Below are 144,179 nucleotides of genomic sequence, written 5' to 3'. Positions count from 1 at the left end.
ATTTCCAGTCTCCTCCAGAGCATATGTGACGACATGTAGCTTACCACCACCAGTGAAAATGTGTTAATTAATAATAATGGGTAATTTGTAAAGCGCTTTGGTGTATTGAAAAGCGCTGCTGAAATGTAATGAATAACAACAATAATAATAACATCCCACAGAGTGGAGTGTGAATGCAGCACACCTTTTTTCAGTCCTTAGAGAATGTAAGGAACAAGAAAAAGTAAGGAGAATGTGGTTTTCTATGCAGCAGAGAGCCAAGAACTGATGCTGTTGTGTCCCTCTTCCCTTCTTCAGCTACTCTTTTCACCGAATAACAGACAGAGACAGCATCTGGTAGCAGTTATCTCACAAACCAAACTTTTTTTTTTTACTCTTGCTGTCTCTTCTCCAAAAGAACTATTTTTTCAAAACTTTTTTTTTTACTTTTCTTTTTCTTTTATAAAGGGGGCCCTAAACAAAACATGGACTTGCTAACATTTCACAAGGAAAACAAAACTAGGCCGGGGAGCTACCCTCCCACTGGCTTGTTCAGGTGAACCCGTTTTACAAGCATTCTTGAGCTGGGGGAGCGAAAGTTAAAGGGGGAGTTGAAGTTAAAGAGGAAGGGCAAAGTCGGGAGGGGGACAAAGCTCTTGGCACCCCTTCCCTAATAAAACTTTGCCTTCATCCAATGAGCGAGGACTACAGAGAGTGAAATGTTCCAAATCCTTGCTGGTTATAAAATGGAACTGGGTGCAATGATTGCTTCAGGCTGGCTGTTTGCCTTTTTGAAGTGTGCATGGCTCACATATGACCCAACTAGCGTAACACTTGGGTATTATCTCAGAGTTGAAGATGAGGGGACAAAGAATTAAGGAGAGGTGACTTCAAATACAGTCAGTGTGGAAATGGCTCTGAAGACTGGCTGTGTCTGTCTTCCTCTGAATACGGAATCAAAATCTACTTCCACTTGTGTTAAGTTAACAGTAGACACTGAAGCATTTTTTCTATATTTAGCTTTATACAAATGAGCAGCAGAAAATGTCAAGTTGAGATCTACCACACCAACAACAGTGTATGAGACACATCTAAACAAATAGAGGATCATTCTATCAGTGACCTTGAGATGCAAGGTCTTAACGGAATGTTTTACACAGCTGGAGGCTGACCACTGAAAACTTTTGTGGTCTTAAACCGGGTTGTAAAACAGCCTCCAATGACAAGGAGGCTAAGGCTACAACCACACTACTCTACACTAGGTTTTGTTTAAAAACTTATTCTGCCCCATACATGCCTGCCGTTCAGCATTTTTCCATAAACACTTTTACAAATGATTACAGACTTTAAAAAAAAATAAAAAAACATATTTTGTTTGAGATTTATTTACTCTTGATGAGACAAAAGAACAATTGTCATGTTCTGGCCAGACAATACAGTTCTATACTATTTTTTAAATCAGCAGACATTGAATTCACTACCCACCATGGAAGTGTACAACTTCTTTAAAATGAAAACAATACCTTGCTTTACACTGGCTGCCATCTTGTCTCCCTATATTTTTACAGATTAAATGGAAAAATTAGCCAGAGTGCACCAGAGTGTTTAAAAGTAGACACTACACCAGCCACATGCTTTTTTGTATGCATAGTTCTTCCAGTTATTACACTGCTATGTCATCAATCATTAATCAGTATTTATACACACTGATTGGACCTTTAAAAACTACAGGTTGTGTTATAATTAATGAGCAACTTTGAGACCTTCACAAATGATCAAGCAGTCGCCCACACTCGATTCCTGATTTGTTCTTTTCACTACAATTAAGTAAGCAAACAATTGCAGAGAGACTCTGCTTCCTGTTTACAGTGCATGCAGCACATATATGTGCAAATATACTACAAATGATAGAAATTAAAATCACTTCACTTGCTTATTTTGTTGTTATCTTGTGGGATTTAAACAAATGTCCTCTTAAAGTGACACTCCACCATTGAGAAGATGAATGTCTAGGTCAGGGTTTGGCAACCTTTACTATCAAAGGAGCCATTTTTGGCCCCTCTCCCCGAAATAAAATTCATCTGGAGCCGCAAAACCTATTTGACCCTTAAAGGTCCCCTTTTGTGCAAAATCAACTTTTTAATCTTTTAGTACTTATATTTGAGACTCAGGGGGCCATACCAGTCCACAAAATGTGAAAAAACAAGACTCAGTCACGTTTTAGTGGTTCCACTTTGTGTAAGTATAGGCGCTAAAACACGCAATGTTTTAACCTTTCTTGCAATGACGACATAGCAACACATTTCACCGTGAATGTTGGCACCCTGCCAGGCAGAGTACTTCACAGCTCCACCGTAGCTCCCCACAAGCTTCACAAGCCCTTTGTTGTTGATCGTGTGTGTAAATTCCTATGCTGGCGGGACACCTTGAACGCACCAGTTACGTGCCTGCGGTTAGCGAGTGACATGTGGATCGGTGATATGAGGAGCACGCGTTTGAAAGCACTGAGGAACAATGTAGATGTTGTCCTACATTTCTTCTCAACATAAGGCTGCCTTTCTGTCGTGTTTCCACGTTCTCTCCTCGTGTTGTTGATCCACACACGTCACTTTCAGCCGCAATAACACTGGGGCGTTCAGGGTCTTTTTCTAGCATGGGAATTTACATACACGTCACCTCAGTCACAATGGGTAAACGGACATTACTATGGGGTATATGGAGCGGGGGTTGTGACGACGGTGTAAGTTAGATCGACACTCCCCTGGAAGCAGTGGATGTGTGTTTACCTGGGTCTCATTCACATGTAAATGACCAGGCACAAAACCGAGCGTTCTGAAAAAGGCTGTTTTGGCAGAGTTATTGAACTGCTATTGTGCTTCATCCTTATGATATTTTGACTAAATCATGACACAGACATGTTCATTAGGGCACCAGGACCTAGTTTAACTTGGGTTAATAGGGTATAATATGGGACCTTTAAAATGAAGATGACACAGACCCCAACATTTAAATGTCCCCAGGACGCCCGGACGCCCTGCTGGCTAAAAGCCTGCTGTCCACACAGCTGTGACCATCACGAGTGGGGAAAAAGCTAAACCAAACACGATTACAATTAAAGCTGCTTTCCCTTCAGCAGCCACGTGCAGATGTCCAGTAACAGTGATTTGTAATATCATTGACCTGGCTGCAACAAATGCCTCAGTTCTTTATATATATAAAAAAAGCGTGTGATGACATGGAGAAACTTCATCGTGCGCCTCACAACTGCTCTGTCCACATGAGCGCAAAGTCTGGTGCGCGAGCCCCGACAGGAGCGGCAAGAGATGGGGAAGAGAAAGCAGTAAAATGCTTTGATATAAATATTATTTTTAATTTATAGCTCACTAGAAAATAAATAATAATAAAAAAAAATTCAAAGCTCCAGGGAGAAGTCACTCAAGACAAAAGCTGGAAACTCAGAGTGTTCAAGGTTCATTTCCAGCAGGAAGACGTCACTGAGAGGTAAGCCTGATGCTAACACTCCACTCGTTGTCAAAGTAACGTTGGCTAGATAATTACACACACGTTATATGCACCTAAAGTGTTAGCAAAGTAAAGCCACACTCTTTTCGCTAGAGAATAATGTCAGTGTTATTTAAATGTTTTATCGTTATTCATGTTTGTTCAAGAAGCTACAAACAATGTTTTCATCTAATGTTATTCATAGCCTATATTGACCACATTAGAATGTTCACAGCTCACTCAGTCGACATTTTTTTCTGAAAGGTTTGTTTTTCTGGAAAAAAGTCCTATCTGCGTTCATATTTTATGTGTAATTGTATTCCTTGTCCTTTACAGTTGAAGCATGGTATAATCAAGTCTTGGGGTGAATTCCAATTCCTTGCTTAACCCTCAATCTCAAAAATGCGCTCTCCCTCTAGTGCAAGTGCTGTCCCGATTCTCAGAAAAATTAAGTTGAGGGGCAAGTTTAAGGGCTGTATCGCCCTCAATATTGAGATTTTCCCAAGACCACCCTTTGGAGCAAAGGCTACCCAGAATGCATTGCGTGTTTTCCTATAACAAAGATGGAGTCGAAAGCAGCAAAACGAGTACGCTACAAATTAAGTATTTTCTTTGTTAATAGAGATATAAAACCTATGAAAACCATTGTATTATCTTAGTTTAGGTCCATATTATGGGTTACTTGCGTCATTGTTGCGTAACATTTATTTTTATTTTACGATCTTTTGTCAATAGCCGGCCGGTGCGGACAATCGATCGTTTGCTATTGTTTACTTTTCAATAAGCCGTGGTGTGCGATAACTGTCAGCTGAATATGTCCGTGGTTGTGGTATTTGTATCATTTTATAACTAACTGACAAGCTAATAACTTGACTGAAACGGATCGTAAAAAATAATCGTGACGTAAATGTGTTCTTTTTTGGAGTTGACAGACTGGACGCAGCTTTCGCATTATTCTGCCCCCCACAGTCTGAAGACATATTTGCATTTCCATGCATCTCATCTTAACTTGGGAAGACCAAGGGGTGCATCAGGGGTGGCAGTTAAAGAGAAAAACGATTTTCATTGAAACATCCTTGATCAATAAGTTGTCGTATGAAGTCTAACTAGCACACCAATCTTATACACCATAATTACCATGTATGCTCATATTTCGTTAAATATTTATAAGACCTCCAAAAGAGGTGATTGCTCCTTTTCCTTTTCCAGTAGCAGATTTTGTTGCATTATATTTTTTCTCCTGGATATGTTGGTGGAAAAGGGGCAACTGTGTTTTAATATTTCACCCTTTCAAACACTACCAATTACATGCTGATTCGAAGCAATTAGCCATGATGTGGGGCTAAAAAAGATTAATTCAGTTTTAGGTGAAACTATCAGTCATGTCCTTTCAGCCCTGTATGTCAGAGTAGCTCTGAAAGCTACTACTCATCCAAAGGGCTATTACTCTTAACTAATTTCTCAATACAAATTGGCAGAAACTTGAAACTAAACAAATTATCTGTGCCTGTTAGTCCACCTTAAGGTATGCAACCTGAAGAAACCCTGAAGAATGCCGTCTATTCAGACACCAGTGATGTAAAAATGCAGCTTGACAAAGAGGCTGCAGACCGCAATCAAAAACAGGTCTGTCAAACTGTGTGGCAAACTCTCAGTGAGAGTGTTTACATGCACACTAAAAAACAGTTATCTGGTTTTTGTAGTTATTCAAGTGCTCATGTAAACGGAATAAACCGATATTCATTATCGGTTTATTGCTGTTCTCAGTCTGAAAAATCTGTTCAACACACCTAGGTTAAACACGGAATATCACAGAAATTGACATAATGTGACTGAAGTGCTGTCATCGTGAGGAGAAGGAATGTTTGTCTTGGGAAATGTCCCGAGGACCGCTCATTAGTGGCACCAACGTGAATCTCTTCACAAACCCTAACCCACCCAGGGTTCCCCCCAGTGCGTTATAAGCCTGGCGGGCAATAAGGCTAAGCGCTGCTTGTTTATTTATTTAAATTTTAAAAAATTATACACCACAGATTTCACTAAACCGGGGAACAAGGGCGCTGCGCCCCATGTAATCGGCAAGCACCCCATGGTCCAGCTGCCGATTGAAACCCAAGTCACACCGTCAAATACGCCATCACTACGGTTGTATTGTTCTTGTCAATAAAGATCTACTCAGATCCCCCTCGCTTCATCGTGAGTGTAATCCATCATCGTTATAAAGATCATTATTTGTATCTAAAATAAATTATTATTATTTAGATAAAGCTGTGTGTACAGAAATGATCCAGTCTGCGTTGGATACGGAGAGACCGATTGGAGAGGGAGAAGAGCATTTTGGCTGGTGATAATTTACTTTCACCAGCCAAATTTACGTGACAAGTGACAAAAACCGGCATATATACCAGCTAACATGAACCCTAGCTTGGAGGAGTGTGATTTTCATTGTTTTTATGCCACCGTCAGTGCTGTTCTCCACAGCGAGTAGGCATTTTAAAACGGTGATGGCTGGGATTACGTCGGCTGGAGGTTGCGGAGCTGAACTTCCTAGTTAACTCCTGGTCAATCACGCTCGGCTGCTAGCTGGCTGTAAACTGTGGAATGGATTTCCTGAACGTCGTGCATCATTACTCCACGTCTCATCGAGACACGCTTCAGTTCAGGAAAACCCTTTCCACTTTTTACAGCCAGCTAGCAGAGCAGTTAGGGAATCACTTGTGGAGACATTTCAGCAGACACACACAGACGATTCGGAAATCTCTATAGATGGATTGGAAATGTACGATCCTTTAATTACTAGGGATGCACTGGTCCACCTTTTTTCATTTCCGATCCCTATACCTGACTTTAGATAGCTGCCGATACTCCGATACTATTCCGATATGGATGCTCTGTTTGCTTTAATATTATTATCATCATTGTTTTCATCATCATTTTGATTTTAAGGCTTTAATAAACTCCTTTATACAGACAAATATGATATGTACGACTTTTATAATGTTTATAGAGACTTTACAGACCCCTGGCGACACACACACACACACAGTGAGCGCAGAGCAGCACACACACAAACGGAGTCACAGACACACACACATAAACGGAATGTTCAATCTCCAAACACAACGTGATGCCGGTGTTTTAAATAAATAAAAAAAAAAATACATACATAAAAAGCGTCTCCGTGTTTATCATTGATTTCACCGGACATTTTGACACAAAAAGCACACACTCTATGGTGGTAAAGTAAGTAGGTAAAAGGTAAAAAAGGTTATTCTAAAAAATTAAAACGGAAAAAAACGGAATTTGGTAAAAATTAAAACAGATTTCATAGGGCCCGAATACTGTTATTATCTGTAATGATTACAATGTCTTCTTCTCGGAAGAAGCATGTGTATAAGGGGAGGGGCTGTTCTATGTGCAACTTTGTGTTGGCTGGGATGGACACTGTGTATATTGTTTTTGTGGGAAATAAATGGGAATTAAATATTTTTGTTACTGTTTATTTGTGTGTTTTGAGTATAAAAACAATCCATCCATTATCTACCACTTCATCCTCCATCGTCCATCACAGGGCCTATAAAAACAATATTCTAAAATATTTTACACACTTATGTATGTAGTATCTGTAGTAAGTGTAACACTAAACAAAGTAGACCTAAGTCATTATGATCAATGGAGAAGTGTTTTCCATTCATCATAGTGTTTTCCTTTGAGAACATCAGTGTTCAACTGGTTCTTATAAATGTCTGTTCATATGATGGTTTGTGTGTCATTTGAAAGCAAAATACCATTTTGAGAAGAAATAACATTGTTTTGAATGTAAAGTTTCATTTTGCAGGAGAATTGAGGGGTTTTGCCCATTGTGTGTGTGTTCTTTGGATTTGTGTGTGGAATTCTGAGAGCATGGGGCATGCTTTCAAAAAATTGTTAACAATCGAGAGAAACTGTAAGCCTTTAACTGCAACCTACAGTGTTGATAAATGAATATATAAAATAATTTTGATAAATGCATAAATAAATACTTAGACACTTTATTATAGTGTCCATTATATTTAAATACATATACAATCACAGTGCAACTATAATATTAATCTAAAATTCAAAGTTAGAATAAAACAATATTATATAAACTTTCAAACTGTCTGTCAGGACAGGACAGGCCGTGGTGACGCTGCTCTGAGCCGGGCACTGTGCGCACCGAGCGTCCGCAGAGGCGGAGCTGATGGGAAACAGAAAAATATTTATATTTGTTTTCTCTGCTGCTGCGTTCTGCTGAAATGCATTCTGGGATACATGGCTTTCCCAAGTACATTCCAGTGACCACCCGATGCATACTTGGTAAAAACGGGCAGAGCGAGAACACTTCCGGGTATGAGAACCGTACTCGCTGCTCACTTTCTTTTTGAACATTCTTTTTATTTCAGTTCAGTTTGGACTTTACATCTTGTGCATATCTGGGACGTTTTTTACATCTGATAAACATACAATTACAAAATCAAAACCAGCCACAAGAAAAGAAAACGATAACAAAACCAATGGACATATAAAATAATAATAATTTAAAAAAAATTAAAATACCCACAATGAAAAGAAATGTACAGGAGATTAGAGGCTGTTATAACTATGACTACTGGTAACCTTGTGCTGTGGAGCATGCTTATTCTAAGGTGAGTGTGGTGCGTACCTTGATATATTCTAGAAAAAGGTCCCCATGTTTTATTGTAAGTTTTCCTTTGCTGACCCTTTCAAAGATTATCTAATTTTCTCAAGTTTGAGGAAGTGAAGGACATCCTTGAGCCAATGAGTAAATGTTGGTGGTTTACGGTCTTTCCATTTGGTCAAAATCAGTCGCCTGGCCAGGAGTTTTAGGAAAGCAACATTGTTTGATTGTGCCCTAGTTAGACCCAGAGGATCATGTACCACCCAAGATAACACAACCAAAGGGCATGGTGCGACTGGTCTTCCCAGAGAACCTGATATTATGTCAAAGATGGATGACCAAAATTGAGCTAACTCTGCACAAGACCAGAACATGCGAGTATGTGATGCTGAATTGCACGTACAGCGGTCACATAGTGGGTCTACATCGGGAAATCGTTTAGAGAGTCTGAGTTTAGTCCAGTGAGCGCGGTGTAAAACCTTGAATTGTAGGAAACCGTGTGTAGCACAAATTGACGAACTGTGAACTCTGCCTCGGGCAGCCTCCCAAGATTCTTCACTAATCAGTTCCCCAATTTCGCCTTCCCATTGGGTTTAAAGGTCAGAAATGTTAGAGGGTGAAAGTGCCATAAGATGTAGATATAATACCCTTAAATGACAAAGCCTTGCATAATATATGGTCATAAGGAGTACTAGAAGGTTGTCTTGGAAATGTTGGTGAGATATTCCTAATGAAGTTCCGAATTTGCAGAAAGCGAAATAAATTAGTTCTGGGTATATTGAAGGTATCACAAAGATACTGGAAGGAGACAATAATCCCATTGTGATATAAGTCTTTAAATTGCTTAATGCCCACATTGTACCAAATAAGGAAAGCTTAATCCATAACGGATGGTTTGAAATAATGATTGGCAAACACAGAAGATTTAAATGAAATGGACTGCCAACCAAAATGTTTCCTTATCTGAGCCCATATTTTCAGAGATGTTTTTACTAGCAAATTTGGTGTATGACCTGTAGATGATGATGAGAGAGGTGCAAATACCAGAGCTGCCAATGAGGATTGCTTACAGGACTTAGACTCCATAGACTGCCAAGAGAGTGCATCAGCACCAGGGTCTTTGTATAGCCAGTGCAACATGGGGCGAATGTTACATGCCCAGTAGTAGGACTGAACATCTGAGGGAGCCATGCCACCAGAACCCTTAGGCTGCGTCAGAAGGCTTCTCCTAGTTCTGGCAGGTTTATGATTCCAAATGAAAGATGAAAAAATACAGTCCAGTTTGCGAAAAAAATACTTTGGAATAAAAACAGGGATATTTTGAAACAAATATGTACATTTTGGGAGTATAGACATTTTTATTGAATTAATTCGTCCTGCTGCTGACAGAGGAAGTTGGGTCCAGCGTTTTAGGAGCTGTTCAACTTCTGTCACGTGAGAAGGAAAGTTCTCTTTAAAAAGTTTTGAAAATGTGTCTGGTACATTGATTCCAAGGTAAATAAATTAAGAAGTTACTTTGAAAGGGATGGTGTTTAATGGTAATGATCGTGCCACATCATTTACTGGGAAAAGCTCACTTTTGGACAAATTGATCCTATATCCTGAGAGCTTACCAAAAAGTTTCCAAAATATTTAAGGCAGATGGCAGAGAGTGGGAGGAGTCAGAGAGGTTAATAAAGAGATCATCCGCATATAATGAGACCCTATGTTCTTGACCCCGTCTAAAAATCCCTGTCAGTTGTGTTGTCTGACATAAATATAAAGCTAATGGCTCAATTGCAATAGCAAACAACAGGGGTGATAAGGGACACCCCTGTCGTGTGCCACGGGAGACTGTGAAAATGTCAGATGAAACATTATTTGTCCTCACTGAAGACATAGGGGCCGCATACAACAGCTTGATCCATGATATAAAATTTTGTCCAAAGCCTAACTTTTCTAGTGTATAAAACAAATAACTCCACTCCACCCTGTCGAACACCTTTTCGGCATCCAATGAAACTACGACTTCAGCTGTAGTAGATTGTGAGGGATGGTATATTATGTTAAACAGTCGACGTATGTTAAAAAAGGAGAGTCTGTTTTTAATGAATCCAGTTTGGTCTGGAGATATTACATGTGGAAGTACGGATTCCAGACGCATGGCCAGGACCTTAGCTAATATCTTAAAATCTAATGGCAGAAGAGATACAGGGCAATATGAACCACATGATTGGGGGTGTTTATTTTTCTTCAATAGTAAAGTGATAGACACCTCACATAATGTTTTTTTCCTGATTCAAATGACTAGTTGTACATATCCAATAGAAGTGGCGCTAACTTATCTGAAAATGCTTCATAAAATTCCACTGAAAACCCGTCAGGGCCAGGACTTTTGTTGCTTTGTAAAACAGATATAGCTTTCTTAACTTCTTCAGGAGATAGTGACTTGTCTAAAAATTCCACAGTGGCTTGGCCAACCTGGGGGAGAGTAATAGCTGTGAAAAACTGCTCTATCTCCATGGGGGTGCAGTTCTGTTCAGAAGTATAATGATTCATAGAAGTCTTTAAAAGCGCTATTTATTTCTGAACAGTCCCGAGTAACCCCATGTTGTGTTTTAATTTCGGAAATGATATTAGAAGCAGAAGACTGTCTGAGCTGATGAGCGAGAAGCCTATGTTCTTTCTCACCAAACTCATAGTGCGAATGCCTGGATTTAAGCAATATTTTTTCAATATCTGTTGATGTAAATGTATCGAATTCTGTCTTAAGAGGAAGGTGGTCCTTAATAAGATCAGCTGAAGGGCCATTGGATATCTGGTAATCAATGACGAATCTGATCAGTCAGGCGATTTATTGTCTGTGTGTGCACTGTTTCTTTTTAAATGATGACAAAGAAATTAAACGCCCCCTTATATATGCCTTCAGAGCTTCCCAGATTGTGCTATGGGAAACGTCAGGAGTACAGTTTGTATGTAGATATCGAGGTTAGAGGCAATGACCTTAACCATATCTTCATCTGAAAGCATACTTGTATCAAACCTCCAGTGTGGGAGAGTTATAGGTATAATCGTTAAATTTCAATTTAAGGGAGAGTGGAGAGTGATCTGAAATGACAATTGCTTCATATTTGCAAACCCTGACCAATGAAAGCAGCTTCCTGTCCAGAAGAAAATAATCAATACGGGAGAAGGTTTGGTGAACATTAGAAAAAAAAAAAAAAAGAGTATGCCCTTGTATCAGGGTCAAGAGAACGCCACGCGTCTGCCACCGCACAAACCCCGAGAAAACTGTTAATCGTCTTTGCCAACCTAGATATGGGTATTTGTCTCTTGGAGGATCTATCCAACATTGGTTCAAAAATTAGGTGCATACACATTGGTCGGCACTACAGGAGTATTGAATAAAGTTCCAGTCACGATAACATATCTCCTATTTCTATCAGCGATGACATCTGAAGCAGTAAATGTTACATTTCTGTGCATTATAAAAGCAGCCCGCCTGGCCCTATTATTGCAAACAAAGTGAAAACTCTGGGAAACCCACTTCCTTCTCAATTTCACATGATCAGAGGGAGATTGATGCGTTTCTTGAAGAAATGCAATCTGTACATGCATGCTATCTAAAAGAGCCAGCACTTTGTGGAGTTTACTGGGTCGACCTAGTCCTTTGACATTCCAGCTAGCAAGATTAATGCAGGCCGTGTTATCGGAGAGAACATACTGCTGGACTCTGTTCCACAGCAAAGGTTAAACAGTATAGGTATTGTGGCCATAACAACGCAGTAAGTGGGTTAAAACATGCAAAAACAAAAAACAACATTAAGCCCATCCCCCCACACCCAAGCACCCCCCCCCCAACATGGGCGCAAACTCACTCTATACCCCAACATGAAGCTTCAACACTAGCCTCAAAGCTGTGTATCCAGAGCTGAATTCACACCGTAAGAGGAAGGAGGTAAACAAAACATTACCTTCGGGTGTCATGAAGTAATGACTGCAAGACCAAAAAGAGAGGGAAATAAAAAAATAAAAATAAATAAAATAAAAATACACAACTATGTGCTTAAACCTAATATAGGTGTATATGTGGGACACAGGCATATAGCACACAACGACGTGCAAGAATGAATCATGTATTAAGAACCATATTTAACGCATTACTATGTACCAACTATTAGAGAGAGACAGAGAGAAGTTATTGAAAATTAACCTTTGCATTCAAAAGATACAGTCTGTCCGTTAGCCTTCGGTGACCATCATTCCAGACGAGGCTGGTTTGACATAATCCATAGCCTCCTGAGGATCTATGAAGCGACGCTCCTCACCCCCAGGCATTGTGATTCTGAACGTAGCCGGGTGTCTGAAACCACACCGGGCGCCCGCGATGTTCTGTAGAATCTTCCTTAGGTCGTTGAAAGAAGCCCTTCTCTTTGCTTCTCCAGCGGTCAGATCTCCAAAAATGTGTATGAAGTGTCCTTTGTATTTGAGGCCATCCTTCTCTCGGGCCAGGCGGAGAATCTGCTCTTTAACATGGAGGAAGTGTACCCTCAGAATGAAGGGTCTGGGTGGTTTCCCCGTTTTCGGTCTAACCTGGGACAGCCGGTGGGCTCGGTCGATAAGAGGCTGATCTTCGAGCTCCAACAGGTCTTTTAGGAGAATGGAAATAAATGCTGTTGGAGTTTTGCCCTCCTCCCCTTCTGCAATACCGATTATCCTTAGGTTGTTTCTCCTCGGCCTGTTCTCTTAATCTTCACACTTACTTTGCAGTGCTCATAGTTCGCCTTGGAGTGCACTTATTGTCACCTCCACTTCGGCTAAGCTATCGTTAGCTTTTGTTGCCAAGTCCTCCACCGCAGTTAGCCTCTCCTCTTGTAGGTTGATGGTCTGCTGCAGGGCCCCTGTTGTCGTACTCGGCTCGGATTTGACAGCGGCAATGTCGGTTTGAAGTCCTTCTACTGCTGTGTCGATTGGGTTACAAATGTCCGCTTTCAAAGACTGCATCATATCCCTGAGCAAAGTTGCCGTTGCCTCCTCTTCCTCACTAGCATTAGCGTTCTGGTTAGCAGAAGTTCCATGCAGCGTTTTGGACTTAGATTTGCCTGTGCGTTGCTGTGTCGATATACGTTATAAAAAAGCCCCTCAACTGTTTCCAGAGTGAAACATTGGCTAAATGGTAATTTTTAATTGATTGAAATTCACCCCGTTGGGAGCTGCAGAAAATCACGTCCGCATCTCACCAGCACCTTCTCTCTCTCGCCTCGCTGCTCACGTTCTTGAAAATTGGAACAGAACTTGGGCTTAGGCCGATGGCGTTTTCACAATACGGGAGCACACAAGTACGGACAAGTATGGATATTGAGAAACGACCATTGATTACAGTGGCAGCGAACAGCTCTGGTGACCATGGCGCTGACGTTCTGCGGCTGATGCACCCGGTGGAAATTCTGGGTTAGTCCCAGTATATTTTCTATACCATAATTACTTGATTAAAGCCATTTATTAACTCGCATGTATTATGCACTTCTGTACCATGACATTGTTCACAGGAAAATGTGAACAAAATATCTGCTTACTAAATGTGTGCTCATTTGATTATCAATCAAAATATCTCCCCCATGAGAAAAAATTATAAGTTAATGAATTATTGAGAGCACAGCAGTAGCAGTCAAAAAAAGCAAAATCCACGCATCACATGCTTCTTCACTCCATCTGGAGTCAAAGAATCCCCCCAAAGATTGATTCATTGTTAACACCGCCTGATACCCTGTGTGTGAGGGAGAAAGAAAATGGGAGATAAAAGGGACAGAGAATGGGGGACAGGGGGGCTCCATTTGCCAAGAATATGAGCAGAAGCAGTTCATTGGACAGGTTCCCACAGTGGTCATTCTGCCACTTACAAAAATACCACATACATGGGATTGAGTAATGACATTCCATCAGACTCAAAATAAAGGCAAGTTAGCTCATCTGTTGAATGAAGCACCATTCTCTCTGGTTTATGTCCCAGCCTCACACTATTTTAACACCAACATTGCTGTGATATCAAATACTGTTTACAAGGATACATTTACATTTATACAAAGGTTACATTTTTCCGTCAAGGTTTTTCTGTGTATTTACACGAGGTACAGGCACAGTCAATATTGAATGTTCACACAGGCCCCCTTTACACCAAGCATTACAATGCATTTTTTTGTGATCAGATAGCACTTCAACACATGCATTTAGACCCGTTATTAACATCCGTCTCCAGTGTCCACATCAAAATCTAATCGGTATCTGCCCCCTTATGTCACCTCCCCCTCTGTGCGCTACCATATCAACAACAATATTCATCGCACACGAAGTCGCACTATTGTATGGACTCCTCTTCCAAGCGGAAGCTGTGCTAAGAGCCACCAAGTATCTCCACCTGTTGAGAGTTACACTGGTGTTCAATCTGGTCCCAATGCAATGGCATGCTAACATGTTAGTCAGACTAACATACGTGGATAATGCGATTCATAGGCGATTACTCCTGCATGTATATGCTTAATTTAAAACAGATTTTAACAACTTAGATTTAACTTAAAAGAAACTTAAAAGATGTTATACACTTCACCTGATCATCAGACAGCCTTTTCAACAACAAAAAAAATCATTCTAACCATGAAATGATGTGGCAAAGACTGAGCCATGTTTCAGGCTCAATCCACACATACACAGAACTAGGGCTACAACTAAAGATTATTTTTGTTGTCAACTAATCAATCAATTATTTTTTCGATTAATCACGATTATCTTGTTAGCACCCATTTTGGACTTCTGTTTAACCTACATACAGTGGACTCACGCATGTGCTTTAATAAAACATTTATCACAGTTAAATATCTGAAACAAATCATCACAGATTTCTTACAGTATGCATTAACGTACGTAAACTAGCATTTGCTAAGCTAGCTTCTTCCACGATTTTCCTATAGACGTTTTTGTGCATCTTCGTCCGTCTCCACCATAATTTGTGCATTCTTCTTCTCTGCTTCCTTGCGGGATGTAAACAGCGAGCAATACTGCCCCCAGCACTTCCTGTAGCTAGTTCTGGATAGCTTGAGTGTGTGTTACAGATGAGCATGAAGTGGCCAGGGTGTGATTTACAACAACATGATGCGCCCACACGTAAATATTAGAGTCACCAAATTTTTGCAGTCGATTACGCCAAAGGGAACACACTAAATCTCCAATCGCTGACACGTTTCCTATATTCTCTGGGTGTGTCATGAGTGCGACATAAGACACAGGATGCAGGAGTCTAATCCACCATTTTTAAAATATAGCAGCGAGCGATTCATGGCAACTGTCCGTAAAATCGCTCCATGGAAAAAAGAGGAGGTCCGGACCTTCTTGTGCATAGTCGCCGACGACAAAAAACAGAACGAGCTGGACGGTGCCACTAGAAATTAGAAGGTGTACCAGGAGCTCGCCATGGCGATGTCCACTCACGGCTTCCACCTAACACTACAACAGTGTGGGGATAAGTTAAAAAAAGTTTAAGAGCGACTACTGGACCATTAAGGACCACAATGGCCACAGTGGGGCGTACCGCAGGAGCTGGAGCTGGTTTGAGCAAATGGGCAGCATCTACGTGCATCGGCCGGCAAACAGAAGGAGAGAGGGTGGGAGGTTTTGTGTGTCAATAAACTGAAATGTGACTTATGTGATTGCATCGTGCCCATTTATTATTCATCTACACTAGTAGTATTAGTTAACGGTTTAACACTGATGTGCATCGGTTTTGATAAGCGATTCCTAGTCTTGAAGTGTGGGTAACATGCAGTTCATAAATGTGTGACTTTTAAACACATTAGTTATCAGACATAATGGTGCTATAGTGGTTACTTGTGGCAAAAATGTATACAGACATTTCTGCAGAAAGTACCATTGTTTGTGTGTTTGTTGTGTGCGTCTCGCTTATAAGACGTCACAGCAGTTCGCACATGCTTGTTGTAGCCGTGCCTTGATGACCCCGCCCACGTTGTGTAGGTACTTTCTTTGCAGTGAAAACACAATTAAACCGTGCCGAGTCGTGCTGTTCCGTGGTGAGTCAAGCTAGTGGAATCTACGTCTACGTGAATTCGCAATGGTGGCGTTTTAAGATTTTCCCACTCTGGGTCCTGTTTTCCGTGCCCGCAAAATGTTGTTTCTGTGTGGATAAATTGGTCTGTATTCATAAAGCTGTTTTTTTTCGTTTAAACTACAGATTTTGCCATTCACCCACTCCTCACATCATCCTGCACACTGTCCATGAATGTGCTTTTACCACATCAAAGTCTGAGCATTCAATATACAGCTTGTAGAGCATAATGCAGAGCTGGACTCTACCTGAACTCAGCCAGTGGTATCTCACACACACTCAGCTAAATATGATTTATTAGCAGTGAAAAACCAACATCTATCATAGCATGATGGGCCATTATATCAACCATTACAGTCATGACTACGTAATCTCACTACAGCTGTGCAAATAAATAACAGATGCTGTGGATTTTCCACAGACTGAGCTCTTCACTGCTCTCTCCATCGTCAGCACCGTGTCAGTGTTAGGGTACTTGTAAACAGGAGGTAGTAGCCACTGAGAAATAACGTTTTCTTTCCTGACTTTTCTGATTCCAGATATTTTCAATCTGATGAATTCACTTTGTTGCCATATGTCACATGATGGTCCATTTTGTCCTACAGAAAACAATTCAGCAAAATATGCAGGGGCAACAGCCTGGGGCCTGTTCAATTTTACTTTACACAACTTTAACAACTGATTATAAGAATGCACACTAATATTCCACTCTAAAATGGTCTGTCTTTATATGGTGCTTTACTGGTTTTTGATGACCACTCAATGTTTTGCCATTCACTCATACAATCATACAGTACATTTTCTATCATACATCTTTCATTCCTATTTACATGCTGCCAACACAGCCGCCAGGGGCAATGTGGGGTTAAAGTGCCTCGCCCAAGGACCAATTGGTTAGGAACCTCACCATCAAACTCCCATTGAAAGACAACTCACCCCACAACTGAATAAAACAAAATATAAATACATTTAGTGAAGGAATATTTTTCATTTGAAATCAGTCCTACTTCCTTAAAAGTGTTTAGGAAATATTAATTGATTATTAAATGAACAAGCATCTCTTTTGATAGTGGATTAATCGGCTCTAAGATTTTTGTATAATTAAAGCCAGTTCTCTTCACTGAATAATATTGGTTTGTGTACAAAACAAGCAAAACATCAATGTTTCATAGTTTTAAAAAAAAAATGGTCAAGATTTCCTGATATTTTATTGGACCTATCGGTAAAAGGTGGGTTGTTCTTGTATCGGTCTCTTGTGGGCCATTCATTTAGTGTTTTTCGAGGAGTAACACAACAACGTTAAGTGGAGGTCCCTGGACACTCAGTGTCTCTTCACTGTGGCAGCGCAGAAACGAGCTTTGACCTGTTGTATTTGGATTTTTCAGAAACTTGCACTGCTGCTGTGAACGACCCCACAGCCAGCTCGACCGAAACTGAAGTAGCTCCCATCGTCTGCTTTAATACAACTAAATGTAGCCATGTATGCTAGAGCGTATGCTTGTGAGGAAAGTGAATTCACACAAAAGTCACGACTGAACAACTTCATAATAGTGTTTTCAAACTTTAACAAGTTCACTCACGAGCTCACCATTGCACCTCAGCGAGTCAAAGAACCCCTGAGCGTGTCGTAAACTTTGGAGCGAGAGGAAAAATGGACATACATGAACGACAACCTCTGAAGAATAACACACTGTTGACCAGAGTTATACGTTCATTATCACCGTAAGTGTTATTAATGAGATTTAAACCCAACAACCCACATTCCTGGACGAATGTAAACGTAGTAAGGTGGCTCGTTGTACCAAGGTAGCTTAAAAAACCACAGGCTGCTCGGAAGCGGAGCAGCAGCAACTGTGACTGAGAAACAACGATGCCAGTTCGAGCACACAACAACAGCAGCAGTGTTTTAAAACTTGCTTTAAAAACAATCGTAACCCCGTTTAAAGAAAACTCACCGGCTTCGACGGTTTCATTGAGCAGAGCAGTTTCTCAAACGCCTCTACAAACTCACCGCCATCTTCGGCAGAACGGTGTTTGTTTAAATGGGAAACACTCCCAGAGCGGGGGGAGCCAGCTTGTAGCAGAGCCGCGGGGATTCTGGGTAATGTAGTTTATTTTCTTGAGCCGTCCCACATCAAATTGTTGAGGACGTTCTGCAAATGGACTACACGTACACCAATACAGACAAGCAGCGGTCAGTGATATTATTAAAGGAGAGAATTAAACATGTATTTAAAGGCTGCTGGGAGAAAGGCAGCTTTATGCAAATGCATGATCACATCCACAGTGAATCCAATCGTCATGTTCTTCTCCGCGTGCTTAGATTTGTGCACTCTGGTCACTTAAAGGCCCGGTGTTTAATTTAAAATTTAGCAACATCTATTGATAAATGTACAGCTTGCAGCTGAATATCCCTCACGTCATCAATCCCTTCCAGGTGTGTTGGAGAATCTATGAAGCCTTCAGCCTTTAGCATGAAACCTCAAAAGATGTTTAGTTGTTTTAAATAAATAAATATATATATATATATATATATATATATATATATGTATATATATATATATATATGGTGATCCAAAATGGCAGTGTTCACTGACCCAGTTCCTGATATAAATATAAAAGGCTCACTCTGGGGAAATAAAAATCAAGTATAATTATTTTATCTTCTATTTCTGCCGAATAAAAAATATTTCACCTGAATTTTACACACTTGACCTTTAAGAAAGCTAAAAAAGTGAAAACACTGCATAGTTGCAAGTGCGATTTGATTGGTTGATTGTTTGTCCTCAAATATTACAGGTAATGCTGCAATGATTGATCAATTATTATTCAGTTGCTGGGTTCATCATCAACTATTTTTAGAATCTGCTAATCACTTTGAATGAATAAAGACACATTATATAATTCAGCCTCTTGAATATGCACCTTTTTTTGCTCCTCTATTAAAGTAAACAAAATGTCTTTGTTTGTGGACAACTTATTAGAAGATTGCATCCTTTAATTGTTTGATTTACAATGTTGTTGACATACACAATGTCACATAAAAAGCTCCATTTGCAACATCACACAAAGCACAAGAGATAAGAATGACATCAATACTGTTAATCACATACAACAATATGATCAATGAATGGGTAAAATAATGAACCAGTACACTGCAAGGCGCCTCGCAGGACTGCTCTGTAGAACAGCATTTCTAATTCAACAACAAAAACTTTTATTCATTTTTAAGGAATAAAAGTTTTTCCACTATATTTCCACTATTGTTTCTCTGGGTCAGTACGAGCGTCCTGGCCACATGGAGGGATCAGATGATGTAGGTCTACACTCTTACCTGAATAAGCACTAATAAAGAGAAGTTGCCTCATATTCATATCCAATCATGACGTATAACACTTTTAATCATTATCAGTTGACTTCCTATTTATATCTTGTATAAATAAATATATAAATGTATATATGTTCAAACCCCACCAAAGAAATACACATATTTACACACACACGCACACACACACACACACACACACACACACACACACACACACACACACACACACACACACACACACACACACACACACACACACACACACACACACACAATGTTATTAATATATGACATGATTTACCCTGTACCTGGTGAAAACCATATGTTTGTACTTCTTTTTGAATTGGCTGATGTTCGATGCTCCATATACACAGTCTGTTTTACAGCTTCACTCCATCTACTGTGTTCAATATAATGCAATAATGCCAATTCTAAAGTTATTGCACACAAATATATATTGTACATTTCTGAAAGTCTGCAGAAATGTACATGATATCTACAGATGTGAGTGTGGATGGATGGAGCTCCATGGTGACAGCTCCATTCACAGACGTTTGTTTCTGTTTACTCTTTCTGGTCTAATTATACTTTTCTCTGCTATCGGTATGAAGAATTATATGAAAAAGAAAGGATTTTACACAAAATGAAAAGATAAGATACGATGGTCAGTTTTTCACTGTTGCAACCTTTTTTCTTGTGCAACTAATTCTCAAATTCTGCTAACAACACAGTGTTCTTGGCAGAAGATGGTATTTTGACTAAAGCAGTGTTTCCCAAACTGTTTTTATGGGGAACCCCTTTTAAAAGGTGACCCAAAACATTATATAAATTGTGACTATATGCATGTTATTTACTCATAACTCTTAACTAAAAGGTTGGTAAAATGCTGCAAATTTGTTTGGGGATCCAAAAAACATCTCCTGAAACCTATCTTTGGGCCCCGACCCAGACTTTGCGCTGAAGCTACAATAAGTATTTATAGATAATTTTCAAAACACTTTTGGTGCAAACCATGGATGTACAAAACTAATTTCAGATTGTTTGCTAAGAATTCTGCCTGTGTGAGAGAGCCACAGTTGCACTCAATGCATACCCAAAGAGGAGCCCTCTGTTTTGGCCCCTCCCCCACAAAATATAGCAAAAGTGACCACCCCCCTTCCCTCTCCAAGTGTGAGACATTTTATCCCATCCCCACTCCCCCTCTCTACTTTGAAAGGACAGGAGATAACAGTTTGAAAGGACAGGGGATAGCCCCATAATCATTAATCCATTCAGATGGGTTTACCTGCAAACAGCTCACAGCATGTCTCCCTTTGTTCAAATACATTTCCATCCCCCAACTTTTTAACACTATGCAAATGCAATTTTTAAAAAACCCAACATCTTACAATTAACCAGTATTAGCTCCAACACAAATTAAAGCTGACCAAGGCCTCAGTGAAGAGATGTGGAGGTTCATGTTTGAGACTTCTGACACAGACATTAGACCTGTAACTTACTTTTTTGTGAGTGTGCAATATGGTATCACTACAGTTTGCTCGTGTTATATAATGTTTAATTGTTGCAGTGTATTTTATTGATGTGATCTTGCAGAGCACTTTGATCGACCTTGTTTGTTGTGCATGCTCTGTAAATAAAGATGTATTTGAATTAGTTTTGAGTCTAACTAAATGTGTGTTTCTTTATTTAGTTACTTACTTCCCTAGGTTCAGGTGACTATAACAAAAACTATATTATAATATCTACTTTAATATAAATAAATTGGTATTGTACTGTTACAATGCAATTACTATCATATATCACTGTTATTTTAGTATGCTATATTCATTTTATTAAACAATTATTATATTATTATTTTCTGCTATATTTTGTTTGTGTCCTTTTATGACACATTTATTGTATTTATTCTATGCACCAGTGGAATAGTGCTCCAAATTTCACTGCATTGTGTGAAGTACAATGACAATGAAGGCATTCTATTCAATTCCATTCTGCACTTGGGCGACGGTAACACCAGAGGATCAGTAAAGGATCTTAATAATATTTAATTCAATATATTAATTATTTCACCAATGGTGACAATTGACAGACATTTTATGTCAATAATAGATGGAGAATCAAACTTAACCACATTCACAGCAGTGACACTGAATGACTGGGTCAGCGAAAGTCTAGGTAGGGCGCCATCTTGAGGACAGTAGGCTCAGTGCCAGTGTGTGGAGGGCAGCGCAGAACTACTGTCTTACTTTCATTCCATTCCATATTTCTCTTATTCTAGATTGTGTCTTTTCAGCCTTTTCAGTTTTTACTGTCTTATTTTCATTTAATACTTAATTCGTCTCTCGCCTTGGGTATTTTCTTGTCTTTTTTTACTCTTAATCACCCTATCTTTTATTTTTAGTGACTTATTGTTTATATTTGTATCCACTCATTTTAGCTCCTCTTATCCGACTGACTCTTTAAAACTCAGTGGTTTTTATGACTGAAAACGTCCCTGGATGGGCTTAAACCACCAACCTAACCAGCATTCAAGAGGGCAGCCGATCCCCATCGCTCCGCGGCCCCTCCCTACCAATCCAGCCAGAGAGTGTGGTTGTCCACCCGGGATCTCCGTCTGCGTCAGCCCTGTTGACTTCCCCCTCCTGTGCGTGTACGCCACACTTTCCATGTCTCTCGTTTCAAACATAGACATACAAGAGTAGACGCCGCATCGACCGCTACTGCCTATTGGCGCTGACGAGCCGTGGGGCCGCCATCTTGGACCGGTCACCCGCTCCACTCTGTCTATCTGTTTGACAGCTCAAGGCGCACTTTATCAATCGTAATTCTGAATACAAAACTTATTTTCACGCGGGTTTTTTTTTTTGCTGCAAACGTCATACATGTAGCTGTGATACAGAACACATGGTTCGGCATATTTTAATAGTCATAGTGGGATTAACAGTAATAGAATATTCAGATACATGTGATATGTAGGTATTTTGCAAACACTATAAATATGAACACAGCAATAGAAATGATAGAGTAATCATATATAATATATATATGTATATATATATACATATATATATTTGTATATATACACACGTATATATGTATATATACAATATATATATATATGTATGTATATGTATATGTATATGTATATATGTACATATATATACATACACATACATATATATACACACACGGTATATATCAGAGAAAATGAAAATATATATAATTCATATACAGAGAGAGATACCAAATACCAGGCTCTGAGAAATGAACACTTTCCCAAAATAATAAAAATACACCCTGAATTTGAACACCCTACAGACACAAAGAAACTCTCATATTTACTTGGGGAAATGCCCAAATGTGGCGGCATTGAAGCTAAACCGGAACCGGAGAAACACGACTCAGTATTTACTTTTAATTGTTTTGTTTTTAATATTTATGTATTTATTGTATCAACACACACACACACACACACACACACACACACACACACACACACACACACACACACACACACACACACACACACACACACACACACACACACACTATTATCTTGATTTTACAAATGATATCTTTCCCTTTTCCTTTTAAATTTTATGGAATCTCAATATTACTTAACAGAACAGATGCCTGGCCTCTGGAGGCTGTATCGTTAACTGCAGCCCACACCAGAGACACTGGATGGAACAGTAATAAACAACTGACAAAATCAGTTCAATTAATCACCTGTTCTGGGTAATGTTCAATCTTACTTGTGAAAAGTAATCCCTCGAACCCTGTTTTCAAACGTCCGTCTATTAATGCAGCACAATGTTCTGGTATCGTATTGCTTCCGCTGCTCAACTAATAGTAGAATGACCGGTCCAAGATGGCGGCCGCATTTCTTGCGCCCCAGCAGCCAATGCGTCGTCTACTTTTGTATTTCTATGATTAAAACGGTAAACTATAATTCTAACATAGATTTTGAATAAAACATGTTCCATTCCAGTGTTTCATCCGCCCATGGCGAATAAAAAAGATCAAAGTATCTTTACTCTACTACTGTGTGGAGAAATTTCAAAATAAAATATTTTATTTCCATATTTTCCAAGTGGCATAATCGGCCATATTTGAGCGACTGTAAAAATATTTTGCACAATAATTAAATTTTTTCAAACATTTTTACTGTACCAATAAGGAGAAATTCAACATTAAAATTCCATGTTTGGGCGTCCAAGTGTCATTTTTGGTCATATTTCAGCTACTGTAAACATTTTGCTCCATAATTCAAAGCTGGATGTGGATATGGATGGTATTTCTGTCTTCTACACATCTAAGACTACACACACTGTCAATATCAAGCATTTTTACTGTACCAATATGGAGAAATTCAACTTTAAAAATCCATGTTTGTTATGTTTTAATCCATCAATAAATGCTTTTAGTTTAAAAAGGGATTTACAAAACAACATGGAATTATATAATTACATGATCATCTCTCGCTATATATATAATATAATATATTATATAATATTATATATTATAATTAAACTGCTTGACGTTTGAGTATGTGCTGCCTGATCTCCGCCACCAGATGTCACTCGCGCTGAATCAAACGTTTAGTAGGCGGAGTCAAACGTTTAGCCACGCCCACATCTAGCCCATCCCTGATCGGCGTACTGCAGTCAGGTGCTCTTGGTTTGATGGGCAGGAGAACTGTGATTCAAGACTTTGAACTGTAGAGGGCAGCAGAGGGCTCTTTACAGATCAAGCTTAATATATAGGTTTATAGTTAAAGGGACACTGCGTAGTATTTATGGGTTTATATGACCCAAAATCCACTTTTTTTATACATATTATGTGCTCCTGCATTGTCTAGTTGCTGTCATGTAAAGCAACATGGTCACGGGCCGCTGTTGCATTGTTTCTACTGGAGCCTGTAAGGACAAACCCGCGAGAACAAATCAAGCGCCGCTTTACTTGTAGCGGAAGTCCCGCCTCCACTCTCTCCGTCTGCTACGGCTGCGGTAGCTCGACAGCTCTACCGCGGCCACAAAGATCTGTCCCTCGTCCTCGCCCCCTCCCTGTCGTTGTCTGAATAAATACATGAACCTCATCTGCTGACACGGAGAAAGACGACGAGGACGACATTTGACCGGCTGAGGAAGGGAGGGGGTGAGCAGAGGAGCAGTTCGTTGTTGTAAATTTCAGCCTCTACTCTAGATGTCACTATAAACTACTTACTTCACCTTTAACGAAAAAGCAACGACGAAAACTAAATAAAAAAAACAAACAAAAAAAAACTAGACTTTTAAAAACTGAAACTGATTTTTGTGTTTACAAAAGTAACTAAAACTAACAAAAATTGTAGCGAAAATGTGCCTATAGTTTTTAGTCTTCATACAGTACTTAAGAAGAACATATGAAGTGTATGGATTTGTGTATTATTATCGCTGCCGTATTATCTGCTGTGCCGTGTGACCTCTAAGGGTTAAAATGGCATATTTTGCTGGACACAATACTTATTATGACCCTTATTTAATCATGCACCTGGCAAATACAATTTACAAAAAAACTAATAAAAACCAGCAAAACTGCTCTAAAAACTATTTAATTAAAACTAATGAACCTTGGTACAGACTGCCGAAATTTTACAGGAGAAGAAGGGAAACCCATGTTCGGCCGACTCGTTTCACACAGCACATGACTTCATACAAGGGGGGGAACACAAGGATAAGAGCAAAGAGTCTGACATTTAGTCTACAGTTTTCTGTCAAAGAAACAGTTCATTTTATGTAGTGATTGATTACACATTTCACATTACACACTTTTATTGGCATAGCCTGACAACATCCAGTTTAATTTGAGGGTGAAAACTAGTGAGACAAACTCCTGACTCAGGTCTGTCCTTTACATTCCCTTCTGCTGACTATGTTCACAGCTACACCACACGCCTCATTCATAGATGAATAAAACAAGAACAGCTGTTTGCAGTGGTCTCAGTAGCTGATACTGTAGGTGTGCACTACTGGCTGATTCTCTCGGATCCGGGCCTTGTTTCTCTTGCTCTCTGCACTGAGCACTGAGCTTGCCTGTGCTAAACAAAAGACAGGCAGCCAGGAAATCAAGCAGCCAATCATGAGCTGCCTTACATTTTGACAGCATGCATGGCCAGTCCCAGTGTGCCTTCTATGTGAGCAGTCAGTCAGACAGCTTGTGTAGCCGTGGCTGTGATCTGAGCAGGGTGAGGGCTGACAGTGCTGTCCTCCATGTTTTAATAAGCATTGACATATCACACAGAGTTTTTAGCCATGCATCCACAGAGGTAAGCCCTATTTTCATTTTTTTATTCACAGATTCTACTCCAGCCACTTTCTGTGATTCATGCCTGAATAATAATAATATGTTTGACAGACTGGGGGAGTGGGGAGAGTATTTGTCACCCCTCAGAAGAGAGAGCATAGCATGGTACATTACAATAGTCTGCATCTGGTAACTATAGGTGGCTATCTGGACATGTACAGGGGGCCTTAGGTCAGGCAAAAGGTCACTGAGCTGAACATTCATAGAATAGGGATTGAGAAAACGTACTTTTATCTAAGTTTGGCCTCTTATGGCCTGCACTGTCAAGATGGCAGGCTCATTGGGTGAAAGGATAAGCAGTGAGTAGCTGAGGAATTCCTAGATGGTAAAGTGTCAGCACAATTAATTTAGGCCTCAAACTGGCATGAGTGCAAGAAGACCACATGACATGGCAATGAATTACAGACTGTAAACTGTCTAGTTTCACTTCACCAAATTTCTAGTTCACTTGCCCCTTTTTCTGGATAAGTAAAATTCTGCTTTTAACTACCATAATCCTGTTCATCTTCACTGGGTTTTTAAGATACCAATCATCTACTCACTAAATGTGCTTGAGCTTATTTATCACAGGATTGGAGGGATTCCCAGTGTGCCTGTGTTGTTTTTTGCTGCAGTGTTAGAGAGCTTCCCCTTTCCGTCTGGGAAGGACTTCTGAAAAGTGAATCTGATCTCTTCAGAGGCTTAAAACCCAGTTTGAAGTCAACAATATGATGAAGTCATGATTATCTGCATACATGACTCTGAAAATATTTAATAAATGGTTGTTTCTGTTTCACAGGTTGTCACAAAGTCTACAAAGTAGTAGATTTGTGAGCAGCATTAGTGAGAGAGACAGTGAGCAGTGAATCAACAACCTGTGTGTCATTGTGTAAAATCACTGATTTCCTCTATGGACATTGGTGTGGAAGAATAAGCCATTTATTGATTGGTATCTTAAACTACAATTTCCAGTTTGGAATGGCTTTCTAAAATGCAGGTCAAGCTGTGAACATATACTTCTCGATGCGTCAATCCCTCAAATAACCACAATTTAAACAACCATTTCTGCACCAGCGTCTTTTAACTGTGTGAACGTTTGATAATAATTTACTTTTATTTTAGATTTTCTGTTCCTTAATATTCAGTGATTCAGAAATGACGACAGAGGGATGATAAAGGGTATTTGCTTTCAGTTGTTGATTTTGATTATGAAGCAGTAGGCATTGAACCAGACTTTAGAAGGGGTGGGTTGTGTCTTCCACACAATGTGAGAGGCCTTTGACATTTTCAATCCTGTCTTTGTGTCCACTCTTAGGGTCCAGAATGCACATCAACATGCTGGGGCACATAATAAACCACATGTGGTCCTTTACAATAGATTTGACTGGGTGTATATGTGTTGTGTGGGTGCACACAGTGGAGAAAGAGGGGAGAGAGAGACAGTGAGAGGGAGAGAGAGATAGGAAGAGAGAGGGAGAGAGAGTCTTCAAAATGGATGCCACACACATACACTGGCTGAGAGCACAGAGGAAGGGAAACTGATCCTCTCTTGCAAAAATATTTTGAGCTGCATCTTACACATCTGATAAAAGGCAGACAGCCTGTATGTGTCTGTATCATGTTCTCAGAGAGTGAGGCACTTGATTTTCAGAAGATATTTAGCAACCATTAGGAGCAGATCTCTCTGCATTGCAGCATTGTGGCTGAGGAGAGCGGGGAGAAGAGAGCCTGTGTGGCACACTGAGGCTGAGCACCCAATCAGGCACCACCGAGTGGTGCTGGAGCCAATCGGCAGTCTGCAGTTGAGGTTAAAGATTGACAATTGTAAGAGAGAGCAGCAAGGAGAGAAGGCCTTCTGGGAAACCTGGATCCATCTTTTCATCAACCCCCAACGCCCACAATAATTGAAAAAGATTAAAGAATAGGCTGAAGAATCTATATGTGAGTAAGGAGAAAGGTATGCTGTTCATTTCCTATTGAATTCCTATTCCTATTCATTGAAGCTTGACTGTAATGGCAGTGGTGGGTGTGAAAGGGGATGTTGCAATGGGCTGAACTAGGCTGCTTTTGCTCTGTGGCTTTCGATTCAAAAATGTTTGTGACAGGACTGGCAGCTGTGATTTTTCCTCCTCATCTCTATTCATGTCTTCCCCCTTGCCTCTTGTTGCTGTGTTTCCTGACCAGAGCAGAACAGGATGTTACTTGGGCACATTGTCTGAGGCTGCCCAGACAGTTTACGTAGATGAGGAGGCCAATAAAGCCACTGTGCACTGTGTCTGCAGGTTTGCTGTTTCCCTCTGTCATTTCATCCTTATTAAGTGATGAAGAAGAGGCTTGATTTGAATCGAAATAGCTTTGTTATCAGTGAATGAAATGATGCTTTGCTCAGGCATGAGTGAAAAATAAAAATTGAAGCCATCTGGACAGTGAGGCTGGTATCTCTGCTGTTGCATCAGAGAAATGATTTAGAATAATATGATCGACAACCAGGTCCTTGCAAACCAAGGTGAATCAAAATGAAGTGATAGTAAGAAAAAAACCTGTTTGGCAGATTTTTAATAATAAAAAGTGTTTCCCAGCATATGGCATTTCAAAGAAAAAATGCATAACAGAAACTGTGGCTGTGATTGTGCAATCCATTTTGACATCGTGTGTCTTATTAGGTAATTTCATAAATCATAAATGTGCTCCTGAGTGCTTTAAAACAACACAGTCATGTTTTAACATGCTATTTACTGAGTTTTCAGTAGAGAGAGTTAGCTATTTGAGGACCCTTGTGGAGAAAAGCACATTTTATTTACAATGCCTTTATGTTCTTCAAGCTAATGTCAAGCTGATATGGTGTTTTCTGTGACATAACAGCATAAAGTCATTTATTACTTGCAGTCATTTTTCTGTATTTCACATTGACATAAGAGAATATTTATTTGAATACATTTCTGAAAGATATTCAGTGAAAAAATGCAATCAGCAAAAATCATCAATCAGCAAAATTCATCAATCAGCAAAATTCATCAATCAGCAAAATTCATCAATCCCTAGCCTAAGCGCTCAGAGTCTATAGAACATAATAGTGTTGGATTGTTTACATCGCCATGCTGTACACATCAAAACATTCTCCACCATGCAACAATGTGGTGAGCAATGGTAAACTTCTACTCTATTGCATATAGAATATCTATATCTATTGCATTGTAGTTGTTTTTATTAGGAGAATGTAATAAGGTGAGACTGTTACATACACTGTAGCATCTTGATATGCCACACCTGTGAGGTGGGATGGATTATCTCGGCAAAGGAGAAGTGCTCACTAACACAGATTTAGACAGATTTGTGAACAATATTTGAGCGAAATGGTGATTTTGTCTTTATAGAAAATGGTTTAGATCTTTGAGTTCAGCTCATGAAAAATGGGAGCAAAAACAAAAGTGTTGCGTTTATATTTTTGTTCCGTGTATTTCAGGAATGTATTACAGTCTTAATAGGATGGATCAGCTTTTTTAGATGTGGCGCTAATGGTGCGTTCCATTTTTGGGAATGCCCCCCTTGAACCTCACCAACCCCAAGGAAATCCAAGATGATTGTTTTATAACTGTAAAGATTTTGCTACGCTGTTAGCATGTGCAATATACCATGTTTTATTGGTTATTGCCAGCAATGTGTTTCTGACCACAGCGAACTTGAGGTTGACGTCACTCACTCCGACTTCCGAGCTGCAACGTTGCCTAAAGCCCAATTTATACTCCTGCGTAAAGTGCTCTGTGTAGGTTACGTAGGGCCCTCTGCGTCGACGCAGAGCCTGTCAAGAGTCTCTGCGTCGTCTCTGACTGCACAATATATTTTTAAGTGTCCGTCTGCGATTGGTCCTCAGGACAGGCCGAGCGAATCTGCTCTGTGCCGGCTCACAGTGCGCACGGAGCGTCCACAGAGGCGGAGCTGATCACCGCAGACAACTTCGCTGCCAAACTATAAATACGTCATATCTGAATACACACAGCACATGTTTAGACTCTAAATGGCCAATTTCTCGCCTCAAATTATGTTAAAACGGCCACTGTTTCAACAACAACAGTCTTTCTCTCTCGGACGCCATTGCTCACTGTAGCCAGAAGCACAACAAACTTGCGCAGCGACCCCTACTGATCGGGTGGGAAATTGCAGCGCGTATCCGTCCACGACGCAGAAGTATGAATGCTCGAGGGATTTCCGTGGTTACGCAGTCGGATAACGCATTATGCAGCCGGAGAAGTATAATGTGGCCTTAACAATCACTGCAGACACATCCAAAACCAATAACAGTTGCAGACTGGTTCCTGTCACCCCTGACAAACTTAGAGCTGCCCTGAAGAAGCGTTACAACTGCAAAGCCCCTGATATCTGCACCGTTTCCACAGAGATATTAAAAGTGGGAGGAGATATGATCCAATGGCTCACCAGTCAGACCAGCTCATAAATGACTGGATGTAGCACTCGTCTGCAGCAACCACAGATGCATCACTCTCCTCTCCATCCCAAGCAAGCTCTTCCCGAGTAGGATCCTCCTCAGCCGTGCTCTCCCTGCCATTCAAAGCAGCAGCAATATTGATTTATGTCAAATCTCACTACCACTGATCACATTTCCACTCTCCGTCTCATTATTGAAAGGTCCAAGGAGTTCCTGTAAAGATCAGCACCTCTACATCGCCTTCATGGATTCCAAGGCTTCCAAGACCATGCATCCCTCTGGAAAGCGCCATCCCCCAAGACCACTGGCCTGTTCCACAGACTCTATAGCAGTACCAAGAGCTATGTGCGGGTAAACGGGAAGGACTCTGACTGGCTCCCCATTAACAGTGGGGTCAGACATGCCTGAGTGGCTGCTCCTGACCTCTTAAACTGTTCAGCAACTCGACCAGCCAGCTCAGGGACTGACTGACCAGGATGAGTCAGCAAACTTGGTCTTCAGCTGAGCTGGGTGAAGAACAAGCTGAAGCATGTAGCTGATGGCTTGGATTCTCCCCGCTCCATATTGGCCCCAACACTGTGCAGTTTGTCAGTTCATTCAGTTTCCTGGGTTCCACAGTCATCGACAATGGAGACCTCTGCTGGTGCAGGCGCGTCCTCCACCTTTTGCCAGAACATCCCATCCTAGCCTCACATTTGATGAAGCAGCGGGCTGGGGGAGGCCCCATTAATCAATGTCCATCCAGATGGATATATGATTCAGGAAGACCTCCAGAAGTCTAACATCACCCTGAAGCAGGATCCTCAAACTCAAATGACCTGGGGGCCACTGAGCATTTAGTCTGGTCAGGAGAGGGCTAGTCAATTTCCCAAAAAGTCCAACTTTTTATGTCAATAGCAATAACAATATTTTTGATGATATTTCTCATGGAACAATATATTACTGAAACATAAAAATGTATTTATATGAAAATGTAAAATGAATCTTTGCCTTCAAAAAAACATGCAGAAATAAATACAAATTATAACTTGGTATGAAGTGGTGGCCCACAGGAATTAAACTGGACAGGTCACAAGTTTGAGACCCCTGCCCTAGAGGGCAGACCACTGGCCAACCACTAGCATGGTGGTGGTTGGCCTCAGACACATCATTGTGCATAGAGCCAACCATCAAGCAGGAGCAATAATGAAAAAAGGACTCACCTTATTTGATTGATATTCACATGTTGATTCGCTTGCGTGTACCAGAAGTTAAAAACCTTCAATTCCTCGAGCGTTGGCTCAAGTGTCAGCCAATTAAAAATAAAGTTCTAGCTCTAGTAACATCGAGTCAATCAAATCATGTTTAATGTTTTGCTCAAACACAACATGGTGGACTTCACTCACATCACCATCACTTTAGCGACAGTAGCACCTATTGCTGTGTAATTAGCTATGACAGACACTATTCTACTAACCATCAATAGCTACACTCGCTCTCTATGAAAACATTGCTGTCAGTGGCGATGGTAGCTCAGTGGTAGAGCGAGTCCTCTTTTAACTCAAAGGGTGCAGATTCAATTCCCGGCTCCGCTAGTCTACATGACGATGTGTCCTTGGGCAAGACACTGAACCCCACGTTGCTCCTGGCGGCTGTGCAGGCATCGTGTGAATGGATATGAAAGATGAATGTGCTGCACATAGATGCACTGTGTGAGTGAGTGTGAATGGGTGAATGGCAAAACTGTAGTGTAAAGCAGCTTTGAGTGGTCATCAAGACTAGAAAAGTGCTATACGTATTTATATATATATGTATTTATATACTTTTCATGAAGCGCTCCCTGATTTGTTCATGATCTGCACTCCTCTGACCATGGGCGGGCCTTAGGAAGCTGCCTGCTGATTGGCTACTGAGTTTTGGAGCGACAGCTCAATGGACTGGAAGTAGTCACAGGCTTGGACTCACTGTCCGTCTGGGACTCATTCCCCAAGTTTTACCTGTCGATATACGGCTAAATAATTGTAAGTATCTAACATTTTTAATCAAACGTTAGATTTTATCAATTATATGTTCCAGATAGACATCGACTCCAAGCCCGTGATGACTTACATTGACCTGTCATTCCAAAACTCAGTAGCCAATCAGCAGGCAGCTTCCTAAGGTCCGCTGATGCTCAGAATTGCAAACACAAAACCACGGCAAGAAGAAGAATATTATATATAATATTCTTGAATGATTAAATTGACATTTTATTTGCTTCTTAAAATGTGTTTAAGTAAAAAAATCTAATTCCATACAAAATCAGCAGTTTTACATCATGGCACACAGGTGTTGTCGATCCACTGCTGTCTCCACTCAGAAGTCTGAATGTGTTATTTTGTTATCTAAATGTTAGAAATCCTTGGTTCAGATTTACTTTAGTGACAACAACAATGCAGCAAAAGAGCAGCAGTCCCTGTGTCGCTAATTTTCTCTTTGAACGTTGGTGTGTGTGAGCAAGTTATTTACAACCTTCACTTCCCAGTTAGAAAAGGTTTTCTATCAGTGAAATCATGTGGTGGTGAAAACATATGTATGATTTTACTTCAGCAGGCATACAATGTATTCAGTAAGCTCTTTGTTAAGTTGCTAAAATCTGTTTTTCCTTGTGTCCCTGTTTATATTGAGAGAAGCTTGTTCTTGGCACTTGGGACACATGTTGTAAGATGTATCTCATACAGCCACAATTACAAAAAGAAGTCTTAAGTATTCATATACGCCGTGTAGTGTAGTGGTATACGGTTGGTGTAGTGGTTAGCACTCATGCCTTTGCAGCAAGAAGACCCGGTTCCTGGGTTCGAGCCCCGTTTGGAACAACTTCGGAACAAGGGCCTTTCTGCAAAGAGTTTGCATGTTCTCCCCGTGTGTGCCCACAGTCCAAAAACATGCAACATGGGGATTAGGTGAATTGGTCACTCTAAATTGACCATAGGCGTGAGTCTGTATGTGGCCCTGTGATGGACTGGCGAACTGTCCAGGGTGTACCCCGCCTATCGCCCAATGTCAGCGGAGATAGGCACAGCCACCCTCCGGTGGATAAAGCGGTAGATAATGGATGGATGGATAGCACCAATTAATATGTACATTATCTCAAGGCATTTTACCTGGCAAAATACCCCACAATTATTATGGAGAGACCCAACAGTTCACACAATGAGCAAACAACAGTGGAGAGCCAGAACCAGACTGTTCACTTTTACAGAGGAGCTATGAAGCCTCTGTTTTCAGAAGAACTGACTGTAGAACAATTCACTGTAGTATGATTAGGAGAATATATATTATAATCTTATAGTCATGAGGAACGATTTAAAATCCCCCTTTAAACCATAATAATGTGAGACTTCCTCAGCTTTAGGTTATGTTTGACTAGAAAGCATCAAGACAGTGATTTTCTTTCTTGTATTAGTGTGGCAGAGGAAGAAGAAAAAGAAACTGCAACAAAAGAAATGGAGATCTCAACACGATCCAAAGGTAACGTACCATACAAGTTTGTTTTTAGTTTCATTTTATATGACAGAACTGTGCTAAAGTCTCAGGTCACCACCAGCTTTGTTGTTTATGTCATTGGTATTTGGATTGGAATGATGTGACAAGCTGTCGATGAGATTAAACGTGTATCTAACGCGTATCAAGCATGTGTTGAATAAACCTGGTGTAATAGACCTTTTTCACAGCAGATATTTAGCATGAAATTGTGGGACAAACACAGGTTTCAACAGTAACATTAATTACGGTTCACTCCAAGTGTGAGTGTAGGTCACACTAAATACTTGACATTTAAAGGGTAACTAAACCCCCCTCTAATGTCGCACAATGCTGGATGCTTAGAAAAATGCCAAGAAGTGGGTGCAGAGCTGAGCGAGGGAGAGGAGAGTGTTGGGTACTGCAGGAGGCATGGTCTGGTCGTGAAATCTGACCCAGAGTTGCAGCTGTGTGAGGTGCTCAGTGAGACGAGCCACTCAATCACTCACACCATGCAGTGGAGAGGAGAAAGACGGCAGCTCCTGTGTTTATAAAAGGGGGAGGAGTCTGGGACAACAAGCCTCCAGTTGGTTGGACAAGAGGGTGACACAAGAGAACCAAGAAAGCTCAAGGCAACTTTTGAATGCAGTAGATACACTCATTTTATTATCATAACATGTATAACACTTCACACTAAACTGTGTCAATTCACACCTGGATGAACAGATAACACCACTACTTAAAAAAAGGTGATTTTGGGTTTAAGTTACACTTTTGAAAAAAAAGAGAAAAAAAAGTCTTGGTTTAAAACTGCTTACATAACTGTCATCAATTCTTAATGTGATTGAGAAATAATGACTATATAATGATGAATAATAATAATGAACTTGTCATTATAAAACAGCAAACCAATGGTGGACTAAGACTCATGCACAGTAATGTACTGTATGCTGTAAGCTTCTATGTTTTTTTGGCTTTTCCTGACTGTGTGGTTACAGGAAAATGTTGTTGTGTCATCTCTTGAGTGTTTTCTGCTTTTAGGAGGCCATGGGCCATGTGCTCTTTTTGGATTGTGTCATCTCTGACTTGTGTGCTTAGTTTCAGAAACAGGGACAGCAGAGCGGACGGCCCAAAAACGAAAGATGCCAAGTCCCTCTCACTCATCCAATGGTCACTCCTCTGCTGAAACTTCTCCCTCTCCAACTAAAAAGAAGAGGAAACCAGGTGCTGTCAGCAGTAGCAAAGACAAGGTAACGGTCATGATTTAGCACAATCATGATTTCACAAGCTGTCTCAAGTCTCAAAAGAGGAGTTTTATTTTGACTGTAAACTACAAACCACTTTTCCAGAAATGTTAAGACACCAAATAAGTTCCCTCAACAGTCCATGGTCTTCAGTGTGTGATTCCCCTCTTAATAATGTGCCATACATTTTTAATAGGAGATGCACCTGGACTGCAGACAAGCCAGAGTTCACATATTGACTTGACTTGAAAACCTTTATTGTCATTGCACATTTGAGCTGTATAACGAAATTGGATGCAATTCTGCCAGTGCAACATTTGCCATACAAACATAATACTGTATACCGATAATAATGAAAACTACCTCCTAACCCTGTAAATAAATAAGATAAAGATTAAATAATTAGCGCTAGAAAAGAAAAATTCTAAAAGGACACGTAATGCAGGCTACAGATTCAATTGCACAAATGCCAGCAGCATTTAGTACGGTTACATATGGCGCTTTTCCACTACCCAGTTCCAACACGGCACAACTCAGCACATTTTTTTGCTTTTCCATTAGCGATAGTACCTGGTTCCAAGTGAGCTGAGCCGATACTAAAATGTGACGTCGACAGACTGCCAGCCACTGATCATCGACTGTCGTCACTGGACAAGTCATGAGCATGACGCCCGACAAAAGAATCAAACTGAACGATGCCAAACTGTGAGCATGAGCATGAAGATGCATAAGTCTCCAGCATTTAACAAGGAAATGTCTAAAATCTCAACATTTCACAGAGGAGTCTGGTGTAATTAGCGACAGCACTGGCGATCGCCGTATTTCAGTTCAGTGACTGTGTCAGACGGCGTCTGTGCTCTGATCATGCAGGAAGTACTGAACAAACCTTTTTAATTAACTGAGTATAGCCAGTTACACTGAAAAAAACTGCTTTATAAAGCCTCCGGTCCCTATTTGTGTGTGTCACGTATATAAAATAAAGTCACAGCAGTTTCATGTAGTCGTGCTATCATGACTCCACCCACTTTGAGCAGGTAGTAATAGAAAACCATACCAAACTGTTTCGAGCTGTGCCGAGCCGTGCTCGAACTCTATTGTGGAAAAGCACCATTATGTGGAGATCACCCCTACCATAGTCACTGATATTCCTCCATACATTGTACATGCTGGATTTTGCATGGAGCTTTCATTGATAACAGTCTGAATCTGGTCTTATTCATCTGAGGTTTGTTCTTCCCCATAAAAAAGCTGATTTGCTTTGACCACAGAACAGTTTCGACAGTCTTTCAATCTATCTCAGATGAGTTAGGGCCCAATTCAGCAATGTTTTTTGCTAAATTGATATATGGCTTTCTCTTGGCATAATAGTGTACTCATACTCAGGTTGCAGTTCTTGATGCAGCAGCATGCTAATTCACAATATTGTTCCAAATGCCCATGTGGATATCAATCAATCAATCAATCAATCAATCAATCAATCAATCAATCAATCAATCAATCTTTATTTGTATGGCCCACAGTTTACAAAACATAGTTTGTCTCACGGGACTTCACAACATCCTCTGTCGTTAGACCTTCGACCAGGGTAAGGAAAAACTACCAGGGAAAAAACCCGTATAACAGGGAAAAAAGGGTAGAAAGATAGAAATGTCCATCACAGTAGCATGATGGTTTCTCACGTACTCTTACTGCCTGAGGCCTCCATGTTCACGTACATGCAGTAGCGATTTCCACCCATGACCTTTAAATACTGAGATGGGTATAAATATGCCAAACTTCATGAGCCATGACTCACATGTTACCACTCATCACTCATTGTGTACTGCTTTATGCTCCATATGAGGCTCGTGGAGCCATTGGAGCGGATCCTAGCCGACATAGGATTGCACACGCAGATTAGCGTTGATGCTGATCTACTAACAAGGCGCAATGAGGAGCGCGTCCCTCAGACGGGCGAAATAGCTCTCGCAACCCATTTAGCGTTCTTGCCTTAATGCATATGCAATATGGGGCGTTTACACGCAATTTTGCGTGTGATGGGAGGAGAAAATGTAAATATGTTATTTTAGCGCACGCAAAGTGATTTATCAAACCTGAAACTGATTGCGGTGATTATTTCTGCGTCTATATTTAGCACGTTTGAAAGGCAGGTCTTAACTGACACAGCTGTGCGCACACATTCATTTCTTATTTGGTATATCTGAATAAATTAAATATAGATATCCATAGGAGAAATGTGTGTTTGTACTGGTATGGGCTTACCTTGGTCGCAGTTTGTGGTTCAAGGAGGAGTCGTACCTATGCTCCCCAGACTGGATAAACGGGGAACCCCGCTTTACCTTAACGGGTCCAGCTCTAACCTGGTCTACTCTCGGTGCACGGCGAAACGCAGGCGGCACAGTGCGCACACGTCACCAAAACCTCACAGGCAGGTTTCCACAGTTCCAGGCACATTTAAATGCAATAAATAATCACAACAATCACTATTTAACGTAACTATCTGAATCAGCTATAGATATATCATCTATATCGATTGTCCCGTCGCCTCTGACGTCAGATCAAAGGCTGTTGGCACGCGTAATGGAAACTCAGCCTGACTGAATGAACACAGATGGGACTAAAAAGCTGTTGTGATGATCCGCTTTATTTATTTATTTACTTATTGACAAGAAAGTCACTCATCCATTGAAAGTAGGCCTATGTGTAATCTTGAGAGAAACAGCAGAGCGCCCCCTGGCAGCTGTCAGTGAGCTGCAGGTGAGTCAGGAGGAGAGTGCAGCACCTTCTTTTTTTATTACAGCAGCTTCCATAGTCCATAGTTTTCTTTGTTTGATACGTCAGGTGATGATGGAGCTGTCCAAAATACCGACGCAGTATAATAATAATAATAATAATAATAATAATAATAAAAAAAGTTCATATGGACCCGGGGAACAAGGATGTCATATATGCCTCGATCCCAGTTATCAGCTCATCGCAGAACGTCAGCTGTGCTTTCTGTTCAGTGGCTTCAAATTTCATTCTGCGCTTCCGTTGAGTCTGCTCTTTCCCCATGTGGACAACTCTTGACTAGCACAAAATCCTCACTTAAAGGGACACTGTGTAGTATTTATGGGTTTATATGATCCAAAATCCACTTTTGTATACATATTATGTGCTCCTGCATTGTCTAGTAGCTGTATAATATTCTTTGTTTCATTTTCGTAGTGTTTCAAAAAGTCATGTAAAATAACATGGTCGCGGGCCACGGTTGCATTGCCACGACGCCATGTTTCTACGGGAGCCTGTATAGACAAACGCGAGAGAACAAATCAAGCGTCGCTTTACTTGTAGCGGAAGTCCCGCCTCCACTCTCTCCGCTTCGTCTGCTACGGCCGCGGTAGCTCGCCCTCTCCCTCGCCTCACGAACCTCATCTGCTGACACGGAGAAAGACGACGAGGACGACATTTGACCAGCTGAGGATACCGTAGCGCTCAGGGAAGGGAGGGGGTGAGCAGAGCAGCAGTTCTTTGTTGTAAATTTCAGCTTCTCCTCTAGATGGCACTATAAACTACTTACTTCACCTTTAAATAGGGCGGTCTTAACCACTTCTGCGCCTGTAGTCAATTGCGGCCGCAATCTTAGTAGTTCACCCGCAAAACGTAATCCAGTAGCAGGCGCAGTCTTTCTGCTCACGCAAGCAATTTAGCGCTCTCTTTGGAATCTGTCACATTGTTTTGTTTTTAATGCAAACGTTTTGACCTGACTGTAGAACTTTCTAGCAGTTATTCAGCGCATTCTGTACGGAATCAGAGTGAGATCGTCATCAAAGCAATTGCAATCAAAGCCTTAACATCCAAGGCACTTCTTATATATAACCAACCCCTTATTTGTGTGTTTTCATCTGTAACTGATCATCAGAACCTGTATGCTTTGCCAGTTTACAACCTATTAAGTAGTGTATTGAGTTGTGTTTAGAATAAAACCTCTTAAAGACACTCGAGTTGTCCGCCATACTTGTTCTGGTCGCCCTTTCCAGAGGGTAGTTTATTGAGCTGTAAGAAGCAGACGATAAAAATCTGGACAGTTGTAGGTAGCCACCGCGACGGAGCAGCCGAGGACGAGCTAACGGGGCCGTTGAAGGCAAAAGAAGTACCGCAGCTGCAAGTAAAGTGGAGCTGCGCCAACTACTGGTAAAGGAGCCAATAGTTACTGAGCAAAGTAAAGTGGAGCTGTGTCAACTACTGGTAAAGGAGCCAATAGTTACCGAACAAACCACCAAAGAGTCAACGCTTGGCCGTCAAAGGAGACTAGCCAACACGCGTCATCGCTGCTGAGACTCAACACCACTGCTACCACGACATCAAAGAATCGACGTCGCAGGGCGGCTGTATCGTTTATCGTTGTTACCGAGGCCCAACTGCTAACCGTCTTTAATCTTTTCAGTTAAACTGATCGAGAACCAAGAGAAAAGTAAGATGGCTGGCAACGAACCAGAATTGGAGGACCAGGAACAGGAGTGGTCCAGAGCGAGAAACGTCCTCACAACAAACATGCACCTTCTCATCGCCACGACCAGTTTACCAGGGAGTGAACCGGTCGAAAGAAGTATGGAAACGCTGCTCATCGATTACAAAAACTTCCTTAGCACAAGCCTTAAATATGCCGCGACACTAGAGGAGATGGAAGACTCAATGGATGAAGATGAGTTTAAGAGGCGACAGGGCAACGCCCTAGCAAAGAAAAACACCACCATACGAGAGTACCACACCACAGTAGAAACACTGTGGTTCACACGGGCAGAACCAAACATAAACACCCTTATGACGAGGTTTAAGTCGACCTTTGATGAAACTGAAGCGCTCAGAAAAGGTGAAATACCACGGGAAGAGCGGGAGGCCGCGAGTAAAAAACTTGCCCTGGTATTTGATAAACTTAAAAACGCTGTGGGTATTTGGCAAAATTATCAACCACACGGAACAGAGAAGTGGGAACTCTTCTCGTCGCTGGAAGAAGATAAAGAGTGCTTGATAGGCAAGTTGACAAATCGACGGGACAAGGACGAAGATCGTGACAGTGAAATCACCATATACCAACGGGCCCTACCAACTGCCTTTAGTGTAGAACAAGACACTAACAGCAAACCCTTAACCACGTTTGAACTTGACATAGAGCAAGCACAAAGTGCAACCCACCCTCCGATCCCCACCAGCACACCAAGATCACCAAGACCCTTTGTAGACCCTGGTGTGGAACAAAGTAGTGGGGGGCCTTTCGGTACGAACACCAGGGGGGAAACCAGCTCGATGTGTACCCAATCCAACGTTAAATACACCCAGGTAACATTACCAAAGTTCAACGGGAGAGGAAGAGACTATTGGCGTTGGAAGAAAGAATGGGCAAACATGGAAGCGCAGGCAAACTCGACAGGATTAGAAGATGTCAAAAAACATAATTTACTAGAGAGCTTGAGTAAAGACGTGAGGGACAAACTCGACCTAGGGCATTCCAAGGATGCAGGGGACATCTTTGGGATACTGGAGTGCTATTATGGAGACATTGGCATCACAGCAACAGAAATCCTGGAGGATATACAAGCCCGGCCAGATGTACAAGAGGGCCGAGCGACAGAGACGTTGGAGTTGATCACGGCTGTGGAAAGAGCAATGACAGACCTCGCAGAATGGAAGTGCGAAAGCACCATGAACCACCCTTTGGTGACCAGGTCGTTGGAATGCAAACTCCCTCACAGTATGCGAATGGACTGGTTTGCATACGCTAGCAAACCTCACCGCCGAGTCTGTATAGACAACCGTATGAACTATCTCCTGGAATTCTTAAAGGGACGTAAGTCCTTCCTACTCCAAGATATGGCTGTGACGAGGATGTCATCCCTTGCCAATAAGCATGAGGGGCCCAGAAACTACGAGGGGACGGTAGGCCGAAAAAACGTAAAGAGGTCCTTCGCCGGCGCAACAACCATCGGAACGGAGAGGACATGCACAATGTGCGGTGGACAACACGAACTGTACCGTTGCGTAACCTTCAGGAAAGCCACCCTCTCAGAAAAGACAACTCATGTAAGAAATGCAAAAGCGTGCACAAAGTGTCTTGGGGATCACGAGGCCGACGGCCTTTGCACTCCTAGGTTCCTCTGCAGGAAGGAAGAATGCAGAAAAAGAAACGCCCCAGCGGATCACCACTACCTCCTGTGCCCCAAAAAACCAACCGCTAAACTCGCTACTGGAAAAGAAAAAGGTGAAGAGAAAAAACAAACTTTGCCAGAAGACATATCCAGTCAACTAGAAACCCTCAACAAGACCCTTAAAGCATTTACAGGCAAAGCGACATTGAGCGTATACCAAGCAGGACAAAGTGACCCAGACGACTTGAAAGAACACCCAGGCCTTTTTATGTTCGTGTCTGCCAAAGCCAAGGGCGGAGTCAGTCTCGGGACTTTCGTAGATCCCGGTTCCGACACCAATTACATCACACACCAAGCGGCCAGGAAGCTTGGGTTGGTCGGCACACCAGCCTTAATAACCATCAGCGGAGTCGATAAGATGAAGGTGAGGAAAAAGAAGGGAACCAAGAGGTACCGTGTGACAATAGAGACACGGACCCCAAGGGGGACACTGAGGCACCACCAAATGATTTGCTATGGACTGGACACTATATGCGAAGTGAGGCACGTAATAACGCCGGAACGCCTACAGCAGATCTTCCCAGGCGTCAAGCTGGAGGATCTGACACGCCCGAAGAAAATCGACCTGCTGATCAGTGTGAGAGAAGGGGCTATTGCCCCCCACACCTTACAAATAGTTGGCAACCTAGTACTATCGGACGGTCCCCTAGGCAAGATCGTGAGTGGAACCCATCCCGCCCTTTTCGAGGACGTGGAGTTGGAAAAACATCTGAGAAGCTTTAGGACAGCAGCATGCAGCTCGGAGGTCCTTGAGTGGCTCAAGTGGGACAGCATCGGAGCCGCCTGCATTCCTGCATGCGGAGGATGTCGTTGCGGAAAGTGCTCACCTGGAGGAAAAGAAATGTCCTTGGCCGATGAAAAAGAACTTGAGATAATAAAGGCGGGATTGACCTTCAAGGAGAGTGATGCTCACAGCAACCAGTCTCACTGGGACGCTAAGTACCCCTGGAGAGAGGACCCAGCATCCCTCCCCAATAACAGGAAGGCCGTGGAAGCAACATTCTTAAGAACAGAGAAACAGCTCATGAAGGACCCCTTGTGGAAGGAAACGTACTCAAGGCAAGTCCACGACATGCTGAGTAGAGGGGCTGCTGTCAAACTCAACCAGGAGATGATAAACGGTTGGAAGGGAGCAGTATGGTGGATAAGTCACCTAGTCGCACCAAACCCCCATTCGGCAACCACGCCAGTACGCCTTGTTTGGAATGGCAGCCAAGATTTCAGAGGGGCGAGCTTGAACAACATCTTACTGAAGGGCCCTGACGTCCTCAACCCCATTAGAGTGGTTCTCCTCAGATTCAGGGAGGGAAGGCACACGGCCATTGGAGACATCAAAAAAATGTACAACTCGGTGTGGCTGGGAGAACAAGAGGTCCACGTGCATCGATTCCTGTGGAGGGACTCACCAACGGACGAAATTGAGGACTATGCCGTCGTAAGAGTGAACATGGGGGACAAACCCGCCGGATGCATCGCACAAGTAGCCATGCGCAAGACCGTGCAATTGCCCCAGTTCGCCAGCATGAAGGAAGCCAAGGAAGTCATCGAAGAAAACGCCTACGTCGACGACCTTCTCGTCTCCCACAATAACCCACAACGCCTAGATGAGATCCTGAACGGAGTAGAAAAGATCCTGAAGGTCGGGGGCTTTTACCTTAAGCCTTGGGTCCGGTCAGGTCAAAGTGGGAGGAAGGACAAGTCGAAACCCACCTTGGTGACCATGGTGTTACCAAACCAACTAAAGGAAGAAGACAACAAAGCCCTAGGAGTTGGCTACCTCGTACTGGAAGACAAGCTTTTTGCGATGGCCTCTATTAATTTCTCAAAGAGAAAGAAGAAAATGAGGGCCGGCATTGACCTCACAAAGGAAGAGGTGGACACAAAAACACCAAACCCATTAACTCGCCGTAATCTACTGAGCCAGGTCGCTGGGTTGTACGACCCCATCGGCCTAGTAACACCTGTGAAGCAGAAAGGCGTGATCCTAGTGAGGAAAGCCTTCCAGGAAGCTGGTAAACTCACCAAAGACACTTGGGATGAACCCCTCTCCGAAGAGCTCCGAGCAAGCGCTGTAGAACTATTCAAAGAATACACCCGTCTGAGCCGTGTCAAATTCTGCAGGAGCCTCACACCCCCCAACTGGATGGGCAAACCTTGGGGGATTACGTTCTCTGATGGGAGCAGTGAATCCTACGGTGCTGCATTGTACTTTCGCTGGGAAACTTCAAACGGTATAGTCACTCGCCTAGTAGAATCGAAAGCCAAGTTAACACCCCTCGACCAGAAGGGCGACGCAGTTAAAGCAGAAGTTTGTGGGGCTGTCTTCGCTACTCGCCTGAAAGAGTATGTACTGAAGCATGGAAGGTTAGGCGTAGAGAAATGGTTCCACTTCGTCGACAGCCAGACAGTGCTAGGAGCCATTCAGAGGGAAAGCTATGGGTTCCAGACGTTCTTCGCAAACAGAGTCGGGGAGATTCAAAAGGCCGGACCTGTAACTGACTGGTGGTGGATCCCAGGCGAAGTCAATATCGCCGACCTAGTCACAAGGGGGTGCTCGCCTGAAGGGCTCAATAGCAACTCCGTGTGGCAAAAAGGACCCAAGTTTCTATCCAGTCCAGTCGAAGAGTGGCCCATGAAATCCGCCGCGGTGGTGGCAGCCGAAGCCAGGGAAACAGTCAACAAACTCCAGAGGAAAGCCTTCACAGCAGTTCTTACCAGGGCTCAAGTAAAAAGAGGACAAGGAACCGTGAAACCAACCCTCGCTGAAACCGTGGAAGATGGGGCGCTGTGGGGGGCTGCGCTCGTGGAACAGGTGGACCCAAAGAGGTATAGCTCCTTGACCAAACTCTGTAAGGTAATTAGTTACATTCGGAGAGCCGTGAGGAAGTGGCTAGCCTGCTCAGGGAGAGCCCCTACTCCAGCAAAGTGGGAGGCAACACTGACAGTAAGAGAACTCAAAGCCGCGTTCCTAGACCTATGCCTGGCCACCCAACAAGGAACCACATTCCCTGTAACAACACTTAACAGGCTTGTTGTTAGCAACGACAAAGCCTCTGGATTACTGCAGTGCTACGGCAGAGTTCAGAGTTTCAGCCAAGGAGAGCTCGGCGTTCCCCCCAGGGTACCCTTAGTTCCCTACAATGCCTGGCTCAGCACCCTTCTCGCGCAGGAAGCCCACAAAATTAACCACAAGGGTGTTGCCGGAACACTGCTCCGGGTAAGGTCCAGGGCTTGGGTGGTACAGGGGCCTAGGGTTGTCAGAAAGATCATCGATTCTTGCGTGCATTGCCGTAAAACCAAAGCAAGCCTCCCCCTTGAACGAACCGAACCAGCCTCACCCTTCGAGTTAACAGCACTTGACCTCTTTGGCCCTTACACCATCAGAGATACTGTTAGACGGAGAACAAAGATGAAAGTGTGGGGTGTAGTGTTTAGCTGTATGGCGTCAAGGGCGATACACGCCGACATCGTAGAAGACTTGTCAACAGAAGGGTTCCTGAAGACATACCAGCGCTTCACAGCTCTCAGGGGCCACCCGAGAAAGCTTTGGTCAGACCAAGGGACCAATTTTGTAGGTGCCAGGCCAGTGCTGAAGGAGCTTTATAGGCTCCTAAATACTATTGACAAGGACCAAATCCAGACAAAGGCAGCAGTCGCAGGGACCGACTGGACTTGGGTGCTTCACCCAGCTGACTCCCCACACCGAAACGGAGCAGCCGAAGCAGCAGTCCGCATACTCAAGAGGGCACTGAGTAACGTTGGCGAAGAGGGAAACTTGCTCACCAGGAATATTGCAGTCGGAGACTTAGTGTGGTTGGCAGACCAGAACGCATTGAGGGGCCGATTCAGGCTGGGTCGAGTCGTGGAGGTATATCCCGATGCGAAAGGCGTGGTACGAGACGCAAAGGTGAAAACCTGCCAGAGTTGTCCAGTCTCCGATGGACATCGCAAGAGGAGTCAGGGGGTGGAAAGCCATCTCTCCACCACCCTCCACAGGGATGTCAGGCGACTGGTAGTCCTGCTACCAGTGGAGGAGCAGAAGTAAACCATCACCACCAAGACACCATGAGGACACTAGTTCATCCTGGACTGATCGGCATGTAATCAATGTACGTTGTTTATGGAACAAACCTTTAATTGTGCACGTAGAGTGAAATGTGAAATGTGTTGATGTAGGTAGCATGTATCATTGATGGATTAACTGTAATCTGTAATCTCTAAAACTGTTTGGATTGTTGTTGTGGCTTACTTGGGTTCAAGAACCAGGAAGCCAAGTGGGAGGTGTAGAACTTTCTGGCAGTTATTCAGCGCATTCTGTACGGAATCAGAGTGAGATCGTCATCAAAGCAATCGCAATCAAAGCCTTAACATCCAAGGCACTTCTTATATATAACCAACCCCTTATTTGTGTGTTTTCATCTGTAACTGATCATCAGAACCTTTATGCTTTGCCGGTTTACAACCTATTAAGTAGTGTATTGAGTTGTGTTTAGAATAAAACCTCTTAAAGACACTCGAGTTGTCCGCCATACTTGTTCTGGTCGCCCTTTCCAGAGGGTAGTTTATTGAGCTGTAAGAAGCAGACGATAAAAATCTGGACACTGACAGTGTGAACTTTTGCATAATATTAATGTTAACTTATTGTAACTTGGAATTTTAGATTTATATTAAAGTCGCACTTTATCATTGTATATGTATTTACATATAATGGACACTATTTTATTGTGTATAAAATATTTAAAATGTGAAAATAACAATATGTGTATTTATTAAAAGTATTTTATATGTTCATTCATCAACACTGTAGATGGCGGTAATGAGGCTTAAGTGCTTCGCACCACCCGCCATTCAAACAGTAGAACAAGGACGCACTGCTGTTCCAATTGAAGAATCATGCTCCTGTACTCCCGTACTTGGCAAGGATGTACTTCAGTCGTACTTCTACAAGTATGTACTTTCCAAGTAAGCAAGTACAGAAATGCAAGATAAGTATAGCTTTAATTGTAGAAAACTGTCCAAACTTTTTTCAGGGTGTTGCAAAGCATCACATTCTATTTGTTGTACAGTATATTTGCAAAATAAAATTAGCTTTGTCAAAACCCAGTGTGAAAACCCTGAACAGCTTTTCTTTGTCCTTTTGTTAAATAAAGGATCCCATTAATTGTATTTAGAGTATAAGATTCAAGATTCAAAGTGTTTATTGTCATATGCACAGTAAAGAAACACGTTTCCCTGTACAATGAAATTCTTACTTTGCTGTCCACTCAAAAATACCAGCATAAAGTAGAAAGAAATATTTTAAAAAGTATAATATACATAAGAAAAAATAGTAAATAAATATTACCAAAAACTCCTGTACCTCCGTCCTGAGGGCAGGAGTGTAAACAGTCCATGTTGTGGGTGGGTGCTGTCCTTTATGATGGTGGCAGCTCTCCTGTGGACTCTGCGGTGGTAGATGCTGTGCAGAGAGGGCAGTGGAGACCTGGTGATTCTCTCAGCTGTCTTTACCACTCTCTGCAGGCGTTTGCGGTCCATGGCCGTAGTGCTGCCGTACCTAGCGGTGATGCAGTTGGTCAGACTGCTCTCCACGACACAGCTGTAGAAGTTGCTGAGGATCTTTGTCAACATGCCAAACTTCCTCAGCCTCCTCAGAAAATACAGCCGTTGCTGTGCTTTCTTGACCAGCTGTGTTGTGTTGGTGGTCCACGTGAAGTCCTCAGTGATGTGGACCCCGAGGTACTTAAAGCTGCTCACCCGCTCCACTTCAAGATCCCGGATAAACAGTGGTTGGTGAGGTCTCCTCTCCTTCCTCATGTCCACTATCATCTCCTTCGTCTTGTCTGTGTTTAGGGTGAGGTTGTTGTCCTCGCACCAAGAAACCAGACTGGCCACCTCCATCCTGTAGGCCGCTTCGTCCGCCGCGGTGATGCATCCTATCACTGCAGTGTGGGAGGCGACACAGTCATGTGTGAACAGGGTGTAGAGGATGGGGCTGAGGACACATCCTTGTGGAGTGCCAATGTTTGTTATGATGCTGGCTGATGTCCTATTGCTGATCCTGACAGTCTGGGGTCTGCCAGTCAGAAAGTCAAGGAGCCAGTCGCAGAGGGTGGGGTGGATACCAAGTGTGGACAGCTTGTGGGTGAGTTTGTAGGGGATGACCGTGTTGAAGGCGGAGCTGTAGTCTACAAAGAGTATCCTGATGTAGGACTCTTTGTTTTCCAGGTGGGATAAGAGCTATTTGTTATTTATTTGGTATTTTATGAGCTGGTTTGGTAGTATTAATGATTTTTGTCGATTATATTGTTTTCATTATACTCAAACTTTTTGATTATCACTATTTGTTAGTATTATCAAGCTTAGTGCAGCTAACCCATGTCTGAGTAAACACAAGTCAAGGCCAGCTGCAAATGTGGCTGTCCGACAACATGCAAAAGGAAAGAACACACAGTATCACAGTATTTTGATACTTCCCAGTTACCATATGTTGTTAACATGATTCATGTGACAGCAGCATGAGTAGGGCTTTGGCATTTCTCTCTCTCTCTCTCTCTCTCTCTCTCTCTCTCTCTCTCTCTCTCTCTCTCTCTCTCTCTCTCTCTCTCTCTCTCTCTCTCTCTCTCTCTCCTGATCATTCTCACCATTACACAACAAACTCTCTAAAAACATCATGTTGTTCTTGCAAACATACATGACATCAGTGTGCATTCACATAAAGAGTGAGACATGAGATCCACAGGAGACACATACAGGGAGGGACGTTAATACCAGGACTGATCTTGGCCATAGTTACATACATTTATCTGCATTTGATGAACTACCATCAAAGCAGCTGTGTGCACATTTGATGTTATTCATGAGTTGTTTAATGGTACTGAATGGCTGTAAGGAATGCACAATATCACACATGTCCGGCATCCCTCGTGCATTTATTTCAGCCATTGCAGCTTCAGTACCATTGGACAGCTCATGAATAACAGCAAACTTTCCCAGTAAGCACAGACTTTAAACATTATGCTGGCCACAGGAGGAGAACAGACACTTTTAAATGACACTCGGGTAATTTGGAAACTAAGAGATAAATGTAGTTAAGTTATTGAATTTCAAGTCAACATAAAAAAGTGCTTAGAGTAACAAATGCATAACAGAACAGTGCTGCACTTTCTAAGTTATATACTGTTATAGTTATAGTTAAAGGCATATATAAATATAATAGGCCCCCCTGCTGAATCAAACACAAATAGAAGCAGGAGCAAAGAATTACAAGCGCAAGATCAAACCACTAACCTCTCATTTTAAGCTCAAATATGCTTCATTTTGGTGGTTAAATGCAAAGGAACTGAGAGTCCAGTGCTGTAAACTGCTGCCAGGCTGCACTGTGGCCCAGGACAAAGGTCAGCTGATGCTGCTGACCACTGATACAAATAAAACTCATGATAACTTGCTGTTGAATTTTCAAAATTGATAAATGTATCAGTGGAACATGTCAGGATCAATGATTGTTTTCCACAGACTAATCATGCATTTGGACAGCCTAACCAGTCTTACCTTAACCATAACCAGTTAGTGCCTAACCTTAACCTTAATCTGACCACAATTCAAATCTAAATTGAACCAGTTCCTCAGAAATCTGACTCATTAGGACTGAAAAGGCACTGTTTATGCCAGAAAATGTCCGAAAGAGGAAAAAACTGCTTCTACAGGTTAAAGTGTCAAGTATTTATTGATTTTTTTTATTTATTTAGGCAGTTCTCCCCGTGTGTGCATGGGTTTTCTATGGGTTCTCTGGCTTCCTCCCACAGTACAAAAACATGCAATATGGGGATTAGGTAAATTGGTCTCTCTAAATTGACTGTAGGTGTGAGTGGTTGTTTGTCTCTATGTGTGTCCCTGTGATGGTGACCTGTCCAGGGTGTGACCCCGCCTATCGCCCTATGTCAGCTGAGATTGGCACAGCACCCCCGTGACCCTCATGTGGAGGATAAAGCAGTAACGTGGATGGATTGATTTAGTCATAGTTTATTTTTTAAAGGGACAGATACAACACAGACAGTACTGCTAACAGTTGTCCGAATGCATGCACCATAGTGTTTCCAGCAAATGCTAATTTGCAGCACTTGTCCCAAGAAGGGCTTTTATGACAGGAAGATGGTGATAATATAAAGTTAAACTAAGTATAAAACATACAATAAAAACACATTTACTAACATTACATCAAACATTACATCCAAGGACTAGACATACATGCAGGTTTATTACTGAATCAACCAGGATTTGTTAGCGTTTTTAAAAAATTGATTTCAAATGATCAGGTAGCAAAGTTCCTGAGCAAAAGATGTTTTACAGAATGAATACTTACAGTTTCCACTTGATGCTGCTGCTCTATAGTTTCTGGATGTGTTTACAAAGAGGTGGAGGAGCAAGGGCATTTAAGCATTTATAGTGAAAATCAATACAATTATCAAAGCTCAAGATCTTGTATTTATGTAGTTAAAATATGACAATGATGGTACCTTAATTGTTTTCTATCCAAGACTTTCAAGGCTACTACAGACTGGTTTGTCTAATACCAGACAGTCAGTCCATAGGATGATTGAATTTAGACACACCAAGGCACAGACAAATCTGAATAAGTTTCTTATCATTATAAAACAGTTAAGGTTATCTTTAATTGTGGGACCCCGTCTTACACTTGAATAAAGGAATGATTCTGGCTTTCTTTAACCTTGAGTGGAACCCTAATTACAGTTTTTCTCAGTCACTTTGGTGCTTTTCTCACATCACTATTAACATTTCTCAAAACAGTTAGTGCAAACTGCAAAACCTAGTGGATAACCTGCAAAAGCATGTCACTTGCTCAAAATGGATAGTCCATTCCTCAAAAGTAAGTATTCATGTCAATGAAACTGCCAGTGTCATCAAAATGAGACGTCTTGACACCATCGTTTATGAACAAGATCGTCAAATGGCTTTGTCTTGTTTTCATTACGACTCTTTATTCTCTCAGTGTTTTCCAATGCAAAAAAGGGTCAGAACACGGTGACGCTACCTGAAAATGCTCAAGACAGCACTATACACTACATGTGCAGCCATTTGAAAACTACAGTAAAGTTACACATTACTGTAGTTAGGGGAGTAAGTGAGATATTATGAGATGTTGGATTACTGTCCAATACTATACATACCTGTTCTCCCTAAGAAACGTTTGAATGATTGAATTCACAGTGGTTCTTCCAACATTTGGTTGCACCCTCCGACCAGCCTCAGCCATTGTGATGCTGTGATTGACAACATCTAATTTCATTAGGACTCTGCCTATGTGTTTGGTCTCTTCTCCCTCTTCCCCTGTTTTGTCCCCTTCCCCTTCCTCCCCACATCCTCTCCCCTCTTCCACGATGCTGACTTTCAGAATTGTAGAAATGTTTCACACTATGTCCTGCTCGGTTCACATATGTTTGCCAAGTGAGGGTTCATGGGATTCATCCCTGAGTGACTGTGAACAAGTGGCTTGTCATTGGTTACAGCTAATACTTCACACACCTCCTCATGAGTGAGAGCTGAAGTTCACCTGAGAGCAATTGTTCAATTTAGGAGACATTTCCAGGAAAGAAATGAAAGAAAGAAAGGTATAAAATTAGCTTGAGAGAATTGAACTAGTTCAACAGTTTTGTATGAAATGACTCAAGCAATGAAATGAAGGCTATTAGTTTATTTATTTATTTATTATAGACTATTCAGCATCCATAAGTATAGTTCATTTTGACTGACATGAAGCAAATGATAATGTTATAAAACAGCAGAGACTTGTATTAAAGCAACTGATACATGTCCAAAAGAAGAAGGAGAAATAGTTACTATGATGTGCACAAATGACTAAATGTTATGAGAATTTTCATTCTGATCTGAGAAAAGCACCAACGTGTCTGAGAAAAACTGTAATGTGACTTCTAATGTTAAACCTGTTCTACTGTTTCATGTTGACAAATAGCTGCTGTGAAATACAGTTAGGTCCATAAATCTTTGGACATTGGCACAGTTCTCTTTATTTTGGCTCTATACACCACTACAATGGATTTGAAATGAAACGAACAAGATGTGCTTTAACTGCACACTTTCAGCTTTAATTTGAGAGTATTTACATCCAAATCAAGTGAACGTTGTAGGAATTACAACACTTTCTATATGTGCCTCCCACTTTTTAGGGGACCAAAAGTAATTGGACAAACTAAACAATCATAAATCAAGCTTTCATTGTTTAATACTTGGTTACAAATCCTTTGCAGTCAATTCCAGCCTGAAGTCTGGAAGACATAGACATCAACAGACACTGGGTTTCATCCCTGGTGATGCTCTGTGAGGCCTCTACTGACACGCTCTTCAGTTCCTGCTAGTTCTTAGGGCATTTTCCCTTCAGTTTGGTCTCCAGCAAGTGAAATGCTTGGTGGCTTTTGCAGTTTGGTTTGGGTCATCGTCCATCTGCACTGTGATACTCCGTCCAATGAGTTCTGAAGCATTTGGCTGAATATGAGCAGATAATATTGTTGAAAACATTTCAGAATTCATCCTGCTGCTTTTGTCAGCAGTTACATCATCAATAAACACAAGGGAACCAGTTCCATTAGCAGCCATACATGTCCACACCATGACACTACCACCACCATGCTTCACTGATGAGGTGGTATGTTGTGGATCATGAGCAGTTCTTTCCTTCTCCACACTCTTCTCTTCCCATCACTGTGGTACAAGTTGATCTTGGTCTCATCTGTCCAGAGGATGTTCTTCCAGAATTATAACAGCTTTTTAAGTTGTTGTTTGGTAAATTCTAATCTTGTCTTCCTGTTTACGAGGCTCACCAATGGTTTCCATCTTGTGGTGAACCCTCTGTATTCACTCTGGTGAAGTCTTCTTTTGATTGTTGACTTTGAAACACATACACCTACCTCCTGGAGAGTGTTTTTGATCTGGACAACTGTTGTGAAGAGGTTTTTCTTCACCAGGGAAAGCATTCTAGGTCTTTTGGTGTTGCTGAGCTCACTGGTGCATTCTTTCTTTTTAAGAATGTTCCAAACAGTTGATTTGGCCACACCTAATGTTTTTGCTATTTCTCTGATGGGTTTGTTTTGATTTTTCAGCCTAATGATGGCTTCTTCACTGACAGTGACAGCTCCTTGGATCTCATATAGAAAGATTCAAAATGCAAATGTCACTCCTGGAATCAACTCCAGAACTTTTCCCTGTGTCATTGAAGATGAAATAATGAGGGAATAGCCCACAATTGTCCATGAAATAGCTTTTCAGTCAATTGTCCAATTACTTTTGGTCCCCTAAAAAGTGGGAGGCACATATAGAAAGTGTTGTAATTCCTACACCGTTCACTTGATTTGGATGTAAATGCCCTCAAATTAAAGCTGAAAGCTGAGTGTGCAGTTAAAGCACATCTTGTTTGTTTCATTTCAAATCCATTGTAGTGGTGCATAGAGCCAAAATAAAGAGAACTGTGTCGATGTCCAAATATTTATGGGCCTAACTGTAGGTCAATTACACCAGGTTCATTCAACACATGCTTGAGCTTTACATGCATATGTTGTATCAGTTTGACCAACGTTAAGTCACATCATTCCAATCCACATGCCACTGATCACAGAATTTGACGGACATTAAAACAACAAAATTGGTGGTGCCTTGACACTTTTGCCCAACACTTTAAATCCTTCTTCAAATAAACTGATTAACAGAAAACTTTGTGAAGTTACTTGAAGTTGCATGTATCTATAAATGCATAGAAATATGCTTGAAAGTGAGATGAAAGTGTCATTTTTGTCAAAGAAAAACAGCTGCATCATTGTATGTTTGCTTGTTTGCTTGCTTTTTTTTGCTAAATGTTCAAATATAACAGACGTTACACAAAGAAAAACATACACAGAAGAACAAAAAAGGTGCCACAGTGTACAGTATCTGTAGTAGTAGTAGTAGACAAATGTCAGGACCTTTACTTTTCAGTGTTTGCGGATCAAGTGGAAGTTAATCAACACACATTTTGTGGGAAACTCATTTGTGACTCTTACAGGAAACTTAAGCCTGTTTTATTTTGTTATACACAATCAGTATATTAGAGTATTTAGATGTGGCAGATAAAAGACCCACATAATGTGTCATGTGTTGTAAATTGATTACAATTTTCACATCCTCATGAAGCAGCACTTAGCAGAGGCACACAGTCATCTTCAGTGTTGGTGTACTTCATGTGTGCTTGGCTATTCCAATCTCTGGCCTGATGTTGACCCTCTCAAACTTTGTGTTTCTTTTGCCTGCATTTCAGTCAGAACTAAGGCACGGCCCCTTTTACTATGTGAAGCAGCCAGCACTCACCACAGACCCTGTCGATGTTGTACCGCAGGACGGAAGGAATGACTTCTACTGCTGGCTGTGCCACCGCGAGGGCCAGGTGCTCTGCTGTGAGCTCTGCCCTAGGGTGTACCATGCCAAGTGCCTCAAACTACCAGCCGAGCCAGAGGGTGACTGGTTCTGTCCGGAGTGTGAGGTATACTCTTCGAGGAATGTGCATAGTGCCTGCGTGTTAGGAACATAATTCAAAGCCTGGGGTCAAAAACTGTTGTTTATTTATAGAGAAACTCTCATTAAAGGTCCAATATGCAATACTTGAGGTAAGCAAGGTAGCTTTATTTGTATAGCATATTTCATACAGAGGGGCAATTCAATGTGCTTTCCATAAAAACAAAATAACAGATGAAACATTAAAACACAATTTTACACAATTATAATACAACTACTATAAAACATAGGAAAATGGAAAAAAAAGAAAATAGTTATACAGAAAGTAAAACATTAACACAATCATTTTCTTTACGTTTATTAAAAATAGTGTACAGCACAGTGCAGCCATAGATCAAAATGTGAAGTGCTTTAAAGAGCTCATAAGCCTATGTGAGGAAATAAATGTTTTCACCTAATTATCAGACCAAATAAATAGTGATTGTGGCTGCTTTATGTTTAAGAAGCTGTCATGCCTATTATGAAAACAAGCATCCTCTTGATCGCTGATCAGAGGCAGCTGGGGAGGAGCTGCAGGTGGAGACAATCACCAGCGTCTTCTTGGAAGTAGGTCAACCACGCCTCCTGCAGAGAGAGAGAAGACACAGAGCAGCAGGGGACAAAAACAAGGAACTTGGAGAATGTGAGAATGTGGATCGTGACACATGTAACATCATGAAGTCGAGATAGAGGAAGTGAATGAGTTTAAATACCTGGGGTCAAGCATCCAAAGCAACGGACAGTGCACAAGAGAGGTGAAGAAGAGAGTGAAGGCAAAGACAGGGTGGAGACGAGTGTCAGGGCTGATGTGTGACAGAAGGAGAGCAGCAAAAGTGAAAGGGAAGGTCTACAAGACAGTAGACCTGCTATGATGTATGATCTGGAGACAGTGGATATGTCTAAAAGACAGGAGGCGGAGCCGAATATGCTGAGATATTCATTGGTCACCTGCAGAGGAGGGATAGCAATTATACTGGGCACAGAATGTTGAAGATGGAGCTGCTGAGCAAGAGAAAAAGAGGAAGACCACAGAGAAGGTTCATGACAAGAGGCTGACATACTTGTGACTATAGAGTTGTGATGTCCTGCTTAAATGGAGCAGAGCGATTAAAAGATACACTGCTCTGTGCTCTTTTGTAAGGAATTAACATGCATTTAATTTTGAGACTATAACAGGGCACTATCATGAGCAAGCAGGGGTATTATTTTCTGCATTGATTCAGTACAATGCATCTAAGAATATGACAGGCAGTGTCAAAATGCGTTTGACTTACAACCCCATTTAAATGCAGCATAGGGTCTAGCATTGTTGTACTGTACTGTACTATATTATATTATACTGTACTATACTATAATGTACTGTACTTTACTATACTATACACTCCTGATCAGAATTTTAAGACCAGTTGAAAAATTGCAAGAATTTACATTTTGCACTGTTGGATCTTAGTAAGAAGGTTCTAAGTAGTGCTTCAAAATGCAAAAAGAAGAAATGGGTGAGATGAGTGAGAAAGTGAGAAAGCCTAAATCTTTTTCTGTCAGGTATCCACACGGTCATGACCTCCTGATGGCAAAGGCAAAAAAGCTTTCTCTCCTTGAACGTGGTCGGATTGCTGAGCTGCATCAGCAAGGCCTCTGGCAGTGTGCCATTGCTGCTGAGGTTGGACGCAGTAAGACAGTCATTTTAAATGTCCTAAAAGATCCTGAGGGTTATGGAACAAAAAGTGGTAGACCCAAAAAATTTCACCGGCCCTGAGCCGAAGGATGCAGTTGTCTTTCTGTCGAGACACGGGACGATCCTCGGCGCAAATTAAGCTTGTCACTGGTGCCAACTGCAGTCCCATAACTATTAGACGAGAGAAGGGTTTTAAGAACAAAAAACGTCTTCAAAGGCCTCGTCTCCTTCAACCCTTTGGAGTTTGAACGACAGCACCAAACATGGGACATTGAAAAGTGGAAGAAAGTTTTATTCCATCCATCCATCCATCCATTTTCCACCGCTTATCCGGGGCCGGGTCGCGGGGGCAGCAGTCTGAGAAGGGACGCCCAGACCTCCCTCTCGCAGGACACTTCCTCCAGCTCTTCCGGGGGGACCCCAAGGCGTTCCCAGGCCAGCCGGGTGACGTAGTCACTCCAGCGTGTCCTGGGTCTTCCTCTGGGTCTCCTCCCGGTGGGACATGCCCGGAGCACCTCCCGAGGGAGGCGTCCAGGGGGCATCCGATTCAGATGCCCGAGCCACCTCAGCTGGCTCCTCTCGATGTGGAGGAGCAGCGGCTCTACTCCGAGCTCCTCCCGGGTGACAGAGCTCCTCACCCTATCTCTAAGGGAGCGCTCCGCCACCCTGCGGAGAAAACTCATTTCAGCCGCTTGTATCCGGGATCTTGTTCTTTCGGTCATAACCCAAAGCTCATGACCATAGGTGAGGGTAGGAACGTAGATTGACCGGTAAATCGAGAGCTTTGCCTTTCGGCTCAGCTCCTTCTTCACCACAACGGACCGATACAACGACCGCATTACTGCGGCCGCTGCACCGATCCGCCTGTCAATCTCACGCTCCATCCTTCCCTCACTCGTGAACAAGACCCCAAGATACTTAAACTCCTCCACCTGAGGCAGGATCTCTCCACTGACCCGGAGGGAGCAAGCCACCTTTTTCCGGTCGAGAACCATGGCCTCGGACTTAGAGGTGCTAATTCTCATCCCCGCCGCTTCACACTCGGCTGAAAACCGCCCCAGCGCATTCTGGAGTTCCTGGTTCGTAGGAGCCATCAAGACCACATCATCTGCAAAGAGCAGAGATGGAATCCAACCGCTCCCGAACTGGACCCCTTCCGGCCCCCGGCTGTGCCTAGAAATTCTGTCCATAAAAATAATGAACAGAACCGGTGACAAAGGGCAGCCCTGCCGGAGTCCGACATGCACTGGGAACAAGTCTGACTTACTGCCGGCGATGCGAACCAAGCTCCTGCTCCGGTCGTACAGGGACCGCACGGCCCTTAGCAAAGGGCCCCCGACCCCATACTCCCGGAGCACCCCCCACAGAATGCCACGAGGGACACGGTCGAAAGCCTTCTCCAAGTCCACAAAACACATGTGGACTGGTTGAGCAAACTCCCATGAACCCTCGAGCACCCTGCGAAGGGTATAGAGCTGGTCCAGTGTTCCACGGCCAGGACGAAAGCCGCATTGTTCCTCTTGAATCCGAGGTTCGACTATCGGCCGAACTCTCCTCTCCAGTACCCTGGAATAGACTTTCCCCGGGAGGCTGAGGAGTGTGATCCCCCGATAGTTGGAACACACCCTCCGATCCCCCTTTTTAAAAAGAGGGACCACCACCCCAGTCTGCCATTCCAGAGGCACTGTCCCCAACCGCCACGCAATGCTGCAGAGACGTGTCAACCAGGACAGCCCTACAGCATCCAGAGACTTAAGGTACTCAGTATTCCTTCCACCGCCCAACGATGTCCCCAGTCGAGATCAACAGCTCCCCACCCCCACTGTAGACAGTGTTGGCGGAGTACTGCTTCCCCCTCCTGAGGCGCCGGACAGTTTGCCAGAATCTCTTCGAGGCCGACCGGTAGTCCTCCTCCATGGCCTCCCCGAACTTTTCCCAGTCCCGAGTTTTTGCTTCTGCGACTGCTCGGGCCGCCGTCCGCTTGGTCTGTCGGTACCTGTCAGCTGCCTCAGGAGTCCCTCGAACCAACCAGGCTCGATAGGACTCCTTCTTCAGCTTGACAGCATCCCTTACTTCCGGCGTCCACCACCGGGTTCGGGGATTGCCGCCACGACAGGCACCGGAGACCTTACGGCCGCAGCTTCGAACAGCCGCGTCCACAATGGAAGTGGAGAACATGGTCCACTCTGACTCAATATCTCCAGCTTCCCTCGGGATCTGGTCAAAGCTCTCCCGGAGGTGGGAGTTGAAGACCTCCCTGACAGGTGATTCCGCCAGGCGTTCCCAACAGACCCTCACAACACGCTTGGGCCTGCCAAGTCTGTCCAGCTTCCTCCCCCGCCAGCGGATCCAACTCACCACCAGGTGGTGATCGGTTGACAGCTCAGCCCCTCTCTTCACCCGAGTGTCCAAGACATGCGGTCGGAGGCCAGATGACACGACCACAAAGTCGATCATTGACCTCCGGCCTAGGGTGTCCTGGTGCCACGTGCACTGATGGACACCCTTATGCTTGAACATGGTGTTTGTTATGGACAAACCATGACTAGCACAGAAGTCCAATAACAAAACACCACTCGGGTTCAGATCGGGGAGGCCATTCCTCCCAATCACGCCCCTCCAGGTCACACTGTCATTACCCACGTGAGCATTGAAGTCTCCCAACAGAACTACGGAGTCCTGTTTTATTCTCTGATGAAATTTTTTTTTAACCTTGACGGTCCTGATGGTTCCAACGTTACTGGCATGACAAGGAGATCCCACCTGAGATGTTTTCTACACAGCACAGTGGAGGGGGCGCCATCCTGATCTGGGGGCTTTTTCCTTCAATGGAACAATGGATCTTCAGGTTGTGCAGTGGCGTCAAACTGCAAATTGCTATGTGGTGTTGCAGGGGGCATCCCTCATGACTGAAGGCCATTGTCTGTGTGCTAATGACTGGGTTTTTCAACAGGACAAAGCTGCAGTTCACAATGCCCGCCTGAAAAAGGACTTCTTCCAGAGAAATAAAAAATCACTCTTTTGAACCATCCTGCGTGTTCCCCTGATCGAAATCACATTGAGAACATTTGGGGTTAGATGGCAAGGGAAGTTTAAAAAAAATGGACACCAGTTCCAGACAGTGGATGCCCTCTGTGAAGCCATCTTCACCACTTGGAGCAACAGTCCCACTCGCCTCCTGGAAACACTAGTATCAAGCATGCTGAAACACAGTTTTTGTTTGCTTTTGCCAGGAGGTCATGATTGTGTGGATAACTGACAGAAAATGGCACTGAATCCACATTTTTGCGAAGATTTAGGCTTTTAAAGGCTGTGGTCTTAAACTTTTTGATCAGCTGATGAACAGCCTATATCAGTTTAATGCTTGTTTGCAATACATTGATGACTCAAAAAAGGTTTTTGTCTCACTCCTATTTCTTCTTTTTGCATTTTGAAGCACTACTTCGAACCTTCTTAAGATCCAACAGTGCAAAATGTAAATTCTTGCAATTTTTCAACTGGTCTTAAACATTTGATCAGGTGTGTAATACTATACTATTTGTTTCCTTATGCAGAATTGTATCCTTAGGCAGAATGTTGCATATTGGACCTTTCATTTTGGATCTACACAGCTAAACACGTTAGCATTACATACATTCTGTGCAGCTAAGGGATGTTAACAATCTGTTCAACAACTTTTCCCTCTTGATGTCTTTTAGAAAATAACTGTTGCCGAGTGCATAGAGACTCAGAGCAAAGCCATGACGATGCTAACTATAGACCAGCTGTCTTACCTTCTAAAGTTTGCCCTTCAGAAGATGAAACAACCAGGTGTAAGTATTCTGGGCCCTCTGCCTCTCTAGGAAATCCATAGTAACAAACTCATTCTATAGTATTGTTCAGTTAGCTTTATGGCAGATGGGTTACTTTCTCCATTTTCACTTAAATTTTGTCTTTTCTTGATTTTTTTTCGATTGCTTATGTCACAAACATTGCTTTTTCTGATCATTGTATTCCCATCAGTTGTGCTAGATGTTCTGATCTGCATCCTAAAGGATAAAACTAGGAATGCACCGATACAGATATCAGTGTCAGGTAAAATTCCGGGGGGGGGGGGGTGGATTTTTTCTGATAATGATAAGGTGACCCATTCAATATGTGCATAAAGAAATACAGTATCAATGTGTTGTTAGATGATAACATAGTCCTTCTTGTGTCCACTAGATGGCAACTTGATAAACAAATATTATTTACATGAATCTAATGTATGATGTAAAACAGCTAAACAGGACACAAGATGTGTCCAGCAACCACATAAAGACAGGGCAGCATATTAAGTCAAGTATTTATTAACTGACCAAGGATCAAGAGCTTTCACAACCTTTACCAGATACATACAACAAACATATGACAAGATAGTGCAGTCAAATTATCAGTCAAAATCATTATTTAGATGTGTTGCTAAATGCATCTTACAATAAACAGCTAATGCATATGAAAGCGTGAACTCTGTGGCACTGGTAAAACCATGTGTACTTATCAGTGAGTGCTGGGACCGTTTAAACCAGCACATTTTTAAAACAGTGAGCTTTTAGGACCTTACCTTCGCTTAGAGCGCAGCCACTAGAGAGGCAAACAACTTATCGGCAGAGGTGGAAAAAGTACTAAAATATTGTACTCAAGTAAAAGTACCAATACTTTGATGAAATATTACCCAAGTAGATGTAAAAAGTAGTTAATTTGAAATGTACTATAAGTAAAAGCTACTTAGTTACTTTGCGTGGGGTGTGAGGGTAGTAGAAATATGACAAGGGGTCAGAAATCCAAAACTATTTTGGAGCTCACGCCCGGCGCGACACAGGATATTACGTCACTTTTGGCCACGCCCTCTATGTTCACGCGCCAGTGCTGGTGATAATCACATCATCATTCGTCTGGTTCTGGTGTATATTTTCCCCCTGTAGGTCTTCATTGTGCTGAATTTTTATTTTTACTCAGTAACAGATAGGATTAAAAAGTAACTAAGTACAATACTTGAGTCAATACGTACTCAAGTAAAATACAAAATCCCGATTTTAAATTGTACTTAAAAAAAAGTATTCAATACAGTAACTTGAGTAAATTTTTATTTAAAAAATCTCGAAAAAAAATTTGTTACTTTCCACCTCTGCTTATCGGGAGACGTGAAGAGAAGAGAATAAATCCCCTCTCTTTGCTCAGTTTACGTATGACGCAAGCACGTTTGTGCATGCAAATAAATCCTCATACCCATTGCATTGGAGGGTATGTTTTTTCGAAAAAAAATTGTTTTTTTACTTTTTGGGGTTAGGGTTTTTGTCAATCAAATCACCCCAAAAGAGGCGGAACCATAAAACATGACTTGAATCTGATGATTCTGATTGGACAATGACAGATAATATGTCTAGAACACTGATAATAACTACCTTTGCTGGCAGAGAAGGCTGAAAGGAATATTAGTACTTAGGATCTTTGGAATTGCTTAGGAAAAAAAAAAAATCTTTCTCCTCCTAGTTGGTATGGTGTCGCCCAAATCGTCCCTATACCCCGTCCAACCCTGGGTATGATGCTGCCCTTGTGTCCTTGTATTTGTATTTGTAACTACCCTGATACTGCTGCATACCACTTTACATTATCTTCAAGTGAACTGAGCAGCTGAGCAGCAATTATTATTATTATTATTATTGTTGTTCATTACATTTCTAGAGCGCTTTTCTAGACACCCAAAGCACTTTACAAATGACCCATTATTAATGAACACATTCTCACTGGTGGTGGTAAGCTACGTGTAGCCACAGCTGCTCTGGAGCAGACTGATGGAAGCGTGGCTGCCAATGTGCGCCAAACGGCCCCTCAGACCAGCACAATCATTCATACATACATTCATTCATCTCATGTTTTTCTGCAATAAGCGGATGTGTCGCAATGTCAGCAGTTTGGAAATACTCTAAGATAAGTAATGAGGACAAAAGTAGAGCAGACTGTAACCTGTTCTCTGCTAGACTGTCAAGAGGAGAGACACAAGTCATATTGATAAAACATCTAAAGAACTAACACAATACAGAGCAAAGGATTTGACACTAAATATGTAGTATTATTCATTTAAATCTAATTCAAGTCTTATCTGTTCTTATATTTTTGCTCATCTAAAAACGTTGTGTTCCATTACGACAGGCTATCTTCTTTTATTTATCTTTTGATGTCAAACCCAAATGTTTTACAGCACAAAGCAATTGTCCTCACTCTTCAAATGCTTTTGGGGGAGACTGTAAATGATTAAACGGTGGCAATAGTATAGAATGTTATATTTTGCTGTAATGTATTAGTACTCAAATCTAAGTGATTGTACTCATTTGGAAAAAGTGGTATCGGTGCATACTTAGCTAAAACATCTGTCCAGCTTACATATTCTATGACTGATTTGCATGTGCAAATGATGTCTAATAACAGAACTAACAATCACAGTCAATGTGCTATTATGGTCCTGTCATGGCTGGAAACCATGAAAGTAAACTGCCAGCTGGTGGTGAGGATCTCACTCTCTTTCAGGATCATCCCCGCTTGTCATCTCGCTCCCCCCATGCAGCTTCCACGCAGAGAAAGACTTTTAATTGGGTAATCTATTACAACACTAACAAGACCCTGTCATGATTTTCTCCTTCATTGTTCCCCCCCCCCCCTCCTTTTGTTTTAAGCAGCTCTTAGAGTTTTCAATAGTAGCATAGCGGTAGCATGTGGATGTACCGTGAATGGGGAAAGTTGTGAATGACTTTGTACCATCACTCTTTTTGTAATTTATATTTCTGCTCAATTTTGTAGACTGAACCCTTCCAGAAACCTGTCTCCCTGGAACAGCATCCAGATTATGCAGAGTACATTTTTCATCCGATGGATCTTTGCACACTTGAGAAGGTAAAAAAACAAAAAAAAAACAGGATGTCACATAGTTACTGAATATGAGAGAAGTCAGATGCTTTCAGACAAACTCCGGGTAATGTCCAGAGAATTGAATCATTCACATATGAAGAATGCAGCTGGATGAAAATGAGCTGCTTTCACAAGAGCAAGATAATCTGTACTTGCTGTGGATTATCTTAAGTGAAGTGACTCAGAGATAGATAGATTGATCTTTAATATGTGTCAAACGATGTAAATGCACGTGTACACTATATACGATCACATGACTCTCCTTCAGCCAGTGCACTGGAGGAAAAGGGTCAAACTCATGGACTCGTGGATGCTGAGGTTTCATGCCTTTTAAAGCCTTTCACACAAGGATTTCTAAATTTCATAATCAACTCAACTCAACTCAACTCTATTTAGAGAGCGCTTTAGGCAGCTATAGCTGGTACAAAGTGCTTAACAGTACAATAAATAAAACATGGCACATAAAACATAGGAGACAAAATAAAAACAATAAAACAATTAAAATATATATATATATATTTATAAACAATAAAACTAAATAACAATGTTTAAACAATAAAAAACAATAAAACTATAAAACATTAACAATGTTTAAACAATAAAACACTAAAACAAGAGCAGAGTCTCATGCTGAGTTGAACGCAGAAGAATAAAAATGTGTTTTAAGATGAGTTTTAAAAATGGACAGTGAGGGGGCCTGTCTAATATGAAGCGGGAGGGCGTTCCAAAGTTTGGGACCGGAAATGGAGAAAGCTCTTTCCCCTCTGAGCTTCCGTTTAGACCTTGGTACCTCCAGGAGCAGCTGGTCAGCTGACCTGAGGCACCGAGCAGGAGTGTAAGGATGGAGAAGCTCAGAGAGGTAAGGCGGGGCAAGACCATTTAAAGATTTAAAAACAAATAAAAGAATCTTAAAATGGACTCTAAAATGCACAGGCAGCCAGTGAAGGGAGGCCAAAATGGGAGTAATGTGCTCCCTCTTACATGCTCCAGTTAAGAGGCGAGCAGCAGCGTTCTGGACCAACTGGAGACGTGAGAGGGAGGACTGGCTGACTCCAAGATAAAGAGCGTTACAGTAATCCAGCCGAGATGTAACAAAGGCATGGATTACTGTTTCAAAGTGTTTTTGAGACAGAAATGGCCTCACCTTTGCCAGCTGCCTGAGGTGAAAGAAGCTGGACTTTACTGTTGCCCCAATTTGCCGGTCCAATTTAAAATCACTGTCCATAATAAAACCTAAGTTTGTGACTAAAGGCTTCGCATATGGTGCCAAAGGGCCCAAATCAGCAGGGGGCGTTCACTAGAGCCGCTTGGACCAAACACTATCACTTATGTCTTCTTTTTTTTTAATTTTTAAAAGTTCAGTGACATCCATGCTTTTATGTCATCAAGACATAATAGAAGTGGTTGCAGACAGGCATTTTTCTTTCTCAGTGGGACATAAATCTGACTGTCGTCGGCATAAAAATGAAATGAGATGCCATGTTTTCTTAGGATGGAACCCAGGGGAAGCAGATACAGGGAGAAGAGCAGGGGCCCTAAAATTGAGCCCTGTGGAACCCCATATGACAGCGGAGCAGAGCAGGACTCAGAGCCACCGAGGCGTACACACATAGATCTTCCCTCAAGATACGATCTAAACCAATTTAGGGTGCTACCACTAATGCCCACTAGGTGCTGCAAGCGTGCCACTAAAATACTGTGGTCCACAGTATCAAATGCTGCAGTTAGGTCCAGCAGGAGAAGGATCACAGAGTCTCCAGAATCAACCGTCAGGAGGATGTCATTGAACACTCTTATTAAAGCTGACCCAGTACTGTGCCTTGTTTTAAAACCAGACTGGAAAATCTCCAGAATATCATGCTCATCTAGGAACGACTGCAACTGAGCGTGGACAACTTTTTCCAGGATCTTTGAAATAAAAGGCAGCATGGAGATAGGTCGATAATTGGCTAGCATAACACGATCAAGGCCAGGTTTCTTAAGCAGGGGTTGTACGACAGCATGTTTAAAACTTTGGGGGACAACACCAGAAGACAGACTGTTAATAATGGCCAGAACTGACTGCCCTATACAAGGAAATACCTCTTTAAAAAAGTGAGGTGGGACAGTGTCACAGGGAGAGCCTGATGGCTTCATCTGGGCAACCACTTTTTCTAAGACAATCAGTCACACGGGCTCAAACGAGTCAAGCACAGCTGAGCAAAGCACACTGTCAGAGGGGTCAGATGCAGGTGTGGTGATGAGAGCCCTTGTGGTAGCAACCTTATCGATGAAGAACTGCAGGAAGCTATTGCACATTTCAGGGGAATCCTCTGTGCACACAGGCTGAGGTGAGCCAAGAACAGACTCTATGGTTTTAAATAACACACGTGAGTTGTGAGAGTTTGATTGAATAATGTTTGACAGGTGCTCTCTTCTGGACTCTTGACAGTGCTCTGGTAGCAGCGCCAGCAGTCTTTTAGGATTTGGCGAGAAACCTGCAGCTTGTCCTTTTTCCAACTGCGTTCAGCTTTGCGGCAATCCTGTCTGGCTGCGCGAGTTCTCGCATTGAACCAGGGCTCAGGTTTAGCTCTGGGCTGCACGGTTTTAAATGGAGCCACAGAGTCCAGTATGGTTTGGCAGGAGGAGCGAAACCAAGAACTGAGCACCTCCGTGTTTGGTAATAATTCAGAGGGGACACAGAGCTGGTTGAAGGCAGCAGAGAACTGACCGGCAGTGACAGAGTTGAATATCCCACGACAGTGAGCAGGAGCGGCAGATTTAACTGTAGCACAGGAGACAGCCGCTTCAAACAGTACCGGCAAATGATCAGAAAACACATCGTCACATATTTCCACGTTTGACACAGGCAGACCATGACAGAGGACGAGGTCTAGTGTGTGTCCACGTTCAGACACACACTGCTCTAAGTTGAAAGAGTCAATAAGGCTTAAAAAGTCCTTCACCAACTATTTATCAGGACAGCACAGGTGAATGTTAAAATCCCCTACAAGGAGAACGCGATCGTACTTGGGCATAATTTCAGCCAGAAAATCAGAGAAGTCATTTAGGAAGTCTTTGTTGTATTTGAGCGGTCGGTAGATGACGGCACACAGCACCGGGTTGGAGCGACCCACCTCAAATACATTCGCTTCAAAGCTGGAAAAGGAGGACGAGACAGCGCGCTGCCTACAATTAAAGTCATTTTTATAAACAGTCACCATTCCTCCTCCATGACCCGATGACCGCGGGGAGTTAAAAAAAGAACAACCAGCCGGTAGAAGTTCGATCAGAGGGCTGCACTCACCGGCACCAATCCACGTCTCTGTCACAAAGAGGAAATCCAGGCCACGGGAGTTGAAGAAATCCCTCAGGATGAACGTTTTGTTCACCAGTGATCTGGCGTTTACCAGGCCAAACCTGGAGGAGGTGGAGCAGAGGCCTGGCACAGGTATTTCGGGATCCCCGCTAGTAGCGGAGGCACGGTTTTCTGCCCATTATGCTTGAATGCACATACTTCTCCGACATTTCGTCGAAGACTCAAAAGAGCCTGACGATCATACACCAGCAGAGACTCGATCTGGTTAATGCCAAGGACTATAAACAACACAAACATCAACCATAGTAGGAGCAAGAGGCGGCCAGCAAAACACAACGGCGCCATCTTGGACACACCACTTTCACTTCTGTTTTGGCTGATAGGTCAGTAGCCAAGACTATCTCTGGTTTGTTTCCCCACATGTTAACCAGTGTTAAGCAGATTTCACATACTGGTCACTTTTAAAAAAATGTCCTCATCTTGGATTTAGGCATCAAGACCATAGTGTAAATGCTGCATCAGTGGCCCTCTGCATAATCTCTATAGAATCTCCAGATTTTGGTCCATGTCTGAACGCAACTGAAGGGAAATTGAAAAATATGACGGATGAACTGTTACGGTTTCCCTTTAAAGGGAAATGACTGAGAGAGAATGGAGGACTCAAATGCAGACAGGACAAGGTAAGTATGTAAAACACCAAGTTTATTTAGCAACGCAGGAAGAAGAGCTAGCATGAAGCGTAAGTATGCCTCAGTGTATGCCTGTGACGGACAGCAGCTGGGTCAGGAGGCGTCCGTGATTCCACAGTGGAATAAAGTTCGTAGGGGGGTTCCAGAGGAACAAACTCACACGAGGTGGAGGAAGGAGAAGTTCAGGAGTTCCAGAGGACGTGGCGAAGAGGGGAGTAGCGGCAGCACCGCTAGCGTGGATGTGACGAGACGAGGAAGACGAAGGAGGAAGTGATTCCGGAGATATTGGAATCCACGAGAGCCCCGTGTCTTCTCGGGTGCAGGAGACGTGGCGACCTGGAGAGAGCGATCGGTAACTATGTTGCAGGAGTCAAGTTTCTAATAGCGAGGTACTGAGTGTCTTTACCGGCTAAGCGAAACAATGGACTGAAGCTGGCAAGGAGCGCGGTCCCGCCTTAAGAGTCTTCCTGGTCGCTGATCAGACGCAGCTGGGTCGGAACGCACGGAGCAGCAGAGAACCAAAACACGAAGCACTAAATGGAATGTGTGAATGTGGATCGTGACAGTACCTCCCCCTCAACGGGCGCCACCTGGCGCCAAGACAGGAGCCTCAGGATGGTCACGGTGGAAGTCTCGGAGCAAGGTCTGGTCCAGGATGAAGCAACGAGGAATCCACGACCTCTCCTCTGGACCGTACCCCTCCCAGTCAACCAAGTACTGGTACCCTCAGCCACGTCGACGGATGTCCAGGATCAGGTTGACGGTGTAGGCCGTCAGATCAGACTCCAACACAGGTTTGATGAGTGACACATGGAAGGTGGGGTGAATGTTGAGGGATCGTGGGAGTTTGAGTCGGACGGAGGTGGGATTAATGATTCTGTCGATGCGGAAGGGGCCGATGAATCTTGGTGCCAACTTGCGGGATTCCACCTGGAGTGGGAGGTCTTTGGTTGACAGCCAGACCTTTTGGCCGGGTTGGTATTCGAGAGCGGGGGTACGGTGCCGATTAGCCTGTTCCTGGGACTGTTGAGAGGCCTTTTGACTACTGTAAAGATGGTGGTGTTGTTATTGGGCGCGGGGAGACCAGTTACGAAGTCGACAGCGATGTGTGACCAAGGGCGGTGGGGAATGGATAGGGGGTTTAGGAGACCAGCAGGCGGACGGTTGGAGGACTTCCCTCCTTCCCTCCCTCGGGAGCAGGTAGGGCAGGCAGCGACGAATGTGGCAGAATCCTGAGACATGGTAGGCCACCAGAAACGCTGTTTGAGGAAATGGAGAGTGCGGGCGGCTCCAGGGTGACAAGCAAGCTTTGAAGAATGTCCCCAATTAAGAACCTCAGAACGCATGGCAGTAGGAACAAACAGGCGGTTGGGAGGTCGGCCTCCAGGATCAGGTTCGGTCTGTTGAGCCTGGAGGACCAGGGTCTCAATCGGCCACGTAGCTGCACCCAGGATGCAGGAGGGAGGCAGGATGGATTCTGACTTGTGATCTGGAGGGTCGGGGGGAATAGAGTCGAGAGAGGGCGTCTGGTTTCACGTTCCAGGTGTCTGGGCGAAAAGTCAAAGTGAAATTGAAGCGGCCTAGGAAGAGGGCCCACCGAGGCTGTCTGGAGTTTAGTCTCTTGGCACCTTGTAGGTAGGCCAGGTTTTTGTGATCGGTCCCCTCCAGCCAATGCCTCCATTCTTGGAGGGCCAAGACGACTGCTAGAAGCTCTTTATTTCCCACGTCGTAGTTTCCCTCGGCAGGGGAAAGACGTTGGCTGAAGAAGGCGCAGGGATGGAGTTCTGGATCGGATTGAGAGAGGATTGGAGCAGAGGTGAACATCTCCCTGAGGCAAAGGAAGGCTGCCTCGGCTTCATTGGCCCAGATGAAAACCTGTTTGGGGGAGGTAAGTTTAGTGAGTGGTTCTGTGATGCGACTATAGTTCTTAATGAAACGTCTGTAGAAATTAGCAAACCCAAGGAAGCGTTGGAGCTGCTTCCGGGTCGTGGGAGTAGGCCAGTCCTTCACCGCAGAAATCTTGGAGGGGTCTGGGGAGAGACTTCCCTCTTCCACAATAAACCCCAAAAAGGGGACGGACTGGGTATGGAATGAGCATTTTTCAGCTTTAACAAATAATTTGTTCTCCAAAAGTCTCTGCAGGACTAGGCGGACATGCTGGACATGTTCCTCTTCCATCTCAGAAAAAATGAGGATGTCTTCCAGGTAGACGAAGAGGAACCTGTCCAGCATGTCGCACAGAATGTCATTAGCTAGGTGTTGGAAAATGGCAGGGGCGTTGGTGAGGCCGAAAGGCATGACTAGATACTCAAAGTGCCCGATTGGAGTATTAAATGCCATTTTCCACTCGTCTCCTTCTCTGATGCGGACTAGATGGTAAGCATTCCGCAGGTCTAGCTTGGAGAACACGCGTGCCTAACTGAGGTGGCTTAAGGCAGCGTCCAGGAGAGGTAGAGGGTAGCGGTTCTTTATTGTAATGTCATTGAGTCCACGGTAGTCTATGCAGGGACGGAGAGATCCATCCTTCTTCTCGATGAAGAAAAAGCCTGCACCAACGGGAGAGGAAGAAGGACGGACAAGGCCTGAGTGATGTAATCATCCGTGCTCTGACGCTCAGCTCTGGAGAGGTTGTAGAGCCTCCTTGACGGTAACGTGGCCCCAGGAAGAAGGTCGATGCCGCAGTCATAGGGGAGATGAGGCGGCAGGGAGAGCGCCCGATCTTTAGAGAAGACCTCCGCCAGGTCGCGGTAAACCTCAGGGACGCCAGTGAGGTTCTGAGGTTCGGGGGTGGAGCCAGACTCCTTCGGTGACGTGGGGTGAGCGGACCTTAGGCAGCGAGAGTGGCAGTTGACACTCCAACTGGATAGTTGACCCGTGGACCAGTTAAAAGACGGGTTGTGAAGTGCCAACCAAGGGAGACCCAAGACGACCGACGCTGAAGGAACGGGAATCAGGAAGAACTGGATCTCTTCCTGGTGGTTTCCTGACAGGATGACGGAGAGAGGAATGGTGTGGTGAGTGACATCAGCCTGAGCCTGAGCTCACTGGCACTCCTGCGTGTGCCAGTGAGCTCAGGCTTTTGGGCGACTTGGGCAGGAAGCGAGGAGATGACCAGGTTGACCACAGTAGATGCAGGAGCCGGGTTTAATTCTTCGCTGTCTCTCCTTAGGTGAAAGTCGAGCACGGCCCAGCTGCATGTGTTTGGTGTGGTCGGTGCTATTGACGGATGGAGAAGGTGTAGGTGTAGAGCTAGTAGAGGAACGAGGGAATTCGATGGAGCATGAAGGTTGGGTGTGTCTCCTATCGCGTCCCCTCTCTCTGAGTCTACAATCCAGGCGAATAGTGAGTTCGGTTAGGGAATTGAGATTGGGTGAAACGTCGCGTGTCGCTAATTTGTCTTTTAACTCGTCATTTAAATTTCGAAGAAATATGGCGCGTAAGGTGGTGTCATTCCACCCGCTCTCTGCGGCGTGGATACGGAAATCGACTGAAAAATCCGCGGCTGACGAGTTACCTTGTTTTAGCGAGAGGAGACGGTTAGCGACATCGCTACTCTGAAAAGAGTGGTCAAACACGCGGCTTAGTTCCATGAAAAATTCAGCATAAGAGGCTGGTCGAGTATGGGGTCTAAGGAATAACGCCGCAGCCCACTGAGCGGCTCTCCCAGTGAGTAGGTTAACTACAAATGCTATTTTAGCATGCTCAGAGGTGTATGTAGAGGGTTGAAAGTCGAACACAAGGGAACACTGGAAAAGGAAGCTAGCACATTTGTTTAGTTCCCCTGAAAATCGTTCAGGGGTCGGAACAAATCACGAGTGTGTACAACTGGCGGAGAGACAGAGATGGAACTGAGAGAGGCTGGAGTAGAGGGGTACAGAGTGAGGTGAGCGAAGCAAAGACCCGAGGTTAGCTGCTAACTCCTTGATAGATGTACCTACGTCAGTAAGTAGCGCCTCGTGTCGGCTGATTGCCTCACCGTGAGCAGGTAGCGCTTGCTTAAACATGTCCTTTTCTACCGAAGCCATTTTTGGTCAGTCCGTACTGTTACGGTTTCCCTTTAAAGGGAAATGACTGAGTGAGAATGGAGGACACGAATGCAGACAGGACAAGGTAAGTATGTAAAAAACCAAGTTTATTTAGCAACGCAGGAAGAAGAGATAGCATGAAGCATAAGTATGCCTCAGTGTATGTGTGTGACGGACAGCAGCTGGGTCAGGAGGCGTCCGTGATTACACAGCGGAATAATGTTCGTAGGGGGTTTCCAGAGGAACGAACTCACTCGAGGTGGAGGAAGGAGAAGTTCAGGAGTTCCAGAGGACGTGGTGAAGAGGGGAGTAGCGGCAGCACCGCTAGCGTGGATGTGACGAGACGAGGAAGACGAAGGAGGAAGTGATTCCGGAGATATTGGAATCCACGAGAGCCCCGTGTCTTCTCGGGTGCAGGAGACGTGGGGACCTGGAGAGAGCGATTGGTAAGTATGTTGCAGGAGTCAAGTACTACGTAATAGCGAGGTACTGAGTGTCTTTACCGGCTAAGCGAAACAATGGACTGACGCTGGCAAGGAGCGCAGTCCCGCCTTAAGAGTCTTCCTGGTCGCTGATCAGACGCAGCTGGGGCGGAACCGCGCAGGTGGAGACAATCGCCAGCGTCATCAGGAAAGTACGTCAACCACGCCTCCTGCAGAGAGAGAATGAGAAAACAGAGCAGCAGAGAACCCAAACAGGAAGCACTAAATGGAATGTGTTAATGTGGATCGTGACATTAACACTGTCTTTTCTCTTTTGCTTTGTAGAATATCAAAAAGAAAATGTATGGCTGCACCGAGGCCTTCCTGGCTGATGCAAAATGGATTTTGCACAACTGTATTATATATAACGGAGGTATGTTGCATATTCTGGACAACACAAGAAAATTATCTTGTAAAACGGAGTATTATAGTATTAGATAGTGAATAAACTTCTAGGCTGCTCAGTTTCTATATTTGCCAAAATCTAATAATCACTTTCTTCAGCTATAACCTTTTATAACATTATCATTTGCATCTGTCTTCATTTCGTTGCTTGAGTCATTTCATACAAAACTGTTGAACTAGTTCAATTCTCTCAAGCTAATTTTATACCTTTCTTTCTTTCATTTTTTTCCTGGAAATGTCTCCTAAATTGAACAATTGCTCTCAGGTGAACTTCAGCTCTCACTCATGAGGAGGTGTGTGAAGTATTAGCTGTAACCAATGACAAGCCACTTGTTCACAGTCACTCAGGGATGAATCCCATGAACCCTCACTTGGCAAACATATGTGAACCGAGCAGGACATAGTGTGAAACATTTCTACAATTCTGAAAGTCAGCATCGTGGAAGAGGGGAGAGGATGTGGGGAGGAAGGGGAATGGGACAAAACAGGGGAAGAGGGAGAAGAGACCAAACACATAGGCAGAGTCCTAATATAATTAGATGTTGTCAATCACAGCATCACAATGGCTGAGGCTGGTCAGAGGGTGCAACCAAATGTTGGAAGAACCACTGTGAATTCAATCATTCAAACGTTTCTTAGGGAGAACAGGTATGTATAGTATTGGACAGTAATCCAACATCTCATAATATCTCACTTACTCCCTTAACTACAGTAATGTGTAACTTTACTGTAGTTTTCAAATGGCTGTACACGTAGTGTATAGTGCTGTCTTGAGCATTTTCAGGTATCGTCACCGAGTTCTGACCCTTTTTTGCATTGGAAAACACTGAGAGAATAAAGAGTCGTAATGAAAACAAGACAAAGCCATTTGACGATCTTTCATTGACATGAATACTTACTTTTGAGGAATGGACTATCCATTTTGAGCAAGTGACATGCTTTTGCAGGTTATCCACTAGGTTTTGCAGTTTGCACTAACTGTTTTGAGAAATGTTTATAGTGATGTGAGAAAAGCACCAAAGCGACTGAGAAAAAAAAAAGTTGAGTTGAGACAGAGTTACACATCTTCTTAAAATTAGAATGTTTTTCTCGTGCAAAACCTTTTCTTTTGAGACAAAAAAGGAACTTTTTTTTTCTTTTTAATAACTGTCAAGAACATCCATTTTACAGTGTAATGAGTATATTTTACCTGGTAAGATATACTATGACAGGACTCAGGTCAGTTAACAGTAGTGTTGAATTATCACCCATACCAGTCCAGTCTTTATATAAACAGAATTACTCAGCGTTATGTCTCTATTTCAGGCAATCACAAACTAACAGCTACAGCTAAGGTTATTGTCAAGATCTCTGAACATGAGGTAAGTATGTTGTCTATATGAGCATGTTTTTATAAATTAATCATTATTATAATTAAGCCAAAATTGAGTTTCAGTTTCACCTAAGATGTGGAAATTGAAACCTGTTTACATTTACCTTTTCTGATTTCTTTTTCTCAGATGAATGAGATTGAAGTGTGTCCTGAGTGTTATCTGTCTGCTTGCCAGAAGAGAGACAACTGGTTTTGTGAGCCATGCGTAAGCTAGTAAAGCAACTTGATGTTTACACTTTTAGACATAAATCACTGGAATACATTTGCTAAGTGTCATTACTGTATGTCTGCAGAGTAACCCGCACCCTCTAGTGTGGGCCAAACTGAAAGGGTTTCCATTCTGGCCTGCTAAAGCTCTGCGAGACAAAGATGGACAGGTGGATGCTCGTTTCTTTGGTCAACATGACAGGTGTCAGCACTTTGTGTTTCAGTTCTAAGTATTCTTTAGAACATTTCAAACTCTCTGTGTAACGCTCTGTGATGTGGATGTTGTATCCCTTAGGGCATGGGTTCCTTTGAACAACTGCTACCTTATGTCAAAAGAGATTCCATTCTCTGTGAAGAAGACCAAAAGCATCTTCAACAGTGCCATGCAAGAGATGGAGGTCTACGTGGAGAACATGAGGAAGAAGTATGGAGTGTTTAACTATGCCCCCTTCAGGACACCCTACACTCCCGACAACAACTTCCAGATGCTGCTGGGTTCCTCCAACCCCTCGTCCACTCCAGTCAAATCTGAGAAACAGGAAAAAATCAAGCTGAGCTTTGATATGACAGCTTTACCCAAGATTCCTGTGACAAGGACAATGCTGTCTGGGCCTGGGGTTGGAGTAGGAGGTGGAATTGTTGGTTGTCGTCTTCCTCTCAGTGACATGCCTCGCTCCCCTATGAGCACAAACTCCTCTGCCCACACTGGGTCAGATGGAGAGCAGGAGACAACAGACAAGGCACAGGCAAAAGCCCAGAACAGTCAGCACAGTGCAGGAGAAGATTCTATGGACTGTACAGGTATTCAACCAGACACATTCTCCTAAGCACATTATGTATAATAGAAGACTTATTTTAACTGTAAATATCTCCGAATAGCATCACCTGCCCGTTTTTGCCTTGGTCCTGCAGGCAGTTCATTGGACAGCCCAAAACCATTCCATGATCAAGCTCCAACCACCCCCAAGAAGGAGAAGACACCACAGACAGGAAGCATTCTGAACCTCAATTTAGGTGATTCTTTATGCCTGTCTGTCTGTCTCTTCTAATAACTCCCCTTTGGTTCTGGCTGTGTTTTGAAAGTATATACAGTGTACGTGTGTGTATATATATATACATATATATATATATATGTATATATGTATATGTATATGTATATGTATATATATATATATATATATAGTCATGTCCATAAATATTGGGACATGGTCATAATTATCTTCTTTTTGGCTCTATACACCATTACAGTGGATTTGAAATGCAACGAATAAGATGTGCTTTAACTGCACACTTTCAGCTTTAATTTGAGGGCATTTACATCCAAATCAAATGACCAGTGGAATTTCATCACTTTCTATATGTGCCTCCAACAAACTAAACAATCATAAATCAAAACTTTCAATGTTTAATGGTTGGAAAATTATTAAGTTGCAGTCAATTACAGCCTGAAGTCTGGAAGGCATAGACATCATCAGACGCTGGGTTTCATCCCTGGTGATGCTCTGTGAGGCCTCTACTGACACGGTCTTCAGTTCCTGCTTGTTCATTGGGTATTTTCCCTTCAGTTTGGTCTTCAGCAAGTGAAATGCATGCTCAATCAGATTCAGGTCAGGTGATTGACTTGGCCATTGCATAACATTCCACTTATTTGCCTTAAAAAACTCTTTGGTTGCTTTTGCAGTTTGCTTTGGGTCATTGTCCATCTGCACTGTGAAGCGCCGTCCAATGAGTTGTTAAGCATTTGGCTGAATATGAGCAGATAATATTGCTGGAAACACTTCAGAATTCATCCTGCTGCTCATGTCCACACCATGACACTACCACCACCATGCTTCACTGATGATCATGAGCAGTTCCTTTCCTTCTCCACACTCTTCTCTTCCCATCACTTAGTACAAGTTGATCTTGGTCTCATCTGTACGGTGGCCCTGAGGTGCAAAACACAAACGCAAATCACAAAACACAACACAAATCAAAAACACAAACGCAAATCAAAAAACACAAACGCAAATCAGAAACACAAAAACATTAACTCAAAATGGAAACACAAAAAAAGAAAACACGAAAACATTAACTCACAACGCAAACACAAATGCAGAAAACACAAAAATATTAAATCACAACGCAAACACAACAGCAGAAAACTCAGAAACATTAATTTACTTTAGCTCACTTAGTAGAGCTGCCGTTCCATGTAGAAGTGCATACTACAGATAACCCCAGTTCGAATTCCGCCCCAAGCAGAAAACACAAAAGCATTTAACACAATAACATTATCTCACAACGGAAACACAAATCATTAAAGGCAAACAAAAAAGCAGACAACACAACAGAAAAGCATGTCAAAACGGAAACGCAACTCAAAAATCAACAATGAAAAACTTTGTTTCCTGCGATCGACCAGTGTCGTCGCTCATTGCACAGTCCGTGTACACGGACACTGTTTTTTGAGTTGCTTTTCCGTCTCGACATGTATTTCCGTTGTGTTGTCTGCTTTTTTGTTTGCGTTTTATGATTTGCGTTTCCGTTGTGAGATAATGTTGTTATGTTAAATGTTTTTTAATTGTGTTTTCTGCTTGGGGCAGGATTTGAACTGGGGCTTACTGTAGTGTGCACTTCTACATGGAACGGCAGCTCTACCAAGTGAGCTAAAGTGAGTTAATGTTTTTGTGTTTTCTGCTTTTGTGATTGTGTTGTGTGATTTGTGTTTCCGTTTTGAGTTAATGTTTTTATGTTTTTGATTTGCGTTTGTGTTTTTTGATTTGCATTTGTGTTTTTGATTTGTGTTGTGTTTTGTGATTTGCGTTTGCGTTTTGCACCTCAGGGCCAAAGTACATCTGTCCATAGGCTGTTCTTCCAGTTCTTCCAGTTCCTGTTTTTGAGGCTCACCAATGGTTTGCATCTTGTGGTGAACCCTCTGTATTCACTCTGGTGAAGTCTTCTTTTGATTGTTGACTTTGAAACACATACACCTACCTCCTGGAGAGTGTTTTTGATCTGGCCAACTGTTGTGAGGTGGTTTTTGTTCTTCTGTCGTCCACCACAGTGGTTTTCTTTGGTCTTCCAGGTCCTTTGGTGTTGCTGAGCTCACTGGTGCATTCTTTCTTTTTAAGAATGTTCCAAACAGTTGAATTGGCCACACCTAATGTTTTTGCTATTTCTCTGATGGGTTTGTTTTGATTTTTCAGCCTAATGATGGCTTGCTTCACTGACAGTGACAGCTCCTTGGATCTCATATAGAAAGTTAACAGCAACAGATTCCAAATGTAAATGTCACTCCTGGAATCAACTCCAGAACTTTTAGCTGTTTAATTGAAGATGACATAATGAGGGAATAGCCCACAACTATCCATGAAATAGCTTTTCAGTCAATTGTCCCATTACTTTTGGTCCCCTAAAAAGTGGGAGGCACATCTGCTATTCCCCATTTGCAGTTAAAGCACATCTTGTTCGTTTCCTTTTCAAATCCATTGTAGTGGTGTATAGAGCCAAAAAGAAGAGAATTGTGTCGATGTCCCAATATCTATGGCCCTGACTGTATGTTCTCTCCCCTGATGAACTAAACTCCTTGAGTGTTTGACTTTTTTTCAGTTTATGTATAAAAATATGTTGTTCTTGTTTTCCAGATAGAAGCAAAGCCGAAATGGACCTAAAAGAGCTTAGTGAAACAGTTCAGCAGAAACAAGGAACCACACTAGTCCTCACATCTCCAAAAAGACAGATTAAGAGCCGTTTTCAGCTGAATTTGGACAAAACCATTGAAAGTTGCAAAGCACAGCTGGGTCAGTGCTGAAAAGAAGTAGATAATTCAATGTATTTCTCTTTTACCAGTTAATGTTCAGCAGTATCTATGTCTTCTTTGAAAGTCCAAAGATATTTATTATATTGAAAGAAACTTTTGGCTATGCATCTGTAATGATGTTTTGCCTCTTCCTTTGCTTTGCAGGTATAGATGAAATCTCTGTGGATGTGTATAAAGGTGTGGAACAAAGTGACTCAGATGAGTCTGATAAATCCGACTCAAGTGACAGTGAGTATGCCAGTTATTATGAGCAAAAGACCAAGGATGGCCGGGACACAGCCTCCAAGGAGGACACCCCCAAAAGTAAAGTCAAAGACCAATCTTCCTCAAGCCAAGATAAGGAGGGTAAAACTGACACACTAGTGGCATCCAAGTCTGACAACACCATGAAAATACCAGCAGATGCTCCAGCTCAAGAGAAAATACGCATGGACTCAGAAAAAGAGAGTCCGGAGAATACCAAAGCACTTCAAACATTACCTAATCCTGAGGAGAAGACTCAGATGAGAGAAGAGTCAATGCAGCCTGTGCCAGCGGATGATTCTGACTCAGAGAGGGAGCTGGTTATTGACCTAGGAGAGGAACAAGGACGCAAAGACAGAAAGAGGAGCAGGAAAGACACTACCACTGTAAAAGAGGCACCTGCAGGTAAACCCAGTTATGAGAAATATTCAAACATTATGAGCAATGGGGATGGTGCACTCCTGAGTAAGGTACCCAATCCCCATTGCTCAGTGATAATTGGACACAGGGGGGAGAAACAAACAATACTGGTAAATGTAGGTAATTTTGTCACTTTTTGTCCTTGTTCTTCTTGTAGGCAAACCCCTGACTCTATCAACTGTCCCATCTCAAAACAGCGCTGCTCTCTCCATACCCTCTACTGTTTCCACACAGTCCCCAATGGCCATTTCTGTCACCATGGTCCCCTTCACAGCTCCCTCTCCTGCAACCATAAGTCTTGCAGCCATGTCCAGTGCCACAGCTTCTCCCCCCTCTTCCTCCTCCTCTTCGGCCTCCACCATCCCAACGTTGAAGAAACAGCGCCCTCTGCTGCCGAGGGAGACTGTGCCAGTGGTGCAGAGAGCTGTGGTGTGGAATCCCAAGTTTCAGACATCCTCACCAAAGTGGCACATGGAGAAGGTGCAACAACAAAACCAACAACTCGTGGCAACCACCCAAAGCCAGGTGACATCACCCAGGCAAAGCCAGGGACAAGTGCTGACCCAAACACAGGCTGGGAACGCCTCAACAGCTGTGCCCTCATCTTCAGCACAAAGTACACGCTATCAGACCAGACAGGCTGTCAAAGGTGGATAACAATGTTGTAGTCTCAACTGACAGTATTCACTAAGTGTGAATGAGGAATCTGGCAGGCACACAAATGTTATCCTGATATCCTCAAACATTTGTTGAACGTCCACTCCACAACAGTCATTTTATGTGGGAATTCTGCCTTGATGATGATGATGATGATAATTATTTTTGTATTCTAGCTGTTCAACAAAAAGACCCTCTCAGCACAAACACATCTGCTGTCACCCTGGTATCCAGTAGTCCAGCTTCTGTTGCCATGGTGGCAGCATCGAGTCTGAGCACAGCTGCTTCATCATCACCAGTGGCAACAGACCAGTATATCCCCACTGTCTCTGCAGATGTGGCTGCAGACATTGCCAAGTACACAACTAAAGTTAGTACATGTTGGTCTTTAGGACCAACAGGTCAGTTTCTGAAATACATTCAAAAACATTGGGTTGTTAAAAAAAAAAGACTGTTATGTATGGTTAAAGCTACAGTAGGCAGGATAACTAGAAAAACTGATGTGTAGGTGGTTGTATGAGATACTGACACAAAGTAGTGTTGATGACCACTCAGTATACTTTACACTACAGTTTCACACCCATTTACTCACACTTTTATACAGTGCATCATTTGTCACACACATTTCATACCCATTCACATGCTGCCGGCACAGCTGGCAGGAGCAACATAGAGACTTGCCCGAGGACACATCAGCAGACATCATCATACACATCATAACCTAACCTTTCAGTTGAAAGACAAGTCTCTCAGAAGTCAGAAACTTCACCAAAAGCACTAATTGAGTTGTGTGCACCCCCCTGTGCTGGCTTTACTTCATTTACTTTACTAATTCATTACTTATTGTCAACAATAATGCCAAAAATATTTTGCTTGATATCTAACCTCAGAAAGAAGTCAGAATAGTATTTCCCTAGCTTTAAAGCAACACATTTAACACATTGAATAAATTCAATAAATACAAAATGTTGGTTTATATAAATATTATGTAAAAGCTTTAAAATACATTATGGTCTTTCTAGATAATGGATGCAATTAAAGGTACAATGACCGAAATCTACAACGACCTTTCTAAGAGCACTTCGGGAAACACAATATCAGAGGTAGGAGTTTTGATCCTTCACACACTGATCATAAATTAGCTCATAAGAACTGCTCTCCGTGTGACACATGACAAACCCAAACATGTTCTCATGCTTCCCCAACAGATAAGACGATTGAGAATTGAAATAGAAAAACTACAGTGGCTGCATCAACAAGAGTTGTCTGAAATGAAGCACAATCTCGGTGAGACAAAAAGAAATACAAAAAGTCCATTCATGTAGAACTCTCTTAGCAGTGTCAGCAGAGTGATGACTTCTCGTGTTTGCTTGTTTCAATGCAGAGCTGACAATGGCAGAGATGAGGCAGAGTCTGGAGCAGGAGAGAGAGAGGCTGGTCACTGAGCTGAAGAAACAGATGGAGCTGGAGAAGCAACAAGCAGTGGATGAGACGAAGAAGAAACAGTGGTGTGCAAGCTGCAGGAAAGAAGCCATCTTCTACTGTTGCTGGAACACCAGCTATTGTGATTACCCCTGTCAGCAAGCTCACTGGCCTGAACACATGAAGTCCTGCACTCAGTCAGGTAACAACAGCCTGTGCTATATTCTCAGTTCGGGCTGGGCCATATGGAAAATATGTCATGGCTTCTAAATAATATCTGGACATTCTTAGGCTTTATCCTGTTATTTCTTATATATGTGGATATAAAACTACACACAGGTGGTTTCTTTGGGCGCATAAAAAGTTTTCTGTTGAGATGTTTGTGCTTCTCAAAGGGAGTGATAATACACTGTAAAAACACTCTAAAATATGACATGCTTAAAATGCAGTTATTTCCTTTTGTTTCAGATAATACCTGCTTTATTTCTTTGGCTTTAGTGTTAAATAAAGGATATCTATGTGCCTTAGAAATGATTAAATTGACTATAAATATAGTGACAGCCTTGAAAACCAGGAAAAGTTATCACAGATACCTAATCATGATATGACGATATACAAAATCGAAGGCCATATCTTGTCTCATGTCACGATATAGCTATAATATCCATGTATTGCCCAGCCCTAGTTTCAACATGCTGTTGATAACACCCACACATACAGGAACTGTTTTGTTAACTGTCTGAATATCTTCATTCCTTTGCCTGTCTGTGTAATCACCACTACTGACCTTCATATTGACATTTTCCTAGATGTAATGCATTTCCACGTTTTTGTTCTATACGTAGCCACAGCTCCACAGCAGGAACCTGAGGCTGAGTCGACATCAGACCTGCCAAACAAAGGGTTAGGGCAGACTAACATTGGCCCAAACCCTCTCAGAGACATGCCCGTCCCTGCACCTTCAGATAAAGACTGCGACTTGGAAAAATGTGCTGACAGTGTCTCTGTCACTTTGTCATAACCCACCTCACCATACTAGAAAATGTAAATGAATATGTTTTTTTTGGGGGGGGGGGGGTCACTACACAGATATGTACATCATTCTGGTACAGGAGTAATCTAAAGTATTTTTATCTACACTCTTAGAAATAAGGGTTCCAAAAGGGTTCTTCTACAAGGGCTGAGGTTCTACCTGGAACCATTTGCTTCTGATGGTTCTTGGTAACACTAATGGTTCCAGTAAGAACCATTTTGATCCAGAGAACCCTTTAAAACCCCTTTCCTGAATGAAGGGTTTTAAAAGGGTTCTTGGTATTCCAGGTGGAAACGTTATAAAAGGTTCTACCTGGAACCAAAAAGGGTTCTCCTATGAGGACAAGCCGAAGAACCTTATATGGTTCAACTTAGCACTTTTATTTCTAAGAGTGTATACATTTTGTCTGCCTTTCAGGGCTCACACACTGACGCCACCTCAATGATCTTTGAAAAAGATGTTGAAACAGGACTAGCGGCAGATACTGTAGTTAATAACCAGTAGAGGGGGCAGTTTAAAATGTATACTGCATATTAATGCACTTGTTGCAGACTGCAGACAGCTGTCAGTATCTATCAGAGCATGTTTGAGTGTCACTAAACAATATAACCATTTAAAACTGCAAAAATGTAACCTATGTTTTAAGGACCACTTCAGTTTTAGAGTAGATGACTGTTGACAGAAATGTCTGTACATTTAATTTTGTGTTCTTTAATAATTTATTTGTTATTCTAATGTTGCCTGCTGTATATTGCAAAGAAAAATATATAAAAAATATTTAAATGAGCTGTTTGTTATGAATATACTGATTAGCTATGAAGCAGAGAATTATAGGACTGACTGTAGATTTAGTAAGTAGGGTTTAATCTGAACTTTCTGAAACTCAACGACAGATAATACAATATTTTATTTTTTTTAAAGTTGGTTGCCATAGATATGGAACAATATATGATAAGATCACTAAATGTGATTTAAAAAAAAATCACTCCCAATAAGTTGATCATGGTGAACTTCAATAAGTATAAATGGGGAAAATCCTTATTTAACGTGAATGACTTACCCTCCACCCTGCCAACATACAGTTGATCCAGCCTGCATCATTCTAGTCATAGACCAAATGATTTATGATAATCTTATTTGACATTCTTGTTTTTAGTGTGTTTTAGAGTCATATTAAGATTTTAGTCATAATAATATCAAAAACTGCATTTATGGCATTTTGGTCAGGATAATTATGACATGAAATTGTCCTTTCTTCCCAGCTTATCAGCAAAAGTAGTTTAACTGTCACGCCTCCTCTTGTTGGGGCCGCTGGTCAGAGCTCAGGCCTCAAACACTGGAAATCATGTTTTTTGTAATCTCAGTAAAATGTTGTGACACTTTTTTGGTAACACAAACAATGTATTTGCAATATACATTTCCTTATTTCATCCATTTCCGCTGTATCCACAGATGTACTGAAATATGGACAAAGGGTTCCTCCATTTCCAAAGTTAAAGGCCAACTATATGTTTTTTTCCAAAATGTAAGGGAAAATTATTGTTTAGCATTCAGGCCTACACAGAACTGTTATAAATGTTATAATTGAGTTAGAAAAACAAGTCACAGACACACGTCACTTTCTAAATGTCAAAAACAAATATTGCTGTAAATCTGGTCAAAACTAACATTAAAAAAATTCACATGTTTTTATACATGTTTTATCAACTTGACAATCGGCGCCTCATAGACATCTAACTAAAAATGCCAGAGTTGTATTTACAAACAGATAATGGTGGATGGATTGGTGTTCCTCCTGGCCAGTGGTGGCGCTGTTGCATCGGTGACCGTATTGCGCAAACCGTCGGCCATCTGCCGCAGTCACCAGTTTGCTCCAGCGGGAATGGAAAATGGAGGAATGATCGGAGAGAGAGAGAGCAAGGGCATATCATCAGTATTTCTAGAGTGTAGGTGGGTAAAATGTAATCATTTAGTATGTTATTAGTGTAGCGATGTTTTTCTTCGAATATCTCGGTTTTTCGAGGCCCTTGTCGTCCCATTGTTTGAACCTATTTCGTGTATCTGACGCAAGGTTGAACCTGGTACGGCTATCTACGGTTTATACTAATGTATATACTAACTACGTAATAGCCTTGAATTCTGGTCACTAATGCCAGTAAATTAGATTGGACCCTCGATGTATAATTCAGAGTTTTTCTTTGGTTTTCTTTTTACTAGTTACATATTGCGTTATTGGCTTGGTTTATGGCTACAGGTGTTGTCTGCTGTTAGCTTGCTCGTGGTGGCCGAAAAGCGTGAGCCAGGCTTGCTAGCTAGCAAGTGCACGTTTTGTAAAATGTGGGTTCTTGTTATAAAGCGAACTTAAACCGGCTAAAAATAAAGCGCTTAACACGCAAGGTGTAATTAGAGATGACCTAATTAACCGGTCCAACAATGAACCAAAAATGTGCATTAGTTGCTATATTAGCTAACGGTGGCTAGGCTAACGGTGGCTAGGCAAGTTGATATGTGGTTTGAGTGGAGCGTAGGCTTAGTTGTCATCATCGTAGACCAGAAGGACGTGGTCGTAGTTGGCCTCAACAATATAGTCTTGATGTTTCCCCCTGCATATACTGGTCACGTTAACCATATACGTTAGATGAACAGATAACGTGTGGTTGTTAATGAGGGGGAATTGCGCGTCATGGCCGTGTGCAGCTTCTCCCTGAAGGAGATGCGGTGCAACCATTACCGACCAATAAACACTGTAAACAAGTATATCACAGAATCTGTAAATAATATGAAAGCGTCGCCATGATTATATAGAATACATGAATATTAGATTGTTCTTCCCGGGTCCCTCCCTCTTCTCTTTGCGAGTTTGCGATACATTCACGTGGTGCCGTGTCGTGACCACCAATTTTGTCTTTGGGTGGATTTTTCGATGATGATGATTTCGACGATGCAATATGCAATGATTATCAGTGAATCAATTCAAATAATTCAAAAGCAGATATATTTCTTATCTTGTTCTGCACTGGGGCAGAGATCCCTGGAGTATTTTTTCAGTCGATATGAGGGTCTCAGGGTTTTATTTGCAGTACAGCATTGTACTGCATATATATATATATATATATATATATATATATATATATATATATATATATATATATATACAATCTTGACTATAAGGGACTTATTGAATGCATGATGTGCTGTAGTAAATTATTTACAAAGACTTTGTCCTCACAGATTTGCCAACAACTTATTGGTCATGCAAAATCATTATTGTGGCGCATTTTATTCAGAAGTTAATATTCGTTTGTTTTGCTGTGTCTACAGCATTTGCTTAAATCATAACAAAACACTTGTGCATTAAATATTCTAGATTGTAAAATATCTTTCAATAAAATAATTTGTTTTAGTGTAAATTCGTTTCTCTACTTTAGACCAATCCATACTACTGTTGCATTTCTGTTTGGTGTACTGCAATCCTAACATTTGTTTTTCTCTTTTGGCAGATGCTGTAACTTTTAACAAGACCGATGTTTAGCATCAAAAACACTTTTAGTTTGAAGAAGTGTGTTCTGTGCTTCCTGTCGCTGCTGAACTGCAGGTACAGATATTGATTTTTTTGTACTCATGTAATTATTTGCAGTAAGAGTTTGTATACAATTTCGTTGTATGGTACCTGTACTGTATAATGACAAATAAAGCTCTTGTATTAGGATGCTTTCGGTTTTAGTATTGTTAATGATTGAAGTTGCCTTATGAATAATAGGGATGCACCGATTGCCATTTTTGGGGCCGATTTCCGATTTTTCAAGAAGTTTGACCTGCATATACCGATTTTAGCCAATTCCATTTTTTTTTAAACCTCTTTACAGCATACAGAAAGATATATATTTTTCCATCTTTTCTTTAATAGAACATTTTAACATAGAAATACAATCAGTTCACATCCAATATCCAACTAAAAATACAAAAAAAATCACTATAAAATAGAAGTATATAAATAATGATATAAAAATACAAAATCAATTGTCATGATACATTGGGATAGGGCTGGGCGGTATGACCTAAAATATATATCACGGTATTTTTCAAAATGTAATGGTTTCACAGTATATGACGGTATTTTCTACTGGTTGAGAACAGAATTACTGCAGTAGATTAACTTATGATGGTCTATTTTACTGTCATGAATACTGTAGAATAACTCTACACTAGTACAGGTTCACATGGCCCCAGAATCATCTTGGACGGTTCCACCAAGAACCCTTTTAAAACCCTCATAGTATTTGCATCGCGCATCTGATGTGCGTTGCATCCGCTGCATGTGGGGGCTTTCAATCAGCCAGACTGTCAGGCGATGACAGTAACAGGACAAACTAATACAACAAGACATAACTACCTGTAGATGTAGTTTATTTAAGTTTAAACACAGTTCACAACATGGTACCTAAACAAAAATAAGTAAATTAACTGATGACCAAGAGCGCAGACCTCACTCGCTCTCTCTCTCGCCCGCCCCGTGCCAACAATGCCTCGCACTCTTTGCGCACTGGTTTAAATGACAAACAAACAAATGCTGAGTGCTGATCAATAGTTTTGTGCAAGCAATTTAAGGTCCTGACACTTGTCCCAAATATGACAGGCGTCATTCAGTGACTGAAACAAATATATTAACATTAATGAAACGTTTACATGCAGAGCACGCCCACTCGCAAAGCAGACAGCAGCGCCGCGGCAAATTGGGGCCGATCACGTGAAAATCGTCCGGTTCCGGTCACTGGCTGATAAATTGGTGCATCCCTAATGAATAACTCTTATTAGCAAACATTACCAAATGGAATTGTTTTTTATTTTAAGTGTATATTGCAGCATGAGATTACAAGGGGTAGACATTTAAAGCGTCTTTAACCGGATGTAGCCGCAGTCACTTATGATTGAGAATCTGACATGATTCAGCAGATTCTGCTGGTGTTAGTGTTTTTGTCAAGAAACTTGTATTTGAACAGTGGGCTGATTGAACTTTTAATTTTTAGCTTTTCAGCCAGTTATTGTATCTCTCCCTCCATTCATAACCAGCTAAAATATGAGTCTCTTTAGAGCTGTCATGGTTATTGCAGTACTGTGGTGACAGTTTAGCGCCCACGGTGAAAAGCTGTTCCTTCACTCTCTCCTGCTTTCTTAAGTGATAATAACAGCAGTTTTTATTTTGCCTTGTCAGTAGCTCAGTGTGTTTACATGCATTTTAAGTGTGATTTTAGTCCGTCTAAGACAGTTATTTGGTTTCCTTAATGTCATGTAAACACGTTAGTCCGACTAAAATCTAGTGAGTCTTGGTCGGACTAACATACTTGGATAATAAGTAAACGTAGTCCCATTACTCCTGCATGTATACACTTAATTGTGTTGGAGTCGGTCTAGGTGTTCTGCGCATGCACTAAAATTTCCATCTCATCGTTCATCTGGCTGTTTTCTGTGATGAAAAGTGATTCAATACACACTAGCTTATAAAGAGATGCAGCGCCACCTGCAGAGTCGGACGAACACAGCCAATAAATTGATTCTCTGTATACTTGGAAAGTTGTTTGATCGATTGTTGTCTTAGTAGGACAACAGCCCTAGCTCGATGTAACTGCATGTAAACGTACCGACTGTTGATGGCTCAGCAGATGTTATGGTTTGCTGGTGGCATTGCAAGTACATGTCAATCATATCAGCTGCTGAAGCTCACTCTCACTCATCTTCTAGAATCATCTTCTACAAATATCAGACAGTAATCCTTTTAAATATGTTTTTCGAATGAAAATGAGTAAAAATCACCATTCCCTCAGATATCGCGACTCATATTTAAATTCCTGTCAAAATAATCGCAATTAGATATTTATTCTAAATTGTTCAGCCTTACTCCAAATGAGTGTTGCGGGGGTGGTGGTGTGAGTGTTTAATTATTAATTAATGTTTATTAGTTAAGGTGGCTATATATTAACAAGGTACATGATGAAGAGACTGATGATTTGATGTCTTCATCCTCCTGGTCATATGGAATAGCTTTTGCTTTGAGTCTAGGTCTAAGGACTTCAGGATGTATTGAGCAATTGTAGGTTTACATTAGGGATGCACCGATTAATCGGCCAGTGAATGGAACCGGCCAATTTTCCGGTTTTTATTTTCGTTATGATATGAATTTTTAATATACCGCTATACCGGTGTATTTGATTACACAACATCCGCGACGCTGCGGTCTGCTTTGCGAGTGAGCGCTCTGCATGTAAACGTTTCATTAATGTTTCTATATATTGAAAGTCCCCAGATGCGCGATGCAAATGCTATGAGAATATATTTGAATATCTGTGTTTTTTAAGAGGGAATTTTCGAATAGCAATTTTGACAGCCCTAGTAAGCATGTCTTGGAATATCAAGAACGCATGAAGTTAAGGTCAGCACACTCCACATCAACAGGTAACACTGGGAACTTTTATAGAAGACCTTGATTTGCAGAGTCAAAGTTTTGTATTTTGACTGCAATTGTCTTTGCATTCTGATTCCTCACTTCATTAGAATCATGAGTAGCTCTTCTTTGCAAACAGCATCATTATCTGGGGCCATGTGAAGAGAGTTATTCGACAGTATTCATGTCAGTAAAATAGACAACCCTAAATTAATCTACTGCAGTAATTCTGTTCTCAACCAATAGAAAATACCGTGAACACCTGATTATGCGTGAAAAAAAAATACTGTCATATACCGTGAAACCGTTCGTCATTTTGTATTACTATGTTAAAATGTTCTATTAAAGGAAAGATTCAAAAATATATATCTTTCTGTATGCTGTAAAGTGGTTTAAAAAAAAAGATATCGGAATAGGCTAAAATCGGTATCGGCAGGTCAAACTTCTTGAAAAATCGGAAATCGGAATCGGCCCCAAAAATGGCAATCGGTGCATCCCAAGTTTACATTTTTATTTATTTTTAAACCTGTGGTGTTGTGCAGTAAAGCTCCAGTAGCTTCACACAATGATAATGTCGGCTAGCAAGTTGAACACACTAAAGCCAAGCACCACCGTAGACAATATTGAGCTTTCGAAGTGATACCGTTATCGCCACTGTTAAAATACAATCGAGTAAAGGCCAGTTTATACTCCTGCGTAAAGTGCTCTACGTAGGTTACGCAGAGTCCTCTGCGTCGACCCAGAGCCTGTCAGAGAGCCTCTGCGTCGTCTCCGGCTGCACAAAATATACAAAAAAGTGTCTGTCACTCCGTCAAGGGACAACGGAGACGGCAAGGGCAGCGATTGGTCCTCAGGATAGGCCGAGCTAAGCTGCTCTGTGCCGGCTCACAGTGCGCACCGAGCGTCCACAGAGGTGGAGCAGATCGCCGCCAACAACGTCGCTGCCAAACTATAAACACGGCATATCTTAATACACACAGCACATGTTTAGACTCTAAATGGCTAATTTCTCGCCTCAAATTATCTTAAAACTGCGTTCCGGGACACAGAAAAGTGAGAAGCAACCACTATTTCAATGGTATGTCGGCTGCAACAACAGTCTTTCTCTCTCGGACACCATTGCTCACTGTAGCCAAAAGCACAACAACCTTGCGTAGCGACCCCTACTGATGGGGAAGGGAAATTGCAGTGCGTATCCGTCACCACGACGGAGAAGTATAATGTGGCCTTAAATAGGCTGAGCAAAGTCAGATATAGGGATGGGTACTGAAACCTGTTACTAAATGGTCCTTGGGCAAATTTTTGAAGAACCGTAATATTGAATAGCACTGGTGTTAAATTAAAATTGACGTTTGTGACGGATTTTCGCTGTTCACATGAGATCTCTGTGTGTCTGTCCCAGTCTGCTATCTGTTCGAGCAGGAGACGGGGCTGGCTACCGCTGCCTGTCTACCGCACACACATGGCAAGACTGACACAAACACAGACCCTCTCTGACTGGGTCATAACAGAGAGACCTAAACATTTCAAAGTCTGGTTTTATTTCACCAGAATTTACCTAAACAACTGGCGGAGCTTTAATAGTGCAATAATAGTTTTGCTTGTAAAGGTGGAATTACAAGAAATCTCACTAAACGATGTGCTAAAGTTCACCACGTTCAGACCAAAAAATGCATGATGTTCGACAGCTTAGCTCGAAGCTTGTGTCCCATGTCCTCACCCACTTCAGGTGCGTTACGCTAGCAGGAAACCACAATGAGTCACTTATACAACCATCAGTTAATAGTAGCTTTTAGTCAGTTAAAAGATTAGCTATTAGTTAATGTCTGTAGGGCCCTATGAAATCTGTTTTATTTTTTTTCCAAATTCTGTTTTTTCAGTTTCAATTTTTGAGAATTCCGTTTTTCCCGTTTTAGTCCTTTTAAATTCCGTTTTTTACCCTTTATACTTACTTTACCACGATAGAATGTGTGAGCTTTTTGTGTCAGTTAATTAAAATGTCCATTGAAATGCAACTTTCTTCTTGAATCCACTGACTTCTCAATTGTTCAAGTGACACACAGCATTGCATGCAGGTGTATTTGGTCTTCCTTGTGCATGCAGCATCATGGCATTTGTTTGTATTTTTCACCTGAGTGAGTTGGGGCCAGTGATATCCTGTTGCAAACCTGACCTCACGGGCTACTTGGGTGATAAAATAAATATAGCTAATCTGCACAAAAATTTAGATTTTAAATTATTATCTTATAAATATAGCAATTATACACCAACTTATAACCAAAACCTTTGACAGTCATCTGAGGTTTGATAAACAAATTAGCAACATTGTCAGGACTAGTTTTTTCCAGTTGCGTCTGCTGGCCAAAGTTAAAACGTTTTTAAGCCGTCACGACCTTGAGAAAGCCATACATGCGCTAATCAGTTCCAGATTAGACTACTGCAATGCACTGTATGTTGGCATTTCCCAGACTTCTCTCAGTCGCCTTCAACTTGTTCAAAACGCTGCTGCCCGTCTTTTAACCAACACTAATAGAAGAGAGCACATCACCCCTGTTCTACACTCTCTCCATTGGCTTCCAGTCTCTTTTAGAATCGATTTTAAACTTTTAATGTTTGCCTTTAAAGCTCTTCATGATCTTGCCCCATCTTATTTATCTGAGCTTTTAACTGTTTGTGATCCAGGTAGAGCTCTGAGGTCAAACAACCAAATGTTGCTGGAAGTGCCCAGGTCAAAATATAAACACTGGGGTGATCGAGCCTTTGCTGTTGCTGCTCCCAGGCTCTGGAATAAACTCCCTGTTGAGATGCGTCTTATCTCTGACCTGGGCCTCTTCAAATCAAGGCTAAAAACCTATTTATTTAGGATGGCTTTTAATACCGAGTAGTATGGTGACACTTTTTATCTTTTGTCTTCTTATCTTTTATCTGATTTTATCTTACTTTATTTTGCACTATTTTATTGTTTTTATTGTTTTTAATTACTTTTATGCGTTTCCTCTTTATTTATTTATTTCTTGTAAAGCACTTTGGATCACCGAAAGGATTGTTGTAAAGGGCTGTATAAATAAAGTACATTTACATTTACATTTACAAAACAGTCACAAGAAACAGTGAAGCAATTTTATGACGTGTTTAAAATATACTGGGTGATGCATGATGTCCACTTCATTTGACACATGGTTAATTGTAATTGTCTACATATTGGACATAAAAATTTCATATTCCAAAGAGATGATATCCTTCCCTAGATGTTCCTGCATATCATCATATTTTTATTACCACTGGGGCTCTTCTAGTATAGAAGGATTGACATGAAATGCCGCAGTGGTCGGCAGGTATAGCCGATTATTGGCCATCTTGGATTCAGAGGAAATTTACTTGCAATTACACCGACTGACCACTGAATTGACTTCAATTGATTATGGCAGCAGAGAGCGCTCTAGAGGCTGATACGCATTTCCACCATAGAAACCAATGCATTAAAGAGAAAGTTACTTTTTAGTAGCTGTCCACTGTAGTGCCCGCTATGCACGATAGGGTTAAGTAAATGCTTGTGAATCTTAAAACAAGCCATGCAATGTTGGTCACATTTAAAAGTAAAATAATTAACAAATAAAAAAGCGGTAGTGCCCCCTCATCTGGTGCAGACAGATTCCTGCGCACCGCCCTTGCGCTGTACTGTCCCTCTCCTGTGCGCTTCTCCATATCCGACTGGATCATTTCTCTACACGTAATTTTACCCCTACAACGCTGCAATTAAGGGAATAACAGATGCATCAGATGAGCCGATCTCTTTAGTGAACTGCTCAAAGCGAGAGAATGTTCTCTGGTGTGAAGTGAAAGTCGAGGGGAGTTCATAAGTTTCACTTTTGCGCAAAGAGACTTTCCAGCAAATAATGGCCGATGTTCCACAGTTTACTCGCTGTGTTTCAGCTGCCGAATTATCGTTGCATTCCTAAATATAACATTTTTGTTGACAATAATAATATAACTGTAATAACGGCGTATTTGATGGTCGGACTTGAGTTTCAATCAGCACCCGGACAAGAGGATGCTCGCCGGTTACATGCGGGCGCAGCACACTTGTTCCGCGGTTTCGAAAAATCTGTGATGTATATAAAAAAAGTGTATATAAAGTAAATAAACAAGCAACACGCAATGGGGGAAACCCTGGCCGGGTGAGTGTTTGTGAGGAGATGCACGGGTGGTGCCACGATTGAGCGTTCCCCGGAACATTTCCCCAGACAAACGTTCCTTCTCCTCACGATGACAGCATTTCAGTCACATTATGTCAATTTCCACGATATTCCGCGTTTATCGTTAGATTCCTTTTATTGGCAAATTCCACGATTCCGTCCGCGATTCCGTTAACGCGGAAATCATATGGCCCTATCTGGAGATAGATTGCCAGATTTAGCGACAAAGTCGCTAAGTTGGCAACACTGATGCTGATTGAAACACTTCCCTTTCCTGTGACAACAACACTTTACACATAAAGTAACGGAGCCTACACTGACCTGCCAACCTCTGCGCATTGTGTAGCAGATTTTCACATGAAACTACGCTGCTACGATGTGTCACTTCTGTTTACTTGCATCAGTGCAGTAGCCCACAAGCTACAGTCTGTTGGTCTAACTTTAGCAACGTTAGCCTGCTGGGAAAAGACAAACTCGACCAGTCATTGCGCTCGTTTCCAACCCGGCGTCAAACACAATTGTAGAGACGCCAAATGACGAAATAGATTTTATTAATCTCGGTCCATTTTGATAGTCTCCCTAGTTTTCCACGGAAGGTAGGCACTGAACGCCATTCCAACGATAAATAGACAGCGTGTGTTTGTTTCTGTGTGTGCGCGCCTTCCTGCCTGCTTGCAGTTACTAAACATGACATCCAGCAAACCTGAACAGAAGAGAATATGTGCCCCTCAGAATTCTGTTTAAGAGACATTTTTAAGTTATTTCTGTAATGTAAAAGTCCTGTTGGAGTTAAAACAGGACTTTATGGTATAGAGCCCTTTGTGATTTTCAGTTAGCAAATGTCAAATATATTAGGACTTAAAGTGAATCAGAGTAATCTAAACAACTATGGGTTTAAAACAAATGTTAAATAAGAATTACCTCTTCTTCTTATAGAGTTCTTGTTTTCTTCATTGTCTATTTGTATGTTGAATATCTGATATAGAAGTGAGTGGGGAAGTGATTAGTAAGCATGTGAAAGATGCATATTAATTATGTGTAGTCAAGGTAATTGGAAATTGGATAATTTTTCCCTGGGACTCAAAATGTCCCTGGGACCCATCTAAAAGACTACCCTTGGGTCTCGGGACACATCACATTGAAAACCTAGCAACATCACTGAGCGGGTCATATATCACATATAATGCATGTATGTTTTAGTTTGAAATGTTAAATTTCAGCTCAGTGAAGCACTTTAAACACTTTCTTTTTCTTTTTATGTATAATCATGCTTCAAATAAAGACTAGTATTTTCTCTACATCTTACACTTGTTTAAAAATCATTCAAATTATATGAAAGTTATGGAAAGTGATTTAAAGGTGACCTTTTGGCGTTGGGTGCACCTAAATATTGTGCCGGTGCACCAAAAAAAAGTTAGGTGCACTATGGCAGCCAATGCAAAAAGTTAGCCTGGAGCCCTGTAAATAGGCCTGTCGCGATATTCAATAAATCAATTAATCACACGATAATTAAAATTAGCTTTTCTGGCTGCGATAAAGGCCATTTGCATGCTTTTTTGTTTTCCCCGTCTCTCTCTCCCTCTCTCTCTCGGGTCCTAAAGTGTGTGAAATTTGATGTAGTATGCATGCCAGGTGGCTAGGTGGCGCTGTGAAGCACTGCCATACAACAACACCAGGAGTGTGCGCATGCACTGAAACTTCCTTCTACTTCTCTCTAGCAGCGCAGAGTAGCCCACAGTCGAAAACCAAAACATTGACTCGGCGTAATTGCTGAAATGACTCCTGGATAGGTATCAGAGCAGCTAAGGCGACTTGAATGTGCGACTGATGGATTCTAATCCACATGTTTGTTGTTGTTTGTTTGTACTGCACATGGATCTGACTTCAGCGTACAGGAGGATAGCCAGCGTGACGACGCTGAAGTTGGCACCAACACAACACTTCAGCGTCGAATGTGGTGCCAACTTCAGCGTCATGCCAGCGTGAGCAGCTCAGAAAACACTTTTGCGTTTTCAACCCTTTAGACGGGAACGCGACAGCGGAGCGTTTTTAAGATTTCCACTCTGGAGGGTGGGTTAATTTTTTTTGCGTTTTTAAGCCCCAAAAACGCTGTTGCCATCTAGACGAAAGGCACATCTGATAAAATATTTTGTCGGTTTCACCCGGGAGCGTTGCCGTGTAAAGCCAGAGTAACGATGAGTGAACCCTCATGTCAGTCACTTGTCAGTCGCATGGTGGGTGGGGAGGCGGGACTCCTGGCGTAACCTACCACAGCAGAGTGCAGCTAACATTTAGAAACATATTGTGATATGTGGCGTTTTCTGTCTTTCTACACCGCAGCTATATGGTTTTCAGCCAGAAAGCTTGATCCCAGAAGGAAAAGAAATAGCTTATTTTGGAAGAAACACATTTTCAGTTGGGTTGTGTAATTTACATCTGTGTTGTGTGTATTAACAGTCATTTACACTGCATATTCCTGGGAAAACGAGCAGTGATCCAGCAACCCTACTTATATCATTATATAAACAACAATGCAGCAGATTCTAATAATGCAGTATTTTTATCACTCAAGCAATCCCTGCACTGGCTCATGATTTAAGACTTTACAGCCCACAGGATTTTTAATATCATGAAAAGAATATAGAAATTGATAGCTGTGTTGTGTGCTCTTCTTTTAACTGTAGACACTCAGTTTGAAAGTAAAGACTGACTCATCAGCAATGGAGAATGTGACCCCTGAGCTCTCTCTCGCTCCTGTGCCAGAGCAGAGCCAGGACCATATGGATAGCTGCTCTCAAGGTACCTTGAATGAGCTTCTTTTCTTTCACAAGAATGATGTTGCAATATGCAGCACATTTTTTCTATCATGTACTATGATCTTTGTGTCATTTAAAATGTTGGTGAAAATTTAGGCTAAGTTGGGGCTGAATCTAAATTGAGCATTAACATTAAGTGATTAATATGTATGCTTGATCCTAAATCAATGAGTAATCTCTTGGCAGTGTTACGATGCACTCTAATTGCATACTATGGTTGTTTACGCATTTTTCCTTAATTTTGTTTCCGCAGGTGTTGGGGAAGGGGATAGCCAACAAAAGGAACCCTTTCAAACTGAAATTGAGAATGTGGCTGAAGAGGCACTAGAGGAGTCTGATAAATCTTCTAAGGCCAACAGTCCACTAAAGAAGACCTGGGGTTTCCGTCAGTCGACTGTTGCAAAGAGGGAAATGCCAGTGGAGGCAGTAACCGGTAGCTCTGATACCCGATGTCCTGTACGACGCAGCGGAAGGCAGGCTAAACGTACGGACAAACTTGAGGAATTCCTTTTGACTGCTAAAAGAGGGACAAGAAAAAGTGCCCCTCCCAGTCTGGAAAGTGGAGATCCTCCTTCCCAAACCCCAACTGATGCAGAGACTGCGTCAGAGGCCAGTTTCGATGGTAACGCTGATACCAAGGCTTCAGAGTCTCCAGAGAGAAGGACAAGAAGTAGCACAAGGAAGCAGACTATACGGAAGACTCGAAGTGGCAGACAGACTCGAAGCAGTGGTGGGGCAACAGTCAGTGACCAGGGCAGCTCAGAGAATGAGGACAGCAGAGATACTGCCAAGGACGACCTGCCACAGAATGATAATGAGGAGACGAAAGAGGAAAGGAATGATTCCAGTCCTGAGGATGTAGAGAGGACCAAAACAGCAGAGGCACCTCCCGAGCTGGACTCTGACAAGAAAGAGATCACAGAGGAGAAAGATCATGATGACGAAGAACATGATAAAATAGAGATGGAGAGAACCACTGATGAGGAGAGTGAAGACAAACCTGCTGCACTGGTGGTGAAACGTGGACCATTGAGAACTTACGTTAATAAAAAGAAGGCAGCCAGTAAGAACACTGCTCCTGCTAAATCTCCTGCTCCTGCCAACAAGGTTATCGCTCCCGTCAAAAGGGAAGTAAAACCAAAAACAATGCAACCTGGAATGATCCGCATGATCCACACACAAGAGGACGATGATGATGATGAGAATGACTCTTCCACATCTTCATCTTCGTCTTCATCATCTCTGGAGTCTGATGGAGGATATGACCCCAATGCACTTTACTGCATCTGTCGACAGAAGCATAACAAAAGGTATTTTAACTGTTGTTGCTTAATTTGGTTATTTGGTTGATGAATTGTAATGTGGGATTTTCACAAGTAACAGTAAACTTAATTAAGTATAGCTTAACTTGTTTTAAAGGGATAGTTCGGAATTTTGAACATAAGACCTATTTTCCAACTCAGCCGGTGTGATGGAGACGTCTGGAGACGTTTTCAAGAAATTTCATTCAGTTCTTCTAGTTGCCGAGTTTGCTGATGCTATGGCTAGCGCAAGTCAATGATACAAGTTAGCATGGCATTAAAAACACTCATACCGACTCCACAGTGCACCCAAGGCAAATCGATTGTAACGGCAGACTATCAATGTACATATCTGTGTTGATAGAATAATATTTGAAACAAAACTAACGTCGCATCGCATGAATTTTTGAGGGACTACTTTCTCAGCACTATACTTCCGGCAGCGTGGACTGATTCCGAATACTTCCGGCAGCGGAATCAGTCCGCCGCTGCCGGAAGTATGACGCGCTGCTGCTGCTGCTGAGACATAAATCCTTCTAATTGCAAGGTTGGTTTTATTTCAAACACAGATATGTACATCGATAGTCTGCCGTTACAATCGATTTGCCAGTGTTTTTAATGCCATGCTAACTTGTATCATTGACTTGCGCTAGCCATAGCATCAGCGAACTCGGCAACTAGAAGAACTGAATGAAATTTCTTGAAAACGTCTCCAGACGTCTCCATCACACCGTCTGAGTTGGAAAATAGGTCTCATGTCCAAAATTCCGAACTATCACTTTAAGTATCAGCTTAACTTTGTATGTATTGCTTGCACTACATGGACTTCTTTTTTCACATAATGAATTCAGTCTATGGCAGAATTCAGGGTGCATGCACACACAGGTCCCTGCTCAGTACATTATTTACATGTCACCTGTGCACTTTCAGTGCCTCAGTGACATATGCATTTTAATAGCAACACATTACCATTACCAGTAGGGCTGCAACAATTAATTGATTACCTCATTATGAATCAATGGTGAACTATTTTAATATTTTGATGTTCTCCAATTTGTCGGAATATTTTCTGGTTTCTTTGCTCAATATAACAAAGGAATCATTAAAGAGGCATTTAGTTTGGTTTGTGGACAAAACAAGACATTTGAGAACCTCATCATTTTAAGTCAATGATCAACATTATTAAAACCTTTATGGACCAAACAAATAGTTGATAAAATAATAAACATATTTATCAATTATAAAAATTGTAAGTAGTGCTGAAATAATGGTGAAATGACACCAGATCATCACATCCTCCTTTCTTTGATGTCACAATGCGATGTTGTAACTTAATTAAATGTAATCAATATTCCAGAGAATGTGCCATTATTATATGATAAATGATTAAACATATGGTGACAGTGTGGCAGCCTTCACCTGTGGTTGGTAGAGATCAGTGGTTGTAACCTTATATATTCTTGCATGAAGATTCTTAATAATAATAATAGTAATAATAATAATAATAATAATTGGAAAAACATAAAAGCCTCAGGTCAGCCTTCTCTTTTGAATCTACCACATGAAACTGGAACATGTTGATTTGTTTTTCAAAGTCCACATTGATGCATACTTTCTGTGTATTTTCCCCATAATTTTAATTAATCCTACTCTATTTACTTTCTATCCTTAGTTGATTCTGATTCTTTTTACCCCAGATCTGAAAGGAGCTCTGGGTTTGTAAAAAGAAGCCATCACAGATTAATGAATAATTTATATTTTGTTACAAATAATATGGACCTGCGTTTCCATAAATTCTGAATTGCTATCAGATGCCATGACGTTTATCTTGATTATTATGTTTTGAAAAGTAGAAATGCAAATATCTTGTGCTCACTAGGTTTATGATCTGCTGTGACCGCTGTGAGGAGTGGTTCCATGGAGACTGTGTGGGCATCACTGAGGCCCGCGGGCGCCTGATGGAGAGAAATGGGGAGGACTACATCTGCCCCAACTGCACTGCTAAGAAAAACCAGGTGGTCAGGCCTGCAACATCTCTTCTTTCTACAGATACAGAGGGGGTGAAGTCCAAAGCTGATGTTGCTCCTCTGACAACTGCTGAAAACTCAAGTGCTGAGAAAACAGCTGTTGTTGAGACTGTGACCACTCCCCCTTCCTCCATAAATACAGGAAGTGAAGAGAAAGGATCAGAGGACATTGGCATCAAAGGCAGGATTGAGAAAGCTACTAATCCAACTGGGAAAAAGAGGATAAAGATCTTTCAGCCGGTAGGTCCTTGCAACTGATCTCAACTCAAATTCTTTAGATAATGATACGTTTCTGATTCTGATATGTTTCTAAGTGTACAATTGTTGTTAGTTGATCCTCTTGTTCGTTGTATATGTTGAATGTGTCCTTGCTGAGCTGAGAGAGCAGTAAAAAGGAAACATAGTTTAATTTTTTAACATTAAAAATAAATCCGATTTAAAATTGATTAATCGCCCGGCCCTAGTCCATACACATTTAATTTTCCCACAGTAGAGGCCAGTGATGCGTAATACTTTGGTGTAAATAATCATGAATGTTTTTATTTCAGTCTCTGATTGAGTTAACTGCATTATAGCTGTTACCCAACTTTTTTGTTGAATGGAGAATAGGAGCAGACGATCAGAGGCTCCAGATCTGCCTATTTGTTGACACGCAAATGCTTGAAGTCACTAAGCAGCTAATCACTGCGTAAAAATGTATACTCTTCCAATGTATAAAGAGTTCTGCTATTGTGACAATAATGTAAGTAGTTGTCATTAGCTGTTTTATTGTGCACTGAACTGTAGCAGGTAATGCAGCAGACTGCGCCAAAAACACAGCAGAAGGCCATGGTGGAGAAGAAGGCAGTACACTCAGCCGAGCAGAAGGCGCTCCCTGACACGGAGCAGAAAGTGGCATCAAACGTGGAGGTGAAAACCTCACCAGTAGCAGAGCAGCAGCACAAGGCGGAGGAGTCCTCGCTTCCTAAATGCATCGGACCCGGCTGTGAGAGTAACGCCCAGCCCGATTCTGTGTACTGTGGGAACGACTGTATCCTGAGACACGCCGCAGCAGCCATGAAGTCCATCACTGATGTCAAAGAGCCCACACAGAAGGAAGAGGCTCAGAAAAGCACACCAAAGGTAACTTGGAGCACCTGAAGTTTTCTTTTTTCCTCTTCGAAGCACAAATGTTACCTAGAATATGTGGTGTAGTTTTATCAGGAACAGCATTTGGAGCCACAGTCTTAGATATTTTGTGAAATCTCATGTTTAGTCTACATTTTAATATTTTCCTTAAGTGTGTTTGATTTTTACTGAATGGTGAGTGTGGTATTAGTGTGACTTAGCATTAAGCACACTGAACATTGTTTTTTTTTTTGTTTGTTTGTTTTTTCTCAGAAACCCGTATATTGAAATTAGGGGGTTGTATTACTACTGAAGGTGCTTTTCAAATAAAAACAAGTCGATAATATAAAAAAACAAGAATAGATACATCAATAAAATAAATGCTACACATATAACATGTTAATGTCTATATTGCGCAGATTAATGTCAATGAGTATCCCGTCATTTGTCATATTTTGACTGGATTAAAAACTGTGATTGATTAAAATGCTGGTATTTACATTTAAGCATATATAATGAATGGTAACTGGCAAAGTCTACTTTCTGGTGTTAACATGTGGAGAAGACGGTAGATTGATCGGAAGCTCTAAATTGCCTCTTTTGCATCTTCAAAAATCTCTGATTGTGAGGTAGAAAACCCTGGGAACAGTGGCTTGGGTCACACAACACTGCTACAAATGATATCAGTCAGAATATCAGTAATGAGACTTACTTAACACTAATACAGGTAAGCTTTTAGGGCGAGTGATTTAGACAAATTATGTAAACTGCTAATTTTCTGACCGATTTTGCGATTGCAATTTATTCATTCCTGAAGCAAAGCTTTGGTTGAATGTTCAGTGTAATAGATTTGACCATGATGACATAATACTGCATAACACCATCAAAATATGAGTAACTGTACTCACGCATTGTTTGAAATTTCAATCTGATTAAGTGTTTAGCCCAACTACGGTTGTGTGTAAGGTTAGAGTTATGCAGCGTCGGCTTGCATCAAAGGGTATGAAGACTATAGGTTCCATTATTCCGTCGCTGATGGCAAATCAAATCCGTGCACACAAAGGGCCCTTGTACACAAATTTGTCACCTTTTTCATATAGAATTGGTATCAGGTTGTGTATTGGGTAAATACATTTCCCCACAAAACCTCAGCAGTTTTGATGATCATGGATGTGGTTATTAATACATTTACATCAGTTTCAAGCTGTCATGCATTTTTTAAATGTTATGGTGTCACACCTTTATATTTTTAATGTTTTGTGTATTACTCTTCCTTTTTTCTATTTTGTGTGGTTTTCTCACGTTCTCTGTGTTATTTGCTTCTTACCAAAAATGCACAATATGCCGATACATTTCCCTCCTAACTGCAGAGGTCTTTTAGTTTCTTCTCTAGACTCATGTCACAGCAGGGATCTATACATTTCCTTTATTGTGCGAAAAAAATGAACACAGCAATTACTGTTGGGGGTGCAAGCGTAGAAGTCAAGGAAGTGGCACAGTGTATTCATTCAGTCTACTGCTTTTTAGCTCCCTATCCCAGACCAGTGAAAGCTACCTGGCGGTTTGTTGAGATCAAAGGACTCAATGTTGGAACTGGTGTCTGTGTTCTTGAGTGGGGTAGGGGTGTAATCACTTGGGTCACTTGGGTCATCAAGTGGGCACCTTCCTTCCTTGGTGTTTCATTGATGGGCCCACCAATGCTTACAGCATCGGTACAGTAATCAGTACAGCATGCCTTTTAACACACGTCACAGACTCGGCAGAAAATTAGTTTAAACAGGAAAACAATGAAGAAAACATTTGCCTAATCATGCACAGTTGAGCTTATAGGGCTTGATATTGGAATCCCAAGAATCGTGTCTGACTTTTTGAGGGAGTTAGGCATCACTGGGGTCAGCAACACCTTGAGAGAGAGAGATAGAGAGAGAGAGCTCAACAGCAACAACTGGCATCCCAGGTGTCATATTTTGGTCCATTTTGGTCTTGCCTGGATGATTAGTTGTATTGTTTACACTAACCAGTGACTATGAAGAAGATTGGCCAAGGATATTTGACACTCTATCATATATCACATATATGTTACCTCCAAAAGGAAGCATTACAGACATTTGTGTATTTTGACTGTTAATCAAACCATGTTGAATGTAGTTGCTTAAAGGCCTGAATGTGTGTTTTCTTCTGTCCACCCAGAGGAGTGCTTCCGGTCGAAAGAAGATGCGGAAGACGAGCCGTGAGGAGTCGGACTCTGATGAAGACTACAGTCCTGATCCAGATGAGGATGATGAAGATGAGCATGCTGAAGAACACCCACCCTCGCCAACCACTGCATCCTGGTCCAGTGACCATAATTACATTGCAGTAACACCAGAAAAGACTACATCCATATCACCAACAGTGTTAAACAAAAAGTGTATGTATCTCTCTCAAGGTTTTATGCTGTTGTTGAAACCACACACTTGTTCATCCATGATAAATGTAGTTGCTATCATTCTAACATCCATTTATGATGGGTACATTTTGGGGAGAACATGAACTCATCTGTACTTTGCAAGGAGCTGCGGAGGAGCTGTGAGTTAAATCAATGTAAAGGTTTGTTTCAAAATGAAATGTTGGCAGCTGTGTAAAGGTTTAAAAGTATGGCTTTGGGTAAGTATTCAGTCATCCGAAAATGCGTTTATTTTGGCAGCAATGCTCTGTTCTGTAGATTGCACACATCAGAATCAGATGACAGAGGAAGGAGTAGTTATGCTTGCGAAAGCAGTTCTTCAGTGTGCTCTGTGGCTCTGGAGGAGATTTTCGGTGAAGTCTGGATTGTAAAATCCGCTTTGGCCTTTAAACAAAGTCAGTTACAAGCTAGAGGCAACATTTAGAAAGACGTGGGTCTTGACAGCAAAATATATATACCTCATTATTGCTGCATTTATCTCGACACTTTCAACATTTGCGCTTTTGTTATCCCGCTTGTGGGTGCCTCATGTAAATAGAGGTGAGAATAGTATAGTTAAAATGCAAATAAGTAAATGTAAGGATTAGTGGAGACAGAAGGGTGTTGGTTACTCGAAGTCTGAGTGCTTAGCAGCAGACTGTTGCTCTGCGGGTGTGATGAGTAGAATGGCACTTGTGTGTTTTCAGTGTGAATTCATATTACTTGCTTCATTTGCTTGTGTATGAGTCTTTACTTCATCACCTCAGCTTTTCGCCCTAAAAGGGTCCCTCCCGTCCTCCTTTTCTCCAGCAGGTAGGTGTCTCAGAGTTGCCCCATGTTAATGTGGAGCCAACATACTGTACATCATACTTGGCTGATATTCAGCCATTAAGCACAACCTTGTTTTGTTACCCTAAATTTTATGGGTAAAAGTTTTATTTATTTATTTAAAAAAATGATGCATCCCCGTCTCATGGGAAACTAACTTAAAAATAAAAGGTGATATAAAAGATTTTCAGATGCCTCGATTGATTATGTGAGCAGTGTGGGCTGTCTGTAGGATTTTTCTGACCACTTCAACTCAAAACGAGCATGTTTAATGCATCAATCTACACACACTGTGGAGATGTGACCATCAGAAGCCCCCACAGCTGCTGAGAAATAAAGAGCCCTCTGGTTTGACCACTCTCCAATTCAGCGAGAGACCAGACCACCCCACCCAGCAGAAGATGGAGGACCAGGGCTGAGCACAGATTCAGAAGAGGGAGACCCAGCCTCAAAACCCTCACACACCTCATGAAATTTCATATATTGATGAGATTTATTGCGATGCAAATGTGGAATTTATCGCCTGTTTTGAAGGCTGTATTAGGATTGTTTGAACAGCTAATGCATGCTAATGTAAATGCACTTGTCAGGTCAGTGTTGCATCTGTGTTGTTGGGGAAATTATGGCCCATTGACTTTCCTCATAGGAAAATATTTTGCTGAGCGAGGCTTTGGCTGACAACCTCTGATCCTCAAATTGTTTCTAGTTGTGTGGGTCTGAACAAAACCATGTGGATTCAGATATTCTCTCTTGTTTGATGTTGAGGATTCATTGCTCACATTGTTGCAGCTTTAACATGACAGATGAAGCACTGGTAACAGTTTGAAGAGGTGTGGTTATCACATTGGTTTAAATTGGTTAATACTTTAATCATTATAAATGATTTTGATAGTGATGGTTGAGAACTTTCAATTGCATTTCATAAAGTATTTATTACGAGTGGTTTAGTTCCTTTTGTTAGTAGGGTTAGTGTTTCCTACCAAGTCATGTTTACATTGTAGATGTAGTTTTAAACTGCCCAGTGTTGCATGTGTCTCACATTCAAGTGAGAAAATCTTGTCAACTCAACAGTCCAGTGCAGCATCAGCAGCTTCTGTCCAATCAGGAACTTGGCTCACAGAGAAGACAATACTTTCTCTTAATGTCAAATAGACCTACTTAAACAGGTCAGTGCTGTCACTGCTCAAAAATAAACCGATTATTCATGTGCCCAGTGTTCTCTAATGATGTGTTCATAACACACTGGCTTTAATGTATTTAAAATGTGAACAAGCAAGTGATGTGATCTATCCCTTTACTGACTAAATGTTTATTTTATGTTTTTACTGTTAAAGAGTTGCTGGGAATTTGATTGTCAAAACAATAGAATACAGGTCATTATTAGTCTGAACTGTATTCTGCACAGAAAGTGGTGATCTATAGTGTTGATAAAATACTGGGGCACTGCATAGACAAGTTTGCAGGGTTTTGTTTTTTTTCGTTTTGTTTTTTTTAAATATTGTGTTTTTGTTTTTGATTTTCAGCCCCATCTAAAGAAGAGAAGCAGAGTGAGAAGGAACAGAAAGACAAAGAACCTGCTGCAGCTTCTGAAAAACCCTCCACAGCACCAGTCACAAGAAACAAGAAATCCACAGCAAACAAAAGATCCCCAGCCACCAAGGCAGCCAAGGTTTCCCCAAAGGGCAGGAAGCACATTGTTAGAGCTTGCAACTCCAAAACCTCCAAGATACCTGAATCACACCCAATTAAAACTGCAGCAAAGGGCAAGAAAGCAGCCCCATCAGCCAGCCATGCCCCGTCTCCTTACCCCCCAGGTCCCATCCATGTCACAGGAGCACTGAGGGTTGTCAAGTCTAATTTCACCATTCCTAAGAAGCAGCCTCAACAAATTGACTCTCATTCTCACAGTTCATCCTCTTCATCTAGAGTCTCATCATCTCCAGTTCCTTCATCCCCCTCTATTCAGGCATCTTCAGTCTCTAGACCCTCACACCCAGCTGCATCACCCATGCCGCCTGCCCCCAACAACCAGATGAGACAGAACATCCGCCGCTCGCTCACAGACATCCTGTACAAGAGGTGAGTGTCTCACCTCCGGTTAACTAAAATGTCTTTGATGTCAAATTACCTGAATTGTTGATTTCCTACCTCCAGGGTGAGTGACAGCGATGATCTAAAAATGACTGAGAGTGATGTGGCAAGGTTGGCTGTTGGAATTGAGAAAGAAATGTTTAATCTCTGCCTCAGCACTGACAGCAAGTACAAGAACAAATACAGGTCGCTCATGTTCAACCTGAAAGATCCTAAAAATAAAGTGAGTCAGCACAAATTTGGGTGATGCAGCTCATTGTGTTGACATATTTAATAACGTGTTTTTCATTGATCCCAGGGCCTGTTCTACAGGGTGATAAGTGGTGAAGTTAGTCCCTTTAGGTTGGTGAGGCTAAGTGCCGAGGAACTGCTGTCCAAGGAAATCTCTGAGTGGAGGAAACCTGATGCTCCTGAGGTAAATGTTACTTCTTTTTTTCTTTCTCTTTTGTTACCAAATGATCACAGCTTAAAAAGATGACTCATGTTAAGATTCTTGGACATAAATCTTTAATTTTTTGTAACATGTAAAACATAAATGCATAAAGCTGCAACATGTTGTATGATTGTCTTCTGTAGGCCCAGTCTCCCAGTACCAGGGTCCATTCAGGACAGTCCAAACCGGGAAACAGACATGACTCCAGCTCTCACAGCATAGATTCTGAGGACGCTCCACCTACGTCAGATGCAGATGTATGTATTGATGTCACCACTTCATCTCGCATGGCTTCTGCTGCAGTAAGTGGTGACATGCTGTTAACTTTACTTGCTTTTAATACCTTTCACTGGCAATGATGACTTGGTGCACAAACTGGAAATTGACTAAAGCCATCTTCAGACACCAAGAGTTTGACGTCCACATATCCCACATTGTCAGACAACGTGTTCACAACAAAAAGCTAGATGTAAGAGGCAGGAGACTCGTTCTCTGGAGTTGTTCCTGATGTGTTCTCTCCTAAACTTGCTGGCAGGAGAATCTCAGAAGTATCTCTTTGGGAAATGAGTGTTCACACATACAGCTCCTTTGGACAATCTCCGGAGATTGTGCTAACCTTAGTGCATGTCTGAAAGTGGCTTAAGTAAAGACAGAAGTGCTAAGATAACAGTGGTGGGTTGTGTTGCCCAACCACCTTGTTCTTCAGTTTCTTTCTGATGCTTCATGTTTCTTTATTACTTGTGACTAAGCAATCTTTTATCTACCCTGAAAATACTGTGGAACACATAAGTAAAAGACAAGAGACTGGTAATTTACTTTTATTTCCAGATATTTACATCCAGATATGTGAAACAGTTTAGAACATAGCCTGGTTTGTAATGGAACACCACATTTGTAGGTGAGCAGAAGTATAGGAACAGAAAGACTTGAATTAGATTTAAATGAATTATACTTCATATTTAGTGTACTGTTGCTGTGTGTTTTGTTGGTTCTTTAGATGTTTTATCAAATGATGTGTTGAAGGAGCTACTTTTCTCCTCTTATTCTAATCTTAAATGTATTTCCAAACCGCATCCATGTGTAAATGTAAACTGACTAACACCTGTCCCAGGTAATTACATATTTCTTTTCTCTTTCTTTTTTTTCTGTGTTCTCAGGACCAAGACGAATCTGGCTGCACTCCCTTAGGTTCAGCTCAGTCATCTGCTGTAGATGGTGCCAACAACATGCCAGACATTTTCAGTAGCATGCTCAAAGACACCACCTCACAACACAGGGCTCATCTCTTCGATCTCAACTGTAAAATATGCACAGGTAAATGACAGACATTTGTTTCACAACAAATAATAAGGAAGCTGTGTTTTCATCAGTGTGGGTTTAACTATAACTTTGTATTCCTGTTAGCAACTTCTTGTCTACAGTTTTTGACAAATCAATCACAATTTAAATGTAACATGGTTCAGTCCCATTTAACAAATTCAGATGTGTGTATCTCAGTGACATGTTCACAGATCAGTTGTTGTATGATGGTAATAATTATAAGCAGGTCAAGTTTGATCCAGATCCAGAAGGTCTTCTATATGCCAGTAGTTAAATGCAGGTGACAAAGCTTCTGTGGAGGTCTGAGCTCTCTGAGTGGTCTAGTTTATTTTGTTTCTTTCATTCTTGCCTCCAGGTCAGAGGACAGAAGATGAGCCAGCAACTAAGAAAGCCAAACTGACCAAGAGGCCTGAAACTAGACCTTCAACACAAGATACACCCAGGTTGGACAATGCCTCTCCTGTGGTCCAACCAAAGGACTCCATAGTCTACCAGCAACAAGAACCCTTAGCCTATCCACACTCGCTCCCTTCATCATACGAGTCGATCATGGATGTCCCTGAAGTGCAGCAGCAGCTTCACCAGGAGGACCTAAGCATAATGGTCCCTTCAAATCAGAACCCTGTCGTCCCCACTGTCTCCTCCGTCAGCATCACCCGCAGAGACCCACGCATGGCCAGGCACAGTTCCAGTGTGACTGTTACCTACACTGCTGAAAAGCCCACCAACACCATAACTGAAGCTTTCCCTGCTCCTGTTACTGTTCCAGTGGAGATTGTTCCTAAGGCACCACTGCCCATGCCCCCAGCCTCACCATCATCAACGGCTGTCTTAAAATCATCCAAAACAAGGTGTTTAACATTTTTGTGGTGGCAATATAGTGTGATACAATATATATACATATATGTATATATAAATCAATAGATATGGTGGAAAGTAACTAAATACATTTACTCAAGTTGCTGTATTGAATACTTTTTTTGTGTATTTTGTATTTTTTAAGAACAATTTAAAATCAGGATTTTGTATTTTATTTGAGTACGTATTGACTCAAGTATTGTACTTAGTTACTTTATAAATCCTATCCGTTACTGAATAAAAATAAAAATTAAGCACAATGAAGACCTACAGGGGGAAAATATACACCAGAACCAGACGAATGATGATGTGATTATCACCAGCAGGGAAAAAGGAACTTTAGGGGAACATTCTGGGAACCTTTAGAGAATGTTCTCCAAAGGTTGTATGAAGGTTGGAGAAAAGGCACAGACGTAACATCCTGTGTGGCGCCAGGCGCGTGAGCTCCTGACCTCGTCATATTTCTACTACCCTCACACCCCACGCAAAGTAACTAAGTAACTAAGTAACTTTTACTTAAAGTACATTTCAAATGAACTACTTTTTACTTCTACTTGAGTACATTTTCAGATGACTTACTTTTACTTCTACTTGAGTAATATTTCATCAATGTATTGGTACTTTTAATTGAGTACAATATTTTAGTACTTTTTCCACCTCTAGATATATAGATATATACATGTGTTTTGGGGCCCCCAAAAATCTCCCACGACCCATCTTAAGCAAGCAAATTTGTTTGTATAAATGATGCATGAGACTCAATCTTCTCCCCTTGAAGATACGTTTTTGTTGTTTTTGTTTTGACAGTACATCCGAGCCTCCTCCTGAGGGTGAGACGGCCATTTTCCTCCATGGTCAAGAAAGAATTTGGAAAGGTTTTATCAACATGCATTCGGTGGCTAAGTTTGTCACCAAGGCTTACCTGGTCTCCGGATCCTTTGAACACCTGAAGGAGGTAATTTATTTTTTGCTTATTAAAGGAGACAAAGTTAGAATTGTCAATGAAAGCAGAACGCTGTATTCATTGTTTTGTCAACATTGTGCAGGATCTGCCAGACACCATTCTCATAGAAGGACGAATATCCCCAAATACAGTGTGGGACTATGTCGGGAAGTTGAAAAGTTCACTCTCAAAGGTTTGAAAATACTATGTTAGAAGGGTGTTCACCTTAATTTTTTCAAAACGCCTGCATCACTTAAACTCAGATTTTCTTTTGCTTTTTCTAAATAGGAGCTGTGTCTGATTCGTTTCCACCCAGCTACAGAGGAAGAAGAGGTGGCGTACGTGTCTCTTTTCTCTTATTTCAGCAGCAGGAAACGTTTTGGTGTGGTGGCCAAAAACAACCGCCGCATCAAAGACCTCTATCTTATCCCACTGGGCTCAAAGGACCCTTTACCCTCCAAACTTCTGCCGTTTGATGGTCCAGGTAAGCAGTTCTAGGGAAACGCAAATAATTCTCTGTATGTCATCTTCTTTTATGTACATTTTAATTTTGTTTGTGGTGAGGATTTTTTCTCTACGTTTTTGTTTCGACTCAAGTTGAAAGATGAGAGCTTGTTTGATTTATGGGTTTGTCCTGTAGGGGTTGTAGTATACTCAACAAAAATATAAACGCACAAACTTGAAATGGTGAACAAAAATAGAATGTCATGACATTTGCTCATTTACAATCTCAGATTGAGTATTTCAACTCATGAGAGTCATGCAGCATGGCAGAGTAGTGGTCAATATGCATGACCAGTACACAGACACTCCTTATGGTCTGCTCAATAAAAGGGCACACCAAAATGTGGACGTTTGTCACAAATCATGAGGGAGTGTGCCATTGACATGCTGAGTGCTGGGTTGAGCGTTACAGCTGTGGCAACACAACTGAATGATGCCGTGTTCACCAGACACGTCACCTATCGAACACCTTTGGGATGTTCTGGATAGGCGTGTCCGCCAGCGGGTTCCAGTTCCCCAGAACGTCCGCCAACTTCAAGTGGCTCTGCAGGAGGAATGGGACAACATCCCCGAGGCCACGATCGACAACCTGGTGATGTCCATGCATCGCCAGTGTACCGCTCTGAATGAGGCTAGTTTGAAGTTTGTGAACTTGGATCATCGACCCCCATTGTGTTCTTCCTGCCATTACTCCAGGACTTTTGTTTGGAAATTGATCCTAATGCTCACAAATTAAAGCTACTTTATTGATGAAGTTGTACTGTTATTTTTAAGTTTTTCTTCATGCGTTTATATTTTTGTTGAGTGTATATTGCAGAAGTGATCTGTTGATCGAGGACTGATTAGTTGGCGCCAGGCAGTTGTATCAATGATTGATATGTATGGCGGAGTTCTTGCATAGTCGGTGTATAGATAGGGAGACAATAAAAGGTACATACACAGCGTCGGCCAGACTCCAAGGATTTTAAAGAACACAACATGGTTAGGACAAGTGGGGTTATGGTTAGGGAGCATCCCCTGGAAAACATCTGTGCATATCACAGCTGCTGTGCTCTGTGTTTTTATCGCATATTTCTAATAAAGAAAGTTTGTGTCACAAGTAGCTGCATCTGAGTGTCTTAAGACCTGTAAAATATCATATGTTATAGAAAAGATATAAGACTTGTTATGTACGCAGCAGTGAATAATGAAAAGGTTGCCAATCATTTCATATGATGTTGCTGCTGTTATTATAAAATGCTGAATAATATTATAGTATAGCATTTGTTCCCATCTTGAAACTTGTATTAAGGTTATATGGACAGCATCTACATATTACTTCTTCCTAGCTCACTTACCTAAAAAAAATTTTTTACTTACTAATTACTACTCTCATATTCACAAAGATGTTTCCTTTTTGTAGTTTTATTTGAAAAAATAAAAATAATATATTTTATATTTTACTTCTTGCAGGACTTGAACCAGCTCGGCCCAACCTCCTCTTGGGGCTATTGATCTGCCAGAAGGACAGAAAGCGCACTGGTACTTCATTAGAAACGGAGGAAAAACGTTTCAAGGCTCAAACCAAAGAAGCGGAAGACACTGGTCTTCCAAAGCCCCCTCTCTCAGTCAGAGCAGAAAGAAACGCACGGCTGAGTTTGGAAATCCCTATGAGCACAACTCCTCCAGGATCACCTAGATCCACTTCCTTGGAAGCTTCAAGTGGCATTGTGACACCCTCTTTGGTCAAGTCCCTCTTGTCTGCTGTTAAATCTCCACCTATCCCCGCTACCACTGGCAGGGACTCCCCACCTTCATCTGGCTCTGTTTCATCCTCTGCACCAGTGGCTAATCCTCTTCAGACCATCCTCAACACTCTTTTTAGGAAGAAAACACACAACTCAGATGCTTCTAACTCTCCATCTGATCAGGGTGGGGGACTCTCCATTCCACCAGCCACAATGCTAGACCCTATTGTCAAGCAGTATGCACAGACTTCTAAAGAAACACCTGAGGAGGAGGAGGAGGATGAAGATGACCGACCATATGACCCAGAAGAAGAGTATGATCCCAGTCGAGGTTACAATGTCCCCAAGAGGTCTATTGATTTTCTAAGTAAAGCCGAAGTTCTCAAGCAGCCTGAGGTAGCTACAAGTGAAGCAGATGATGTGGCATATGACCCAGAGGATGATTCCATTTTTGATGACGTACAACCTCTTGTCCCAAGTCAAGCCAAACCTGCTTCCGAATGTAAACCTGATCCACAAAAAATCCTGGAGAGCCTCAAACAGATTGGGCGTCAGACACTCCAGAACCAGGTAGATCAACATGTTTTATCCATAGAGACACCTGGTTCTTCACAGGCACTGCCAGACGCACTAATACCCCCACCTACCAAATCTCTTCTTGCCAATAGTCAACTACTGCAACTCGGCAAACAGGTGGAGGCACTAGTAAAGTCTTCAACAGTTTCTCCCTTGATCAACCAAAGGAGAGATCCTCGCCAGAGTAGGGATCCTCACCAGACATCCACCGGCTTGAACCCAACTGATGAACCTGAGGACAAAGAAGAGATGCCTGCTCTGTTGAAAGGTTCTGCTCCTCCTTCAGAGCCACAGCTGCCTGATGTTCCTGACCTCCCAGACTCATCTCGAGCTGAAGAGACAACACAGCCTCAAGAGGAGGTCAAAGATGAAAGTCTACCCTTCATGGAGTCAGACATGGTGTCTATTCCTTTATTAGGCGAGGAGGTGGGACCTGATATGGAGGTCAACTACATGAATGAGAAAGAAGAAAAAAGTGAGGAAGATGAGACAGAAAAGGAGTTTGACAAGTACAGTGTTTGGCCAAATGCTGCCAGCATTTTAAAAGCAGCTTCTGATGACTCTGATCATGAGGAGAAGAGCAGAGACACACCACTCACAAGCTTTTATAAAGAGACTGAAACTACCAACACAAAAACTTCAGCAATCCCAGTACTCACTCAGAGCACAATAGTTGAGTCTCAGCCTCATCACATACCACATCGCATTTCATCTTCTAGCTTCGACATCGAGTATAGACCTCCAGCTGACATTCCCCTTCCATCCACCTTTTCCACATCCCATCCAATGCAAGGACAAAACTTGATAATGAGACCTCCACGTATATCTATGCCACCACCCATTGAAGGTCTTCCACCAATGTCGGGGCTCCCTCCTATGCAGGGGCCCCCACCACCCATCCACGTTCCTCCTTCTGCACGTGCTCCTCCAATGCAAGGTGACGGAAGTCAGCAATATGGTCCTCCACCAACTTCATATCCTCCCTATCAGAACCAGTGGCGAGGCGCCCAACCTCTGCAGCAGCAGCCTCCTCCTGGACCACCCCTTCAGAATACCCTGCCCCCCAGAGGACCACCACTACCACCATTCCCTCCTGTGGCCCAAAGAGGCCCTCCTCAAATATTTGATCCCTCCATTCCCCGTCAACACATTGGACAACAAGGTCCCCCTCCTGGACTCCCCCCACCCCCTACTTTTGATAGACAGAGCACCTTACCCCCACCAAGATTCACAGGTCCACCACCACCTTTTAATTTCCCTGCAAGCAGAGGTCCCCCCCTTCCACCTTTCACAGTTCCACCCCCTGGACACTTTGATAACAGGCTTCCTCCTCCGTCCCACTTTCCGAGAGTAGCTCTGCCATCTCAGTACAGTGACTTCAAGACCCAACCTCCAATGACAGACCAACCTCGAGGTCCTGCAGAGCAGTACAACACAGACACTCCCAACTCCTACAAGCTAAATATGGACCAGAATCCAAATCCTCACCGTATTTTTAAAGACAATCAGGCCCTTCCACAAGGTCCACCATACCGAGGACCTCCATCAAGCCAATATGAAGATAGAAGAGGTCCACCTCCCAGTGGGGAAATGAGCGGACAACATTTCAATCAGCATAACCAGTATGGGAGCTCCAGACAACTCTCCTCACCACCACACCATGGATCTTTTGATGACCACAGAGTTCCTCTGCCTCAGGAGAGTAGACCCCATTCATCTCAGCCTTTTGGAGGATCAGAGCACTACCGCTTTGATAGGCATTCCGATGAGCCCAGACCCGTTCGCCACAGCGGGCCACTACTGCCAACCCCTCCAGATATTTCCATAGGCCTTCCAAGTCGCATAGGAGCCCACAGTCCAGACCTACACAGGGACGACCACTGGCGTCTCCACTCTCCTGAAATGAGGAGGAGAAGCAGCTCAACTCAAGAAGAGTTAGAAACCCGTAGTGGAGATCACATTAGTCGCTTTGATGGAGGCCACAGGGAAGCTATGGGTCCATCACAACCCTCCAATGAGAGACAGAGGGAGCTCTCTGAGGATCGCAGGAGAGGAGAGCGGGAGGTGCCCTATGCTGGCAGGCCATCGTGGGACAGAGGGCAGGGAACGAGGTGGAGCCGAGAGCGAGAGTGGGACAGAGGCAAAGAAAGGGACCCGAATCATGAGCGAAGCCTTGAAAGAGACCGCAGCAGAGGGAGGGAAGGCGACAGACATAGGGAGATGGAGGGAGAGCGACTTAGGGATCAAGAGACAGACAAGAGGAGAGACCACGAGAGAGATAGGGCCAGGACCCTCCGAGAGTCTGACAGAAGGGACTTCAACCGTGAAAGAGTGAAAAACCGTGACAGAGAGCGTGATCGTGAGCAAGACCGTGATCGCGACAGAGACCGTGACAGAGAGCGTGACCGTGACAAAGAACGTGACCGTGACAAAGAACGTGATCGTGACAAAGCACGTGACCGTGACAAAGGACGTGATCGTGACCGAGAGCATGAGCCTGACCGTGAGCCTGACAGAGAACGTGAGCGTGAGTCTGACCGAGACCGTGAGCCTGACCGAGACCGTGAGCGCGAGCCTGACCGAGACCGTGAGCGCGAGTCTGACCGAGACCGTGAGCCTGACCGAGAACGTGAGCGCGAGTCTGACCGAGACCGTGAACGTCGTGATCGGGAGCGAGACAGGAAGCGGGACAGATCCAAAAGTAGGGAACGCTCAAGGGACCGGGACCGTGACAATGGGAAAGATCGGGGTAGGGATAGAGACCGTGACAAGGAGAGAGAGAGGGATAGAGACCGTGACAAGGAGAGAGAGAGGGATAGAGACCGGGACAAGGAGAGAGAGAGGGATAAAGACCGGGACAAAGACCGGGACAAAGACCGGGACAAAGACCGGGACAAAGACCGAGACAAAGACCGAGACAAAGACCGAGACAAAGACCGAGAGAGGGATAAAGACCGAGAGAGGGATAGAGACCGGGACAAAGACCGAGAGAGGGACAAAGACCGAGAGAGGGATAGAGACCGGGACAAAGACAGAGAGAGGGATAGAGACCGGGACAAAGACAGAGAGAGGGATAGAGATCGGGACAAAGACAGAGAGAGGGATAGAGACCGGAACAAAGACAGAGAGAGGGATAGAGACCGAGAGCGTCGGGAAAGAAGCAGAAGTCGGGAAAAGAGAGAAGAGAGAAAGGACAGCAAACGTGAAGCAGCCAAGGAGAGTGATAAAACTGACAATTACAAAAATGTTTCCTAATTATGTTCATATACTCTTCAATCTCCCACAAATCATTTCAGTTTTATTTCCTCACGTTTTACTATAAAGTTTGACCATGTTTGTATTATCTCTGTCCCCCATGTTTGAGTTCATTATGTTTAAGGAACAAAACAAAAATCAAAGTTGTGTAGAACATGAGTCACTGAGTCCTTTTACATAAAACTATCTTTGCCTCAAAACATTTTTTTATATATAATACATCAGATTAACACACCATCTGCATTATGTAAATATGAATATAATGTATTTGTGTACATAATGATGTTTTTAATCACACTTTTCTAAGTAGAAAAAAAGATAAAAAGCCATATCTTTCTATATATCTGAGATGGACAATGTGAAAGGAAGGGCACCACTGTTGTGTTTACATGCTGGGCAGCTTTGAGCTAAAAGGCATTAGTTATTGTAGAATAAACCCCAATTGATGTTATTGAATGTCCTGAGTTTGTTCCAACTCAAATAATTAAACCAGTTTGACATTTACCATGTTGTTGTACTGTGTAAAATATGGATTCTGTCCAAAGTCGTGTAAGACATCCTTGCATTTCACACTGGTTACATTTTTCAATAACTGGGCGATAAGGAATTACACTTAAGATAAATTAATACCAACATATATCGGAGCCTTTGACTTAAATTATTGATTTTCTAAATTATTTAAGTTCTTGTCTTTTTTATATTGTTGGGAAAAAAGAACTGTACTAGTTGACAATTAGGTGTTCAATTAATGTGAAAAAATAAAACTGAACAGAATAAATGCATGAATAAGAACTCTATGACCACAAAAGACGGTTATCAGACAATTTTATCAATCATAGAAAAAAAACACTTCCACCACACCATGGCACAATTATATACAGTAACGTGTGTATATATACATGTGTGTATATATATATATATATGTGTTTGTGTCAATTTGAAAATAATGCACAACAAAAGAACCAGAATTTAAAAATATAAAATATAACTTGAGTCCCACAATTGAATACAAAAGTAAACACATACTTTTGACATAACACAAACCACCAGTAACTGTTATATGAACTTCTTTTATCAAATGTATTTGTATTTGAAAAGCAAAACAGTGCCCCCCCCCCCCCCAAATAGCACCACATAGAAGATTCTCTCACACAAATAAATATTTTACTTAATGAACAGTTTTATCATAATGACAGTGTCCACAATTTAAGGAATGACATAACCACTCACTATAAGTATCATTGTGAATGCCCATAGGTGGGCTAAAGTGGGAAATCAGGAGTCTGCATAATTTTCTCACTTCTCACTACCTTAAAGTAATTTTAAGTAAGTCATTTTATGGGGAGAATTTAGTTAAATATGTTAATATTGTCATATTAATATCATTAGAACAGCATGTCATAAGCAGTTGATATAAATGCATCTGTTTTGAAAGGAGTCATGTGATGTGACTAAATGATGAGGTTTATGACTGAATGCAGTCATCACTCATCAGGTTTTCATCATCTTTACCAGATGTTCAGACAGATTCTACTTTTACAGCTTCATTTGCTTTATCTCTGGTGTCTAAGCTCAGACTCAACTCGGACACAAGCTCATGACTGGTTGTGAGAGCGTCCATTCTCTTCCTTGGTTTAGACGCAGACGGCTTCAGCCACTTTGTCTGGATTCTCCTTGGGCACCACACAAACTCATCTTTAGACTCGTAGTTCAAATATGCAAACTTGATGAGGTTCCTGCGTTGCTTCTTGTCACGGACAGCAAACACAAAGTAGTTGAGGACACCATCTTTGACATTCGGAAGTACTCCATGGATTAGTGTCTCCTTCAGCAATAAGTGGACCAGGGGAGCTTGGAAATGTGGAAACCCCAGGATACCTAGGCACTTCAGTATGCGGGTGATGCGCAGGTTGTTATGAGAGTGTCTGTCAATGAGAAAGTAAAGGAGAGCAATGAAGGACTACTTCTAGGCATTAGTTACATTCATTCATTGTTTTAGTGTTAGCAGAGAAAAGTTCACTTGTTCAGGTTGTAGAATCTGTCTTCCCAGTTTAATGCTCTCTGGATTTCTCCAGTGTTTTCATCACACAACTCGATGCCATAGAAGTCTAGCATGAGCTTGTAGGACTGAAGCAGGTTTTCCTTTGCAGTGTCACTGTCACGGAAATCCTGCATGGAAGTTCAAACTTGTGTCAGATTCTCTCTGTATATGAGGGACATTTGTAATATTAACTTAAGCTTTGATGAGTTGACCTTAATTTCTTCTTTTGTCAGTGGCAAGGCCTCGTGGTTCATGCCTGCCTCGGGCAGAGGGAACAACCTTTCAACAGAGAAATGTTATTTAAGCTACAGTCCACAATTTGTTTCTAACACACATTTTTATTTTATTTATTAAAACCATATTCATGCCCAAATAAAGTTGTTTTGAAGAAAAAGATGGTGTCTGTAAAATTGGAAAAAGTGTTTATTATATAAACACAACAACCATTTTTAAGTTCACACAATGTCAATGAAGTCTACCAGCTGCACACGACTCTATGACAGATTCTACTTTTACAGCTTAATTTGCTTCATCCCAGGGCAGAATTTGACATAAAAAGTAACTTACCACTGAATGAAAGTGTGCACATGCTCCAGCATGTCGTAGTTTCCTTTCCAGTTATTGTGGAAATCATATATGTAGACACCTCACACACGGAAATGCAAAAATGTCAATTCAAAAGTAAATTCATTTGAATGAAATATACTGTGTGTCATACTCTTTACACTGACTGTCTGACAAACAAATCCTTTCCTGATAAACCCACTGACCCATGGACTGCAAACGACAGGACCTACCATCTGGCGAAGAAGGCCTCTGTCCAAGGTAGAACCCTAAATTTGGCTTTTCATCCTGCTCATCAGAAGAGACAGGAAATCAATACAAGCGAACAACATCGATCGTTTTGTAGTCTTAAACAAGACAAAAGAGTCAGAAGTGTGAGGTGAACTCACAGGGAGCATGTTCTTGTTCCAGCGATGCTGTCTGGTCTGCAACTGTGAGTTAATATTGAAGAAAAACGTGGACTTGTCTTGATGATTACAGCAACTGAGGTTTTTACAGATGTGCTTTGTATGGATATGATGCCTTTAATGTCACTGTATACAATGAAAGTGCAATATCATGATGGAATATTGTGTTGTGTGTGCGTGTGCGTGTGTCATGTGCTTGTAACTTACACAGTAGTCGTGTCTGTAGTTCCACATGTCTTTCGCAGCATTTTCAAATCTTCTGAACTTGAACCCTTGCTCAGACTGTAAGTGGACAGAACAGTAGACCATGTTTAGATCAGGGTTTCCAAGTACAGTAGACTACCTCTCACTTGCTTGACCACTCCCACACACACACACACACACACACACACACACCTTAAACTGCACTTCTCCCTCATTAAAAAACCGTAGTGTGTCGTGAAACCGTTCATAATTTGAAAAACACCGCGGTATTGGTCATACAGCTCAGTACTTGTTTAAACATAGTTGATAAACAGAACGGTGTCGGTGTTCACTCACAAACGCAGCTGCTGACCGCAGGCTGCTCCTCTTCATCACTCCTCTCTCCTTCTCCTCCTCCTCCTCCTCCTCACGTCTTTCTGACTCCCAGGTCGAATCGTAACCACAATAAAACTCATCCGTTGTGTCCACGCGCTCCTCCTCTTCCTCCTCTTCCTCCTGTGGACCTTGTTCGAGGTACGTTCCATGTTCTGGATCACCAACTGTCCCCGCTTCACCGCCTCCGTTTATTCCAGGCTCACCTCGGCTTCCGGGGTCGAGTCTCCAGCCTAAAGCCAAGCGCACGGACCTGACGACAGGACTCAACAGTGGCGTGACGAGGAAAGTTCTGCTGATGCGCCAAATCCACGCGATCACAGGACCGAGTCTACTGTAGATCAACCAGATCATCATGCCGAACATGTCTCTGCTGATGAGACGCAGGTTCAACCACTGACTGACTCTGTTTCTAACTTTCACTTTCTGTTCTTTTTACTCAGAAACACGAGTGATCACAAGGCAGGCGTCACCGCATACTGATGAAGGCAGCAGCTTCATCATCACAGTGATTTTCAGCAGAAACACAATAAGAGCATCAGCTGCTACTGCTCACAAATAACACTTACTATTACAGTTGATATTCAGATAAGTTCTTTGAATGAATATCATCAGACCTGTCTGTCTGTGTGTGTGTGTGTGTGTGTGTGTGTGTGTGTGTGTGTGTGTGTGTGTGTGTGTGTGTGTGTGTGTGTGTGTGTGTGTGCACCAAAGGCAATACTAACTTTGAAAAAAGTTAATGTCTGACTGCTAAGTGCTAACCACCAGAGGTGGAAAAAGTACTAAAATATTGTACTCATGTAAAAGTACCAATACTTTGATGAAATATTACTCAAGTAGAAGTAAAAGTAGTCATCTGAAAATGAACTCAAGTAGAAGTAAAAAGTAGCTCATTTCAAATGTACTTGTACTAAGTAAAAGTTACTTAGTTACTTTGCGTGGGGTATGACCCCGGATTTCCACTGGACGCCTTACAGCGACAGAACGTCAGCAACGCGGTTCTGCTTCGACCTCTGCCCAGCGTCAATCCTCACCGGGCGCGTTACAGCAGTGGCGCGGAGCCTTGTGAGCCAGCGCTATTCATGGAAGATCACACGATAATCTCGAAACAACAACAACACAGCTTCTTTTCATTCTCCGACGTGGAAGAACTGTTGATCTGGTGTCATGAATGATTTTATGTTTCTCCACTTCAACAATCAGTCTCTCATCATACATTATGACTCTCAGAGATGCTCTGATTATTGACTGTTGACCTGGCAGCACCGGTCACGACGTAATGTTGATGTGAAGTTGTGACAGGCTATATGACCTGCATATTATTGTGTTTTATTTTGAAAGGGGGGCTGGAAATGTTTTACTTTGAGTCTGTGTCGCACTAACTGTCTGGTGCGATCTGCTCTGTTGGAATTTACGCGGTCAGTGGAAATGCTCTCATTGATTAGAATGGAAGTGATTTGCAACGGCGACCGCGCCGCTGATGTGCCGCGGCTGTAATGCGTCCAGTGGAAATCCAGGGTAAGGATAGTAGAAATATGACAAGGGGTCAGATTTCCAAAACTATTTTGGAGCTTACGCGCCCGACGCGACACAGGATGTTACGTCAGGCACCAGTGCTGGTGATAATCACACCATCATTCGTCTGGTTCTGGTGTATATTTTTCCCCTGTAGGTCTGTGCTGAATTTTTATTTTTACTCAGTAACGGACAGGATTTATAAAGTAACTAAGTACAATACTTGAGTCAATACGTACTCAAATAAAATACAAAAACCTGATTTTAAATTGTACTTAAAAAATACAAAATACACAAAAAAAGTATTCAATACAGTAACTTGAGTAAATGTATTTGGTACTTTCCACCTCTGCTAACCACATCCCATCTAACAGTTTGTGGTTCACAGTAGGACACAGCCCTGTGGGGTGGCTGAAGTCCTGTTACTGATCCTTACAGACTGGGCTCTGCCAGTCAGAGAAGGTGTGGTGTAGGCCAAGTGTGGTCAGTTTGTGGGTTCTCACATTATCTATACCAGCATGACTGTCAGCAGTAGTAAAAACTATTAAACACAAAATTATGAAAACAACATCTGTTTATTTAAATATTTAATCCATATTAAAATAACTAAAAACATTTTCAACAATGATTTAAACAGGGTATCTGCAGGGTCTTAAAAAGTCTTAAATCCAATCATTTGAATTTAAGGCCTTAAAATGTCTTAAATTCTCCTAAAATCTCATAAAAGGTCTAAAATACAATTTTGAAAGGTCTTAAAAATCTATTAAAGTGACTTTTATTTAAAACATGCATAAACTTCAGTCTCGCTTGGAAATGTTTCTATTTTTGAAGATGCGATAACAAAACTACAACACGGAACTAAAGTAGGCCACCTGTGCTGCCCGGGGAGAATTTATCAAGCACCACTAGCTAGTGTGCTGTGCACGCGCTGCAGTGTGTTTCAGCTTAGCATAGCAGTGGAGAAAGCCCAATTTTCCTAAATGTCTTTTGTATTTTTTTGCCAGTATGGATTTGAAATGGGTCTTAAATTGTATTCATTATGGTCTTAAAAAAGTCTTAAAAAGTCTTAAATTTGACTTGTTGAAACCTGCAGAGACCCTGTTTAAACTTCACGCACAAGTCCATTTTATGTGGTGTCATGTTATTGTGCCGTTTCATCCAAGACACAAATGTGGCAAGAAGTCAGTGAATATAACCGAGCCAGGGGCCATCGGGAGTACCGGGACTTTTTCCCGGTGACGGCCATTTTTTAAAATGTATTTAACTTTTTTTGCCATGCCCCACCTTGCCTTGATAATCAATCAATCAATCAATCAATCAATCAATCAATCAATCTTTATTTATATAGCCCACAGTTTACAAAACATAGTTTGTCTCACGGGACTTCACAGGGTTGGTAACATCCTCTGTCCTTAGACCTTCGACCAGGGTAAGGAAAAACTACCAGGGAAAAAAAAAAACCCTTGTAAAAGGGAAAAAGGGTAGAAACCTTAGGGAGAACCACAGGTGAGGGATCCACTCCCTGGACGGACAGACGTGCAGTAGATGTTACCCAAAACATACAATACACAATGACAAGAATAAAAAGTGAAAAAAAAAAGTCTTTAAATGCCAGGATCATCTGGATCACTGGGTTTATCACAGCCTGTAGTGAAGACTGTTGTGGTCAGAGACTTGAGGATGACGGAGTCCTCTTTCCTGTCCTGACCTCATGTCGTTCACTGGTGTCAGCAGAACTGTAAGAGATTAAAATCAGTTAGAGATGTGCTATATGTAGATTTATGTGCTACATCTCATGGGGGTACATCGGGTAAGTGGTGAGGGATGAAAAATCGAGGACGGGGTAGAGAATGTGCGGCTCGTGCAAAGTCTGTGTGCTCATTCTAAGTGCATGATGGGAAATTCCCCCAGCAGTCTAAGCCTATGGCAGCATAAGATAGACTATTCTAATCAGGACTACCTGATCTAGCTTCGACTATAGGCTATGTTAAAAAGGTAGGTTTTCAGTCTCACCTTAAAGGCAGAGACCGAGTCAGACTGTCTGACTGAAAGCGGAAGTTGGTTCCACAGGAGAGGAGCCTGGTAGCTAAATGTTCTACCACAGATTCTACTTCTAGTTATTTTAGGAATAACCAGTAGACCTGAGTTCAAGGAGCGCATCGGTCTATTCGGCTGATATAAAGTGATTAAGTCACAAATGTAAGAAGGTGCCTGATTGTTCAGGGCCTTGTATGTAAGTAGAAGTATTTTAAAATCGATTCTACTTTTCACTGGGAGCCAGTGAAGAGAAGCCAGGACAGGAGTTATATGGTCACGTCGTCTGGTTCGAGTCAGTATCCGTGCTGCTGCGTTCTGGACCAGTTGAAGGCTTCTCAGGGACTTACTAGGACATCCAGACAGTAAGGAGTTACAGTAATCCAGCCTAGAGGTTATAAAGGCGTGGATAAGTTTCTCAGAGTCTTGTCTTGATATAATATTTCTAATTGTCTTGATGTTGCGAAGGTGGAAGAAGGCTGTTCTACATATATGCTTAATATGTTCATCCAGCGATAAATCCTGGTCAAACAGGACTCCTAGGTTCCTTACTGTAGTGCAAGGGACTGGAGTGTTACTGCCTTGGTTTAGAGCTCCAAGTGCTGCTCTTATATCTTTTGGCCCAAGGACCATGACCTCAGTTTTTTCTGTGTTAAGCATCAGAAAATTACGAGTCATCCACGTCTGTATGTCTATGAGACAATCCTAGAGTTTAATAGATGGGTTTGGGTCGTCCGGTCGTGCAGATACATATAGCTGAGTGTCATCTGCATAACAATGAAAATCTATGTTGTGTTTCCTGATAATGTTTCCTAATGGCAGCATGTACAGGGTAAAAAGAATAGGTCCAAGCACAGAACCCTGAGGAACTCCGTAGTTAACCTTAGTGAATATGGAGGATTCCTCATTTACACTAACAAACTGAAATCTGTCTGATAAATAGGACTTGAACCAGACAAGTGCTGATCCTCTAATCCCAACGTCTTGTTCTAGTCTATGTAGCAGGATCTCATGATCTATAGTATCAAATGCTGCACTGAGATCCAACAGAACCAGTATAGAAGCCAGTCCTTTTTCAGAGGCCATAAGAATATCATCTTTTACTCTAAGTAGTGCAGTCTCTGTACTGTGGTGGGTTCTAAACCCAGACTGGAACTTTTCAAATACATTATTGCTACACAGGTGATCACACAACTGTGTGGCTGCAGGTTTTTCTAAAATCTTTGAAATAAAAGGAAGGTTTGAGATCGGTCTATAGTTACTCAGAATGCTGCTGTCGAGAGAAGGCTTTTTAAGTAATGGCTTAATTACTGCCATCTTAAAGGCCTTTGGGACACAGCCGCTCAGTAAAGACATATTTATTTGATCTAGTAAAATATTACCAACTTGTGGTAGAGCCTCTCTAAGGAGTCTAGCTGGTATAGGGTCCAACTGACATGTAGTTAGTTTAGAGGAGGAGACCAGTGAGGTCAGCTCCCGGAGGCTTATAGGAATAAAATGATTCAATACATGTAAAGCTGGAGCCGCAATTAAGTCTAGGCTCGCTGTACTAAACTGGTTGGTAATTCTATCTCTGATCGTTTCTATCTTATCGTTAAAAAATGTTATAAAGTCATTACTACTCAGCGATCGAGGGATCGATGGATTCGTTGTATCATGGCTCTCCGTCAGCCTGGCTACAGTGCTGAAAAGGAACCTGGGGTTGCTCTTATTTTTCTCTATTAACTCTGAGTAATAAGAAGTTCTTGCATGTCTAAGAGCTTTTTTATATATATCAAAACTGTTCTTCCACAAGACATAGTGACTGTCATTATGTGTGGAACGCCACGTTCTTTCTAACTTCCGTGTACTGAGCTTTAACGCTCGAGTTTGGGCTGTGTACCATGGGGCAGACTTGTCCCGGGTGATAACCTTTCTCTTAAGAGGAGCAACAGTGTTTAGAACTGTTTGCAAGGTTAAATTTGTGTTATCCACTATTCCATTAAGTTCCGTGGGAGTGATGTTTCTATAGTCATCCTCTGTGATAAAACATGGCTGGAGGGCAGACGAGAGCTGTTCAGTGAATTTTTCAACTGAACTGTCGGATAAACAGCGACTGTAATAATGCTGCTGTTTAGGATCAGTAACATTAGTAAGTACAACCTCAAATGAGATCAGACAATGGTCCGATATCAAAGGATTCTCATCAAATACTACCAAGTTACGTATGTCAATACCATACGTCAAGATAAGGTCAAGTGTGTGTCCATAACGATGTGTTGGTTTGTTAACCTGCTGCTTGAAGCCAATTGATTCAAGCAAAGCTTTAAAAGACGAGCCAAGACTATTATTGGCTACGTCCACATGAATATTAAAATCACCTACTATGATGATTTTATCTGAACAGAGAACTAAATCAGATAAAAAATCTGCAAAATCACTTAAAAAGTCGGAGTAGGAGTTCGGTGGTCGGTATACAACGATAAGCTGGAGTCTGTTATTCTGTTTAATACTTGAGTCTAACAGACTTAGAGTAAGGTGCTCAAATGATTCATAAGTACCCGTGGGTCGAGAGATGAGCGAAAGTATACAGTCAGATATAGCTGCGACCCCTCCACCTCTGCCATTTCCTCTAGGGGTATGGACATTGGTGTGGGAAGGAGGCGTTGCTTCGTTTATAGATACATAATCATTCACTTGAAGCCATGTTTCTGTTAAGCAGAGCAAGTCAAAATCCTGTTTGTGTATCAGTTCATTCACAAGCAACGCTATTGAGCGGAGAGAACGAATATTTAACAAACCACACTTAAAACTGTTCGTTCTCGGCTCGGAGAATGTCCTCATGTTTATTCTAACGAGGTTACTATGATAACTACTGTAACTCTCTCAGCCCGGTGAGAGAGACATGCATCGGCTCTGCGGCCCACAGTGCTCAGCTGCAGACACAGCACAGAGGTGATGATTGGCCCAGTAGCTTGTCTGTCTGAAAAAATACCTGGACCAATGGTCCTATGAGAGGCTACAGAGGCCCAGGAGTCCCACCCACTCATGTTCTAGACCCCCCTCGTCCGATCACTTTAAATGATGAGAGAGAGAGAAAAACAACAACACACCAGCACATGAAAACCGAAAATGGAGACGGAGAGTAAAAAACCTCCCGGGTACCTGTGTCCTGCCCGCCTCCCGGCTGGGCTGGGGTCGGCTGTGGAGCTCCAGGGCGCTGGCGGCTGCTGGGGGGTGGTTGGGTCGGCTGTCGGTTGGTCTCGTGCGGGGTGGACTTGCAGCTGGCCCTGGGTCGGGCGCCTGCGGGTCTCTCCAGGCCCAGGGGGGCCGGTGGACGTTCCAGGTGCCTGGGTTACTGCCGGTCTTCTCCCAGGGGGCTGGGGGGCGGCGACGCGGTTTTCACCACGGATTCCCGACCACACCAAGTGACAACCTCCGCACATAAATATACATGGATGCGCGAATACACAGACATACAGATACAGTTCCGATTCTACCACGGGCTTCAGAAGGGAGACGTGGAAGGTAGGATGAATCTTCAGGGACCTGGGAAGATTGAGTCGGACCGAGGACTGGTTGATTATCCGGTCGATGGTGAATGGGCCGATATACAGAGGAGCCAACTTCCTCGATTTGACCTGAAGGGGGAGGTCCTTGGAGGATAGCAAGACCTTCTGGCCGGGTTGGTAATCAGGAGCCGGAGTACGATGGCGGTTGGCTTGCTTCTGGCTCTGAAGGGAAGATCGTTCCAGGGAAGCCCGTACTTGTCTCCAGACAGCGTGGCAACGGCGCAGGTTGGCCTGGACGGAAGGAATGGCGATCTCCTCCTCCTGGAACTCGAAGATGGGAGGTTGGTATCCGAGGGAGGCCATGAAGGGAGAGATGCCTGTAGAAGTCTTGCAGCATGGAGGGCCACCAAAACCGTTGTCACAGGAAGCGGAGGGTGCGAGCGTTACCTTGATGGCAGGTAAGTTTAGATCCATGAGCCCATTGCAGAACCTCCGAACGTGCAGAGCTGGGCACGAAGAGCCGGTTAGGCGGACCGTTTCCCGGGTCAGGTTCCTCCTGCTGGGCCCGTCGGACCACTTCCTCCACAGGCCAGGATGCAGCCCCAACGATGCAGGAGGGAGACACAATTGGTTCGGAAGATGAGGAAGGTGGATCAGGTGAGAATTGTCTTGAAAGGGCATCAGGTTTCACATTACGAGAGCCAGGTCGGAAGGTGAGGGTGAAAGAGAAGCGGCCCAGGAAGAGGGCCCAGCGTGCCTGTCTGGAATTCAGTCTCTTAGCGTTTCGTAAATATGACAGGTTTTTATGATCAGTCCAAACTATAAATGGTTGAGACGCTCCCTCCAGCCAGTGCCTCCACTCCTGTAGTGCCATGACGACGGCCAGCAGCTCCTGATTTCCCACGTCATAGTTAACTTCAGCTGGGGATAGACGGGGACTGAAGAAGGCGCAGGGGTGTAGTTTCTGGTCCGAAGCAGAGCATTGAGATAGGGCCGCACCAACCCCCGTATCAGAGGCGTCCACCTCCACGATGAACTGGAGGGAGGGATCAGGGTGGGAGAGGATGGGAGCAGATGTGAACAGTTCCTTGAGGTGGTTGAAAGCGGTGTCAGCTTCGCTGGACCAAGAAAAAGTTTGTTGTGGCGAAGTCAGTCGAGTGAGGGGTTCCGCCACCTTACTGTAATTCCTGATGAATCGCCTGTAAAAGTTGGCGAACCCCAGGAATCGCTGTAGCTGCTTTTGTGTGGAGGGAGTGGGCCAGTCACGATAAATTCCTGGAAGGGAACAGAAGAGGCGTGGAACGTACATTTCCCTGCTTTGGCGTATAGCTTGTTCTCTATGAGTCTCTGCAGTACAATTCGAACATGCTGGACATGTTCCTCTTCATTCTCTGAGAAGATCAGGATATCGTCGAGGTAAACAAACAGGAATTTGTCCAGCATGTCCCGCAGCACATCGTTCACCAGATGTTGGAATACAGCCGGGGCGTTGGTCAGTCCGAAGGGCATCACCAGATACTCGAAGTGACCAATCGGAGTGTTGAAGGCCGTCTTCCATTCATCACCCTCCCGAATACGAACCAGATGGTAGGCGTTGCGGAGATCGAGCTTGGTGAAGACTTTTGCCTTGCAGAGTGGGCTGAATGCAGCGTCCATAAGGGGAAGGGCGTTTTTGTTGTGTACAGTGATGTCATTTAGTCCACGGTAGTCGATGCAGGGTCTCAGAGTTCCATCTTTTTCTGGACGGAGAAAAACCCTGCACCGACTGGAGAAGAGGACGGGCGTATGAGTCCGGCGGCCAACGACTGATTGATGTAGTCCTCCATGCTGCTGCGTTCGGTCTGGGACAGATTGTACATTCGGCTGGACGGAAGCGTAGCACCAGGGAGGAGATCGATCCCGCAGTCGTACGGGCGGTGAGGAGGAAGGGAGAGAGCCAGCTCCTTAGAGAAAACCTCACCGAGGTCGTGGTAGGCCGGGAAGTGAGCCGAGTCCGACCCAGCTGCATGGGTTCGGGAGGATCAGAGAGAGGTAGAGAGATAGACGGAGGAGCGTGTGGGGTAGTCGGTAACCAGTTAGGAGTTATCGGTGATGAGCTAGCTACTCGACGTGAACTGACGATTCTTTTGCGACGTCTCTCCCGGATGCGGTTATCAAGCTGGATAGATTAGAGTGCAATAAGCGAGTCGAGGTCAAAAGAATCATTACGAGTAGCTAATTCATCCCCAATTTCCCCATTAAGGTTCTTAACAAACATAGCTCGGAGTGCGGAATCGTTCCAGCCGCTTCTCGGAGGTGCAGGAGACGTGGCGACCACGAGCAAGGAGAGACGAGTGAGTATCCAACAGAAGGTAAGTTTAAGCGACAGTAGAACTGCATAACTTTTACCGACTGAGAATGAACAACGATCTGACACCGGTGACGAGGAACGGCTCCGCTTAAGAGTCCTCCTGATTGCTGATCAGGAGCAGGTGAGGCGGAGCCGCGCAGGTGTAGTCAATCACCGGCGTCTGAGGGAATGTAGGTCAGCCACGCCCCCTGCAGAGTGAGAAGGAGGAAGGACAAGCAGCAGCAGTACACAAAACACCATAATAGACTAAATAATAAAATTGTGAAGAAGGTGCAGGTGAGATCGTGACACTCGCCCTGCAAACAGCAAAATATGTTCAACACCAACAGACATGCAGTCAACCATAGTGCATGCCCAAGGTACTGGAAAGGACAGGTTTAAAACACAAACACACAAAGCGTCCCGCCAACGGCGTCATATAAGTGCGCCGCTGACGTAAACAATGTTTGAAATGCTGTTCAACCATAACTGAGGATGAAAGTAGGTAAGTTTTGAACCCAATCCAGCAGGCGTGTGTGGTATCTGCAGCAGCGTGTGTGTCTCTGTGCGCTCTATCAGCGGGTGTGTGTTGGAATCTGTGGATGCGTGTTTGTATGTCGCTATGTGCTCTATCAGCGGGTGTGTGCGTGTCTTAGTGACGAGTCGCCGTCACAATGACATTTCCCAAAATATAGAATATAAAGGGATATTGTTTAGTATGGTGGTGTCATTAAGAGCTTGTGTGTTTGTATGTACATCAACGGGGCGAATTGGCACAATATCTGCGTGCGAATTGTATGTGGGCCGGTCTGGACCAAAAAGTCCAGGGCCAAATTTTTGTCCCAGTCCACCCCTGGTATAAGCTGCTTTACCATTTACACCCATTCACTTTAATACAGCACATTTATGTGCAGTGCATTTTCTATCACTCATCTCTCAGACTCATTCACACGCTGCTGACACAGCCGTCAGGAGCACTGTGGGTTTAGGTGACTTGCCCAAGGACACATCGGCATGTAGTCAAGTGGAGCCAGGAATTAAACCAACAGCCTTGAGTTGAAAAACGAAAGTTTTCTCTGGTCGGGGCGGGAGTTACCTGTTAGCTTTGGCCGCTAGCGTGAGGCTGCTGTTTGGACTCCAGCAACTTTTTTAAAAACGTGGAAGAATTGGAGGGACGAGTTTGCTCTCTATGTGGATCTGGCATTGGCCGACACTGATGATAAACAGAAAACTGTTCAGCTTTCTTGTCGGCGAGAGCGGCAGAGAACTTTTGGATACACTGATGTGCGACACAGCTAAGGATACATGGAAAATAGAGCACATAATCACAAAGTTTGATGATTACTGCAACCTCAGCGCGAATGAGATTGTGGAATGCTATCGTTTCTTCACGAGGAACCAGGGCGGCCAAGTGAAAATAAAGACAGTTATATCACGGAACTGAGACTGCTTGGCAAAAACATGCAACTTTGGGGCTTTGAAAGATTCGCTCATACGTGATAGGATTGTGTGTGGAGGCAGCAACACTGCTATGAGAGAGAGACTGTTGCGGGAGAAAATCCTGACACTGGACACATGTTTGCAACTGTGCAGAGCCCTCTAAGGAGAACGTGAAAACCATCACGGCACCGATGGGAGAGGAGGTGCATGCTGTTCAAGGAGCGCAGTACCACTTTGCAGCGAAATGTAAAGCAAAACCGTAACAAAGGGGGAAGAAAAATGTGAGTACTATTGCAACAGAATATGTGAGTGATGTGTATGAAGATATAACCTATATCACTGAGACAGTGGATGCAGTGGAGACAGACACAAGCAAAGATGTGGATTCAGAGAGAGTAAAGGATGGAAAAGAAAAGGACACAGTTAAAGAGGACACTCAGCTTCTTTATGCTGGCATGCTACTGGACAAAGTATTCTGGTCATATTCCAAATAGACTGTGGTGCTAGTTGCAACATTATCCCTATTAACCGGCTAAATCCAGACATCAAGCTATAACGAACTAACAGTGGTTATGGTTATGTTCAACAAAAGCAAGCTGAGGCCATTGGGGAAATGTAAAATTAAAATAAGAAATCAAAGAAACCACAAACGATATTGCTTGGAGTTCCAAGTGGTAAATGCGGACAGTGCAGTGCCTTTGCTGGGCAGAAGAGCCAGTGGGGCAATGAAACTGATTAAGGTGCACCATGAGAATATCATGACAATAGACAGTATAGTCACAACAGGAAAAACTGCAAAAGAACAGTGGAGAATGGAACAAATTAAAACAAGTTATGCTGATGTGTTCACTGGAGACGGCTGTCTTGAAGGAAAACATGAAATGGAGATGGACAGCACAGTGAAGCCAGTGCAGTTGCCAAAGAGACGGGTCCCAGTCGCCCTGATGAAACCACTGAAGGAAGAGCCCAACCATTGACGACCTTTTTCTCAGACTTATCAAGAGCCAAAGTGTTCACAGTGTGTGATGTCAAGAGTAGATTCTGGCATGTACAGCTGGAGGAGGAATCCAGCTATTTGACAACATTCACTACTCCTTTCGGACGGTACAGATGGCTGAGGATGCCAATGGCCTTAAGTCCGGCCCCTGAAATATTGCAGAGAAAGCTCACACAGGCGTTGGATAATGTACTTGGTCTGTACATCATTGCGGATGACATCCTGATCAAGGGGAGACAAAAGCGGAAGCAGAACGGGCTCACGATCAAAAACTTAAACAGTTTCTTCTCAGATGCAGGGAAAAGAACATAAAACTAAATGCAGAAAAATTCAGACTGAGACAAAAGGAGACCAGATACATCGGACACCGCTTAACGGCAGATGGACTTAAGGTGGATCCTGAAAAAGTGCGTGCCGTGGAGCAGATGCCGGCACCGATGGATGTAAAAGGAGTGCAGAGGCTTCTATGGACGGTTAATTAACTCACCAGGTGTTGCCCTCACCTCTCAGACCAGTGCAAAGTGCTGAGAGACCTGACACACAAAGACAGTGAGTGGAAATGGGCAACAGAGCACAAGGCATTCCTGAAACTAAAAGAAACAATAGTGAATGCTCCAGTACTGAAATATTATAACCCTGATGAGGAGTACAGTGCGACGCTTCAGACACAGGTTTGGGCGCAGCGCTCATGCAGATGGGAAGGCCATTCGCTTTTGCAAGCCGGGCACTGACACAGACTGAGGGTCGTTATGCCCAGATAGAAAAATAGTTTTTAGCTATGGTTTTCAGCATGGGGTTAAAGGCAGTGCTAACCTCCTAGTGGTTATTCCCGGGCAACGGCTGCTGCAATGACCCTGGGTTGCGATACCACCGGGGACGGGGTGGGGAACTCGCAGGTCTACCTGTAGCGCTCCCCCCGCCCCTGGCAGGTTCAACCATGGTGGGACTCTGTTAATCTCTGTTATCGTCGCCTATGCCCCAACAAACATGGCTCCAGACGAGAAAAGGATGAGTTCTTCTCTCAAATGTCCTCACTCATGAACGACATCTCCAGACATGACATCGTATGGATCCTTGGAGACCTCAATGATATCAACTGGGTCAGATAGAACCGGCTTTGAGAGCGCCATAGGCCCCCATGGATCTGGAACCTGCAACAACAACGGTCTGAGACTCCTGGAATTTTGCTCGAACTTTCGCCTGCGAACACATAAGCTCTTCCACAGCATGACCTAGATCAGCAATGATGGCCACACAAGAAAAGAGCTAGACCACATCCTCACCAGGCACACTTCAACAGACTGCCGTGTCTAACGCAGTGCAGAGCTGGGGAACTCCGACCACAGACTGCTCGCCTTGACGGTCTGTCTTTGTCTGCAAAGGAATTCCACCAGCAAAGCGCATCGCAAGTTTGATGTCTCCAAACTGCGGTCCCCCGAAGTTGTAGCCTGCTATCAACTGGATCTCTACAACCGATTCGCCGCCTTAAGTCCAGACCCAGATGCAAAACATTAGCACAGCTGCAGCCAAGGTGCTCGGGCACAAACGAAAGAAGAAGAAAAAGGACTTCCTCTCAGAGGAAACCCTCAAGACTGGAAGGAAACCTCACGGAATGCAGACGTCTTAACACCAAACGCAACAAGCTACTCCGCAAGGATAAGAAGAATTGGCTTGACAACCTGGCGGAAGAAGCAGAGACAGCTGCCCGCAGAGGCAATCAAGGCTCCCTCTACAGGACCCTAAGGACCCTCTCAGGGAAATCAACACCACCCACTGCTTCTGTGAAAGCCATGGACGGAACCATCCCAGACACACCAGAACAACAGCTGGCACGGTGGAGGGAGCACTTTCAGAGTCTGCTCAACCGCCCAGTAATAAAATGGCATTGTTAAATGTTTTGGGAGTACCATCTATCAACTTGGACAGACTTGTTGAGGTGAAAATGAAGGAAGAAGAACATCCTGTTGGCTTTGCAAATAGATTATTTGAAGCATTCCAAACATATGGGTTTCCTCATAGCACAACTGAAGATGTTAACTACAAATCCATGTTGATCAAGAAATGTGATCCCCAGATGCATGCAGCCATAAACATGCATGTAACACACCTCTCAGACTATGATGAAATTATTGATAAAATGACCTGATTTTATAATAATTGTGCCCAAGATAAGAATTTCTACTCAGTGGCATCTATTAGGAAAACCTTGCAGAGGAGAACGCGAGAGGGCGTTGTCTGCTATGGGTGTGGCAAAGTTGGCCACTTAGTTAGAGATTGCCAAGACAAAAGACCCAAACGACAGGATTTTGCCTGCTTTAAGTGTGGCATAGTTGGCCACCTGGCGAGAAATTGCCAACACAAGAGACTAAACCGACAAGACTTTGTCTGCTTTGCATGCCATCAACCAGGACACTTGGCGAGAAATTGTCAGAACACAATGAACAGACGACATATTGTTTGTTTTTCATGTGGAGGAAGGGGGCACAAAACTAAATGGTGCTTTTCTTCACAAACAAGAAGAAAAACATTTCAAATGTATTTAGCACAGGTTCAAGACGGAAAGCCTGAAAATGAACTCAATCACACCGGACTAGATGGGACAGCAATTCAAGAAAACTTTCAGATACATCCAAATTCCCATGTTCTTGATAGTTGCACATAGTGACAAAGGACACATGTGCACTATCAATAACAGGGGAAGGAGGACATTTGGATAAAATGTTTTAATGTGAATTGGTCACTCTAAATTGAACGTAGGTGTGAGAGTGAATGGTTGTTTGTCCCTATGTGTGTCCCTGCCCCGCCTATCGCCCAATGTCAGCTCAGATAGGCACAGCACCCCCGCGACTCTCCAGTGGAGGATAAAGCGGTAGATAATGGATGGATGGATGTTTTAATGTATCTTGTTTGATTGTGATATGACTCTGAGTGGGGGGGGGGCTAATCTCTCTCTTAAAAAAAAGACCCAACAATGACGATGTGGCGAGGCATCCTAATACCAGTCCTGTTGGCAACAGACCAGAACTAAGAGGGTGTCCAGACCTACAACCCGCCCCCAAGTCTGGAGTGGTAACCAAACCATTACGAGGGACGCTGATCAACAACATCCAGTGAATCCATATTCCAGTCCTGGTCAACATAACGGCATGGTCACCTGATGTGGATGAACATTGTAAAAGATCAGCATTTCAGCTTTATACAAGGATTTATTGATGACAGCTTTCCTGAGATACCATGGAGCTGTGGCAACGGGTGCACCCACCAATATCTCCTGGACAACGCAAGTTATTGGGATTTATGGACGGCATTATGGGAGTTGGTTTGGGTTTTATGAGATAAATTGACTGTTTCCATTCCAGTTATCAAGTATTTGAAAAACTTGTTAAAGTCAACAATCTGGGACTGTTACAGGTCAATGTGTTGAAGGAGAGAAAAAATCTCCCAAAGCTGATCACACAACTGAAATCAGGAGAATGGCATAGGTTGGACACTACATGTTGCGAAAACACTGTTTTTGGATTTGCTTGTACTTCAAACGGACACATACCTGTAGAAGGGACTAAATGAGGCTAAAAATACTGTCACATAATTGGATCTACTCTGTCTATGCTCCATCAACAATCTAAGAAAGCCTTTAACACAGTACAAAAGGAACTGTATTGCGTCATGATTATGTCATGCAGAGGAAAGACAGTCATATTGTTAAAGCACAGAAGGAATTAGATGGGATAGACAAAGGTTTGATAAACCAAATGCATGATGGGGACATGGGAATGGCATTTTCGGGGTCACTGTGGGAAATCTCATTCAAAGTGGCTGTATGTATTTGCATATTATTGATTGTGTTACAGAGTATGATTTTGTCGTGCCTGTGTTATGTGCTGAGAGATCGAAGTACCAATGTGTCTAGAATTAATTTTGAGAGATCCCACTGGTTTCAATGAATTCTATAGTCCTCTTCCCCTCAAAAGCACAGTTTTTGTCTTAGTACCAAATTATGCAGAAGTATCGATGGGCACTATGGCACCCCAAGCGACGGATGACAGTCAGTGTTCATGAGGTGTGGGTCAGAAACGCAGGTATGACTCCTTGATGGCCATAGAAAAGGAGCAGCCTTAACACAGTCACCACACCGCCGCTGATGTCATGTTACTATGTCCCTCTTCTGTGATGATGCTGCATGTGGCTAAACAGCATCAAACGGGGGATATGTAAGAAATCATGTCTTGCCGAACAGGTTGGTTGTACCAATACTGTTCAACTTTGGGTTGCCTATGAGCTGCCCTTTGCCTTCTGCTGTAAGAGTCAGTCTCTAGAATACAAAGGGAGACGACTACTATCAATTGTAAAAGAAGGAGGAAGGAAGAGGCTCCAGACGAATTTGATTAAATCATCGGAATACTGTTAGAGACAAAAGATGATCACACGTTCATTGTTAGAAGAGACCAAAGGTGATCACACGTTGGAGGAGACTTCAGTCTCAGACCTGGAGATGATGGGACTGATTGAGTCAGCCAATCTGCACATGTGGGTGGGCATACTCATTGACTGTTTGGATACAAATATGTATGGCTATGTGGAGTTAGGAGTATTCACTGTGAGGAAGTAGTGCACTCAGACAGGACCAAAGAGACAACACCAGATAGAGTATGCCTAAGCAAGGCATAGGGTAAACCATGTTTTCATTGAACAATTGCAATCTTTGTAACTACCTTTAACGCAATAAAGGAATATATCAATCCGAAAGACAAAGAAGACCTTCTCGTGTTTTTTTCTTACACGGCCAAGCTGCTAAACCTTCTCTCACTACTTTATTCCAACACATCCTCCTGTGTCAGAGTAAACAGGCTGCTGTCTGACAGCTTTAACAACAACAGCGGTGTTCGCCAGGGTTGCGTCCTTGCCCCAACAGTGTTCAACACAGCGATTGACCACGTCATGGGGAGGACAGTGCACTAGTGCGATTGCGGTGCCAGCTTTGGTGACGTCACCATTACAGACCTGGACTACGCAGATGCTGAGCCTCTGACTTGTATTTTTAACTTAAGCCTCAGCAGAAACAAACTTCCTCAAATTTAGAAATCTGCATTTGTCCTCCCATTGCTTAAAGGAGGCGAACCCTCAAACGCGAACAATTATAGACCTATTTCCAAATTATGTATTCTGGCGAAAGTTTTTGAAAAATTGGTTTGCGAGCAATTGAAGGAATTTTTGGAATCCAACAACATTCTAAACTCTCTTCAGTCGGGTTTTAGGATGCAACACAGCACTGCCACGGCTACTCTAAAAGTTTTAAATGATATGTTTGAGGCATTGGACTCAAAAAAGTTTTGTGTTGCCCTGTTCATTGACCTGTCCAAGGCATTTGACACTGTGGATCATAATATCTTGCTAGATATTCTCATAAAAAATGGCATCTCCACACAAGCTACTACTTGGTTTAAAGATTATTTGGCAAATAGGACACAATGTGTTCAGATGGCTGGAGCTAGTTCCACCTTTCTTGAGGTCAAAAAAGGTGTACCTCAAGGCTCAGTCCTTGGACCCATTTTGTTTACAATTTACATTAACGATCTGTGTGCAAACTTGTCTAATGCCTCGTACCATTTTTATGCTGATGATACCGTCATTTACTGCTTTTCACATTCAATTGCACAAGCATTCACATTTCTGCAATTAGCCTTTGATACAGTGCAGACAAATCTGGAGAAATTGAAACTGGTCTTAAATGCTGAAAAATCCAAAATAATGCTTTTTTCAAACTCATCTGTTCCCATGGAAAAAATCCCCTCAATTACAACTTCCCATGACAGAGCTCTTGAGCTGGTGACCAGTTATAAGTATCTGGGATTTGTTATTGATGGGGAGCTATCTTTCAAAGAGCATGTTAGAAATCTGGTTTCTAAATTAAGGGTCAAGCTCGGCTTCTTTTATAGAAACAAGTCTTGTTTCTCCCTCAGATCCAGGAAGCTCCTGATATCTGCAACGTTCTAACCACTACTTGATTATGGCGATGTTGTGTACATGTGTGCCTCTAACAGCTGTCTACAGTCTTTGACACCAGTCTATCATTGTGCTCTGAGGTTCATCACTGGCTGTAGTCGCCTCACTCATGACTGTGAACTGTATGCTAATGCTTCCATGTTTTCCCTGTCTGTAAGACGCTACACACTGGATGACTCTGGTCTATAAGGCTCTTCTTGGCTTGGTCCCTGCTTATTTAAGCACTTTTCTTCAGAGAACCAGAAGCCACTACGCCTTGCGTTCAAATTACATTTTGCACTTGTCTGCTCCACGTGTTCAGACCTCAACAGATGACAATGGCTAGGCCCAACAATACTGTAGTGTAATGTGGTGTAGTGTAGTATAGTGTAGTGTAGTATAGTGTAGTATAGTGTAGTGTAGTATAGTGTAGTGTAGTGTAGTGTAGTGTAGTATAGTATAGTGTAGTTTAGTGTAGTGTAGTATAGTGTAGTGTAGTTTATGCAGTGTAGTGTAGTGTACTATAGTGCAGTATAGTATAGTGTAGTGTAGTGTAGTATAGTATAGTATAGTATAGTGAAGTGTAGTGTAGTATAGTGTAGTTTAGTGTAGTGTAGTATAGTGTAGAGTAGTGTAGTTTAGTGTAGTGTAGTATGGTATAGTGTGGTGTAGTATAGTGTAGTATAATGAAGTGTAGTATAGTGTAGTATAATGTAGTGTAGTTTAGTGTAGTGTAGTATAGTGTAGTGTATTGTAGTGTAATGTAGTGTAGTATAGTATAGTGTAGTTTAGTGTAGTATAGTGTAGTATAGTGTAGTGTAGTGTAGTGAAGTGTAGTATAGTGTAGTATAGTATAGTGTAGTGTAGTGAAGTGTAGTGTAGTATGGTATAGTGTAGTGTAGTATAGTGTAGTATAATGAAGTGTAGTATAGTGTAGTATAATGTAGTGTAGTTTAGTGTAGTGTAGTATAGTGTAGTGTATTGTAGTGTAATGTAGTGTAGTATAGTATAGTGTAGTTTAGTGTAGTATAGTGTAGTGTAGTGTAGTGTAGTGAAGTGTAGTATAGTGTAGTATAGTATAGTGTAGTGTAGTTTAGTGTAGTGTAGTATGGTATAGTGTAGTGTAGTATAGTGTAGTATAATGAAGTGTAGTATAGTGTAGTATAATGTAGTGTAGTTTAGTGTAGTGTAGTATAGTGTAGTGTATTGTAGTGTAATGTAGTGTAGTATAGTGTAGTTTAGTGTAGTATAGTGTAGTATAGTGTAGTATAGTGTAGTGTAGTGAAGTGTAGTGTAGTGTAGTGTAGTGTAGTGTAGTGTAGTTTAGTGTAGTATAGTGTAGTGTAGTATAGTGTAGTGTAGTTTATGCAGTGTAGTGTAGTGTACTATAGTGTAGTATAGTATAGTGTAGTGTAGTGAAGTGTAGTGTAGTATGGTATAGTGTAGTGTAGTATAATGAAGTGTAGTATAGTGTAGTATAATGTAGTGTAGTTTAGTGTAGTGTAGTATAGTGTAGTGTATTGTAGTGTAATGTAGTGTAGTATAGTATAGTGTAGTTTAGTGTAGTATAGTGTAGTGTATTGTAGTGAAGTGTAGTTTAGTGTAGTATAGTTTAGTTTAGAGTAGTATAGTGTAGTGAAGTATAGTGTAGTTTAGTGAAGTGTAGTATAGTGTAGTATAGTGTAGTGTAGTGAAGTATAGTGTAGTTTAGTTTAGTGTAGTATAGTGTAGTGTAGTATAGTGTAGTGTAGTATAGTGTAGTATAGTATAGTGTAGTATAGTTTAGTGAAGTATAGTGTAGTGTAGTAAATAACTGGATGTTTAGGATACTCTTTTCTTCAAAGATCTAGTATAATACAGTTTTTCTCGATTGTTTACACACATTTTCTGAAAGCATGCCTCATGCTCTCAGAACTCTACACACAAATCCAAAAAACACACACACAATGGGCAAAACCCCTCAATTCTCCTGCAAAATGAAACTTTACATTCAAAACAATGTTATTTCTTTTCAAAATGGTATTTTGTTTTCAAATGACACACAAACCATCATATGAATAAACATTTATAAGAACCAGTTGAACACTGATGTTCTCAATGTAAAACACTATGATGAATGGAAAACACTTCTTCTCCATTGATCATAATGACTTAGGTCTTTTTTAGTGTTTAGTGTTACACTTACTACAGACAGTACATACATAAGTGTGTAAAATATTTTAGAATATTGTTTTTATAGGGGGCCCACGGTTGGTGTAGTAGTTGGTGTAGTAAATTGACCGTAGGTGTGAGAGTGTGAGTGAATGATTGTTTGTCTCTATATGTGGCCCTGTGATGAACTGGTGAACTGTCCAGGGTGTGACCCCGCTGATCGCCCTATGTCACCCCACGACCCTCCGGTGGAGGATGAAGCGGTAGATAATGGATGGATTGTTTTTATACTCAAAACACACAAATACACAGTAACACATATATTTTATTCCTATATATTTACCTCAAAAACAATGTACACAGTGTACATCCCAACCAACACAAAGTTGCACATACAGTGGTCTACATACAAAACAGAACCCTTTTATGCTAAAGCTCTGATTGCAAATTGTAAACCTGTGTGACAGGTGTTTTCCCATGTGATGAGTCACTTTGCATAGTAGGGAAATTAACTTTAGAATTTTGAATGACAGTGAAAACAAGAGATTTTCTTTATGAAAATTGTGCCAAATGCAGAGAATTGTGTGTAGTGTTTTGAAAAAAGTGTTTTACAACTGCAATTTGAGTGTAAAGCAGGAATTGTGCTTGTAGTTTAGCAGAGTTGGTTCAGGGGGTTGGTGCATGAGTTACCTGTTGTGGTTTTTGTGTCTCAAGTACCAGAATTTGTGTGTAAACAATCGAGAAAAACTGTAAATATAAAATATATTTGATCAACATAAAATTGAAAATATCGGAAACCGTTGAACAGAATTGTATAAAATCATTTAAACAAATGAGACAAATAATTTACAATTTACAAAAAGTAAATTGTTTTTATGATGTGATGAGGTTAAACATTGAATAATTCTTATTTGATGTAAGATATCTACAAAAGCATCTTGTTTAAAAAAAAAAAAAAAAAAGTGTTCAGCAGTAGATTGTACGTCCTGTACAGTATCTACACAACATATAGCCATATGTTACACACACTTAGGAGAGGAAGCCATAAATGTAGTTGTTAATGACGGATGTCAGGATCTTTATGACTTACTTAAGTGCATGAATGGGCCCAACAAATTGGAGAGATATGGTCACTTAATGAATACTGAAACATAGAGAGAGTCCATTTAGCAAAAGTCCCAGCAGGTGTTGTATAACTGTGACACGAAAATCAACATGTATACATTCATTATATTTACATTTATATTCTTATTGATATAACTGTAAACCCCTGTTTGAACTCACCCTGGGAGTTGAAAGTATTTTGTGCAGAGATATAAGATATAAATAAGTGGACTTGCTTGACTTCTCTGTCTCTCTGTCTGTCTTCTGTCTGTGCTCTGTCTGTCTTCTGTCTGTGCTCTCTCTGTCTTCTGTCTGTCCTCTCTCTGTCTTCTGTCTGTGCTCTCTCTGTCTTCTGTCTGTGCTCTCTCTGTCTTCTGTCTGTCTTCTGTCTGTGCTCTCTGTCTTCTGTCTGTGCTCTCTCTGTCTTCTGTCTGTCTTCTGTCTGTGCTCTGTCTGTCTTCTGTCTGTGCTCTCTCTGTCTTCTGTCTGTCCTCTCTCTGTCTTCTGTCTGTGCTCTCTCTGTCTTCTGTCTGTGCTCTCTGTCTTCTGTCTGTGCTCTCTCTGTCTTCTGTCTGTCTTCTGTCTGTCCTCTCTCTGTCTTCTGTCTGTCCTCTCTCTGTCTTCTGTCTGTGCTCTGTCTGTCTTCTGTCTGTCCTCTCTCTGTCTTCTGTCTGTGCTCTCTCTGTCTTCTGTCTGTGCTCTCTGTCTTCTGTCTGTGCTCTCTCTGTCTTCTGTCTGTCTTCTGTCTGTGCTCTCTGTCTTCTGTCTGTGCTCTCTCTGTCTTCTGTCTGTCTTCTGTCTGTGCTCTGTCTGTCTTCTGTCTGTGCTCTCTCTGTCTTCTGTCTGTCCTCTCTCTGTCTTCTGTCTGTCCTCTCTCTGTCTTCTGTCTGTCCTCTCTCTGTCTTCTTTCTGTGCTCTGTCTGTCTTCTGTCTTCTGTCTGTGCTCTCTCTGTCTTCTGTCTGTGCTCTGTTTGTGCTCTCTCTCTGTCTTCTGTCTGTGCTCTGTCTTCTGTCTGTGCTCTGTCTGTGCTCTCTGTCTTCTGTCTGTGCTCTGTCTGTGCTCTATCTGTCTTCTGTCTGTGCTCTCTCTGTCTTCTGTCTGTGCTCTCTCTGTCTTCTGTCTGTGCTCTCTCTGTCTTCTGTCTGTCTTCTGTCTGTGCTCTCTCTGTCTTCTGTCTGTGCTCTCTCTGTCTTCTGTCTGTGCTCTCTGTCTTCTGTCTGTGCTCTGTCTGTCTTTTGTCTGTGCTCTCTCTGTCTTCTGTCTGTGCTCTGTCTGTCTTCTGTCTGTGCTCTCTCTGTCTTCTGTCTGTGCTCTCTCTGTCTTCTGTCTGTGCTCTCTCTGTCTTCTGTCTGTGCTCTGTCTGTCTTCTGTCTGTGCTCTCTCTGTCTTCTGTCTGTGCTCTCTCTGTCTTCTGTCTGTGCTCTCTGTCTTCTGTCTGTCCTCTCTCTGTCTTCTGTCTGTGCTCTCTCTGTCTTCTGTCTGTGCTCTCTGTCTTCTGTCTGTGCTCTCTCTGTCTTCTGTCTGTCTTCTGTCTGTCCTCTCTCTGTCTTCTGTCTGTCCTCTCTCTGTCTTCTGTCTGTGCTCTGTCTGTCTTCTGTCTGTCCTCTCTCTGTCTTCTGTCTGTGCTCTCTCTGTCTTCTGTCTGTGCTCTCTGTCTTCTGTCTGTGCTCTCTCTGTCTTCTGTCTGTCTTCTGTCTGTGCTCTCTCTGTCTTCTGTCTGTCTTCTGTCTGTGCTCTGTCTGTCTTCTGTCTGTGCTCTCTCTGTCTTCTGTCTGTCCTCTCTCTGTCTTCTGTCTGTCCTCTCTCTGTCTTCTGTCTGTCCTCTCTCTGTCTTCTTTCTGTGCTCTGTCTGTCTTCTGTCTTCTGTCTGTGCTCTCTCTGTCTTCTGTCTGTGCTCTGTTTGTGCTCTCTCTCTGTCTTCTGTCTGTGCTCTCTCTGTCTTCTGTCTGTGCTCTGTCTTCTGTCTGTGCTCTGTCTGTGCTCTCTGTCTTCTGTCTGTGCTCTGTCTGTGCTCTATCTGTCTTCTGTCTGTGCTCTCTCTGTCTTCTGTCTGTGCTCTCTCTGTCTTCTGTCTGTCTTCTGTCTGTGCTCTCTCTGTCTTCTGTCTGTGCTCTCTCTGTCTTCTGTCTGTGCTCTCTGTCTTCTGTCTGTGCTCTGTCTGTCTTTTGTCTGTGCTCTCTCTGTCTTCTGTCTGTGCTCTGTCTGTCTTCTGTCTGTGCTCTCTCTGTCTTCTGTCTGTGCTCTCTCTGTCTTCTGTCTGTGCTCTCTCTGTCTTCTGTCTGTGCTCTGTGTCTTCTGTCTGTGCTCTCTCTGTCTTCTGTCTGTGCTCTCTCTGTCTTCTGTCTGTGCTCTCTCTGTCTTCTGTCTGTGCTCTCTGTCTTCTGTCTGTGCTCTGTCTGTCTTCTGTCTGTGCTCTCTCTGTCTTCTGTCTGTCCTCTCTCTGTCTTCTGTCTGTGCTCTCTCTGTCTTCTGTCTGTCCTCTCTCTGTCTTTTCTCAGTCCTCTGTCTGTCTTCTGTCTGTCCTCTGTCTTCTGTCTGTGCTCTCTCTGTCTTCCGTCTGTCCTCTCTCTGTCTTCTGTCTGTGCTCTCTGTCTTCTGTCTGTGCTCTCTCTGTCTTCTGTCTGTGCTCTCTCTGTCTTCTGTCTGTGCTCTCTCTGTCTTCTGTCTGTGCTCTCTGTCTTCTGTCTGTGCTCTGTCTGTCTTCTGTCTGTGCTCTCTCTGTCTTCTGTCTGTCCTCTCTCTGTCTTCTGTCTGTGCTCTCTCTGTCTTCTGTCTGTCCTCTCTCTGTCTTCTCTCAGTCCTCTGTCTGTCTTCTGTCTGTCCTCTGTCTTCTGTCTGTGCTCTCTCTGTCTTCCGTCTGTCCTCTGTCTTCTGTCTGTCTTGTCTGTGCTCTCTCTGTCTTTCATCTGTCCTCTGTCTGTCCTCTGTCTGTCTTCTGTCTGTGCTCTCTCTGTCTTCTGTCTGTCCTCTGTCTATCTTCTGTCTGTGCTATCTCTGTCCTCTGTCTGTCTTCTGTCTGTGCTCTGTCTGTCCCCTGTTGTAATGTTGCAAAAAGTCTTTATAATGTTTGATGAATGTTTTTTTCTTTGTGGGGGACACACGGAGGACAGAGGACCCACAGCAGGGGTTTTCATGTCTCTGTGACGTGTGTAATTGTGTAGTGTAGCTGTGTTTACTGACAAACATGGGACAATATCATATATCATGAACATATTGTGTCTCATTTAACAAATAGCTTTGATTCACACTTCAGAATTGTCTTATAGGTAGGACACACATTTTTGAGCAAGCATGTTAAAGTGAAAAACAAGAATCAAATCATTATAAATCAGTAGGTTCTGAAATGACTGCAAAGATGCAGCCGATACTGTCCATCCACAGACAACAGCAGTCTGGATCAGGTTCATAGTAACATCCTGGGAGGATACGAGATGAACCATCTCTGTCTTTGTTTCTTTGTCTCTCGGCGCCTGTGTTTACACTTAATTAATGATGACTACTTGGCGGATTACTCAGACTAGGTGTGCTTGCTTGATGAAGGTCAGTGCTGCCACCAGCTAATGCTTCATTACTCAGAGTTATACTTTAGCCCAGCAGAGCGTGATTACTCCACACATGACACACACATGCTTCACAGGGCTAAATAATTAAGAGAGGAGAGTGTGGATGGAAGGACCGCTGTTTATGCTGTGCCACACACACACACACACAGACTGAACAAATGAAGTGGTTTTTAGTTTCCCCCTTACTCTGTTGTGGAGATGTAAGTTTACTGTACAGAACACAGGCAATGACACAAGACACATTTAAATATTTGAATGCACAGAAACAGGAGAACTGAAGCAGAAGCAGAGAGCCTTCAGACATTAGACGTCCTTCCACCGCCACACTTCACAGTAGTGATGGCGAACCTTTCATCCCTGACCCCTCTGCTAACTGTGTTAACGTTGGGTCTCATCACTCCAAATAACAGAGGAGTGTGTACAAAATTACAACCAACACCACTGACACGCACACGGTTATAAGCCCAATTACATAGGCTGCTTATATGGAGTTAGATTTGTGTCTTTATTATTCAATCAAAAAAAGTTTGCTTCAATCAAAAAAAATGTTTACAATCAAAAAAACCTTCACTTCAATCAAAGAAAAAAAATGTTTGGATGCAAAAATAATTTTTGAGACTCAAAAAAATGCATTTGAACCATGCGCGTAGCCAGCAATGGGCCTGCGCGGCACTGGCCCGCCCAGTTTACTCACTGGCCGAAATACATTTGAGAGTCATTAGCCCACAAGAAGGTTAGCCCGACCCCAGACGTTTGTTCCCCAGCACAGTTGCTCTCTCTCGGTCAGCGTAACGCACCGGGTTTACCAGCGGATTTATCCCTGCACAGCACTGACGATGCCCCCATAGCGACAAAAAGTGTCATAAAACCATATCTAACTTTAACAAACACAGACATGCTGCATACCCACAGAAAGGTCAGAAACTCAGCTAAAAGCTCATAAACCATTCATATGTTGACGAAACACAGTTAAAACACCGATGGATCAAACCAGCAGCAGCGAAAATAATGTTACATCGCCCACATTGAAAAGCGGCACCGGAGCGTCAGCGTGATTATGTAAACAAAAAAACAACTGTCGACTGGACAACGGAAAATCTACAGATTCCAACGGTACCATTTTCATCACTCTACGACCAAGATTCACGGATCCAGCCCCAAAATAAGAGTAAAACAACAACTGACTTTCAAGAAATACAAGCAGAAATGTTGTCTTACCTTTGCTGTTTATCAAAACAAGTCATTTCCACCAGAACAAAACCACTTCTAATGAAGAACTACACTTTCCAGCATGCTTTGAGGACAATACCCGGTCTGATTGATCATTACAGAGCGACATTATATCGTTCTGATTAGAGAAGGGCGAATGTCCGCGCAAATGCGTCATATGTATTTATGTCTTTTTGACTCGCTAATGAAGTGATTCACACGCATTTGGAGACCGGGGTCTGATTCTACCGGTTTAGAGGTTTAAAACGAGCTGTCAATCACCCTAATTGACCAAGGTAAGCCAGAGCTATGGCGCTGCGTAACTGAAGACGCTGCAGTTACAGAGTTGTTATTACGCACAGGGAGTATCGATTTACAGCGAGTTTTCATACTTTTTTTTTTTTTCAAAACAAGTTCTTTTTAGACCAATAGTGACATATAAATAAAATTAAATGGGTTTTAATAATTTGGTACCTAAGAAATCTCAAATAGCACAGATGATGCCAAACTGAATTCTGTCTGGTGTAGGCCTATGTCAAACTGTATGTTAACAACTTTTCTGCTGTTTGAGTTTACTGGCACTTTGTGCAATATAATGATTAATTGTGTCGTGCAATAGCACCGATACCAAATTATTTTTTTTGTCTACACTGTTGTATTGTATACAAGCCTTTATATAGCTCTGATGGTAGAGCTTGTGTTATAGGCAGTATTTTGCCGCCTTTGCAATGCATAATATTACAAGTTACAAGTTACAATTACAAGTAAAATAGTCATTGTTTTTCCAGTTTGTCTATAGTTGTCATTTTTAAGTTCTAATTCCTTTTTTGGGCAAAGATGGCCCACCCACTTTTGCACTGGCCCACCCAAAATATTATAAAAATATAAAAAAATATTATTTCTGCCTACGCCACTGATTTGAACACTGTTTTTCTTTGATTGAAAATGTTTTCTTTGATCAAAGTGAGGTTTTTTTTTGTTTGAAGCAAGTTTTTGATTGAAGTAATGCTGTTTTGCGTTTGGGGCCATATTATGGATAGGACATTTGTGTCTTAATTATTCAATCGCAAAAAAAGTTGCTTCAATCAAAAAAAATATTTTCAATGAAAGGAAAAAAATTAAGTGTGGTTCTTTTTTATTGAAAATGTTTTTTTTCCGATTTGAAGTGAAAAAAGTTTTGAAGTAGTTTTTTTTTTGATTGAAGTGAAAAACGTTTTGAATTTTTTTTTTTTTTGATTGAATCATTTTGACACAAACGTTCCACAGTGGGCGGGTGCTTCCCCATTGTTCAGACATGTTTGAGTGACAAGTGTCTACACCAACGACGTCTTTCTGACAAGCAAGTCATGGTCGCAGTGCAGTGGCAAAACAGCATTAAAATTATTTGTGTCGTGTTATTATCCCACTCTGTTTGATATTTCGATTAAACATAAAGCTTGGTGTTAGATATCTCACGCCGTCATAGTCAGGCAGGCTAGCAAGGTGC

At 42.4% G+C, this 144,179-nt stretch overlaps 2 protein-coding genes across 5 annotated transcripts; both read left to right on the top strand.

Annotated features, from left to right (window-relative positions):
• Positions 1-25,827: 25,827 nt before the first annotated feature.
• zmynd8 (zinc finger, MYND-type containing 8) lies at positions 25,828-80,544 on the top strand. 4 transcript variants are annotated; one of them, XM_083906396.1, is made up of 21 exons: positions 25,828-25,867; positions 33,753-33,817; positions 34,907-35,058; positions 53,557-53,778; positions 59,163-59,276; positions 62,011-62,076; positions 62,281-62,373; positions 71,168-71,255; positions 72,593-72,648; positions 72,787-72,864; positions 72,953-73,068; positions 73,162-73,667; positions 73,779-73,880; positions 76,493-76,648; positions 76,813-77,316; positions 77,489-77,980; positions 78,165-78,358; positions 79,011-79,091; positions 79,197-79,275; positions 79,373-79,612; positions 80,256-80,544. In XM_083906396.1, the coding sequence occupies exons 1-21, from the start codon at positions 25,854-25,856 to the stop codon at positions 80,429-80,431; spliced, it is 3,594 nt and encodes a 1,197-aa protein (XP_083762522.1). In that variant the 5' UTR covers positions 25,828-25,853; the 3' UTR covers positions 80,432-80,544. The 4 variants fall into 4 exon arrangements, with proteins under 4 accessions (XP_083762522.1, XP_083762521.1, XP_083762523.1 ...); XM_083906395.1 differs by having other exon boundaries at positions 73,746-73,880; XM_083906397.1 differs by lacking the exon at positions 62,011-62,076 and having other exon boundaries at positions 73,746-73,880.
• Positions 80,545-82,317: 1,773 nt separating this feature from the next.
• dido1 (death inducer-obliterator 1) lies at positions 82,318-113,723 on the top strand. Its single transcript, XM_083906123.1, has 17 exons — positions 82,318-82,393; positions 83,944-84,038; positions 93,763-93,877; positions 94,148-95,204; positions 97,075-97,462; positions 98,009-98,344; positions 100,520-100,739; positions 103,106-103,661; positions 103,737-103,896; positions 103,972-104,088; positions 104,250-104,363; positions 105,264-105,420; positions 105,782-106,277; positions 107,092-107,239; positions 107,331-107,420; positions 107,516-107,711; positions 109,184-113,723. The coding sequence occupies exons 3-17, from the start codon at positions 93,799-93,801 to the stop codon at positions 113,287-113,289; spliced, it is 8,220 nt and encodes a 2,739-aa protein (XP_083762249.1). The 5' UTR covers positions 82,318-82,393; positions 83,944-84,038; positions 93,763-93,798; the 3' UTR covers positions 113,290-113,723.
• Positions 113,724-144,179: the final 30,456 nt, after the last annotated feature.

Source organism: Microchirus variegatus (assembly GCF_963457635.1).
Source record: "Microchirus variegatus genome assembly, chromosome: 19".
Taxonomy (NCBI): domain Eukaryota; kingdom Metazoa; phylum Chordata; class Actinopteri; order Pleuronectiformes; family Soleidae; genus Microchirus; species Microchirus variegatus.
Note: the sequence above shows the minus strand (reverse complement) of the source record. Positions and strands in the feature narration are given on the sequence as shown.

Coding starts and splice junctions, on each gene's coding strand:
- zmynd8 (XM_083906395.1), top strand. Junction 71,256..72,592: donor CTGTATTATATATAACGGAG/GTATGTTGCATA, acceptor TCTCTATTTCAG/GCAATCACAAACTAACAGCT. Junction 73,881..76,492: donor CATTCTGAACCTCAATTTAG/GTGATTCTTTAT, acceptor CTTGTTTTCCAG/ATAGAAGCAAAGCCGAAATG.
- dido1 (XM_083906123.1), top strand. CDS start 93,799: ATGGAGAATGTGACCCCTGAGCTCTCTCTCGCTCCTGTGCCAGAGCAG. Junction 95,205..97,074: donor CGACAGAAGCATAACAAAAG/GTATTTTAACTG, acceptor TGTGCTCACTAG/GTTTATGATCTGCTGTGACC. Junction 98,345..100,519: donor CTCAGAAAAGCACACCAAAG/GTAACTTGGAGC, acceptor CTGTCCACCCAG/AGGAGTGCTTCCGGTCGAAA.